Source organism: Crocodylus siamensis, chromosome 11, assembly GCF_052110815.1.
Source record: "Crocodylus siamensis isolate JL-2025a chromosome 11, ASM5211081v1, whole genome shotgun sequence".
Taxonomy (NCBI): Eukaryota; Metazoa; Chordata; order Crocodylia; family Crocodylidae; genus Crocodylus; species Crocodylus siamensis.
The window spans coordinates 20,351,385-20,490,309 of NC_143405.1; the positions used below are offsets into that span (position 1 = coordinate 20,351,385).

The 138,925-nt window shown below is 51.0% G+C and overlaps 8 protein-coding genes across 10 annotated transcripts; 5 read left to right on the forward strand and 3 right to left on the reverse strand.

Moving 5' to 3' along the window:
- Positions 1 to 806: 806 nt before the first annotated feature.
- RNF208 (ring finger protein 208) lies at positions 807 to 7,726 on the forward strand. The gene is made up of 3 exons (XM_090022602.1): positions 807 to 1,810; positions 2,053 to 2,195; positions 3,837 to 7,726. Exon 3 carries the CDS (start codon positions 4,699 to 4,701, stop codon positions 5,518 to 5,520), a length of 822 nt encoding a protein of 273 aa, XP_089878728.1. The 5' UTR covers positions 807 to 1,810; positions 2,053 to 2,195; positions 3,837 to 4,698; the 3' UTR covers positions 5,521 to 7,726.
- Positions 7,727 to 30,199: 22,473 nt separating this feature from the next.
- Positions 30,200 to 32,763, reverse strand: RNF229 (ring finger protein 229). The gene has a single exon (XM_090021309.1). It carries the CDS (start codon positions 32,262 to 32,264, stop codon positions 31,215 to 31,217), a length of 1,050 nt encoding a protein of 349 aa, XP_089877435.1. The 5' UTR covers positions 32,265 to 32,763; the 3' UTR covers positions 30,200 to 31,214.
- An 891-nt stretch (positions 32,764 to 33,654) lies between these two features.
- NDOR1 (NADPH dependent diflavin oxidoreductase 1) lies at positions 33,655 to 72,637 on the reverse strand. 2 transcript variants are annotated; one of them, XM_090021307.1, is made up of 15 exons: positions 72,525 to 72,637; positions 69,801 to 69,935; positions 62,556 to 62,633; positions 59,613 to 59,710; positions 57,592 to 57,690; positions 56,626 to 56,727; positions 55,161 to 55,361; positions 53,883 to 54,004; positions 49,945 to 50,165; positions 48,079 to 48,186; positions 46,832 to 46,946; positions 45,690 to 45,836; positions 44,132 to 44,250; positions 38,388 to 38,482; positions 33,655 to 36,173 (listed from the first exon to the last, which is right to left on the reverse strand). In XM_090021307.1, the coding sequence occupies exons 1-15, from the start codon at positions 72,537 to 72,539 to the stop codon at positions 36,029 to 36,031; spliced, it is 1,800 nt and encodes a 599-aa protein (XP_089877433.1). In that variant the 5' UTR covers positions 72,540 to 72,637; the 3' UTR covers positions 33,655 to 36,028. The 2 variants fall into 2 exon arrangements, with proteins under 2 accessions (XP_089877433.1, XP_089877434.1); XM_090021308.1 differs by lacking the exon at positions 72,525 to 72,637 and adding an exon at positions 72,380 to 72,517.
- Positions 72,638 to 72,660: 23 nt separating this feature from the next.
- TMEM203 (transmembrane protein 203) lies at positions 72,661 to 73,547 on the forward strand. The gene has a single exon (XM_090021310.1). The coding sequence runs from the start codon at positions 72,725 to 72,727 to the stop codon at positions 73,133 to 73,135; it is 411 nt and encodes a 136-aa protein (XP_089877436.1). The 5' UTR covers positions 72,661 to 72,724; the 3' UTR covers positions 73,136 to 73,547.
- A 7,391-nt stretch (positions 73,548 to 80,938) lies between these two features.
- Positions 80,939 to 99,259, forward strand: TPRN (taperin). The gene is made up of 4 exons (XM_090022625.1): positions 80,939 to 82,783; positions 96,382 to 96,568; positions 96,903 to 97,030; positions 97,723 to 99,259. Exons 1-4 carry the CDS (start codon positions 81,017 to 81,019, stop codon positions 97,783 to 97,785), a joined length of 2,145 nt encoding a protein of 714 aa, XP_089878751.1. The 5' UTR covers positions 80,939 to 81,016; the 3' UTR covers positions 97,786 to 99,259.
- Positions 99,260 to 102,998: 3,739 nt separating this feature from the next.
- Positions 102,999 to 107,105, reverse strand: SSNA1 (SS nuclear autoantigen 1). The gene is made up of 3 exons (XM_090021777.1): positions 107,005 to 107,105; positions 106,704 to 106,903; positions 102,999 to 103,213 (listed from the first exon to the last, which is right to left on the reverse strand). Exons 1-3 carry the CDS (start codon positions 107,054 to 107,056, stop codon positions 103,112 to 103,114), a joined length of 354 nt encoding a protein of 117 aa, XP_089877903.1. The 5' UTR covers positions 107,057 to 107,105; the 3' UTR covers positions 102,999 to 103,111.
- On the forward strand, positions 107,087 to 122,965 carry ANAPC2 (anaphase promoting complex subunit 2). Its single transcript, XM_090021774.1, has 13 exons — positions 107,087 to 107,218; positions 107,974 to 108,596; positions 111,985 to 112,117; positions 113,781 to 113,955; positions 114,166 to 114,285; positions 114,869 to 114,986; positions 115,070 to 115,251; positions 115,433 to 115,574; positions 116,568 to 116,643; positions 117,627 to 117,830; positions 119,869 to 119,998; positions 120,790 to 121,025; positions 122,419 to 122,965. The coding sequence occupies exons 1-13, from the start codon at positions 107,132 to 107,134 to the stop codon at positions 122,629 to 122,631; spliced, it is 2,439 nt and encodes an 812-aa protein (XP_089877900.1). The 5' UTR covers positions 107,087 to 107,131; the 3' UTR covers positions 122,632 to 122,965.
- Positions 122,966 to 123,101: 136 nt separating this feature from the next.
- Positions 123,102 to 131,587, forward strand: LOC149855574 (uncharacterized). Of its 2 annotated transcripts, XM_090021775.1 has the most exons (6): positions 123,102 to 125,997; positions 126,657 to 126,795; positions 127,456 to 127,494; positions 128,652 to 128,705; positions 130,627 to 130,704; positions 131,416 to 131,587. In XM_090021775.1, the coding sequence occupies exons 1-6, from the start codon at positions 125,944 to 125,946 to the stop codon at positions 131,418 to 131,420; spliced, it is 369 nt and encodes a 122-aa protein (XP_089877901.1). In that variant the 5' UTR covers positions 123,102 to 125,943; the 3' UTR covers positions 131,421 to 131,587. The 2 variants fall into 2 exon arrangements, with proteins under 2 accessions (XP_089877901.1, XP_089877902.1); XM_090021776.1 differs by having other exon boundaries at positions 123,102 to 126,795.
- Positions 131,588 to 138,925: the final 7,338 nt, after the last annotated feature.

Sequence of the window (138,925 nt, forward strand, 5' to 3'; positions counted from 1 at the left end):
TGTCATGTGATGCGTGACAATGCTGGGAACATTTGTAACCCTGTCCCATGTGAAAGAACAGAAGAGACAAAGAGTCTTTCCTTACCAGCTTTCCCGGGTGGCACCTTCTTCTCCCACAGCCAAGGGCAGCTGAGGAGGCGAAGAGTTATTTTCAAAGAGTGTTTGTCTCCGTGCCACTGTGCGAGGCTGAACTGGCCTAACCATTTCCAGAGCCTCAGGTGAAAGTTTTGTTGCCTTATATCGACTGGGACCGCCAGAGCCCCAGATGCGGGGATTAATGGTTCAGAGAGGCTGCGTTTGGGTTACCAGGACTCCCGGCTATGGGGATTGTCTTGTATCAGCTGGGTCGGACCAGCCCCAGGCGCGGGCTATAGGGGTTAGCCTGGCCGTCCCCAGGCTTAGGCTCGGGGCTTTTGAGAAACCTGTCCCTGGTGAGGTATTTACAGCAGGGACACGTGTGGGTTTGTCAGTGAGTTGCTGAGTCACCGCAGGCCCCTTCCGAGCACGGACCCCAGCTCCGCGCTCGCCTCTGCCCTGTTCTGCACGGACGGAGGCTCCCCGGGGGCCAGGCAGCACCGCGCTCTATGAATGGACCTTCTGGCAACCGCCACGCTGGCCCAACGGGCCCCCCGAAAGGCTTTTGTCCCTTTAAGAACAAGGGGAGGAGATAGACAGCGGCATATGTATTTGTGGGGAGGCTCTGAGGCTGACCTTGTGTGGCGAGGGGAGCAGAGGGACTCTGTATGGTGCCAGCAGGCGACTCAAATGGCGGAAAGCAAGCGTGAGGGGGAGGAAGGAAGCCCAGACCACAGCCTGTGTTCCTCACCCGCTCAGCAGAGAGCTTGCTGGGGCCGCAGCCAGCCTGCCATCACTAGGGGAAAATTCCCCCCCCGCCTGAGTGGGAGCTCACGCCCCAAGCAGCCTGCCCAGAGCCCACAGCTGCGCAGGCTGAGGAGCTGAGCGAAATGCTGCTGAGGGGGGGAAATGGCTCATGAATGAAGAGTGGGAGGGAGCCAGCATTGGGCGCTAGGGCACTGCAGCCCACTGGGCTCTGTGCTGCTGATTGAGAGAAATGTGAGCTGGCTGCATCACTGCAGTACCCACTGCAGACACTGAGCAAGAGGGGGAGAGCGAGCAGCTAGGAAACAGCTCCCTGGCTCCAAGCATCCAGGCAGGACCCGCACCCTCAGAGGCAAGGAAACAAGCCTGAGCACAGAGCATCCTGCGGGGGACAGGCTGCTACAGCAGCAGAGAGAGCAGCAAAGAAACAAAGCATCCCTGGGGGCAGGATCCTCTAGCCGTGGAAAGGATTCAGCAAGGCCGCCTCTTCCAACCAGCCCTGCACCTGCTGCACTGCCAAGGACCTTGCCTTTGCAGAGGTGAGCACAAGAAAGGTCTGAGGAGAGCCTGCCATCTCCCGTGTGCCACTGCTGGTTCTGTAGCCTGCACATATCTTGTTCACTTGCAGACATAGTGTTGCATCAGCTTCTTATCTGGGGAAACAAAATTCTGCGTTCTGCCCAGAGAGCAGAGGGGGCGTTTGCTGTCTTCCTGCTGCTGGCAGTAGAGGAGTCTGGTTGGAAACGAAAGCCCCTGGAAGAGGAGTTTGCCCTTCATCATCATAGCCTATGAGAGAAGTCACATCCTGGGATCTAAGACGCAGGCAGGAGCAGCGCCTGGGGACCTGGCATCCTGGCTGGAACATCAGCAGTGTTATCTGCCAGGGATCAGATCCTATCTGCCTCCAGGTAGCTTGGACTCCTGGCCCTTGCAGAACATCTGGAACTTGTGGGAGGAGAGCCCTGCATCTGTGAGTTCTGCCTTTGTGTCCTGCTCCTTAAGGAACAATCACCTTTTTGGGTGGCTGTCTATTTTCCAGCAGAGGAGGCTGCATTGAGCAGGCTTTTGCTGGAGGCGGCCATTGAGAAGCTGGGCTGGACCAGAGACAGAGACAGGCTGGATTTGGGGAGGGTGTGGATAATCAAGAGTGTCCCTTGGGAGTTGGGACTTTGTGCAGACAGAGCTGGAACCTGCATCCCATCTGCCTTTCAGATAACCTCTAGCAACTGGGGCCTCCAATCCACTGGTGATTTGTCTGAGACAGAGGGGCAACGGGTGCCAAGTCGGAGGTACTGCAGCGCAAGGATCCTCCTTGAAAACCAAGCAAGACTTCCCAGAGCTGTGGCCCATCACAGGTAACAGCATGCATCCACTGTCCTCTCCGCCTGTTTATTAACATGTGTCAGTGCAGAATAGGCCTCCAAAAGCATGTTTGTATGTGCATGTGTGTGTGTGAGCATGTCTGTGTGTGAACATGTACATGCATGTGGCATGTCAGTATGAAAGCTGTGCATTAGCATATTTGCATGCATGTATATCCTTATGCAAGCTGTGTATTACGAGGTGTATGCATCCTGTTTACCAGCCCATGTGTGTTAATGTGAATGCCATATGTCTATGTGTGTCAGTATAAATGCAGCATGTCTGGGCTGTGTGTCAGCGTATGCTGTGTGGCTCTGCATGGTGTGTGTCATGAAGGCTGTGCATCTGTGTACAGTGTGTGCTGTGTATCTCTGTTCCTGTTGTGTTGAGGTCAGCACTGCCCAACAGCAACCAACGTGCAGTGTGCGAGTGTGCATGCTGCATGCTAATGTGTGCTGGGAGCACAACCTGTCAGGCTGAATGGTGCGTCTCAATGTGCACACTGCCTGCCAGCACGTATTGTGGGGGTGTAGGGGGTGGGCATTGTGCTATGTGCCAGTGGGAGCTGTGCTCTCTCTCTCTCTCTGGGTAGAGGTAATGTGGAGCATTGCAGCCCAGGCATGGGTAGCCTGCTGACAAGGATTCATTGCTGCTCCCAACCCCAGGCTGTCTGCAATACAGGCATGTGCAGGCCAAATACTCTTCTCCCAGGCCCAGCTAATGCATAGGCTCTGCCACCCAGCTTCATACTGAGAGATCTGGGTTGAGCAAGACATTTGGTAGATCGGAATGTGACAAAGTCTCTTGACCTGTCCTTTCAGCTGGCCCTGGGATCTGACACTGAACCCATGCAGGCCCCTCAGGCTGTCCCATAGTCAGCTAGTCCTTTGGACAGTCCTGGGTCTGTACAGCCCCCTCTGGGTGGTCAGTGGACTCTCAACCAGCTTCTGGAGAGTTCGACTGGAGCAAGCTAAGCGCCCCAGTAATGCAATACAGGAATTTAGCAGGCCTGGGGTAATGGAGAGCTTCATCATGCTTTCCAGAGGAGAAGCAAGACCATAGGCTAGAGGATAGTGGTTACAGAGCATCACCTATTTGCCCTCTGAAATATGGAAATACTGTGCTCCCCTGGCCTTCCAGCCCTCACTCCAGGACATAGATGGGGACATGGAAGGAAGCGAAGAGCAAGGCCAGAGCAGAAGGAGGGGCTGATAATGGTGGGCAGTGAGCCATGGAGGCAGAATGACAGAAAGACATAGTGCTTTATGAGACAAGAGCACCCTGTGTATTCCCAAACCTGGAGAGGACCCCAAGCCCCCTGAGAAGGGACCTTGAGACTTCACTGGGGCAGAAGGGCAGCAGGAAGAGGAGGGTGAGCAGCAGGGAGGACAACCCTTCTCTTCCTTGGCTCAGCTGACAAGCAGGTACCAGCAGCAAGAATAGGCCTATGGGAAATGCCTGGCTTCTCCCATTTTCTTAGGCCAATACAAATCAACTGTATGGGTAGATGGAAGGGGCCACCGAGGTCTGCACATGGGGGAGCAGAGAGCTGATCATAGCTCCCAATTAAAGCATGCAGATTAAAAACCTCTTGAGAGTGGAGTCTCCAACTTCCTGTTGCTTTTTGTTTCCAGCCCTTTCCTGCAAGCTGCTGCAGGGAGCACCAAGCTGAGCCTGGGGCCATAGCACTGGGGCTGATCTGTGCCAGCGTGGAGAGCCTCTTGTACCCCCAGCGGAGGAACATGCAACTACAGAGGTGAGCCAGCTCTGCTCCCCACCAGCTGGGGATCCTGCCTGGCTGCAGGGCTTGTGCTCAGCTGCTGGCTTGGGGGAGCTGTAGGTTCCGCAAATGTCAGTGACTGCAAGTGGGAGAGACAGGAAAGTCAGAGCAAAGGAATTCACAAACACATTCTTCTGGCCTGCAAGGATCCTGCAGAGAAACAGGAATACAGGCAGGATAGGGGCGGGGCACCTGGAGGAAGGTGCAGGCAGCCCTCAGCACAGGCTGCAGTGATCACATTCTGGCTGGGAGCCGTCCTGGGATGAATTGCAAGCCTGAGTCACCTGCTCCCAAGGCAGCACAAAGCCCTGGAAAAGCCCTGCCTTCCCTAAGCCTCTTGTCACAGTTTGCTATTTACAGTTGCTGCTGATCTGGCTTGGAAAGTGACAGCCAGCAAAGAGAGTGGGAGGTCTTCTGAGTGACAGAGAGGGACTGCAGAGAGCAGCCACTTTGATTATCCAGATTGTGACAGGAGCATGTCCTTAGCGGCTTTGCTCTGCAGGATATTATTGTGAGCAGCAACTTCCTGTGCACGCCTCCAGCCTTGCCAATGGCAACTTGAGGGCAGTGGGTGAAATTGGGGTGACTGCAATCCTGAGGCAGAAGAAGGACACTTGGCCCCATTGGTTGGCACCTTTCTCCCAGGATGTGTCCCCGCTCCAGTGGCTTTCTTCCACGCTATCACTTTACTGCCAGAAGGAGATTGAAAGCTCTGCATGCTGCCAGCATGTTCTAGCCTCATGCAGGCGACCCTCGGAGATCCCAGAGCAGTGGACAGTAATGTAAAGACAATACTCATGTCGTGTCTGAAAGGGCAACAGGTCATCATTAAAATGGAGGCGATGAAGATCATCCACCCGGAAAAGTTCTCAGAGCTGCAGGGCTCCCAGTCGCGCTACACTCCTGCGCCCCGCCGGGAGCCACCACTCGTGGCCAAGCGTGCCTGGCCGTCGGAGTCTGAGATCATTGTCAATCAGGCTTGTGGAGACATCCCTGCCTTGGACAGTAACCCTGGCTCCCTAGGGCTGCCCCGGACTCCACCGCTGCCACGACGAGAGCGAATATACCAAGGGCAGCGCAAGGGCAGCTCGGAGGTCTGTTTCCACCGTCAGCCACCATCAGATGAGGTTATCGTCAACCAGTATGTGCTGCACCCTTCCACGCCATGCGAGCCCCTGGAATGCCCCACCTGCGGCCACATGTACAATTTTACCAACAAGCGGCCCCGCATCCTCTCCTGCCTCCACTCGGTGTGTGAGGAATGCCTGCAAATCCTCTATGAGTCCTGTCCCAAGTACAAGTTCATCTCCTGCCCCACCTGCAAGCGGGAGACTGTGCTCTTCACTGACTACGGGCTGGCCGCACTGGCGGTGAACACCAGTATTCTGAACAGACTGCCTGCCGAGGCCCTCTCTGCCAACCCTGTGCAGTGGAGCAGCGACGCCGACCGCAGCTGCTACCAGACCTTTCGCCAGTACTGCGGGGCAGCCTGTACCTGCCACATCCGAAATCCGCTGTCTTCCTGCACCATCATGTAACCTGCGTGCCCTGCCCTGCCTTCCCCCCGCACCACTCGCTGCATCAAACGGCAGTACCGTGTGAGAGAAGAGCATTGGCATTGGCCTAGCACAGGGGACAACAGGACCCAGAGCTGACAGCAACAGGCCTGACCCTCTCATCAGCGGTCCCCATGCACCACAGGGGATGAGATCTTTGCTGTAGCCCAAGGTCCTGTGGTCATGCAAGGGATCTCCAGCTGCTGGGCTAGAGGCTGTTCATGGCTCAAGCTTTGGCAAGAGCTGGGGGGAATGCAGTCCCCCTCGCTGACAGGAAACCACTGGCTGTGTCTACTGGTGGAGGAGGGAGCTGAGATGAGGAGCTCCCCTTGTGCCCTGGCTGAGCTTTAGTGAGAGGGACATTGGGACTGGCAGTAGGTGTCTATCAGCAAGTCCGGGCACTCCTGTGCTCCCTTTCTGTGGCTCACGCTTTCCCCGTGTGTCTCACCGGGCACCGTGCCCCCCTTGCGCTCACTACCCTGGGCAGCATTCTTTCTGTTTCTTTCCTGTGGCTCATGTGATGTGGTCTGAGTGGAGCGACTCGGCTCAGGAGGCTTCCCTGCCAGCAACACAGCTGAATGCCACTGTAGGCACCCCGGGGAACAGTGCACCCGATGCACGGAGGTGATGGGGAGGGGAGCCTGGAGCTTTCCAGTGCTGAGCTGGGCAGTGCGTGCAAATCGAGCCTGCCTCACAGGAAGCAGAAAGAGGCTGGGGAGGGGGAGGGGGGGGAAGGAGGGGAAAGAGGGAGGACCACTGGGCAGCCAGTTTTCTCTAAGTTATTTGCCAAAGCTTTCATCTCAGTGGCCAAGCTGAAATGCCTCTAAGTAATTGTAGCCAATTCAACCTGTTGCCATGGCCCCACAGTTACTAATGGACATGCGTCCCATTTCCTCCGCAGGCCCTTGAGGGAAGCTCCAGTTTATCCTCATTTTGGAGGATCTTTGTTTTCCCAACCCATTCCAGGACACTCCGTCCTTGGGATTGTTCATGTTAATCAAGGCGATGAGCTGGGATCATCCTTCTGTGGGTTCTGTGTGTGTGTGGGAGGGTCCCCTTCCCTGGTGCCACCCCCTGTGGCCACAGCTCCCACCCAGTGGATGGAGAGTTTGGCCCTAAGTACAGAGAGGCCAAGGCCTTCCTCAGAGCTGGATATGCCACGTTCTTTCCATCAGCATGGCTGTCCCTGCCAGTGAGGGAGGAGTCTGGCTAGCTTCTGAGCAGGGCTGTGGGAATGAGCTGGGGGTAGCAAGTCTTTGCCAAGGTCACCCCTTCCCTTGTTGCAATACTAACTGCAGAGGTTGGGGGGAGAAAGATTTGATTCCAACAAAGTCCCCTTCCTGGAAGGAACAGCATCAAGGGGGCTGAGGGAAGGAGCAGCTGGCACAGTAACATGCCTGGTGTTCCCATGGCGGGTGGAGGGGCAGGGGAAGAAGCAACTGCCCTGTTCTCAGTGACTTTGTTCCTTCATGACATTTTGGAGGAAAGTTTGCTGCCAAAAAGCAAGAAAGCAAAAAAGAAACAAAAAGCCATATTTTGCAGGTGCTCCCCTGAGAGAGGCTGTGACAACAGCACCCCGCTGGGTAAGGCACAGCACAGTGCCCTGAAAGACAGCAAGGCTTGGGATTTGGAGGCTACTCAGCCCTGGGGGCAGCTTTGTCTGTGCATGGGGCCTAACTGCTACCTTAGCTGAAAGCAGGCGGGCATCTGGAGCCCATGTCCACTGGGCTGGCTCTGCTGAGTGAGATAGAGAGACACCCTCCCACTCCCATACCAATCAGCAGTGTTGCCCCAGCCAGCTATTGAAGAGGAGCAAATCCATCCACCCATTCCAGAGGTCCTCACAGTTGGCCTTCAGTGGCATAAGACACCAAGGAAGAGGAAGGGGAGGGCTGGAAGGTAGCCAGATTTGTCTGTGAACCCCTGAGAAATAAGCTGCAGAGAGCTCCCCTTGCTCCCAGCCCCCCTGCAGAGAGTGAAGTGGCCCTGGGTGCCCACAGGGGAACTCAGGCCAGTACCCGGGAAGCATGTACACACTGGGCAGGGGGGAGGGCCAGGAAGAACAGGGCCTGGTAGCATTTCTTTTCTGCTCTGCCAATTCCTCCTGCTGCTGGTTGTGACGGTGATCATGTTTTATACCCAGCCTCGTCAATCCCTAATTGATCTCCCAAATAAAGATTATATTGGAACGAACCACACCAAGCTTTTCTGCAGTGTGTTGCATGAGGGAAGGTGCTGGGGAAGGAGCCAAGGCTGCAAGCACCCGCAGCAGGCACCATCTCTCCTTGCCCACACGGCTATTGTCCTGCCTGGAGTACAACGCCATACATTGTTGGCCATGGAGCATCCCTTCCTGTTCCATCCCAGAAGGCCCTTCCTCTGCCAACCTGCTGCCTTTGTCAGCTACATGCTACCTGCTGCAGAGCCCAGCATCCTCTGCCTCAGTTTCACTTTGCCCAGGCCTGCTGGGTAAGGAGAGTTTTTTGACCCACTCACCACAATGGAACATCCCACTCCTGGAAGGCTGGTATGCCAAGGTGTCGTGACTAGGCTGCTTGCTGCATTGACAGTCTGTGTACCTGTGGGCCAGTGCCCCAGGGGAGACCATCATACCCTAGGGGTCAGACTTTCTTGAGGTCTTTGCAATGAGGCAGTTGCAGCAATGTGGCTATGCTGTGGGGAAAATGGGTACGCTGTCCCAAAACAGGCCCCTATCAGCTCAGTACCATGCTGTATTTCAGGGGCAGCTTCAGAACAGAAGTGAAGCTAAACCAAACTGGTTATGTATGTGTCAGTTGCTGATGCCCCAGTGTGATGCCAAGCTGGCCAAGTGAGTACAGAAACAAGCAGGAAGTGTCGATACCCTGCTTGGCTTAGAAAGCCTAAACTTCACTTAGCTTTAAAGTAACCATTAGGATTTCATTGAGCCCTGATGTGGGAACTGGGAGTTTGAGGTTTTGTAGGAAGGGCTGGGGGGGTAGCCAGTGGGGAGAACTGGGCTGAACCACTCTATAGCTACCTTTCCTCCCTGGGAGCTTTGTGCTAAACAAAGGTACAGCAGACACCAATCCCATGGAACTGGCTTCAGGTCTTCCCTGCTGCATCGGAGAAGAAAGAGTAAATCTTCCCTGACTGCAAATTCTTCCTACAACAGCAATTGGGGTCAATGGGAAGCATCCACTTCCTTTGCAATATTTTACAAACGAGTAGCAAAAATCTAGGTTACTTAAATCCTAAAGCTATACAATGAAAATTAAAGAAGTCAGGAAATGCTGAGATTAAGGGTCTGCAGGGCTCCTTTTCATGCGAACAATGGTATGAAGCTGCATATTTAGCCAGAGAAACAGGAACAAAATAAATACACAGCTAAGGTTCTAGCATCCACTCTAATCGAGCTGTGTGACAGAGGGCGTATCTGTGTGTATGCACTCACGTATGCATGTGCAGGTACACATGAGCATGTGTCTTTCCCTGTGAATATGCATGGGGGTGGGGTGCATGTGTCCACTGTAATCCAGTGATGTTGGAATCTTACATTTCCATGTTCCTGACACTCCATGACTGAAGCTGCGTGGCCTGAATATTGCATTATTAAGTCTTTTTTGCTTTCAAAGGACCAGCAGGTCTGAGGACCCTCAAATAACCGAGAAGAAGAAAACACCTGCAGACAGCCCATGAGACTGAGTGTAAAGTGAATGGGATGGACCCCCTGGTGAGCTGCACTTCTCCCTAGAGGACACTAAGTGTGACTGTGGAGAGGCTATGGCTGACAGGTCCACCCTCCTGGAGTGAGGTAGAGGGGTTTATTGGCCAGGAATGAGTGAGCAGCTTTTATAGTCCATGTAACCCAATTCAGTCGTATCCTCAAGCACTGCCAGTTCCTAGTGGCCCAAATACTGACTTTGCAAAGCTGGAAGACAAAAGAGACCTGGCACCAGTGGTGTAGGGGATCTAGTCCTGTGAAATCTCTTCAAAAAACAAGGGAGCTATTTGTGTGTCATCGCCCCTTGGCACTGCCAGGGCACACACATTGCTTCAGGAGCCTTATTTCCTGTGAAAACTAAACCACTTCAAAGCCTGTTGGTGCTGAATTACAGCATCAGCAATGCATCTCATGCCATTGGTTTACAGATGGAGAATCTGGGGTAAAAGGAGCTGCTGTCCCTGGCAAGGGAGGGGACCACAGACTCTTCAGGCCTCAGCTGCCTGAAGTTCTGTCATGGCATAATGCACTTGGGTAGCGCTCACTTCCCTTGGCAGCCCTGCAAGGCACTTGGTTCCTACTACTGCCTTCTCCTGCCTCCACCCTCCCTGCTGGGTCAGCCCAGGTCGCTCATTAATGCCAAAGCAGCACCGGTTCCCCAGCAAACATGAGGGCGGCTGTGAAAGGCTCTGATACATATTCAGAGGGCTGCTGCTCAGCACACCAGACAGGGAAAAGATATTCTTCTCAAAGGCTCCTGGGGGGACCGATCCAAGCAGCTCCAGGTACTTGGGGATGTGACTGAGTCTGGGGCAGGGATCTTGGCTCTAATTCTACAGCAAGGCAATCCCGGCTATTACCCAAGGAGAGACACAATTCAGGTGCAAGGATAAAGAACATAGTGATCTGGAAATGCCAGTGCCCATCTGAGCAAATCTTTCTCTCCAAGGAGCATTGCTGTGTTCAGGTCATGCACTATGGCACAGGGCAGGGCAATGCAAAGAGGTGGGGTGACCCCCATGCCCTTCCTAGGGATCGCATTAGCTATCTGCTTCTTTTCATTCAGAACCATAAGCACTGGGACAAAACATACGGGAATGGGGTTAGTGTGGTCAGGTTCATCAAAGGGAAGCAGCGTTGCTTCCCAGTCTGGACACTGCCCACTTGGGCTTTACAGCACCTGAGACCTAAGCAAGTCGCTCTCATGCACCTTCCTGGCTCTGGCCAGTCTCAACACACCCATGCTCCTGTCACTGCACTGAGGGTGTGAAGGTGCCACCTAGGGCATTTACAGCCCAGATTGCCTTTGCTCTGGCACACTTAATGCAAAGAGGCCTTTGATTCAGAGATGTTAAGAAAACAATAAAAGCTCCCCAAGAATAACAAAACTCCTATCTCCACTGGGTTTGTAGTGGGGGACTTCCAGAAGCGGAGCTGACCACAGCTGTGAGAAACAGGTGGTGGTGAAGTATAACAGGTGGAGGGTAAAGGCTTGAGAAGCACCCACAGTCACCAGGCCATCTGCAAACCAGGTGCCATTAAGGGATAGGCACACAGCAGGAGATAGCACTTGTACTGGCCATATCCTGGAACTGGACCTCTTCCATCACCATGAGCAGTTTGTGGCCTTGGCTCAAAAACAGTCCTTTCAAGCCAGGTCTAGCAGGTTCCCTTTGGAGAACAATGCATTTCTTTTCATTACAATTATGACACAAGTCAAATAGTTTAAAGAACACACCAGGGATCCAGGCCCTGAACCAGTGAAATCCAGCTGAGACACTGTTACCTGCAGGGGAGCTTTTCCAGAATGACATTGGCATGAACAATGAACAAATCTGGCCCACTGACTTTCTCTTGGGAACTGTTCTGAGGGACTCTCAGGAAAAGAGCTGCTGATTAAAGGAATCGCTGGTATGACACCACCTTTTGCAAAGCTGGCAATCAAAGGACAGGACCTTTGGTACCAGGGTCACCCTCTGCCTTGTTGTGGCATTGGGTGACCTTGCAGTGTCTGCCCCAGCCATATCTAGAGTCGTGGGGCTCCAGACTCAAGGAACTGTGGCTTCCTGCCCCACAATGCCAGCACCTCATCCTGTTACAGGTGTCAGAGCCCTGCAGCTAGTTATTAGCACCCACTGGGGCACTCGGAGGCTCACAGCAGGCTAGGGAGCTCTGACACAGTCTGATCCCAGGGGCAGGAAGCTGAGAGCAGCAGAGCCTGGGGAGAAGGCTGGGTGCATGGTTCATTTGGTGTCACTGAGGAACAGTCCTTCCAGATTCAGACATTTCATCTCTCCAGTAGTGTGTGGGCCTTGCTAGGAGCCAGGACAAAGACACAGCCAAACTAAGAAGCCATGTTGGAGGCACTTGTCACAGCTGCATGGGTATGACTGGGCTGAGTGCTGCACTTGAGGCAGGGATTCACCCTTGTTAATATGTGTGAGGGGTGTAGCATGTCCCCCACAACTCTGCAGCACCCTGTGGCCACAGCACATGTTTAAACATAATAGTCTGACTCTGAGTTAAAAGTAATTAGGAAGCAGGCCCTTTCAGAAATGCTGCGTCCCAGGCCAGCCCGTTTTTTGTTCCCTGTTGCTCTCCATTCTGGTTTTGTCTGTTCACACACAGCCGGCCTAAGGTGAATTCTGAGTAAGATCTGGGACAACAGGAAGTTCTTTGAAAGACAATTGGACAACAGCTTTTCCATGTTGTTTTGCATAATTGGAAGTTTCTTCTTCATTAGAAACTGGAGAATAACACTTTCCTATGTAGAAACTTTTTCAAAACGACCATCTCCTGTTGTTCTCAAAGGGACTAACGGCACAGGCTGCCCTTAGCAGTGATGGTCACCATTTCAGTTTCTCTGTTCCCCATAGTGACCCTTCTACAGCTTGACAATACAGAGTTACTGTCCTCATTCCTGAGGTCAGCTAGGTTTCACTGGCACTGGGAACAATAAGAGAGGCATTGGCCATCTTGGTTGCTATGGGGATGTACAAGATCAACACAATGACTCTGCTCAGTGATGTGATGCCACGGGGGCGGGGGGGAGAAGAAAAAAGAATCCACGCTGTCTTTACAAATCAGATGAATTTACTCTGTGACCACAAGCTCTGAGAAGCCTGAGTTGTTATGGAGGAAGAGTAGTGATTTCTATAGTAATGCTGAGTCAAGTTTTCTATTTGAAATCTCATTTTTTCAAAGCTTCTGATATCCATGACTGCATGGAGGTTGTCCTGAAAATTGCTATGCCTGTCAAGGGGCTGATGGAAAGTTTGTGGTGCCAATTCAGTCAAGAGGTTGCCGAGATAAAGCTTTCCCAAAATGACGTTATTCCTTCCTGTTTCATGTCCTGTGACAAGGTATTTAACAGAATTGGCAAATTTGTTGAATCTGACAGGGCCACACTGTGAACGCTTCTGCTATGGCCTCAAACTTGCATTTGTCAACCCATTCCACCCCAGCCCCATGATATCTCTTAAAATGTATTTGGATATTATTATTTTTCTTTGTCCATGGCAAGGGATAACATCCTAGGCAGTATATACATCAGACTCCCAGCATCAGAGAACCCCATGGTTCATCTATAGCATGGCACCAGGATTGGCCCTTCAGACATTAAAACATTATTAGATCTTTACTCTTACTCCAGAAAGTAGCACACATACTGATCTGGGCTACAAAAACTTGTATGTATTTGGGAGCTCCCTCAGGGGAAGGATAAACAGCTGCACAAATTCTCAGTAAATAGAGAATTTCAGAGTGCTCTAAAATTCACAGAAGGACCCAGATCGGCCTAGAAATTAATGTGCCACATTGGGATGAACTTAGTGGTTTAAAATTAGCAGTGTTTCATCACAGGGATCCTGGGGAAGGGCCCTCCCCAAGTGCCCTGATTTTAAATGTTAAAGTGCTCTAAATTCCACATTGTCTTGAAAATTAGTAGGCTGCAGCAGGGCCTGAAGTAGATTTGGGATCATTTGACCAAAAGGCTTTTGAGATCTGTCTCCCACAAAATGTGCAACCTCTAAAATATGCAAATGTTCATCACTTTCTGTATGCCTAATGCAGCTCTATTGGGCCAGTGTCAGTGCTGGGTGAGGGACAGGGTGATGATGGGGGAAGGGAATAGGGATGGCTGACAATCCTGACTGTACTTCTCTTTGTCAGGGGTGGTAACAATGGTGGATCCAGCTGGCGGCCGGACTCCATTTCCCAGCAGCCCCTGCCATGCTGTAGGCTAGTTTCCAGCCAGACTAAGCAGTGATGCTGTGACAGCACAGTGGTGCCATGACAGGATTTCCACAGAGACCGGCCCTAGCAGCTTGGGCAGGGTGCACAGCTTCTCTGTGGCCTGGGCTAGGATCTTGGAGACCATGTGGTCTGGAGCCGAGGCCGAGCTGTGATCCACTGCCTGCATACCCCTGCCCAGAGTGCACGGGCAGCAGATCACAACTTTGCCCCGGTTGCAGACCATGCTGTCACTGCCGCATGATCCCAGCCCTGGAGCCGCTCCCCAACCAGCCATGCACCCTGCCAGCACTGCTAGGGCTGGTCTCCATGGAAACCCTGGCCCCCTGCTGTCAGAGCACCATGGCTGCTGGGTTCTCCATGGAAGCTGGCCACAGTGATGTAGGCAGGGGCTGCTGGAAATAGTCTGCCATGGGCCTGATCCAGCTGGACTTTGCCTGCCCCTGCTCTATGTCCTGCTGTTCAGATGTTTATGTTTAGATACTCCTTGCTCTGGAAAGACCCAAAACAGTACAGGCCTACCTCGAAGATATTGCGGGTTCGGTTCCAGACCACCGCAATAAAGCGAATATCGCAATAAAGCGAGTCACATGAATTTTTTGGTTTCCCAGTGCATATAAAAGTTATATTTACACTATACTGTAGTCTATTAAGTGTGCAATAGCGTTATGTCTAAAAAAAACAATGTACAGACCTTAATTAAAAAATACTTTATTGCTAAAAAATGCTAACTGATGGAAAAATGGCGCCGATAGACTTGATCGACGCAGGGTTGCCACAAACCTTCAATTTGTAAAAAACGCAATATCTGTGAAGCGCAATAAAGCGAAGCGCAATAAAATGAGGTATGCCTGTACTGGGTACCTTAACTCAGGATTATTTAGACAGCAATACCCATATAGTGATTGCCTGGTGTGTCAGTATGGCAGAGATAAGAATGTGTGGGTGCCTTAATGGTGCATTTCAAGCTCTAAGCATGCTGAGGCTTCTTTTAAGTGTAGCCATAACTAAATTTCCCAGACTTGTAATGCCTGTTTGGGGGATAATTCCAGCATCCCTGCAATGTTTCACCTCACATTACTTATTTTTGCTCTCAATCTGAAGTCCCAAATGCAGTTTTGTATCTGGAAATGCATATTGTAACAGGGGGCCTACCAGGGCTGATCTCCGTGTGGCCGGCCCACCTGTTCTTGGGCAAACCACCTGCCTTCTCGCCCGCCATGCCTTGGTCTTAATTGATTAATAGATGTAATTAGGTGGGAGGCTGCCCGTTTTCTGCCCCGCTGCTAGGGGGCGCTATCTGTGGCTCCAATCCTCCCCTACACCACAACCCGTCTTGCTGATGACATCATGATGTTCTCGTAGGTGCCAGTCCCCCACCAGGGGGCCCAGAATCCTGCTGTAGGACCCCACCTGAGTTCCTCCCTTCAGGTGGACTCTGCCGCTGTCATACTGGGCCACATATCTCCCTGCCACCAGTTTCCCTTTGGGTGTGATCCCCTCACTGGGACCTTCGGCTCACACTAGCCCCAGCCCACCTCCAGGCCAGTCAGGACCCCAGGCCCATGGCTCTTGGGTGTCCCTCTTGGTGGGCCTCCTTGCCCTTCTGACCCTCCTGGTCCTGGCCCCCGCCTAGGCCAGTCAGGAAAAGCTCTGGCAGACCTTAATGTATGACCCGTACTCTTTTCCTGGGGTCCCCCTCTCTGGGTCCTCCTCCACAGACGTGGGGAGCTGGGGTTACTTTACACCATGACTGGTGCCTCAGGGTCTCACAGGAGACTCTCACTCTCCCCTTTGGGCAGCAGGTCGTGGTGATACTACTGGTGTTATATTCAACCCAAACTCTGCCTCCCCACATTGGAGGACTTACTGGGGTCAGGACTCAGCTCTCTCGCTCTGGCTGAGCCCCCTCTCCCTTCACAGGGCTCCACACATGCCCCCCTCACACTGGGGGCTCCACACTGCTCGTAACGCCCCCTCTACTCAGGGTCTCGGGGCTTCCCTCCACAGGTGGGCTCAGGTGGCCGTAGCCATGCCTCGCCCCAACTCTCCTCCTTGGGGTCTCAAACCAGGACCTTAAAATGGCAGGCACACCTAGTGCCCTGCTACACATATGAATCTGCAACTGGCCACAGTGCAACTTTATTGGGGGGTGGGCACCTCAACCCTGACTGCAAGCAACAGGAGAAGCAGTCTAAGGCAGATTTGAATAAAGATTCAGGGCCTGACAAACAGCCTCAAGCATTGACAACTGCCATTGTCCAAAGCCCAGGCACAGAGACGGGAGATAGCAGCAGGTATTGTCCTGGCCAAAAGGGGTGAGCAAGATGTAGTGGGGGTGTCTGGTTGGACCCCAGGAGATCTGCCAGGCAAGTTTATTAGCAACGTGGATCTGGAAGTGCCCATTTTTCAAACACAGCAATTTGATTTTTTTTTTTTTTAGCTTCTTGTTTTGAAATTACTTTCCACTTAAAAACACTTGAAATCAAAGTATTTTGCTCAACCTGATTTTTTTAAAAAACTTTTTGGTCACTGAAAGTTTAAGAAACAAGCCTTTTCAGGTCATTGGTGCAGTCAGCAAACCAAACCATTCATTAGAGACACTGCTTTGCTGGCCAACACCTGAAAAACTGGAGAAGCAGGTGTCATGACTGCCTAAGAAATGTGAACCCTGCTTTGAGCCTGCCACAACCAAGCCCAGCTGGGACTACTCACAGCTCACCACCAGACAGAAACCAGAAGGAGAAAGAGCCAGGCTCCATAGAGGATTCAGACCCAGAGAATGCAATGTCTGTAGATGAAGCCCCCAGCAGACGGATGTCTGCAATGAGTGTGATACAAAGAACTCCCCACTTTGGCAATGCTTCTGCCATGAAGCCTGTGGGAGCCAAGCAGGGCACACAGGATGGGTTCAGTTAGGCTCCTGGTGGCTTGATGGACCTTGGGAAAGATTAGAAGGCAAACTCACAAGAAGATCCCAGAGTGCCCTTTTGTGTAGCACTCCAATTCCAGAAGACAGTGTGCAATGGTGGTGAGAGGGACTCCCTTTTAGACTTTGCCCAAGGCCCAGAGGACCCTACCCATGTCTCAGTTGAAGAACTCAGCATTCAAGGCCAACTCACAGCTTAGACACTTCTTGGACAGGGGAGCCATACCTGGCAGAAAGGAGCCCAAGCAGGTTGGTCTCCTTGCACTCATTCTCTGCTGTCAGCTGCCCCAGGGATGTTTCCATCCTGAGTCTTTGCTTGCTGCTTTCTGAACCCTGCCTAGCTGCTTGTTGCTATTTCTGCCCTGGGGAGCATAGCAGTGGCTAAATATAAACCTGTTCTTCCAAACAGACATTCCAGTCAGATTCCTGACGGCCCAGCCCTTCCTGCACACCAGGTTATGGCCCTTGTTCTAGTGGCCAAGTAATCTGGGTCAGTGTGCTGTATGTCCTCATCTGTCTGACCCACAGGGAAGTGGGTCTGGACTGGCAGGGCCCGGTCTTCAGCCCAAGATGTAGAGATGCAAAGTCTTATCCCCAGCAGTTGCTAATTTAGTCCAGCTGTGTCAGCTAAGATGGTGCCCATGACATCTGATCCACATTTGAGCAGTTTTTACAGGACTTTTCCTCATTCTCACCATCTGAACTCTGCCTTTCATCATGACCAATATCCAGCTTCAGCATCCTTCCCCAGAGATTCGAGCCTAGCTAGGTGCAACTGAGATTCTTTGCCCCCTCTCAGCTGCCAACTAACTCTGTATCTTCTGCCAGCAAAATGCCTACATTCATGCCAGTAGGCCTGCTCAGGGCAGCTTCAGTCCTGGCAGTGTTGAACAGCAGTGTGCCTCAGCCCTGAAATATTCATTGGCTGAGAGAGAGAGAGCAAGCTGATGGCTGACTCCACAGTTTGATGGATCTGGAGGCTTCCTCAGATGTAAGATACCTGGGCTTAAATCTGGGGATGGGAGGGGGAGTTCCTCTTGGCATGTTAGAAAGACCTGACTTGGTTTAGGTGCCTAATTCCAGTAGAGGGGTCACACATGGGAATCCAGAATGAATTGACACAAGCCCTTCTGTTTGTGGAGTGATGAGAGTCCCAGTCCTCCACACCCACTAGAGAGGACTAGGGGGCAATACTAGAGAAGATAATAATAAAGGTCAGACAGCCTCTACAGAGATGCCAGATTAAACCCACACTACGGCTGCACACATCTCTCCCTCACACCACACCTCCAGCTCAGTTAGGTACCCATCTCCCTGGGTGAGGTAAGGGGAGGTTTCAGCCCTACCCATTTCCTTGCCATTTCCTGCAGACCAGCTTATATGCCCTCCTGATCAAGGTGCTGGCTGCTCTGGATCTGTTCTGAGGGAGCCTAGCCACCTCCATGCAGCGTCTGCAGGGAGCCCAGGTGCTTCGTTCAGGGCTGTGGATTCCACTGAGTACCTAGAATTGACCTTGTGCTGAGTGTCGTTCTCTGGGACTGAGCATCCTGGATCCTGGGCCTGTGTGTCCGTGTCCCTGAGAACTCCTTGAACTGGGACTTTTGTCCTGAATTTAAAAAATGGCCAGGTGCCATCCTGCTACCTCTGCTGAGAGGAGACAACATGATGCTGCCTACCACCGCATTCAAGTGGCACTGTGCCCCAGCTGCAAGGACAGAGCTACACTCACTAGCTCTGCTGAGAGGCAGGGCTAACTAGCCTGGGCTTGGCACTGTGTAAACATGGCTATGCTGCTTCCAGATGGGGAGGGAGCCACAGGCCACACTCTGGTATCTTCAACAGCAGGAACTAGAAGTGATACAAACTCCATTCTTTGCCTGATTTAGGAAAATTCCACCTGTTTGAAACAAGGTGGGGTTTTGGTATTGGAGGGAGTTGGCCAGGCCAGGACTGCATATATGTCTCCAGCATCCTACCTTGTTTGGCAGAACCAGCACCTCAGTCCCAAGAATGGAGTGATTTGGCCCTGTGCTCAGCATCTGCACTGTCACTGTCTCTGAAAAGAAGCAGCAGCACTAGGCTTAGCTAGTGGCTTCTGAGTTCAGCAAGTGACTTCCTAGGTGTCCTTAGGCAAGTGACATCTCTGTTCTGTACCTCAGTTTCCCCTCTGTAGCATGGAGATAAGGCTCACCTGTCTCTCCGATGTTTGAATTAGCTGTTTAACCAGGGCTTTCAAACACGAAGTGTGATGGAGTACTGTCAGCTGCCTATAGTGCTGGGAGCTCTGGCCCTATTTGGGTCTGCCATTAATCCGCACCTCCCCCTGCTGCAGCCCAGACCTACTGGTTTCCTGTCCACACTTGCTCCTGTGAGCCTCCCCTGCCCACAGCTGGGGGGGACCCTATACTAAGAACTTCCCTGCTCTATCTACCCTAGATGGTACCACTCTTGGGGCTGCATGCTGCCAGATGTTGCAGTGTAGGCTTGTTTCCTCTCAAGAAATCACATGGCTGTCCTTCCTCTTTCACTGGGCTCTCTGGCTTGCCACAGGCCACATTCTGAGCATCTTACACTTCGAAAGAATGCTGATTATAAGGAAGGAAATGACATAAGAGATGTTTAGGGTGATTTTCCCATGATATTCAAATTGACTCTTTGGATGCCTTTGAATTATGGGGGCCAAAAAAGTGGCCTGGATATAGGGGGTACCTTGGGGGCTACATCACACCCCACGTTGCAACAACAAAGCACTGGAGATGAAGGACTTGCTCTGAGCAGCCTTCACAAAACAGGAAGAGGAGGTGCCCTTACTCTATTATTCCATAGCCCAGTGGGTTCAGTAGTCCAGGATGGGGAAGATCCATGCTCAGTTCCTTTTACTGCCTGATGGGATCTGAGCCCATGGCTCTCATGCACATGTCCTTACTACAATGCTCCAAGGTATGTTGAAGAAGGGCTTGCTCTATCTTCCTTGATGCTCTTCCACTTTTCATGGAATACATGAATAATCACAGAATCAGGGACTCCGTAGGACTCCATAGGCTGGTGGTTTGAGTACTGTTGGGAAATGGGACACATAGCTACAGCTCCTGTGTTGACAAATACCCAAGAGCTTGGGCCTTAGGATACTGTGCTGGAAGTGGGCAATATAGGTTGACATTCCCTGAGGCAGAGGAAGGATTTGACTGGGGTTTCCATCTTGGGTTGGTACTCTAACCATTGGGGTATAGAGTCAAAGCCAAACCTCTTCCTCAAGTTATGTGAACCTAGCATGAAAACTTATTTTCAGCCAAAACTTTTTGCAATTTCAGGTTGGCTACAACCAATAAACCACTCACCAAAAAAAGAAAGAAAAAAAAAAGATTGCCTAGCTACATATAGTGGCATCTGGCATGGTGGGGAGAGAATGAAAACCCCAGCATTGGATGGGGGCAGGGGGAAACAAATTCCTTGCATGATGGGGGAAGAGGAAGAAGGGGGGCACTTTGCTCTGGGCATGAGCAAGAGGGATATACATAGCCCCAGGAATGAGGGAGAGGACAGAGGGTTGAAGAGAGTACTGGAAACAGAGTGAGGGAGGAAAGATGGCTTATGGGGGAGGATGAAGGGGTGCCTGGGGCCATGGGGCATGCAGGACAACAGACATTTTGTCTAAAAACAAGTAGAGGTAGGGACACTGTGCTGAATGAGCAGGTAGGCAGTGAGGCATCCATGATTATCCTGCTATGCCAGGGGACAATGTAAACAGAAACTTCTATACAACTATTAGCCACCCTGCTTGCTGTGCTGAGAGAAAGTCAAGCTAGTTTTTGGCACCATAAATCAATGTGTAAACAGGCAACAATCAGATGAAGGGGTGATTCAGTTACCTAAATGGGGTGATCTCCTCACTCAAGAGGAGGAATGAAAGTCATCTGGTGTGGCTGTGTCACATTTCCCTAGAAGGCTGGAAGGTTTTGGAGTTGCTGTTGTATGAACCATGTAGTGCAAGCTCTGGGTGTGTGTTGGGTTTGTTATCACACTTCCACATGTGCTGAGCCCTAGCTCTCTGAAGCCTTGCAGGGGGTCCAAGGACTGCGTAGCTCTACAAAGCTATTCCCCATAGCTTGTTGTATTTAATCTGGCCATGTAGTATTTACAGAGTTCCTATTCTGTTCTCTTTTGTTCTCTCCAGGTTTTTGTCTCATCCATCTTGCCTCAGTATCTGAGCGTCTTTTGTTTTTGAATTAAACATGATGAACATCTGCCTTGTGTGGTTTGCTCTTACCCCAAGCAGGCACAAGGCAGTATTCTGGTGGCCCTTTTTATTGCTGTTGTTCAGAAAATTGGTCTGTGCTTCTGTTAATGAAGGCAAGTTGGTGGAGTGCATCTGGCACTTGGTGTGGTGGGTGATGGTCTGTGGTGACCCTTATTTCTTGGGGCAATTTATCTCCCTATTTGGAATTGACTCCCAAGAGAGTTCTCTCCCCAGCAGTTGAACTTTACTCCATCGTGAGTCCCTGGATGGACAGCCGCCAGTTCCTAGTAGGTGCCACTCAGATTTGAATAGATGTTTTTCATTGGCTTGAAGGTATGCTGGATATTGTCCAGGAATGTAGGCAGTTGGGTTGGAGTCTAGCAGTTGTTAAAACTATTACAGAGATTAGACCAGAAATTTGGGATCTGAGGTGGTACCAGAAAAAAGTCTAATAATCCTACATGCTTACACCCTCCTTAGCAGAGCCCAAGGATGCTGGTGATAAGTAGGTTTAGAAGAATGGAGTGGTGATTTTTCTGCTGGAATGGTCTCAAGCCAGTGATGAATGGTGACTGGATGGGTACCTTTCTTCATGGCATGCCCAGGAGGCATTACAGAATTCAAATTCCTTTCTCTCTTGCCTACAAACCCATTGTTAGGTCTGTATTATTTCTGCTTTAATTAGGCCTGACAATGTCTTTAGTTCCTCCTGTTTAGTTAAGCCCTCTCCATCCAGTTACACACATGGACATCCATTGACATGTATTTTCTCATCAAAAAGTGGTGCACATGTGCTGGGCTTTGGACCCTGGTAGCATTGACTGGCAGGGGAGGGACTCAGATACTGCGATGCCTAACTTCTAGGAAGGAATTTCCCCATCACCCCACTGAGGCTGACAAAGAACAGTAAGGCTTCTTTTGCTGTCCTCTGTCAGTTCAGTCCATTGTTCAGTTCCTAGAATCAGTTGGGAATATTTTACCTAACTAATGCTCTTCACCTGCAAAAGTTTGATGCAACGGTAATGACCTCTCTCTTACCTTCTTCCTGACAAATATCATAGGGATTGGGATTTGTGTAGGGCTTTTTCTTTCTTTTTGGACCAAGGTTCCTAGGTTTGCCAGGAGGGTCTGAAGTTGGGGCTGACGTTGATGTTCTTGTGGACCCCTTTGGACATGTGTCTGCTGTGTGGATGCCTGCAATAACAGGAGAGTAGACTTGATGATCCAGGAGGTATGTTCCAGCACTATTGTAACAACGGGTAAGGGCACCAGCCCCAGGCACCTACTAAGAGGTGAATCAAGAATGGCAGCTGTCCCTCCCAGAAACACAAAAATTTAGGGACTTGCCCTGGGCTACAGAGTAGCCTCTATCTTCAGCTGGGATTCATAACTCAGAATCCTCTCCTGAGGTTCTGCTGCAACCCTTTTTTAGAAAAGTCTGCTGGGGAGGCAGCAGCCTCCTCCTTGTACCCCATCCTGTGGTTCGAGCACTTGCCAGGCTGTGGGAGACCTGTTATAAGGCAGGCATAGGCATAAGCTTAGTTTCATAGTTTCACAGTAGTTTCATAGTACTAGTGATTCACTCGAGATCAGAGTCAGGGGGTTAACATAGTGGAAGTGGCTGAGGTCAAAGCCAGATGTCAGTCCAGGTTCCAGGATATTGTGATGGGGGTCAAGAGATGGTCATGGCCATGGTCAGAACAAGACAGTTGAGGCCAGGAGGTTCAAGACAGGAACAAGATTAATCAGAGACAGAACAGGAAAGTCCAAGACAGCAGTGCTATTTCTGGGACAAGACCCTGCAGGAACCTGGAGATTTTTATACTCTTTCAATCAGGGGCTTATGGCTCTCATTCATCCCCTAGGTCACTCGTCCCCCACCCTTTGGAGACCTCATGAGGGGGTCTAGCCTGAGCTGAGGCTGGTGTCTGATTTCACAGACATTATACATTAGGGTTGGAAGGGACCTCATGAGATCATCAGGTCCAGCCCGGGAGACCTTGCTAGATCATCAGGTCCAGTACAAGCAAGCTGGACAGGACACTAGGTTTCTGCCCAGGGGTGCCAACTGTCTAGGTTCAAATCCCAGAGACCTTGATGTCTGGGTCCAAATGCCTACCCTACCTGAGGGGATTTGAATATGTGTTTCTTACGAGTGCCCCAACCCCCTACCTGTGGTTTCCCTTAGTTTGGTGCTCTCTCATCCCCCTCTGCTGAAGCTTCTCTTTACAGGGAGTTATTAAATATTTATTGTCCCAGGAAAGGGAAGATTAAGCATAATGCTAGACCTATAACTAAGTGGCTTGACTTCTCTGAGAAAGGGGACAACTGGTTTCCAGTCCCTGCTGCCATGAATAGTTCATATAAAATAGGCAAGGATTTCTGTGGGAGATACCTTTTATTGAACCAAATGCAGAGTTGGGATAAAGTTAAACCTGAATAGGTAACCCAAAGAAGCACACTTTGCATTCAAAAGCTTGTCTGACTTCCTCTCAACCATGCAGTTGGTCCAATAAAAAGTATCACCCGCAAAAATCTTTACTTCTCACATTATTCCTGGATCATTGTGGCTACACCACTCTAACTCTATCATATAAAATAGTTGTACAGTCATTGGATACTGGTTCTTCTCTGTCTCTGATGAGTGCCTTAACCACTAGGTGCCAGAGTCACGTTCACTCCCGCTCACTGGCTTGATGAACATTTAATTATTACCTGAAAAGAGGAACAACTTCCAATGGAAAGACTGAAGGAATCTTTCTACAGATTCAATTCTTCTCAGGTCACTTAAGGAAGTGGATCTTGGTTTCCCACCATATGCTGCCTGATTGCTTTAGCTGAAGTGTTAGGTCAAGGGGGGACCACCACCTCATACTGCATTTTAAGGGCCTGATGCTTTGAGAATGCCTACCCCATTGGTCTCGACAGGCAGGAAAGCACCCAACTTCTGGGCCCTGCCAGGGTTTCAGCAGGGGATAGAAACCCACCTGCTCCGTGCTGCCAAGATAGGTAGTTCCGGTCAGGACCAGAGACAACGTTTAGGCACGTAGAGAATCTTAATGGAAATGTAGGTACCTCCAGGAAGGGCCAGAAGATGAGCAGGGGCTCTGGGGAACTGTACTTTGGGCTTAGGTGCTCACACAAGGAGCTAGTCAGGTTCTTGACACACTGGTCCTTTTGTGAACCCAGGCCTTAATTCAATGAGGGCAAAATTTTCATGTGTCAGAAGCACGTGGGTCCTGTGGGTGCGAGAGCCCAGCTCCACACCTTTTCTGCTGAAACACTACAGCTACACTGACGAGTGCCACACAACTCTCCATAGGATGGAGGCTCTGCCCCTCCACCAGGGAGCTTCCAAGGAGCGCCCAGGAGTGCCAGAGCTGTCTGGGAGGACATCTTTGCTATTATAGGACATTTGTGGCAGCCCTGGGTGCTCAGGGCCAAGGAGGCCAGAAATTACCTGGCAGCTGGGGGAGTATCCTGGTTGTGACAGATAAATCCCCCACCTCCACAGCCTTAATAGAAACTCCTCCTCATCACTTCCCTGCCCTGTTTGTTCACCCTGCAAAGTGGAATGAGGAAGTGTTGCCTGTGACTGAGCTGGCAGCTGACCTGGGATGAAAACAGTGCTTGGGCAGGGTGTGGCTGCAGCATGGGAAATCGCAAGCAGCACGAGGGGGTGAGAGCACCATGCACCCAGCAGTTCCTGGAGCGGAGTCTCGGTCACTACTAGACACAGAGACAAAAGCCAAGCTGCCGGCTAGCCCCTGAAGGAAACAGCATACAGCTCACTTCCTGGGCACTGTGGTCTGGCTCCCCCTGCCCCCCCCCGGGGGGGTTCAAAGGCAGGGCAGTTGGTCCCTTGTACAAGGCTGCCGGCTTTGCTCTTGGGAAGAGCTGTAATCCCAGGGCTGTAGACGGGCAGGACTTGGGAGTACAGGCTCTTGGGACATCTCATTAAGCGTCTCCAGTCGTTTGTCTTTCCCATAGAGCATGGCGTTCTCAGCCAGGCAGTGAGGCCTTGCTATGTCCTCTCAGGCCCATGCCCACACCTGGAGTAAGGCAAAACAGGGCCCTGGCCCCCTGCCCAATGGCAGGCAGGTGGGAAAACAGCACTTGCAGAAAGTGGGAAGTTCTGGGAGATGTCAGGTCCGTGTACCAGGGCACAAGGGCACATGAGTGGCTCGGCAGCCTCAAAGAGGATTGCTTGCTTAGCAGCCATGCACGCGCTGCTTCACCTGTTGCACGTGGGAGGCCCAGCTGGCTGGGAGGGAGGGTCAGGCATGCTGGGGCTCCTGCCCCATACCTAGTCCCATCCAGCTGGGTGCTCCTGCGATGGAGGTCAGGGAGCAGGAATGGCAAGTGAGGCTGAGGTGGTTGCTCCCCTTGCCCTGCCCTGCTGTGCCTCTCATGGATCTCAGGCAGGGCTCTTGCCTTACTCAGGCCACCAGCACTGGCATCAGCCTGGCTGTTACCCCAAGGAGCTCATTGGGAGAATGAATCCCTGAGAGCTCCAGGGACGAGCACAGTGCCAAGCAAGCCCACAGCTGTGCCCAGCCCCATTGCAAGCAAGGTCCTGCTGAATTTCCTGAGCGCAACCGGCCCAAGAGCTGCAGGTCGAGCAAGGACAGGAGCTTGTACACTGCCCCCTGCCCACAGCACTACCCGGTGCCTCAGGCCAGCTCTCCACGCCCAGACCACCCTGCTCAAGATGCAGAATCCAGCTGGAAAATATCCTGCTTGCTCCCCCGCTGGAGGAGAGGCCCGTTGCTAGGCAACAGCTCTGCAGACACCGAATCCTGCATCCCTCCTTGCTGCTGAAATATTCATGGCTGGTGAAGCCCTCCCTGCCCCCTCCCTTGGCAGCAGCTGCTGCTGCCAGGAGCCTTGTGCAGGGAAAGCACAATCCGCCGCCGCTGCAGCTGGCTAATCGAATTAGACGCAGTTGCTAATGAGCAGCCCCCTCCTCGCAACTAGGTGCAGCCTGCTCTTGCCTATCCCGGGCCTGTCCTTAGGAGCCACTGGCTGGAGTGACCAGTACAGACCAGCAAGCAGCAGGCTTCCCTGTGACCAGCACTGTTGGGGCTGCTTGCAACCCCAGGGGACCCCACATGCTCCCAGCCCTACCCTGGCACCATGGGCTGGGCCCAGCACACCAGTCCAGATGCATTAGGCTGGGTATTTACCACCACCTCCGCTTTGCAGCATGCAATTTTATGGCCAAGTCTTGCCCTGCTTGGCTTTGCTGCCATGAGTGGAGCTGAGGGGCCTGCATGAGTGGAAGTATCCTGATCTGAAGAAGACTGCATGTAGGGGTGGAGCTGGGAGCTTGGCAGCTCACTAACTCCACCACCTCCCGAGTGGGCCTGGACAGGGGCCTGGCCATGTTCACTGCCACACTGGCCCCCCCTGCCTGCTCACACCCACCGCACGCAAGCCAGGAGTGATGGCGGGATGCAGTGACTCTTGTTTCCCTGGTGCCCATCCCCCCGAAGGGGCCAGGGTCACGCAGGATCATTGCCTGACAAGGTGGGGCAGTATCTGACCCTGGCTAGTCATCTGCCCGCCTCCTGTTCTCCCTCTCACCAGCCTCCTTCCCCCACTGTTCACCTCCCCCCGCCCGCCCTGAGCCCAGCTCTCTCTGCCTGCCTGCCTCTCTCCCTCAGGCCTCTCCACTGCTTCCCCTTTTCCTCACGCCTGGCATAACTCCCCCCACAGCTGCATGGTCAGTGCCTGGCAGCTGGCCCTGTGGGAGGGAGTACATGCAACTGCCTGCCCCCAGTGTTTGGGAGCCCTGACCTGGGAAAGATGGATGGAGGTCGAGACCTTTCCCAAGCCAAGGCTAGGTCACCTGAACTCGTGTCATGATTCAAGGCTGGTCCCACTCCCAGCCCCTCTTCTGTATAGATGTTGCCTGCTGCTGAGCCCCACTCTGAATGCCTAATTGGATATGTGGAGGGGGGGGGCACTCCTTTGGTGCACTCCGGTGCTGTGGAAATGAGATGATCTTCCAGAGCATGAGGGCTTAGGGCTTCCCTAGCTGTTAGGACCCCCAGACATGGGTAGTGCAAAGGCACAGCAGGGCTGTGTTGGCTCTGAGCTGTCAGACCCCTGTAGCTTCCCATGCCGCAGCCCTGTATTCACACCTATGCTCCAGTGTAGTTGGGGCTTCATGGGGATTTGAAGCTAGGTCAGGAGAGCTGCATGGATGCAAAGAAGATGTTGCTGCCTGTGATAATGTGCCCACACCTCTGTGATGGCCAGGAGTGAGCTGGGAAGTGCCCAACAATGCTGTGTGCTTGTGAGGAGAGTGCCTTGGCAGCCTGGGGCAGCTCCTGGTTTGCAGGAGTAGATCAGCACTCAAGGGCTATAGGTCTATACAAAACGTTTACTGTGGAGTAGGTAAATTAGCTCCACAGTAAACATTGCACATCTATATGTGCACCCCTATTAGGCTGGAGTAAACTAATTAACTTGATTTACAAGTAATATCCTGCTGCAGTTATTCACTCTACAGTGTGTAGATACTGCCTGAGCCAGCTGGGGCACGAGGGTGCTTTAGTGCTGAGGTTGCCTGCTGGCTAGCCTGACACTCATGTCTCAGCCAGCCCCTCTGAAGCCCGTTGAGCCAGCAGAGAGCAGAGCTGGGCTGGCAGGCTGACCCCCAGGACCCCTGCCAGGCAGTGCTGCTTTGACCTTGCTTAACGTGCTGCAGCCCCAGACACACATGCAAATGATGCACCCAGTAGCAATAAACTCCGGGGCAATAAGCTCTGCAGTTTATTGCCTTGCATTAATTGCACATGCAGATGCACCCAAGAGCTGCCAGAAAAGGATAAAACAGTGAATTTGCAAGCACTGCCTGGTTGTACTGTGCACTGGCACCCACCATCTTAAAGCTGCAGGGCTGTAAGCTGTTTGCCCAGCCCTTTGGGCCCTGCTTTGGGAGAAGCCAGTGCTGGTTTAACTGATGCCCTATGCAGGTGGCACACAGTTCTCCATCTGTGGGGAATGAAGTCCAACCGGGGGGGGGGGGCAGGGGATGAGGTGATGCTGGTGTCTTGCGAGGATGGTGAGAGCTTGGTAGAGGTCCCAAGCTGTCAGGTCAGGACCAATGTCAATGCACAGGATGCAATGCACTGATGAAGGAGCAGCTAGCCCATTCTCCTGGGCCAGGTCAGCTACAGAGGCTGACACATCTCAGCTTGGGCTGTCTTGGGTACTAGCTGGTGCCTGGGGCCTTCTGGAAACTACAGGTCATAGCACAGCCCTGCAAAGCCAGCTAGGCTGCCCTGGCAGAACTCAGACCTAGCACACTCCCCAACCCCGCTTCCCCCATGCAGGCACAGGCACAGGCACAGGCACAGGCACACACACTCACAAAGCCTGGCTTGCAGGGGCCACAGAAAGGCTTGACCCTGTGGCTGTCCTGGGCTGTAGCTCTGCTGGGAAGGCTTGGCCTGTGCCAGGCCCCATCATACTGGCAGGAGGCGCCAATGGGAAGTAGAGTTTGGTTTGTCCAAGATCCCCTTCCCCTGCCTCTGTGTAGCCTCTCCTGTCCCAGCTGCCAGGCCTGCACACGCAGGGATGAAGGAGGCAGGGGTTGCTCCAAGTATCACCATTATGGCCTGGGCTGCAAGGGTCAAGGGGGAGGCTGGAGGGACCACACAGTTACCTGCAGTTTTAGTGCATGGGCCTGGTGATGGGGAACTCGCTCTTTTCTTCGAGAGGGACATTCCCCACATACTGGGCTCAGGAAGATGTCAGAGACCCTGGCTGGGGCTGCAGTTTTCATAGACTTCATATTTCATAGATTTCATAGACATTAGGGGTGGAAGGGACCTCGGAAGATCATCGAGTCCAACCCCCCACCCAAAGGGCAGGAAGTCAGCTGGGGTCATAGGATCCCAGCAAGATAAGCATTCAATTTGCTCTTGAAGGTGTTCAATGTAGGTGCTTGAACCACCTCCGATGGCAGGCTGTTCCAGACCTTGGGGGCTCGGACAGTAAAGAAATTCTTCCTTATGTCCAGCCTGAAATGGTCTTGCAGTAGTTTATGACTGTTCGACCTCTTCATTCCTTGGGGCGCTCTAGTGAACAAATGTTCCCCCAGATCCTTGTGGGTCACCCCTGATAAACTTACAGGTGGCCATTAGATCACCCGAGCCTGCACTTTTCCAGGCTAAAGAGCCCCATGGCTCTCAGCCTGTGTCGTAAGGTCCGTTTTCCTGCTAGGCTCCAGAGCAGCAAGAGACGCGCGGGTGAAAGCCTGCCGCACCCCCACTCCCCCGAAGCCTCCCAGACACCTCAGACACCCCCCAGCAGCCGCAGAGCCCCCTGCTGACCCCCAGCACAGCCGGAGGCAAGCAGGGGTCGTGGTGGGAAGGGGTTAACCCCTCTCTGACTGGGAGGAGGCGGCTGGCAGAGCTGGGCTGGGTCAAGCCCCTGCCCTGGCCCCTGCAGTTGATTGTGGCAGCCTTGCCTGAGGACTGCTTTGCAAGCCAGACCCGCTGGAGCTAATGAGGAGTGATCCCCTGGGATCCCAACCCTTGGTGCCCACATAGAGGGGGCACAAGATTGTCAGCTGCCACAGCCCTGCTGCCCACACAGCCTGTTATGCCTCTGTCCTTTGTGCTCCCACAACTCTTCCTCCTGTTTGATCCACCCCATCTCCAGGGTAACAGGTGACTCTTCCAGCACCAGGGCTGTACGGGGAGCACCTGGTCCTGTGCTGTTGCCCTCACACTAAGGTCTTGGCCATGGGGTAGTGCTGGTGCTGGTGCAGGTGCAGGTGCTGGGAGCTCTGTCTGACATTCCTCTGCCCTTGGGGGCAGCAGGGCACTGTTTGCTCCCTTATCTGTGTGCAGGTAAGGGCAAACAGCAGTGAAGAACAGCTGGTGCCTGGCGCCCAAGGTAGTGGGAGGGCAAAGCATGAGGTCTTGTGAGCAGGGTGCAAGTGCTGGGACTGGGAAGCAGTTGCCCTGGCACTGGCTCTAAACTGTAAAGGGCTGAGTGCCCATCCTGAGCTGCTGCAGTGGGGGAAGGGCCCTGCCTACTAGCAGCAAAGGTTTAAACCTAGGGGCTCTGTCCAAGCTCATGGGAGCCCAAGCTTTTCTTCAGCTCAGCAAAAAGCCAGGAGCTTCTTGCTTTGAGAACAGCTGTAAAAAGGGGCCCTTGCTCAGTACTGCTGCTCCCATTGGGTAGACTAGGGTCAGAGCTATGACCTAACCTACCTCCAGCTCCACCTCCAGCTCATGAGTCATCAGGATCAGAGCTGCCCATCACCCACAAAGTGTACCACAGCCTTGTATGACAGGAAGCTGCTGAGGCCTGATGCTGCACTGCTGGAAACACTGGGGACACAGCATCAGGGCGTACGGAGGACAGCACCCCTCTGATGCCTGCTGCTGCATGCAGTGTGGAGCTGAGCTGGCCCCATGCAAATGGAGCGAAATCATGAATATGGAGTGGCAAGCTGCTCTGCCAGCGCCTTTATAGCCCAAGAGCATCAAACACAGCACAGGGTGGCTGGAACAGAGGGTGTCTTTGCTTGCCGAGTCACAAGGCTGTAGGACACATGGAACACATTGTTACCCACTGCCTCCTGGCAGGCAGCTCAGTCCCACTGTGAGAGCCATTGTCTGAGGCTATGGCTCGGTCCTGGGAGGCTGGGCTTAGATCCATTCAGTCACAATTTCAGTGAGTTTGGTGGGTCTCACTGCTCCCAGCTGCATGTCACAAAAGCCTCATGTAGTTCATTGGACCGAGGCTGGGATGCCAGGGATGGCACAGGGCTGAGAGGCAACCCCCAGGCTGGGATAGTGGGCAGCTGTAGATCTGGAGGGGAGGGCACTGGCAGAGCTGTGCACATGCTGCGGGAGTAATGGAGGCAGGCCTGCCTCCTGCCAGGGTGGTGAGCTGCATGACCTGGCTCTGAACTTAACCAGCCTTTCTGAAGCACACGCCATCTGGGATGGAGAAGCTTGGGCTGAAGCATGGTACCAACAGCCTCTCTTTTGCCTTGCTTCACACTTCTGCCCCAGAGCTGCTCCACTGCCACTAGCTGGGCCATAAAGTAACTGGGTGACAGAAGTATTAGTTTTGGCTCTGGGACTCCCTGGGCACTGCTGGGAGTATAACCTTCAACGCGGAGTATAAATTCTACACTGGACTGGCTGGGTCCGCTGCCCCCATTTCCAATCCAAACTTGTCAGCTCTGGGCATCCCCTTGCCTGAAGCTCATGCCTGTACCTCAGGAAATGTGCTGCCTCCAGAAGGGCTACAAGCCTCTCCAGGAGATCCAGGGGTGGCTCCCTGGGTGCTCTACCAGCTGCTTCTGTGCCAACAGCTCAGTCCAGCCCAGCAAGGGCTTTGCTCTGCTGAGGGGAGCAGCAGCAACCCCCAGGGGGATGCTGGCCAGGACACCCAATTCCTGCTGCTCTGTGCTGCCCGACACTCCAACCTGGTCCTCCTGCATTGATGGGGAACAGGAGGCCCTTCCAGGCCAGTGTCTCCTTTTGGAGCATGATGTCTTTCCTTTCCTTCCCTTCAGGCAACTACTTATCCAGGATAAGGAAGAGCAGCACCAGGAGCACGATGGGCAGGAATACGAGCAGCAGGCTGAGCATCTCAGCCACCAGCAGCGCCATCAGTGCCAGCAAGTAGCAGCAGCGACATTGCTGCTCCAGGCGTCCCAGGTGGTGGATCAGGCACAGGGGGTAGCGCACACAGGGCAGGCAGCCCACCATGCGGCCCGTGTGAAAGCGCACCTGGAAGTGGTGCTCCAGGGCCCCCCAAAGGCCTGGCTGCCGCAGGGGAAGTGTGTGTGGCACAGCCACAGGCGAGGGTGAGGATGGCTGGGTATGCAGCAGCAGCATCTCCTCCTGCAGCTTGCAGATCTCCCACTCCAGCATGGGCGTCTTCTGGCGGCAAATGGGGCAGCGCACACGCCCAATCTCAGCAGCATCTGCCGCCTCCATGATAGCATTCAGACAGTTGTTGCACAGCACATGGTTACAATTGAGCAGGGCCTGCTTGTGCCGTGTGCCATCATACGGCTCTGTGCAGATGGGACACTCGTCCTCACTGTCACAGCCTTCTTCCGCCTCAATGCAGCAGGACGCAACCACCCCTGCCCCATCACTGGGAGCCTGCTCCCCTTCCTCCCTGCAGGGCAGGATCAAGGACAGGCTCTGGCAGGAGGCCCCTTCCAGGCTGGGGAGCTCTTGTGGAGGTACAGGACTCTGGCTGCTGCTGGGCTCTTGTGTCTGGGGGGTGCTGTCCAGGGCAGTGGGGCCATCGGGCAGGTACACCCCCAGCAGCGATGTCCTGGGGCAGCTGCTGATGGATAGTGATTTGGCGGCCTCCAGCAGAGGCTCTGGCACACCCCCCAGGTCCCACTGGTCCAGCTGAGTGCTGGGCACCTCACCTGAGGGTTGAGCACCCCCTCTGTGCTCAGGGGATGCTGCTGTATCGCTCTGGCCACAGATGCAGGAGCTCGCGCCACATCCCACAGCATCATTTTCCCCTTCTGACCTGCACAGGGGCCTGAAGCCAGAGTCGTTCTCCTCTGTGTCTGATTCCTGACATGCTTGCAGCTGCTTCATCACAGCAGCAGCAGAGAGACTCCCAGCGGGGGCTGGCTGTGCTTGTGTTCCCCCTTCTTCCAGGACGGCAGTGAAGAGTCAGGCTGCAGCAGGATGTGTCCAAGGGCCCGGGGCAGGGAGCGGGCTCTGCCTACAGGACAGCTGTCCTGGGCTGGCACTGAGGGGGATTAACAGCACCTGTGTCTGTTCTCTGTCCTGGTGCCCTGCGGGTTCATCCTTATGCTGACCCCCAGGTAGACAGGCTGAGGCACCAGAAGAGAGCTCCCATCCCACACTCCAAGGATGGCACTCCAGTCTGGGCAGACACGTCCGTCACCCCACAAGAGCAGCTGCTCCCCTCTTCCCGTTTCAGTGTAGATACTGACCAGCCCCAGGAAGACAAGTCCAGTGCTAGCACAGCAGGCAGCCTGCAGGGCGATCGGGAAGGGCTGCTCCCACAGCGTTCCCTTGTCCAGTCTTTCACGTCACAGCAGGAGCCCTGGAGCTCTGTCTGGTTCCTTCCAAATCCCAGCTGCTCTGGGGAGCTCCTTCCAGGGGAAGGCTGTCAGCAGCTGGGAGGCCAAGTGTAGACAGTCTGGTTTGTCAGCTTCTGTAATCAACTCTGGGAGAGCAGGCAGCCTGTACCAGGCCCAGCCAGCCTCCTGCCAGCTCCAATCAGAGCTCATGGGGTGGGGCTGGCTCCAGTTGGATTCTTCCTCATTCAACGTTTCCTCCAGCTCACCTTAGCAAGGTCTAGGTTCCCATCTGCAGCTAATGCATCACTGCTCCCCCCTCCCCGGGGCCAGGATCCGCTTTGCACCAGGACCTTGCACTCTTCATTCAGGTCTGGTGCCCACTGCCCTGAGCCCTGCTTTGTTCCCCTGAGGGCTGCATGGGATGGTACCATGATAGTCCCACTGTTACTGCAAGTTTGGCTTGCACCCCCTGTCTTGCCATAAAGTCCCTGCTGCTCCCTGCACTCCCTGTTTTTTTATCACCACTGTCTTGGTGCTTCTGTGCCTAAGACTTTGCAGGGCAAGTGCCTCCTCACCCAGGTGTTTCCCAAGGCTCCTCCTGCCTTCAGTGTGACCTCAAGCCTCCAAGCCTGTAGCCCTCCCCCCAGTACTACATCCACTGGCATTTTTGTCGGTCCAGCTTCAGATTGGTACTCATCTTCTGGCCACACCCAACCCAGCCATCTCCTGTCAGCCCCAAGCCTCCTTTGGCTTTCACATTTTCCATGAGCCATGGGCCTCAGCAGATACAGTTGCACTTGCTCAGGGTGACCCCTTTTATTTGCCTCATACATTTGTAGCCTCTGAAGATCCTTGGTTTGCGTCTTCCTCAGTGGCACTGACAGCCTCTTCAGGGACAATCACAGCCCTCCTCCCACAGTGTTCAGGAAAGAGATTTGGCCAGCCCGCTCAACATATTATCAGCTACCCCCCTTTTGTTCCTGACCCTCACCGGGCATCAGGTTCTAACCAGGCATCAGACTCAGTGCTCAAACGCAGGCCAACCTGAGCCTGCTGGAAACATTTCCACCCCAGCACTGCCCTGCCTCAAGGCACTGGAGGCTGCCTGGGCCCCTCATGTAACCAGAGTTGGTGTTCTGGTCTGAAAAGCTCTGCTACACAGCCTGGCTCCTCCTCATAGTGTACATGCAGCCCAATGCCACAGGCAAGAAGAACCAGGGATGAAAATTAGAAGGGAAATATGCTACCACAGCAAGGAGTCCTCAACCCAGGTTGGAGTGGACATGAAAAAGTCCTAGCAGGGAAGAAGGAAGCCTGGCATGCCCTGCCCTTCCTGAGCCTGCTCACAGGATGTGGGAGAACAGGTCTTCCAGCTCAGCCCCTTTCAGTGTAAGGCCACCACTGGCTAATTAACGTGGGAAAACTTTTATTTTATCTACACCCTACTTATAAAATCAGTCCAGCTACAGAGTGATGCTGAAGATAAAGCTTTAACAGTCCCACATATGTAGGCTGCCCAACCACCTGCAAAGGCCCATCTGCTGATCCAGGGTGGGGGCCAGCATGGTCACACTGCTGGCATGCACAACATTCACTTCCCCTTCCTGCCTGAGAGCATTCCCATCCTGGCCTGGGGCAGCACAGACATCTGCTCCCAGCTGGGAAGAAACTGGCCTGGGGACTGACTCACATCCAGGACACTAATTACTATTTACACAGTGGCTACAAAGAGCTGGATAGGAGTGATGACCTGAGCTCCACAAGCCCAAGACACTGGGCAGAGGTAATAGCATAGGGGCACTGCAGACACACGCAAGTCAGGAAAGGGGCTGGATGGGGAAACCACAGGGCCAGAGGAGCAGGAAGAGGGAAAGGGGGATAACAGCACAGAGGAAGCAGATGCTAAATGCAATCCTCACACCACTTGTTATTGGTGATAACATGTGTAGAGGAAAACAGTAACCTGTACCTGCCCAGACCTGGGAAAGCTGCACTGTGGAGCCATCCCACTCCCAGCAGTTGAGTGATGGGTGGTCATTCAAAGCGGGGGAATTGCATTGGCCACCCTGGGGCAAGTTCCAGCCCCACTTTTGCCTCTCAAAGAGGCCCATGACAGTAAGGCTCAGGGAAAAGACCCACACTGGACTTGGGCTCCTAGCCGTCACACCTGATATCTCAAGCCAAGGCAAAGGGAGCCAGGAGTCTGATGCTACCTGTACTGGGGACTGGCTACCTGGTGAGAAGTGTAATGAAACCCTTCCTTCACTGTACAGCTGCATCTGAACCTGTATCCATGCCCTCTGCCCCACCAAAGGCAGATTCCAAGGGCAGGCTCTGCGACTTCCCTGGGCCTGTGGCCTGGTCAAACAGCATCCCCAGACCCTTGTGCATACTTTCAGCTTGGTGCCCAGCCCATATGGACTCTAGTCACTCAGAACTGCAGTGCAGGTGCTACAAGCTGGAGGGAGCAGCAGGGCTGGCTGCTGGGCTCCACGAGGGGGTATAAAAATGTGCAACATTTTAATTATCCTGCTGAGGTTTCACGGCAGCCCTTGAGGAAAGGGGAAGTTCACACTTCGAGAGGTAGGTTTAGGGGGTTGGTAAACTCCAGAAGACACCAGGGACTCCTGCTTCAAGCACTCCAGGGGCCCCTAGGCAGCAGAACACATTTACAGAACACAAAGGGCTCTGATTGCACAGACAGCACACTGGGAGTTCAGAGACCTGGTTTATTCAGGACTTTGCCACACACCCGCTTGGGCCTGAAGCAAGTCACAGTTGAATTCTCTGACCTGCACAGAGTGGGAATAATGGCACTCCTCAATACTTGTGGGCAAGGGATCAAGGGAAACCTACTCGCAACCTCCCAACCCATAGCTGTTGTTCCATGTGCTGCATCTAGGAATTGCACCAGATCACACGTACCCTGTGTGTCCATCTAGCACCTTAAGCCACAGAACAGCCGAGTCTGGGGTCTTGGTCCATACTAATGAGGTGGTGCTCACAACCCCAGAGGACAACAGGCAAGAATATAAGTGAATTTGGTTAGGATAGTAAGTGTCCATCACACTCCAGACAGCTATGAAAGACAAGGGTTGGCTGCAGCCAAAATTGCAAGGCCTGGCTTGGGGAAACTTAACAGCTGCCAGGCCGAAGCCCATCACCAGCAGGCCAGCCATGCTGGCTGAGACACCCTTGGACTGAGGTTGAAGCCAGGTGCCTGGGGGTTTATTAGACATGATTCCTGCAGGCTCACTCCTCTGTGCTTACATGCACTCAGCTGTGAGCAGGCCCAGCTCGGGGCTGGGATTATGACCAAGTTTCTGACTGGAAGCGACGGGATCGCTCTAAGGCTGCAAGGTACTCCTCAGCTTCTGAAGTAGACAGGCCTCCTTCTAGCTGGAACACTGTTTTTAGGGCCTCTGCGACACCCGCTGGCATCTCCTTGGCATTTCTGGAAGAGAAAAAGTGCCACTGTTGTGTGCCCAAGACAGGAGAACATGGTCCAGGCTCTGTACTTTAAAGCCTCTGCTGCACCCTTTGGACCCTGTTACATGGCATGCTAGCCTTAGTGACACTGCACATTCAGGGCAGACAAGGCCAAGCAGTCACAGAGCCAGAGGCTCAGCCAAATCATTTCCTGGCTTGTAAACAAAACCTGAGCTGGTACTTCCAAGAATGTGAGGGAGGTCAGTGTCACTCTGAGAATTGGCAGTGAAGTTCCTGCTCTTGAGTTGGATTGGCAGGAAGCAGAGGAGAAAAAAGCCCTCTTGATCTTACTATTAATGATGATAGCAATAATCATACTCAGTGATTACCTAATGCAAGATGCTGGACAAAGACTATGCTCCACCCTTCCATGGCCCCTTCCTCCCAAGGAACCCAAAGCACTTTATAGACACCAGGAAAGCCCTAAACATCTTTGTGGGAGCCGAACTAGCCCTACACTCCTTTCTGAGATTAGGAGGCAATAGCACACAGATTAAATGATTTACCCAAGACCACCTGGTGAGTCACTGGCAGAGCTAGGAATAAGGCTCCAGTCTTATGAGCACAGACCCTCTAATGCCAGACTGCACTTTCCAACTAACAGCCTGAACTATACCAGCCTCCGCTCAGAGTCAGTGAGTGCTGGGCAGAGATCTCCAGGGCTCCCCAAAATACAAATGTAAAATACTTAACAAGTAAGGGCAAAGGGCTGTAGTGCAAGCCAGAAACTCATGTAGGCAGGCTTGGAAGCAGAGACAACCTGCCAAAGAAGTCAGGTCTCACAGGTTCTAGGAGAACACGATTGAAAGCACTAAGAGTAAGAGATGGTGTTCAAAGGTCAAAGGGCAGATGACAGGATCCCTCTGTAAATACCACTTTAAGTGCCAGATCCCTGTGTTAGCGAGTGCAGGAACTACACAGATATTTCACTGGCTTTTCATTTTTTGTTTTAGAGGCCCATGAGCAAAGTCCAACCTAAGTTCAGACTTTCAGTCTCAACGTGCCATAGGGGAAAGGTCCAGAGAGATCCCAGTTTTGGCTCTGGTACACCGCAGTGACTGGTCACTGTTGCTTTGGATGCAGTGGTGTCTCCAACCTAGCTTCTAATTGGGACAGACTGAGCCTTATCAATGGCTTTGTTCTTTTCTTCAGGAGCTGAGAATTGAGACCTACTGACTCCTCTTAATAGGGACCACAGACATATTAAAGGGCATGTGTCCATTAATTGCTTAGGAAACTGGAGACTTTGGGATCTTACTGGCTCTTTCTCCATGCCTCTATTCTCACAGAGCAGTGCAGGCAGCTGGCCACAGAAAGTACTCCTCTTCCTTAGACATGGGCTGTGCCTTGCTGATGCAAGCTTTGGTCACCTCCAGACTCTGTGTGAGGTTGGATACAAAACCTCAATCCTTAGCTGGTGCATAATGTGGTTGGGGCAAACGGAGAAGCAGCACATGACAGGGCCCATGCCATGCTCTGCTCTGGCTGAGGACCAATTTCTGAATGCAAATCATGATACTGGATGGCTATAAAGCCCTATAAGGTCTAGGCTGCCATTATCCCGGATGCTGCCTCCACTCTTTACCTTATCAAATAGTTTCCCTGGGCTGTGGTGCTGTAGCTGAAACTCACGGAAAGCAGGGGTGGGGGGAGAGAGTGAGAGCATTCTAAAATTCTCTCCACTTCATGATCACATGACCTATAGAGCTGCATGCCTCCTTGCTTGTAGGTGCTCTATTCAAGATTTCCCCTAGGGAGATCATTGGGATCCTGTTTGCAACTGATCCCTGACAGCAGTCACTTGGAAGACAAGTGACCGTTCTGTTGATAAACAATGGACCTAGGGCATGGTCTGTTCTAGGAAACCACTGGAATTCTGAGTGCTCAGGTACCCTGAGCACTGAAATGGATGCACCAGGCACATGTAATAATGCCGTCCTGTAGGGACAACAGTACAGTGCTGCTAACCCCAACCTGGCTGCAATTCTAACTCTGGCAAATGTACAGACAGTTTCCCCACTGCACAACACTCTGCCAACTATCAAATCAGCAGGCTGTGCCATAGCAGGACTGACCACTCTGATTTCTACCTGGACGATAGGAAGAATGAAAATACCCCACCCCAACACTATTCAGATGCACCCTGAGATGGCAGCACCCTGAGCCAGCCAGTACTTACCCAGCCAGGTAGATGTGAGCATTGTCACGACTCAGCAGGTTCCACACCAGCCCTTTGTTTTCTCTGATTCGGTGCTGGACATAAATCTTTTCCTCCTGTGGGGAAGTACACACCATGATAAGCAGCAGTGGATTCTAGCTGCCAGCACAGACACCAGTGCTGCTCATCTTGCTAGAGAAGGTAGAGAGGGGCAAATGGTAGGATTCCTCCCCTATTACTGATTTGTTAGTGTTCTGAACAGCCCAGTTTGTACCAACCCCATCTAGAAGCAGGCAGAACTGATCCAGGTGCTTCACAGTGCCCGCAGACCTAGACCATACAACCATCGCTTGCACTGCAAGCTCCTTGGGGACAGATCCTCATCCTCACTGGGGCAAAACTGGGAGGGACAAGCCACTATGACGTGAACACAGCAGGGCAATCGCTGAGAGACAAAGCCACATCAGGAACTGAGTGGCTACAGTAAATAGACAGGGATCCCTTCCCTGCACCTCTCCTGCCAGCAGCTGTAGGTACTAGTTGGTTCACTGCTGGGCCATGACCTAGAGAAGCTGCAAGCTATAGATTCCCTAGAAATAATCCTTCCAGCCATCTCCAACCATCCCCACACCCTCAGACTAGCACTGAAATACAACTGTGACACTACCTGTCCTCAGACCATCCCAAGACTGCAGCCGTGCCAGTGAAAAGCTTGCCATGCCTTGCCCCTGCCTTGAATGAAGACTTTCCACCTTACACCAAGTGCCAAAGCTTAAGACTGCTCCTCCTGCCATTGGACCAACATTGGACCCCTACCCCTTTGTGGGGCTAAAACCTACTCCTGCAACTCAGAAATGCAGCAGGGCTAGCCTGAAAAGAGGGGGCCAGGCAGACAGGTGGTGACTAGTTCATTGCATCTCCAAGCAGCTTCCTTCTGGGGTAGGGCAGGGTAGTAAAGCTGTCCTACTGTAGCAGGATCCCTCAGAGAGGACAGCTCTCAGCACCTGCCCCTCTAATGCAGCTATGCCAGCAGCAGCGAACTGGTCCAGGCCCTTCACTGCTAGGTCCATTGGAAATGATTGGCTTGAGTGCTACAGATACACTACAGTGAGCATGAAAATAGGGAAGACCCATCTTTGCCACTGGTGGAGCTGAATGGGCACTAGGTGTACCTCTCAACCCTGTCCATCATCTTTGCCATTAGTGAACCAGCAGCAGGCAAGTGAGACTACTGCACTTTGCCCCTTTCAATCAGGCCTGAAGTAAGGAAGTGCCATTTTATACTCAGTGGATTCTGCTCTCTGCACAAAGCCTGGATCTCCTCCCAGGTGCCCTGGTTCAAATGCATGCAGTTACCCGCTGTGGAATGCTCTGCAGGGTCGGGCTCTCTGGCGAGGAGATGTGTATACGTAAGCTCAGAAGAGGGTCCGAGATGCTTTATCAAATGGTGAAACAGTTGTAAAAACTATTAGAGTCCAACACATTGCTCCTACCACTAGCTTCTGGCTTCCTGCAACACCATTGACCATTGTACTTACTGCTACCTAACAGCCTACTTGTGTCTGTAACTTGCTTATACCACCCATGAATCATTGATCAACCCTGTATAAACTATTGATAAACATACCAGTAACATGGAGCAACCCAGCACAGACACTGAGGCAGAGTGCCTGACAGAGCTCATTTCTACCCTCCCACTAAGCCAGGCTCTTAAAACATTGCTCATTATGGGCCAGTGAGTATTTACCCTGGCAACCTGGCCCTTCCCCATCAATAGTTGAAGCTCAAGAGACTGTGACTGGATTTCAACCATTCCAGGCCACTATGAGATGCAATGTGGACATGTGGAACACTCCACCTCCCTGGTAGAAGTCCCCAAAGCAGCTCTTGGTATGGGCTGCCACTGGTGCAGGTATCAGTCTCCCAAGCTAAAATCATTCCATGCATTTGTCCCACGAAGTAGTGATACTGGATAGGAGGCAGCAAGGTCATCTGAGGCGCAAAGCTCCCCGCAGTCAGAGTTTGGCTGAGATGGCCATCATAGGTGAGCAAACACATTGTAGGCACTGACAGCCAGCCATGGCCACCCACAGCTCAGCATCGTTAATGTTAATCAGCTAAGTGCTGACAGTGGTTCTGCCCATGAGGCTGGGACTCTGCTCAAGTCCTTAAATGATCCACTGCTAGTTGCACAGCCAGTAAACATCCTATGTACTATGGCTCTTCAAAACCAGAATGTGATGTGCTGGAAACATGCAAGGGGAGAGCTTAAAACAGGGTGCAGTCTCCCTCTTTCCTACAAGGGAAAGGTCAGGAGAACAAGGGGATTGAGATGGTGACTCAGGCTGGGGGAGGGAATTCCAGGCACTTCCTGAGTCTTGGTTCAGGCCAGGATCTTGGAGCATGAGCACTTGTACGAGTCAACAGGCTTGCCAGCCCTCTGTAGAGGGAAGAACCCAAGTGCCTGCATGATATATCATCACTGCATTTTGGCCAAAAGGTTCTTTCAAACCATGTTTCCTTAGAAACTGTCAAGAAACGGTGTCATTACCCTTCTCTAGGTCTGCACTGAATGCATAGGTACTTTGTTTCCCAGCTCCCCAGAGTATTTCTCAATGTCTTCTTATTCAGGAAAGAAGGCACACAGTACAGGCAGCCAGACCTAGCATCATGAGTGCACAAAACAGGACAGGATCACACAGACATGGATGCGGCACAATTTCTATCACCTCTTGAAAGGAGTTATCAAATGTCTAGCTGAAGAGGAACATCAAGGCCAGCAAGCCTCAGGCTGAGCCCAACGTGGTGGGACTTAAAATGTACGTAAAGGTGGCTGGATTATCAGAAACGACCTGGATTTCAAAAGAGCTTTTAACCCAGTTGCTCCTTAGAGGTTGCTGAGGAAAATTGTTGGGCAGGGGTGAACAGCAAATTCTTATTTTGCCTCAGAGGGGCTGTGACAGGAAGGCAAGAGCCTGCAGCGCAAAGCAGAGTAGCTCTGGACTAGCTGCTCTCATCTATTCATCCTCAATGTGGAAGAAGCAGCTGACAGCAGGTGGGTGACGGACACTGACAACACCTGGTTGCTTTGGGCCTTTCTCCCATTCCTTCCAGAGCCTGTGGGAGCAGGACTGGGCGCTGTGTAAGTTTTCCAGCTCACTTGCTTCTGTTGCGGTCAATTAAACAGGAAAATAGTAGCAAAAACCCAACCAAACTCTGCAATTATACAGTTAGGCAAAGGGCTGGGGAGATTTTGCAACGAGATTAAACTGATGTATTATGAGCAGCCAGATAAAAGATGTCTGAAAAATCAATGACAAGCATTAAGGAAGGGGAAAAAATGTAAACTAACTGGAAATAAGTTCCCATTCACACCTTTTCTGGAAAACATCCATATTCGAGTTGAAACTGGCATTGTGGGACCATTCTGGGGGCAGAAAGAGCCAGTACAATGAAGAATATCTGCATACAAGTTATTTTCAATAAAACTAGTTTGTTTGTAAGAGACATGTTAGCAGGCTGCACATCAGCAGCAAGTAAAAGGAGCCTGATGGAGAGGGAACAGTGCAGGGTGTTTTTCAGCTGCTGGGAGCTGGAGCATTGCAGAGCAGACAGGGCACAGGGGCTGTTCCACAGCTTGTTGGGGCTGTGTGCCTAGCTGATCTGCCTTGGGCTTCAAGGCTGCTTTTACACCTGGAAACAGCAGCTGTGCTGATTATAGATGAATGGGAGAAGAGTCAGCTGGACAGATGGTGCAGCAGAAGAGAATGGAGAAGCAGAATAAGGTGATGTGGTACCCTGGCGATAGCGTGGCAGGCACCTCTGCTTACCTCAGGGCCCTGCCACTCAATTCCCCAGTGCCACCACCTTACAAAGATCAGAAGGCAGCTAGAGGGAGAGCTGGTTTTAAAGCAACTGAGGGATTGAGGTAAGAGTTTGAGTTGCCAGTGGGTAATTATCAGGGATCCTGGTTTTCTCTGATAAAAAAAAAAAATCCCCAATTTTAAAATTAAAAAAAGTAACCAATTAAAATGAAACATCACTGATATATATATATATATTAGTAGTGTTTCATTTTAACCGTGGATTTTGGGTTACTTTTTTAAATCCAAAAATTGGGGATTTTTTTTTAATCAGAGAAAACCAGGATCTCTGGTAATTATAGATGGGGTTGGAGGGGCAGAAGGGATGGGGGTTGTCACTTTTTTCCCCCCAAGTTTACTACCATGGCAACCTTACAGGATCTTGGAGCCTTTTATCTGTCACATGCTCCACTTAAACAAAGCTGATTAACCACCGTGTTGTGCTCACACTTCTTTCAGAGGCCCCATTCAAACGACCTCTCCTGTTTTCACGCAGCACATTTGTGTACCCAGCTGGATGGTAACACTGAGCTCCTGGCAGAGGCTCATCTTCCCAGAGCCAGCCCCCTCCACAGAGTCCGGCCTTTAACCACTGGGTTCCACTAGAAACCGAACATACCAGGTTTATTCCCTGAGGGAGTCAATGGAGTTGGCTAACTCCATTACCCACCCTGGTTACTGCACTGAGGTCTCACACCCCAGCAATTACTGCACTGGAAGTGAAAGTGGTGGAAAAAAACCAGTCCTGTTCAGAAAGGTGCTTGGGACAGGCCAGAGCAGTATGGGGGGCATAATGCTGCTTATGTGGAGACTGGGTTTGGTGACCAACACCCTCCACAGTTTTAAGTCAGGCAGCTGAAACAATCTTGCCATGTGTAACTGACTCATGTGCAAGTCAGCTATACAACAGCATGCACTGGACTAGGAGTCAGGTACAGAAATGCAGAGCAAGCACCATCAGGGCCAGGCCATGACCACACCAGCATGGCAGCATCCTGGTCCTTCAGAAATACTGGCATGGCCCACATGCTCACAAGCAACATCCCCATCTTGGAACCGTAGCAATGGTGCTTCACACTATCTTTCTGGAACCTGCCCCAGGGGAGACCTGCAGCTTTGGTGTCTACAGGCCTAGAATGACTGAGAAACAGACAGTGCCCAGCCTGGGAAATGAGTGGCCCTTCACGCGTTCATCCTTCTCTGCTGTAAGCCAACCTTAGGAAGGCTGTCATGTCATCAGGAGGGGGAAACTGCTCTACAGGCAACTTGACAGTGTAATCTACAGCTGTAACAAAGCCAGCCCTGCAATACAGGCCAGCAGAGCCTCAACCTCCTGCTGGAGGCAGATGCTGAAAGACAGAAGTGAAGCCCCCACACCAAGGAGGGAAAAGCATAGCCCTCCTGCCTGGCAGCCGGAATCCCCAGCTGGTTCCAGACAAATGTGAACCATCCCATGAGACAGGGTGACTTGCCTCAGCAGCTCCCCTATGTCTCTCCAGGCGTTCTCCCACCCAGGGAAAGAGTTCTGGTTGCTACAGGCATTGCTCAGTTGTGGTCTTCCCCGCACACTACATATCTTATTGGACCGTCTCATACTCTGCCTTTTGGGTGAACACTACCAACCCAGATGAGCACATACCACTATCTGCTGGCATCACCATTGTCACCTGTCTCATCTTCTTGTCCCCAGATTCCTGTTGGCTTTGTAAATGGGAAGAGCTCTCCTATGTTCCCAAAACTGTACTGACTATCTGTACAGGAAAATACCCAACACTGTCTTCCCGTCTTGTGGGATTCCCACCCCCTTTTCATTAGTACCATGGCACCCATCAATCACTTTATGAGAGAAGCAGCACTGGAGTGCTCCATCTCTCCTTCAAATGCACCAGCCTGTTCACTAACCTGGTCCCTGGAGAAGGCTGTAAAGAGAGTCAGGAAGCCCTTTTTCACCAGCTCCTCCCATTCAGCCTGACAGTAGAAGTCCTTGGATTTCTGGCGGCAGCCGAAAAATAAACAGTTCCCTGCCAAGAAATAAGAACCGTGTTGGAGGGAACCCAGCTCCCCAAGGGAAGTGCTCTGAGACAGGCACCCATGAAATGCACTTGGACCAGGCCTGCAGGTGAAGGGACTGCCTCAAAGACACTCCTTGAAAGCAACCATAGATAAGGCAGTGCGCCCCACAAGTATCCAGCCAGGAACTAGGAGTAGCATGAACTGGAGCAGGTGACAGGCACCTTCATCTTTAACTCAGGGGCAGCCTGTGGTGACAACTGGTTCCAACCTGCTATACCCACTCTCTAGCCAGGTGCCCTGGCCCCTAGAGATAGTAGTGCCTGCCAGGTCCTGCAGACTCCATGGACAGCCTCTGACAAGTCCATATGCTAAGCTGACCCATATTCTGCCCAGCCATGCTTTCTGCTAAGGTGCAGTGGGTATGAGATAAGAGAAATGCCATTCCCCAAAAGTGGCATTTGCCTGCCACACTAACAAGGTGGATGGCCCCAGGAAGGATGACTGGCTCCTGGGAGTCTAATGGCTTTTCACTGGCAGCCTTCAGCTGTTTGCATCAGAACTGGAGCTGGGTTTTTGCAGGATATGCCAAGGCCACCATCACCCACAGCCAGGAAACTGCAAGCAAGTCCCAAGCCTTGGACAATGGCCCAGATGAGGCAGAGGTGGGAGCAGAGCCATTGCTCCCTTTGAGAGACAGCATAGGCTTGTGCATGGCAGCTGTGCTAGATCAGGAGCCCTGAGATCTGTACTTAAGCAGGTAGACCGCCTCAGCCCTTCCAGAAGGGACAGCCTACTTCCCAGGGTCAGCCTGTTCTTGGCCTCTCTGCTGACATTCTCCTGGGAGCACCATCAGGCCAGAAAGGGGGATGAGACTCCAACTTGATCCAGAGAGATGACACAGAAAGAGCCTCTCTGCACAGCTGGATTGGAAATAATGGCCAAAGGGTGTTAACCCAGGCCAAGGTGCCAACCCAGACCCTAATTCACCTCTCTGTGCCCCCATTTCCCAATCTGGAGGACCTGGCCCTCATGCCTTTCAACCAGATCAATCCAAATGCCAAAGATATACCCCCATGGGTGTATACATCTCACTCTGAAGAGCCTAAAAATCAAAGATTTGCCCCCCACAGCCCAAGGGGCCCAGATGCCAGAATTTCCTGGTTCTCCCAGCTCCTCCCACAAACTAAAGATTGTGCCCCTCACCTCCCATGGTACTCACCTGACAGGACCTGACCTCTAGAATCCCTCACCCTCAAGTCCTGGCTTAGGGTGAAGTTGCTGTTCAGCAGAGTGGCTGGGAGGGCTTGTATAGGCCAGGTCTCTCTGTGCCCTGTTTCTCTTCGGCTCCTTGCATCCTCACCTCCACCCAGCCACACTCTTTCCTCCACACTGGACACACAGTCTTTCCCACATCCTCTGGAGGATTATTCCCAACTGAGGACCTCACCTTTCCTGCCCTGGGCAACACGTTCCTGGACAGCTGCTCTGAAAGGTGCCACTCCTGTACCAGGGCCAATCATGATCACGGGGGTATCTGGCTTGGCAGGGAACTTCATTCCTCCTTTCTTTACCCAGAGAGGCACCCAGACATCACCTGCAAAAAGGAACAGACCAACAGGTCATGGCTTGACCACCACAGATCTTGGAATTAGAACTGGAACATAAGCACAGCAGATATTCACCCCCCCACCCCATGTATGGTTCTGGGGCTGCTCAACCTGGTTCCAGCCAACCAGTACCCATGATAGATATATGAGAACTACCTGATGGTAAAACACCCCTTGCCCAGGGAGGGCTGCCCTGAAAGCAGGATCCACATGGTAGAACACACTTGACTTGAACACTGGTTGTGGGAGGTGAGGGGTGTTGGGTTACAAAGGTCTTTATATGAAGGAATTGCTGGAGACCAGTACCCCCTAACTGTGGTGGTACGGATAGGACTCACCTTGACTGCAAGCTGGGTGGGAAAGGCCCTAGCCAGGTACTGGAAGCATGCCCAATCCTACTTAGCTTATAAAGAGTGTTGTGACCACAGCCTGCACAGTACATATGGAACCACGCTTCACTCTAACAGTCACCCAGCTCACCATCTCTTCTGTAGGAACCCAACTGGAGGCCATGCTGTACAGGTCTCTTTAGATGGATGAGGTTGGTACACTCAGAAGTGTTCTCCTGCCCAGCATTAGTGCCATGAAGGGCTGGGACTACACTGCTGGCCCTCACAACAGAGGGAAGGGCCCAAGAAATTGGAAGCAGCCTACTGTGGCACAGCGGCTAGCTGGGAAAGCAGGCAGCTAGGGAAGGTTTTGGCAGCTGGACTCAGGAAAAAAGGTTCCAAAGCAGGAGATGGCTCGGGTCCTTGGGGTAGGGGCTGGATGTGCAGCAGCTGGGGCTGGCAGCTGAGAAAGGGGCTGTATGTCATGGGGTAGCAAGGCACTTCCTGCTGGGAAGCTCAGACCTATGCTCACTGCTGACAGGCCCCCAGGCCTGCCTCTTGCCAACTAATATGCACAAGTTCCATCCAGGCTCTTGCTAGCCGATATGCATGTGGCTTGTAGGCCCAAACTGAGGTCCAATGTGATCAGGTACCATGCTGAGGCCTGAGGGATGCCAGCCAGGTAGAGCACAGGCCCCGTCGCGGGTTGCTGAGGCGTGTCTTGTACTGCACCACAGCCATGAGAATCTGGATCCTGTTGGGGTGAGCCTGTGGAGAAAGGTTTCAGGTGAGGTGGAGTTCAAATGCAAAATGCCCTGGGCTACAGCTATGAGCTAGGGGAGCTAGCAGGCCCTTCCCTGTTCATGTGGTGAAAGGAATGGGCAAAGAAGTAAGTCCCCTCCATGCAGCCCTGCACAACAGGCAGCAGGAGATCCTCTGGCCAGACGGCATCGTGTATCTCTCTCAGCCAGAGCCGAATGCAAACCAGAGGGGACAAAGGGAGGGCTGGAATGTATAAACACGTGGATTAATGTGAAGCAGCAGGAGACAAGGTACTAGAGTGGATAGGATGCTGGTCTGCAGGATTGGACCCACAGCCTGCTCAGGGTAGTAGTTTCTCTGGCTCTAGCTACCTGCATGCCCAGGCTCTTCTTTACCTGAAGCTGCCTCTTTGATCCCCTCAGCTGTGGGGCAAGGGGCAGGGGAGGGAATAGGGTGCTGGCCAACTGTCAGCACTCCCAGAGACAGGAGAAGCCCTCCCTGAATAGCTGAAAGGGGAAGAGATAGTCAAACCCCAGAAACCTGAACCTTAAAAGTTTGGGAAAAATCCTAACAGCCCTTGGGCATCTTCACTAGCTAGCAAAACCTCCTCCAGGGCTGGGGTTTCAATGCCATCTACTGGTCACAAAGGGAAGTGGTTTCCCCACCTTTACACTAACTATCCCCATTTCTACCACTGCCACAGACACGTGCAGGGTACCATGGCCCCCCAAATGCATAACAGAGAAACCAGGTCCATCCCTATCCCAGAGTATGACACCCCACTGCTCACAGGGACCAGTCAAATTTCAGGGCCTAAACCTCTTGCTATATCCAGTGTCTAAGTCCCATGACTTCAACGGGAGCAGGAGTGGGAGTGACCTAGGCTGGAGACTAGCTAGGCTGCAGATATCAAAACCTACAGCACTAACCATGCCATTGTCTCCAAGACAAGTAGCAAAGCCCTAGACATGGTCTGGACAGCCACAAGGTACAGAAGCAGTCTGCTCTCATCTACATGCCATGCTGGGTTTCTGACAGAAGATCTGCCTGAGGCAGGGAACCTATGCCATGAACTCTAGCCACAGTGATGTCAACTCAATGTGCCTCACATGAGAGCAAGAGGGTCTGGGATGCTTACCAACAAGGAGGAGGCAATAGAAAAGGCCCGGGGCCTGATCCGAGGGATGAGGTCCAGCAGGTATGCAGGTGGGATGGCACAAGTGGTGTGAGGGAAATCCCACAGGACCTGGGAACAACAGAAGTGTAAGAGAAGGCAGTTCCCATGGAGAGTCTTTGCCTTGGGAGGTCCCCATGGAGAAGAAATCTTCAAGCCTAGCAGGCACTACCCTTTGTTCAGCTGTTGAATGCTGGCTCCCACCTGACACACTCCCACCCACACTACTCAGCGGGAGAGCACCTAAGAACACAGCAGCCTGTGAGGTGGAGGAGGCCTCTACTGTACAGAGCTCTATAGGCAGCAGGACAGGTTTGCATTACCTGGCCGTATTTCAGGCAGTGAGACAGGCAAACCTGCTGTCAGTGGCTAGTGCAGCTTGGCCAGTTTCCCACAACAATGTTAATACTTTTTTAAAAAAGAATCTGAGAAACGCCATATACAAAGCGGTGTGAGGGGTGTGGTAACAGGGCAAATTAACTCCTGGAGCAAGGAAACATTCCAGTTAAGGTCACCTGGGTGACTTTACTTGGTCCCCTTGAAAGGGGGCACTACAAGACATATCTTTAAACACCTGATCACACACATTTCTATGCTTTTCTTGCTTTGACACCAGGTGGTTAGTGAAGCTGGGATTCCTGGTTCCTTCGCCCCTGGTAAAGTAGAGGATAGGGCTGGAAGTGTGTACCAGGGAGAAGAGGCTGAATGCTCAGGTATGGGAGAGAAAGATAACACACCTGGAGTAAGTGGCAAAGGCAGGGCCTGCTCCCTCCATCACTTTAGGGCAGAGATTGGCAACCTCTGGAGAGGCAGACTGGTTACATGAGGAAGTGTGTACACTAGGGCCTTAAAGGTGCCACGTTCTCAAGCTGCCAGCTGCCACCCCAGCCTTCTCTGCTCTGTGCCAAGGGCTGGGCGCTTGTGCCCCTTTGCAGATCCATTCACCCCCATTGTCAAATTAACCGCTCTCCATTGGTACTGGTTATGCTTTCTGGTGGCACTCAGCACATGCTGTGTTAGTGGGGGAACAAGGAAAGCCATCCCTCAGCTATGAGCAGGGCAGCTAGGGCACTGCAGAGGAGACAGATGGTCTGGCCTGCCATTTGAGAAGATTCTAATCCGTTCTAGGGGAGCCACCACAAAGTTTCCTTGCGCTTTCTCCTGCATTGTAGTTCCACCAAGAAGAGCCTAGCTAGCCTTACTGCATCCCCATAATGAACAGCCTTCATCTCAAACAGCTGCATGGGGCTCTATACTTTGCTTACTCACTGGTGTGGGGGACTCCAGAGGCACATGAGGGGCTCCCTTTTCAGCAAGATATAATGCTGGTGTTCATCCCAGGGGAAGGCACCAAAGCAGAATACAAGGCCCAGACCTGCTGTGCAGCAGCAAGTAAAATTCATGACACAAAGCAATAACTCAGAGACAGTAAGGCAGAAAGAGCTAGTACAATCAATCTGACCTCCAGCACAGCACAAGCCAGCACGATCTCACCTAACAAGCCTTGCACTTGGCCCATCTCTCATGGCTGAGCAAGAGCACTTATTTTAGAACGAGAGTTTTTCAGTTTTGACTGAAATACTTCAAGGGATGGAGTCCTCTGCACCCATAGATAAACTGTTCCCAGGGGCAACGGCTCTCATTGTAGAAGTATCTATGACTTCAGACTAGGCTTGACGGCCCCAGAAGCCCCACAACTTACTTACTCAGACTTGCTTCCAATATGAGTTGCTTTAGCTTCACTGAGCAGAGGCAAAAGCTCAAAGACCAGCCCCAGAAAAGCCAATTGAGTAGGTCTCCCAGCCCCCATTACTTACTCAGCTGCCCTACCTCGAGGGTAGTCCTGCGAGGCCGGTTGCAGTAACTGTATAGCTCCTCCTGACCTTGCGCAGAGCTAAACTCCTGCAGCTTTTCCCGCTCCAATTCATCTGGTGACAAATAGGACAGAAGCTCAAAGAAGGAGCGACGAGGGACACAAGAAATATCCAGATGATGGGTGACCAGATGCCAGATGGTGCAGGGCTGGGGCAAGTGGGCAGGAAGGGCCATGTCTGCAAGGCAAGATACAAATATCAAAGAGAGCCCTAGGGCTTGGCATTGACCTAAGTGAGGGGCAAGATGCCCAGGCTGCACAGCAGCCCTTTGTTTGCTGAAAGAGCTCTCCCTCCCAGCCCACCTCATGCTGGCCTTAGGCTTTGCTTCAGTCAGACTGGAGCAGGAAATGCTTTGAAACAAGCATAGGGCTGGTGAAGCTCCATATGGAAGCAGAGGCACTACTTTACTGCCCTGTCACAGAGGGCAGCTTTGCTCACATGCCGTTCACATGGGCAATCCCATTCAGGCTCCCACAGAAGCTCCCCTAACCTCCAAAGTCCTGCTTTCTCTCTTATATACCCATAAAACCCCTACTGCCCTCCTCTCCACTCTCCAGGAACAGCCCTGAGTGTGTCTGGCTTCCCTGGAGCCTGATTGGCTTGGGGGAAGAAAATCAGGAGTGTGACAGTTCAACCTAAATGAAAGTCAGAACCCACCTTGGCCTTACCACTTTCCTCTCCCCTTTACAAATTCCACAGAACACACCACTTCTTTGACCTCACCAGCCCTCCTGGCTGAGGCAAGAACTACTAGATGGATGCTTTAAAGGCATGAGTGTGCAACAAGTACTTAAACAGGAAGCTCCAGAGGGCATAGCACCTAGGAACAGGGAAGTACCCAAACAGCAGAAAAACTCTGTAGGGCAGGTAAACTGTCCAGAGTTCAAGCACACTGATAAGGAGGATCAATGACTCCTTTCAGGACCAAACACCTTGAGTTCAGAGGTGGTTTCAATTAAACCATAAACTGCTAAGGAACCACTTATGAGAGGTATGTGAGGTAGTACCCCCTCTGCAGATCGTGTGGGAGTGCACCTCTGGAGATTACAGAAACCGGGACAGCAAGGTAAATATGCACATAGTGTTCAGTGGTGGTGGTGGAATGGAAATGGAGTCTGGCATGGGCACAATAACATGGAATCTAAGTGTGAGGTCAGTTCTTGTTGCTGTGACAGGGTTTTCCCTGAGGTTGGGCATTGGAGATGCAACTATCTGACACCTGCCTCAAGAAAAGTCTGGCTTTGCTTTAAAGCATCCATCTAATAGTCAGTAACCTGCAAGACCTCACTGGGTTGGGAGCAAGAGCTGATATGCTGTAAATCACACCTAGTCTGGAACAGGTTGAGGACTATGAATAGAGCACTGGAGACCTCTTAGGAATACTCCTTCAAGCCCATCTCAAGCCAGTTGTCCAAGTAAGGGCAGATGTGTTCTGCATCATCTCACATGGGCTGCCACTGCCAAGCACTTCCTGAATTCTCTTGGGGATGAAACCAAACCAAAAGGGAGCACTCATATAGGTAGCGACTGATAGGCCTGGATGAAGTGGCTAGTATTTGCTTCAGATTCAGATTCGGTTGATTTAGGGGACAGTGATTTGATTCAGCAATTTGAATCACTTTCCAGATTCGATTCAGCCAAATCTGATTTGGAGATTGGGCTGCTGCTGAATCTCTGAATCAGCCAGGCCAGGCCCATCCCCCACCCACTCTCCTAGCCTGGCAATGGCTGCTTCGCCCACCCCAGCTCCTGGCTGTTTGGAAAAAAAAAGCCCCAGATCACTGGGTGCTGCCAGGCCGGGGGAGGGGGGGTGATCCCCACTGCCCCACACTGCATGGGGACCTCTGCACAAGCCCCCTGACTCCCACCTCACTCCCCCAGCCCCCGCACAGGTGACCCACCCAGGTCAGCTCCAGCCCTTTAAGAAAAAAAACCAACAAAAAATCCCCCAGACTCAATGCTCCTGACGGCAGGGGACAATCCCTGCTGCCCCCCCACCATGTAGGGGACCCCCGAAGCCCCAAGGCCACTGCAGGAGTGGTGAGGCCCAGGGCCTTTCTTGGTTTGTTTTTCTCTTAAAGGGCCAGAGGCCTGGTGGGGGGGGCATCTGTAGAGGGGCTGGGGGAGCAGAGGGGGTTGGGGAGCTCATGGTAGAGCCCCCCATGCAGCATGGAGGGCTTTTTTTTTAAAGTACCAAGCTGGGGGGGGGCTGGGGGAGTGGGCGGGGGTCGGGATGGTGCTGGTCCCCTTTCCCTGGCTTCCCCCTCCACACCACCCCCCCAAGTGCTTACCAGCTCCAAAGATTCGGAGAACTTTGAATTGATTCGGACCTTTAAATCGGTCCAGATTCAATTCGGATTCAGAAATTTGGCCACTGAATTGGGCTGAATCTCCTCCGAAATGAATCACCACCTAAAGCTTCACACAGCCCTAGTGACTAAGCCTTGCTGGGAATTCAAGAGTCCTGAAGGTCAAGAACTGCAAACCAACCCTGATCTCTAGAGACAAGGGTGTTGCCTAAGGTCACCTCCAGGGCAGGAGTTGGTAATGACTGTTGATAATCTGTCAATAAAAGACACTTTATATCTCACTTCAGAGAGTGCTTGTACTTGGCCTGGTAACTGCCGATGGAGATGGAGTGATGCCGAGTAATAGGCTTCAACACCCAGGAGATGTAGCTTTCTGAGCTCTTTATCCTCCATCGATTCCGATTATTTAGATTCTTCCTGTGCAGCAGATACCACAAAGGAGCCTGGAGCTGAGTGAAAGCACTCATATCACTTTAGAGGAATCTGATAGCTCTCAGCAGCTTAGCCTGGGGTCCAGAGTATAGAGATTGGGGTTTGCCACACATTCTTTGCAGGGTCTAGGATTCCTCTGTTCCTAGTGCTGGCAGTCTGCTCAGGTTGTGGGGGAGGATATCAAATGATGAATATGCCTTCTCCCATGTGCGGGGAGAACCCAGTATTCTGGGTATCTGTATTCTCCCTTACAACTCCTGCAAGGGCTTGAAGCCACAGGGAATTAGCACATGAGAAGGTGTCACAGCTTTGTCAACTGAGGAAGAAGGACCATCTCAGGGTGGAGAAGCTGGAATAAGATCACACTGAGTTATATTCTTCCATTTACTCTTTATGCTCCTCTCTTCTCTCCTCAGTGGCCTCTTCTTGATCTCTGGTTCCTTCTTCCCACTGCAGTTAACAGTGGATCTAACCAGTGGGACTTACAGGAGAAACAGAAGGTAGAATGCACCCTTGGGTATCTCAACAGATTTGTGAAGCCCATGGTGACTGGCAGGGCCAAGCTGATGGGACAAAGGGATGGCTCCACCCAGATGGGTACAAAGTCACATCTACCAGGGCACTGCAGGTACTAAAGAGGGGCTTCTCTGGCTGTCCCAGGGGGATGGGACGACAGACCTCTCTGGGGCCCACAGATTGAATTCCTGGCAGCCAAATGGTGATAGAAGTACTAAATTAATCAAAGTAAGGCACTGCCAGAGGGCAGAAGTGTTCTCTGTGACACTATGAGAAGCTGCTACGAAGCAGCAGGATCCAGACTGCCCTCAGGTGGCTGCTGACTGGACATACAAGGCATAGCTACAGCCACTGGTCATAAGATTGTGCCCCCAGAGTGGGACCACATATTTGGAGACTTGAAGGACAAAAGGAAACATTCAAACCTCCAACGGGGAGCAGGAGCCACTTCTCGCTGTCATGAGTGACACCCTCCTGGTACGAGACAGGCAGACAGCCACCAAGAGCTAATGACCATCCTGTAGCTTGCCAAGGGCCAAAGTGAAATGAAAGCCCAGATTGGAGCTAGAATGGAACTGCTGAGCAGTTGGCCCCATCCAGGCAGGAACAGAAAGGAGGAGCAGTGAGCAGGGCATACCAGGCTCAGAGGGCTTCAGCACAAAGCATCTGTTTGGATCCAGGCAAAGCAGCTGGCAGAACTGCTGCACGTCCTCAGGAGAGTTCCGCGGCTGGATCATCACTACATCTCCTGCGCTGTACCTGCAGGACACATAGCACACATACCAGCTGAGAGAAACTCCAGGCAGCACTGCTGGCGAGGGGAGGTGGGCTGGAAGGCACCCAAGGGCCTCTGCCGTAAGAGGGGACAGCAAGGGTGATTATCAGTAAGCCTTTTCTTCCTCATATGGCCCCTTCCATATTGGAATCCTGCGGCTAAACTTCCTGCTTCTATCTCCAACAGTTTGCTCCCAAACAAGTACAAGGAACCAGTGTAAGAGTGCCCCACAATGGGAGGCTGGTAAATTGAGGCCCTAGACCTGGGCTGGAATACAATCAAACTTTCCACCAGCTCTGCAGTCTACAGACGTGGCCAAGAGTGCCAAAGAACAGATTACACTGTGTAAATTCCAGGGCCCAGTACACCTGCCTACAAATGGGAAGGAGGAGAGGGATGGAGAGCTGGGAGAGCCCTTGAAAGGCATGAGCCTAGGGAGACACAGTCATCCTTTCCTGTGGATTCAGGATGGCTCTCCATGCCCACCTCCCTACCAGGGCCTGTATGCAGCATCAGCTGAAGCCGCATTGTCTGTATTGTGGGGCTCCCAGATGTTCTGGAGCCTGCTCCAGGGGCACTGAGGAGGGCTGCAGAAATCCAAACACTACTGCCCTGGTCAGACTGCCAAACATAGAGCTTGTCTACACCATGATAGCACTGTGTCCCAGCTGGGATAGCTCTAAGTGCTCCCCATCTGCCCATCCCTGCAGGCAAGGTCCAAACTCAGAAATAAGTCAGTGAGGCTGCTTCTGAGACTTTTGTCTCCAGCATGCTAGAGAGCAGCTGCTGGGGATGAACCTGGAGCAGCCTTATTGGATCATTCCCAGCCCTGAGTAAGAGAGGGGTGGAAGGGATTACTTGGGAACAGCCCAGCTAGGCATGGTGCAGACAAGGCCATGCAGATCAAACCACTGCTTCACTCCAGCAAGAGCTCCCTGGAAAAAAAAGAAAGGCTCTTCCTCAGGGTGTCTGTGCAGCCTGCAGTCATAGGAGAAAGCACGGCAGCCACAGAAATTACCCTTATAGAAAAAAGGACATCCACCTAGATGTACTGGTAGCTCAATGAAGAGGGGCCAGTGCAGCCCCCTGTCTTCCCACACAGAGGGCAGGGGCTTGGAGGGGTGACTGAGTGCTGCTCACTCCATTCCAGAGCCAGTAATATCAAACTCGATCAGCCGGACATCCTGAAAGTGCGACTCCGCAGTGACCCTCTGATTGCACACCATCAGGGCAGCAAAGGGGTGCAGCTCCGAGGGGATGTCTCTGCCTGCCTCTTGCTGGGGCTGGTCTCCATTGTCAGCATTCTCATCCAGGAAGTGCAGAGCATACCTTGGGGGAAGCCTGCAGGGAGAGAATAATGTGACACAGTCTACCTCATGGCTTTTTTGGTGTTACTGAGTTATGGCAAGCAGCCCAGAGGATCTTCTGTGCACTGCTTTACAGGCTGGCCCCACATGCAGGGACAGGAATGTCCCACAAACTGAAGGGACAACAGGACCTCAGGAGTTAACATGCAGAAAGAGAGCACCATCCAGCTCATCTACACAGCTGCCAGAGACCCCAAAAGAAGAGAATAGCTCTGAAACAGTCATGGCAGCTAGATCCACCCTGAGAGACAGATGGTCCTGGAGAGGCTGTAGTAAATCTAGTGGACTAAGTGCAACAGCAGTGCACAGAGCCCTTCTAGAACAGCCAGAACATGGATGGGGCAATGTGGAAACACCCACAGCAAGAGACTACCCAGGTACAGCCAGATGCAGCTTCTCCCTTGGGTTCCTCATGGGGCAGCAAAATAAGCTCTTCTCTCTCCTGCTGGAGGCAAATTTGCCACAAATCAGAAAGGAAACTCCTCCTCCTTTCTCCCCTTCAAATCTGCCAAACTCCCCCTCTGTTGCTTCAGTGGGACTACACACCACAGAGCAGGGCACTCACGTTGGGAGCATGGTTGTGACAGATGAATGATACCCAAGGAGTAAAGCACACAGCTTATGATCAAAGGGCAGGGCCCCAGTGCACACTGACCACAAAGCAGTAGGGAGGAAGTTTCCTGACAGGAAACTGGATACATTTCCTCCCCAGAAGGGCCACAAAACAGTAGTTTAGCTTTGGGCTGTCTGAGATCTTTGGGTGAATGAGGTGTTTATTCCTGACTTGGCTCAGCCCACTACTTCCTTATGCCACTGCAGGAGGGAGGATAGTACCTCACTGAGCCCCCTTTTCACATGGGAGTCTCCAGAACAAAGACAAGACTTACAGAATCTGCAGGCTGCCTTGGCTGTGTGCCAGGGAGCTCCACTATCATAACACCCAAATCCTGGAGGTGGGACAAGCCATACTGAGACTGGTTTCAGCATGGACCATATCTCTTTCAGCTCTGCACTGGTGAAGTCTTTCTGTTCTGCTGTTTGTCAGGGCAGATCCACTAACCTACAACCCATGGTGGGGGTCCAGAAACTACAGAAAGGTGGGTTCCTGACAGAGAGTTGAACACATTTCTGTCCCCAAAAGGATCATCTTCATCTGGGGAAACAGCCTCTCAAAGGAGCAGGTACAGACAACCAGCTTGCTCTATCTGTGGTGGTCCCTGTCCACACTTTGTACTCACAGGACATCACGGCTGAGGATGCCAAGGCCAGGAGGAAGAGGGTACAAAGCCAGGACCTTTTCCCATAAGTCCAGAAGCCATGGATCAATCACTGCATCTGGTCTGCAGATGGCAAATACAAACAGCAGAGTTCATAACACCTGGATCCCAACTCCCCGACCCCCACTCCAAACCCCAAATGATGCATATTACTGCAACCCTATGAGAGTCCCTCAATCACAGTTCCTTCTGTCAGCCAGAGAGAGGGCACTAGGGAAAATCAGGTGCCACTCTGCAGTGCTAGCACCCCTAATAACCCAGGTGAACTGAGGCTGCCCACTGCATAACAACTGGCTTTGACACCATCTGAGGCTCCCATCTAGAGAGAAGTATGAGTTCTGCTTCTCCCAGAACAGAGGGCTGATCTATAAGCTGGAGATTCCATTTTTTTACATTTTGGGGACTGGCAACATGCAGAAGTTTCAGTACAGGCAGGCAGTGGCTGCCCAACTTAGCCCTGTGGGAGGCCTGGTAACAGCACTGCAGGAAGGGCTCTCCAATCAGCTCTGAGGTCAGAAAGGAGAGTCTCTTTGGGTCCAAGAGCTGTGGCCCCAGGAAATCCCTGACATATGCAAAGAAAACTCAGGGTAACTCTGAGGCTCTGGGGTCTCTTTTCAGTGGGGCAGTTTGTAGGGGTAAGAGGCAGGTGGGACTGGAAGCTGGAGGTTCAACAGGAAAGGCCTGAAATAGAAACCTAGCTTTGGGTGGAGGGGTAAAGGACAGAAAAGCAGACCCAAGCTGAGCTGTACGAGGCTCTGAGCCTGGAATAGCACATGGAGTGCAGCCAGTCAGAAGCTGGCCAGATGTTAGGGGCATGGGCCAGAGCTGGAAAGACAGGGAGAGTCTCTAGGGTCCTGGAGGTGCAGCCTGCAAAGATAGCTGACATGGATTCCCTCCAGCCAGCCCTCCCCCATTGGAGGTTCTTACCCCAAGTCATGCTGGTCATCTCCCAAAGCCACTGGCAGGAGGGGGTTGCCACCCAGCTGGAGCAGACGCTTGTGCAGTTTCTTGGCAACAAAATTAAACCTGGGTCAAGAAGGATCAGAAGATGCAATTGGCAGGCACTGTGGGCAGGAACAAGATTCAGAAGAGTCTGCACTGTAGCAGGATACTAGGGCTAATATGTGCCCCAGCTCACTGCAGGGACAGGATTTAACAGACCTCAGCACAGATATGAGCCTAATGGTCCACAGCCCAGGCTGCTCTGATCCATGCACACACTGCTGGGAGCAGGTCTGCAGGTCTCCAAGACAGAAGAAGGTACAGACCTCAGGAATGCAGTACACTGCAATGTGCTCTACTTTCTCTCTGGGAACATGTATCTGTCTTTTTAGTAGGTGGGTTTTAACAATACAGAAAAATCCCTCCATTCCAAATAGAGATGTCCCACCCTCCCACCAGGCCCTGGAAGAAGCTGCTCCATGCTCAGCTTCTTCCTAAAAGCCATTCTGTGTGCAAACTGCCGACAAGCAGTTCACCTGGGAGCAGTATGTGGGGCCCAGGCAGTGCTCTCTGGACTCAAAAGTCAAAAGGAAAGCAATGGCTTAGGTAGGTTTGGGGGAATTCTCCCTCTCTGGGCTCCTCTGTAGGACCCCCATTACTGCAGTCTAAGGGCTATGCCAGGTCATGATATTTCCTGTCTGGTCATTTAAGTATCTGGTTCGAGTCAGGAAAGAAGAACACAGGCAACAGTCTAATTCTTGGTGTTTACTAAGGACACAGGTTCATCAATCCCAAGATTTGTTATGGTAAGTCTGATCTGCTACAGGCAAAGACCAGAGATCTTCACCTAACAATTCCTACATCAGATCCACTTGTGATTGGCTCATCAGGTTTAGCCCGGGGTTGAGCTAGAGCAGGTCTATTAGAAAGGCACATCCAAGCTTAACTGAAAACTGTCAGGTGGTAAGAGAACTTGCTACTTCTCTTGATAATGCATCCCAATGGACAACAACCCCCACTCTAGTTCAACCACCTTTGCCCTCTTCCTCATTTGCATTTTTCTAATGTCAACTTCCAGCTCCAAGACCATGTTATAACTTTGTTTGCTGGATAAAAGACACCTTAGATATATCATCCATTCTTCTCCTAATTCAGGTATTTGTGCAGACTTATCACTGTGCTCCTTCACTACTGTGTAGATCAATTAAACAGACTGAACTCCTTTTATCTCTAATTGTAAAGCAGGTTTTTCAAACCTCAGATCATTCTTGTGTCTCTTTAAGGCACTTCTTCCAATTGTTCAACTCCCTTCTCAAAACGGAAACATTGGGACTTGACTGAGTGACCAGGAATGAACTCAGCCAGATGGTGTTTGATACACCCATTAAAGGGATTAAATAATGTGGTTCCATGTAGTAGCAAGGTACTGGACTTGATGACGCAGGAGGTCCCTTCCAAGCCCTAAGCTTCTCATGATCTCACTAATGCCATATACAGATGGAATAACATCTCCCTACTCCTGCTCAGTGTGCCTACATTCATAAATCCCTTGCAGTCCTATATTAACTGTTCCATCATTTTGCTCAGACAAAACTTCAACAGAGACCAGACTCCCAGCATGCCTGCAGCACCTAGCACAGGTACGGCCTGATCCTTAGCTGGCTCCCCAGATGCTGCTCACACTCAAATAAGGAAGAAGGAGGACTGTCACAGACTCATCCTCACTGCCAGCAATTCACCAACAGCAGCATGCACTCTCATTACACAAATTCCTTTTTGGTTGAACAAAACAAAGCCCTACATGGCATGATTATAAAACACCACTGTCTGACTTATGCAGAAGAGACTCTGGGAAAAACTGTCCCTTCCTGACAACCCGGAGGGTTGGGAGTCCAATGGTAAACAGCTTTCAGGAACCAAATGGTTGAAACCATAAGCCAGGGGCCACAAAGAGCTCTTGGTCTGATACCACCCTCAGGGCTAGGGGTGGGAAAAAAATCACTTACTTGGGGTAGGAGGAGTCTCCAAGGCCCAGCACTGCATAGTCCATCTGGCACAGGGAGCTGGGGGGCAGGTTTTTGCGGAATATAAATCGCCAAAAATTCTACAACAAAACAGTCAAGAGATTCCATGGCTCCAGTATGGATACCAGTCCCTCAAATCACCAGCACTGGTAAGTGCTCGGCTCTCCGAGGCCCAAGCCTGTTCCTATTAAAGAGGCCATGGGACAGACAGTGATCAACCAGTCAGTTGGACCCCTTCAGATAGAAGCATCTGGTCAGCTCAACTACTGGAGACTAGGAAAACCAGAGCCACAAAACAAATGGCAGTCAGGCCTTCCATGTGAGCAGTCTGAGAGAGCACCCTTAGGGTGCACCCACATGAGCGCACATATGCCTCTTGCAGCGTCTCAGCCCTTTGAGATACTGCAAGACACACATATGGGAACAAACAACTGTTCCCTGCACTGCAAATCTGCAGCACAGGGGAAAAATTAGATACCTGGATATCCAGGGGTCAAAAAAAACCTGGGTGAAAAAGCAGGGCAAGGCACTGGAGGGTTCGTCTTCCACAGAGCTGCTCTAGTAGCCAGCCGGAGGGTCTCTGTGGCTGGTTGTTGCCCTGGTACTGAAGCACGCTGCCTGCCCGTGCGAGGCAAGCAGTGTTGCAGGCTGCAGGGACCTGGACCTGGCTTCGTGTCAGGTAAGTCGGGGCTGGTGGGGGGCTGGAGGAGGGCGGTAGGGGACCATGGGGGGGGGCCCTGCCTGGCCACAGCACCCCGCTCGCTCCCCCAGCTCCCTCCTCCTTGCCCCAGCTCTCCCCTCATTTCCTCTCCTCCTTGATCGTTTTTCTTGCTCTCTCCAGCTCTCCCATTGTTTCCCCTGCTCCCCGATCATTTTCCCTGCTCTCCCCTCATTTCCCCTGCTTTCCCCAGCTCCCCAATTGCTTCCCCACCCATCCCCACTCCCCTAAATGGCCAAGCTACTGGCAGTGGCAATCAGGGCACTCAGAACCTTGTGGTACAGCTCCTGGTACTGGGGCAGTGGGGCTCAGACCTGGCTGCCTGGCATCCCTGCTGCCGCATTGTGCAGGTGCGGCCCAGCTCAGCAAGGCACCATGCAGTGCTGTGCATTGACTGGCAGCTCAGGGCCACTCCAGCTGTCACCTGGGGCTGGTGCCGCTCAGCTCCAGTGGTGCACAAGGCAGCAGAGGCAGCGTGGGTGTCAGGCAGCCAGGGCCAATCCCTGCCGCTCCATGCTGCACAGGGGTGCTGTGCCATGAGGCCCCAAAGGCCACTAGTGAGTGGCAGGTACTGGGGCTGGGCAGGGAAACGATCAGGGAGGTTTGGGGAGCGAACAGAGGCTGGGGCCAGGTGGGGGGCACATAGGCTCTGCGGGTGGCTGTGGGCCCCCGTTGAGGGGCTGTGACCTTGTGGGAGGAGCAGTCAGTGAGCTGTGCAGGGGAGGCAGCCCCCTGCAGGGAGCAAGGGACCCACCCCTCCTGAGCAGGCCCCCTATAAGTCCCCCCACACCCACAGCCCCCCCACAATCAACCCACAAACCCCTCACCCACATACCTGGCCCTGTGAGTTAGGAGGAAACAGACTGGGGTGGGGGCCAGGCTGTTGGTTGAGAGTGAGGGGCAAGGGCAGGGGCAGGACACTAGCATATCAGTGCTGCTCAGTTCTGCACGTCCTGGTGAGTGAAGGGGGTAGGGGCGGCTCTGATTTTTCTATGACAAAAAAGCCAAAAGTCAATGCCAAACTACAGATATTTATAATTTATTTTATTACGATGGTAGGGGCACTAATAGGCTTCCAAATACTTTAAAATTGTGAATATGTCAATAAAACATTGCCCAGCTGATTGGATCTCTCTCTCTCTATATATATGTATATCTAGTAGTCTTTTATTTACTTGTGGAAGAACATGGATTTTGAGGTATTTTAAAGAGTGACTTGGGGATTTTTTTATCAGGGATTTTGCAGTTTTTAAATATGCAACACCAGAATTCCTGCTAATGAGGCAAGTGGCAGGACCCAGGCAAAAGAGCCTGCTCAGAGCTGGCACCCAGGACCCTGCTGGAGGTGGCTGACCTCCAGGCCTCTTGGGGCCAGGAAAACATGCTTTGACAGGGCAGAGCAGACCAGCACAGTGACATCATCTTCTGGGCGACAGCTGCCCAAATGGCTGGTGGTGGCACACATGGCAGTAGTGCTGCACAAAGGCCAACTGTGCTGCCACAGTCCACTGGCAGCTGGACCAGAGGTGCAAATGCCTCTAATGGCTATGCAGTCCCCATCCAGGTTTGGCAGTTGTGCAGTCTTGGGGCCACATGCTGTCACAGGTCACAGCAGGGCAGCAGCTCCTATTGCCAGACTGCTGCAGTGGGCAGAGGGTACAGGAAACTCTCAGAGCTGCTACAGCAGTCCAGCTGACACACAGGGTAGTGTCCCCAGGTAACAATTAGCCAGGCCCCAGAAGCTCCTGAAAGTGAGTAGCCCTGAGCCAGGGCAGCTTTTTATTCTGCTGGGTCCAGCACAGGGCAGGCCTTTAGCTTACAGTGGCCGCAGATGCAGAAGCCAGGCAGGGTTATTTTGCCCCAAGTGGCACAATTTGCCCCACTGAGGCAAAAAGCCCTGGCTCAAATTTGCGCCGCTTCTATTTGAGCTGCTGCAAATGCACGTGCCTGCATGTGTGGACGCATCCTTAGAGAGCTCTTGGCAAGGCCTTGGCACCTAATGTCCCACAAGAACGGCATGAGGTCACACAGGGTCACCAAAGGTCTGTCCTAATGAAATGACCCCTCCACAGCCATTGTTCAGAGAATATTAATGTTGCTCCCTTACGCCTGTCTCAAAAATACAAGGGGAGGAGCTTGAGGAGGCAAATCCAAGAGTGAAAGCCATGTTCACATCCAAAAATGGTGCAGACAGTCGCATAGCCTACCATCATGTTGTCAGGCGGGTCCCCTTGGCCTGTCGTTGCACACACAAATACCACCAATGTCTCATTGATGAGGTCTGCCTACATGCAAAAACAAACATGAAAACACAGATGTAGAGTTAGCAAGCTGTGACCACAGGACACAGCATCCCACATACAGCCGTGGCCCAACCCACCACAGTGCAGGCTGCTGTGCCTCACCACAGCCTTGAACACCCCACCATGCATCACCAGCCAGATGAAGCCAAAGCACTGTGAATATGCTGCCATTATACACCACAGTTAGCATTGCAATGAGCCATAGGTATGCAATGGCAAGGCCCACCACTTGCACAAAGCATCAGAGCTCAGAAACCAGCTATGCCAGAGGCCTGACCTAAATGAAAGGGAGGGAGGGGAACTAGGTACAGGCACAGAAATGAGCACACTAAGGCTTTTACTCCATATTCCCACCATTTGCTGCTAGCAGGGTATCACTTAGCTGCACTGCCCCAAAATAGCCCTGCAGCCACATCCAGGTATTTTGCTTTGCTCGAGTCCCTGTGCGATACAATGACAAGGCTAACAACAAGAGCCTTTTCATTCTGTATGGAAACAGTAAAAGCATCTAGTTCTTTCTATAATCACTAGCCAATTGCCTATCAAGAATGATGTTCCCCCCACCCCCATCCAGGCCCACTCCCCATTTCCCTCCTGCTGCTTGGCGTCCAGGCCTGCTCCCCCCTTCCCTGGGCCCGGGCCCACTCCTCCCCTCCCCCCACCACAGCACACTCACTCCCTTTCCCCCACCACCCGCTCCTCCCTGCAGGTGGCAATGACAGAAGGGGGGAGGGGTAGACCAAGGCCAGTGCCACTCTCACCCCCCTGCAGCATCCTGACCCCACTCCCCACTGTGCCACCACTGCTTGCACCTCCAAGGATCAAGGGGGTGGGGGGGGGAAGCCAGCTCTGGTGGCCTCACCCCACATCATTGCCAGTACAGGGAGCAGGGTGGGGTGGAGGGGGGGCATCTATGTTGGCCTCAGCCAATCAGAATGCGAATAAAGCGTTATAGACCTACAGACAGACAGACTAAGGCTTTTATAATATTAGAATTCTGACTCAAGACACCCACCAACTTTTGCAGAACAAGTTCATCCTCCTTACCTTATAGAAATCAGTTCTAAGTAATCAGATTAGTCAAATCAATGTAAGTTGACCTGGATAAGATACAAGCAGGAAGGGCCAAAAGGCAGACTCCTGCCAGCACAGGGCAAAGGCACCGCACTCAGCCAGAAACAGGCAGCAACTCCTATGATGGTGTCGACACGGAGTGCTGCCAGGGCCCCTGCTCGGGAGGCGCAGCCTTTCCAGGGTTGTCTGAGGCCTCCACCCAGACAGAACCCACGGGGGGGGCTGGCATCCCCCAACCCCCTGGCCTGCGGGAGTTGCCCAGCAAGGCCTGGGGGGGCAGGGACTGGGGACCCCCACACCTGTCCTGCAGGTGCCCGCCTCCTCCTGCAGGAGCAGGTGAGGGAGCTCCAAGAGGAGGTTAGCAGGCTGAGGGGAATCAGGGAGGCAGAGGAAGAAATTGACAGCTATTTTCTTTCCCTGCAGGGCTGTACACCCAAGGAAGATGCACCTCAAGAAGTGACCTCCACTGCTAAGTGGTAGACGGTCACCTCCTGAACCAGGGCTGCTCGTAACACAGCAGTACCAGTTCTTCCAGTCCAGCTGGAGAACAGGTACAAGGCCCTGGCAACCCTGGAAGAGAAGGAAGGAGAGGAGGAAACCAGGGAGGAGGCAACTCCATGCTCTCCATGTCCCGTGCAGGCCAAAGGAGATAAGCAGGCCAGGAGGTGAAAGCGATGCATTATCATCATAGGCGACTCCATCCTGAGAGGTACGGAGGGCCCCATCTGTCGCCAGGACCCCTCGGCACACAAGGTCTACTGCCTACCTGAAGCAAAGGTTCAGGACGTGAAAGGGATGCTCCAAACCATGATCCAGCCCACCGATTACTACCCCACGGTCCTAGTCCATGTGGGTACTAATGATGCGGCCAGGAGAAGCCCTGATTGCCTGATGGAGGACTACCACGCTCTGTGGTGCGTGCTAAAGGAGATGGGCGCACAGGTGGTTTTCTCTTCTATCCTACCAGTGAGTGGACGTGGAAGACGGCATGAAACGTGCACCGCGGAGACCAACTGGTGGCTTCAGCAATGGTGTATCAAGAGAGGCTTTGGCTTCCTCAACCATGACCGGCACATCACGACAAGAGACATGCTTGGATGGGATGGGCTCCACCTTTCCCCTAAAGGTAAGCACGTGTTTTCTTCTAGGTTGGCGGACCTCCTCCGGCGGGCTTTAAACTAGGCTCATCAGGGGAAGGGGAAGATGAAGGTGGAGGAATCATCGGACTGCCAAACCAAGCAATGCCCACAAGTACAGCCCAGCCTAGACCAACGAGCAAAACGTATACACAGGTAAGCGACGGGGGCCAAGGCAATGGTGTGATTAGGGGGCCAGTACACACATCCACAGGAGGCCTCACATGCCTCTACACAAACGCTTATAGTATGGGAAACAAGCAGGAGGAACTCAACCTCCTGCTAGCTGACACCAACCCGGACATAGTGGGGATCACTGAAACATGGTGGGACTCAATGCATGACTGGGTGGTGAATGTCAAGGGCTATAGGCTGTACAGGAGGAACAGGACAAGAAGAAAAGGTGGGGGCATGGCACTTTACATTAAGGAGGAATACCTATCCTCATCAATTAACAAAGAATCAGAGGACGGGCACTCTGAAGTGCTTTGGGTTAGAATACAAGGCAGTTGAGCGGAAAGAGACTTAACACTGGGGGTCTACTACAGACCTCCCAACCAAGGGGAAGAACTTGACCAGGAATTCTTAGGTCAGCTCACAGAGGTAGTGAAGTCTAAGGATGTGGTAGTCCTGGGGGATCTGAACTTCCCAGACATCTGCTGGGAAGAGCAGTCAGCTAGAATGGACCACTCACGTAGGTTCTTAGCCAGAATGCAGGATCTCCATCTAACCCAGGAGGTGCACAGCCCCACCAGGGGAGACGCCTTGTTGGACCTCGTGCTGGCCACGGGTGATGACCTGGTGATGACCTGTTGAGGGGGCTGCGGGTGCTTGAGCACCTGGGTGACAGTGATCATTGCCTGCTGGAATTCATCATCCAGCGCGAGGTGGCAAAGGCCTGCAGTAAGGCAGCAGCCCTAGATTTCAGGAGGGCAGACTTCAATGAGCTAAGGAGAATAGTCAGGGAAGCACTGAGGTCCCAGAGGGGAGGGGAGCCAGGTGTCCAAGGAGAGTGGTCGTTCCTTAAGGAGACGATCCTCCAAGCCCAAAGGGAGGCAATCCCAACGAGGATCAAAGGGAGCAGGAGGGCACACAAGCCCCCATGGCTCACCAAAAGCATCCGGGAATGTCTCCTAGCTAAAAGGGAGGTGTACACCCTATGGAAAGGAGGGGACATCACCAGGGATGACTATACTGCAGTTGCTCAGAGATGTAGGGGGGCAGTCAGGAAGGCCAAGGCAGAGATGGAACTGGGAATAGCTTCCTGGATTAAGGATAATAAGAAGTCCTTCTTTAAATACATAGGGGGTAAAAAGAAGGTTCCGGGTAATGTGGGGCTCCTGCAGGACACGTTAGGAAATTTGGTCGTCACACCAGATGGCAAAGCTAACATGTTTAACGATTTCTTTGCCTCTGTCTTCCTAAGCAGGGACCAGAACAGTCACCCCCCCGCTGGGCCCCCCTCAGGCCCCAGGGGAGGCGCACCTAGGCCAAGGGTTAGTGAGGAACTAGTTAGGGAGCTTCTGGAGGGACTGGACATATTCAAGTCAGCCGGTCCAGATGATCTCCACCCTAGAGTACTAAAGGAATTGGCTGAGGTCATTGCAGGACCCCTGGCACAGCTTTACGAGCACTTGTGGTGCTCTGGTGTGGTGCCAGAGGACTGGAAGAGGGCCAACGTGGTTGCCATCTTCAAAAAGGGGAAGAAGGAGGACCCGGAAAACTATAGGCCAGTTAATCTTACCTTGATCCTAGGCAAGCTGTTTGAGAAAATTATTCTGGCACACATCCACGAGGGGCCAGCAGGGGACTGCATACTTAGGGGCAACCAACACAGGTTCATCAGTGGCAGGTCCTGTCAGACCAACCTGGTGGCCTTCTATGATCATATCACCAAATCCTTAGACGCTGACTTTCGGAAGGCTTTCGACACTCTCTCTCACCCTGTTCTCACTGAGAAACTGGGGGACTGTGGTGTCAACACCCACACAGTCAATTGAGTTGCCAGCTGGCTGGAGGGCCGCACCCAGAGAATGGTGGTAGATGGGTCTTTTCAACCTGGAGGGATGTGGGCAGTGGGGTTCCGCAGGGCTTGGTCCTCGGGCCTGCACTGTTCAACATTGTCATCAGTGACTTGGACAAGGGAGTAAAAAGCACCCTGTTCAAATTTGCTGATGACACTAAGATGTGGGGGGATGTGGGCACGCTAGAAGGGAGGAATAGGCTACAATCAGACCTAGACAGGTTACAAGGGTGGGTGGATGAGAATAGGATGGGATTGAACACTGACAAGTGCAAAGTGATGCACCTGGGGAGGAACAACCAGCACCATACCTACAGGCTGGGGAACTCCCTTCTCGTCAGTACAGAGGTGGAAAAGGATCTTGGAGTCAACATCGACTCCAAGATGAACATGGGCCGGCAGTCAGGAAGGCCAACCATACCCTGTCATGCATCCACAGATGCATCTCGAGCAGGTCCAAGGAGGTGATCCTTCCCCTCTATGCGGCATTGGTCAGGCCGCAGTTGGACTACTGCATTCAGTTCTGGGCGCCGTACTTCAAAAGAAACGCCCATGCCTGCTATGGGACAGGGAGATCCGGGTGATGGGGATCCCCTATCCTCCATAAATGCTGACCTCGTGAAGGAACACCTTGAGAAGCTGGATACCTTCAAGTCAGCCGGCCCTGACAATCTGCACCCCAGGGTACTCAAGGAGCTGGCGAGCATCATAGCCCAGCCCCTGGCACGGATCTTTGAAAACTCCTGGCACTCTGGTGTAGTGCCTGAAGACTGGAAGAAGGCCAATGTGGTGCCGATCTTCAAGAAAGGGAGGAGAGTGGATCCGGCTAACTACAGGCCCATTAGCCTGACTTCTATTCTGGGGAAGATCTTAGAAAAGTTTATTAAGGAGGCCATCCTTGATGCACTGGCCCAGGCTAACATTCTAAGGGATAGCCAGGACGGGTTTGTTGCAGGTAGGTCTTGTTTGACCAATCTCATTTCCTTCTATAACCAGGTGACCTATCACCTGGACAAGGGAGAAGAGATTGATGTCATATATCTTGACTTCAAAAAAGCTTTTGATCTGGTATCCCATGATCACCTCTTGGCCAAACTGCCCAGTTGTGGCCTTGGCTCCACCACGATCCGCTGGCTGGGAAACTGACTCCGTGGTCGGACCCAGAGGGTTGTAATCGATGGCAGTCACTCATCGTGGTGTCCTGTGACCAGCGGGGTCCCTCAAGGCTCTGTCCTTGGACCCATCCTGTTCAACATCTTCATTAATGATGTGGACATTGGAGTCAGGAGTGGACTGGCCAAGTTCGCCGATGACACCAAACTTTGGGGCAAAGCATCCACGCCAGAAGATAGGCGGATGATCCAGGCTGACCTGGACAAGCTCAGCAAATGGGCAGACGAGAACCTCATGGTGTTTAACACCGAAAAATGCAAGGTTCTCCACCTTGGGAGGAAAAGCCTGCAGCTTCCTTATAGGCTTGGCAGTGCTACATTGGATAGCACTACAGAAGAAAGAGACTTGGGGGTCATCACTGACCACAAGATGAACATGAGTCTGCAATGCGATGCTGTGGCTAGTAAAGCGACCAAAACGCTGGCTTGCATCCATAGATGCTTCTCGAGCAAATCCCGGGACGTCATTCTCCCCTCGTACTCGGCCTTGGTGAGGCCACAGCTGGAGTACTGCGTCTAGTTTTGGGCTCCACAATTCAAAAAGGATGTGGAGAAGCTTGAGAGAGTCCAGAGGAGAGCCACGCGCATGATCAGAGGTCAGGAAAACAGATCTTATGATAACAGGCTGAGAGCCATGGGACTCTTTAGCCTGGAAAAGCGTAGGCTCAGGGGTGATCTGATGGCCACCTATAAGTTCATCAAGGGTGACCACCAGGATCTGGGGGAACGTTTGTTTTACTAGAGCGCCCCAAGGGATGACGAGGTCGAATGGTCACAAACTCCTGCAAGACCGTTTCAGACTGGACATAAGGAAGAATTTCTTTACTGTCCAAGCCCCCAAGGTCTGGAACAGTCTGCTAGCAGAGGTGGTTCAAGCACCTACACTGAACACCTTCAAGAGTAAATTGGATGCTTATCTTGCTGGGATCCTATGACTCCAGCTGACTTCCTGCCCTTTGGGCAGGGGGCTGGACTCGATGATCTCCTGAGGTCCCTTCCAGCCCTAATGTCTATGAAATCTATGAAACATGGAGAGGGTCCAGAGGAGGGTCACTCGCATGATCAGAGGGCAGCAGGGCAGGCCCTATGAGGAGAGGCTACGGGACCCGAACCTGTTCAGCCTCCAAAAGAGAAGGCTGAGGGGGGATCTAGTGGCCTGTTATAAACTAGTCAGGGGGGATCAGCAGGCATTGGGGGAGTCACTGTTCCCCCGAGCACCGCCAGGAGTGACCAGGAATAACGGTCACAAGCTGGCAGAGGGGAGATTTAGGTTAGACATCAAGAGACGCTACTTCACGGTCAGGGCGGCTAGGATCTGGAACCAACTTCCAAGGGAAGTGGTGCTGGCTCCTACCCTGGGGGTCTTTAAGAGGAAATTAGATGAACACCTTGCTGGGGTCGTTTGACCCCAGTAATCTTTCCTGCCATGGCAGGGGGTTGGACTAGATGATCTACTCAGGTCCCTTCCAACCCTAGAAACTATGAAACTATAAAACTAAGATCGTATTGATCTCTGACTGATCTCCTCCACTTGCTCTCTCTTAGAGCACTGTTAAGCATGCAGGCCTGCAAGATGACTCTAGGGACAGCATGAGAACCAGGACTTATAAAAGCAGAGGTCAAAGTGACAGATGCTGTCCAAAATGCCCTGAGAGAAATTCAGTTCAGGACAACCTATATAGAAGCTGCACAAATGTTTCTCTGCATCAGTATTCATTGCCCCCCCCCACACCCCAAAACTCACCACACTGTAATTGTCCAGGGCTTCCACCCTACAGCAGAAGTGGCGCCGCTTGGCTTCTCTGCTGATTCTCTCAGCTGCATCTTGAGCTGTCCCTGTCTGGCTACCAAAGAGAATGAGGAGTTTCCGTTCCGACATCTGGAGGAGACAAAACCAGCCAAGGAATTACAGTGCAACAAGGCAAAATGCGAGCCAAGGCGAATCCTTGCTCACTAAGTCAAGCTAGGACTCAAAAGAAGCACTAGCAGGACTTGGTTCTTATGTATTTTGAAGGAGGAATGCAGAATGCTTTAGCATAAAGGATATGTAAAAATACAGAAAGCAACATGGTTAAATGAGACACTAGAAATCAGGGCTCCTGGATTTCCAGCTCTGGCTGATTTGCTGTCTAGTCTCAGCCCTGTACTCAATTTCCCCGTCTGTAAAATAGGGGTGGCATCAGTTCCAACCACACAGGATGAAGGGACAAATTTTGAGATAGAATTTGCATTTGTAAAGAGCTGTGAGTCTCTGATGTATTCCAAAGTGAGGGGATACTGCTGACTCAAATGCTGGCTAATTTTAGAAATGTGTTAGAAGTAGGTATTGGCCCCAGTTTTTTTGCCTATGTTTGCAAATTTACAGTCCCATTTTCCTTATCACTCCTGTAGCTGAGTGAAGGAGTCATGTAACCAGCAGAGGTAAATAACTACATGGAGAAACAGCAAGAATGTCGTACAACTGGTTTATTTTTCTCTCCAATCCTTTTGAGTTACAGGAATCCTGGACACTCGAAGTGACAAAAGCCCTTGGCAAATTTAACCCAGACACAAGGGAGAGCTATAAATCACTGGTGTTTCAATGAGAAGGTATGACTCACAGTTAATTCCAGTCATGGGGAAAGAAAGAGGCCTGATGGTTCCTATGACAGCAGTCCTGGGATTCTTAAAAAGGTTCCCACTGGCACATAATATCCCTGCCTGATATCAGTGTGGTTCCTTTCAGCCCCAGAGCCATAAGACTTATTCCAAAATTCAAATGGACCCAACCAGAAATTTGGGAAAGTCTCTTGGGTACATGCTGCTCAGCCAACAAAGACAGCAGAAACGTAACTTTCTCCCACCAGTCCCTGCTAGGAACTATCCTGGAAAAAGTGGAGGGCAGTACCCAGCAGGCACACAGGCAGCATGTTTAGTTCCTACCCCACTGCCCCCATAGCCTCAGCCATGGTTGGCAACTTGATATGTGAAGCACAAAGTGGAAAGAGGAAGTGGCTGGTGTGCATGGCGCTCTAACCATCCATAAGGGAAGGACTGTCTATAGGGTACTGCAAGCAGCTAGTGCAAGTTGCAGCAGGCCCCATGCACAAGGCAGAAACCCAGGAGGAATCCCTACTGGCTGCTCACCTCCCAGCCCCTGCCTACAAAGGGTTGTTAATGGATGGAAAGGCACTCAGTGCTAAGGCTGCCCTAGCCTCAGGCATAGCCATTCAAGCCTTATCTTGCTCCCCCTGGGGTTCCCATAGCCTGACAGAAAGGCAGGCAATGGAGCAACCAGTGCTACTTGGCTTCCTCCCATAATACATCAAACAGCCAGAGGAGAGCTGTTTCCCAGGGAAGGGGTAAAATTGGTTGTACTGATTTTTGGTGCAACTTCTGCAGGGAGCCTTAAAGGGTACTGGCAACAGAGATTGGGGAAACTGAACAATCACTCATGGAAAAGCCTGGCCCAGAGGCACATGCTGCAGCATTAATTAAACATGCCCAAACCTTGGGCGTCACAGGCTTTGCACACAACATTTTGAGATGTTTGAGAAGGAAAGGCTACAACCTATGTTCCATTAGAAGTCAAGTGCTAAGGCAGCCTAGACCTGTGTCAATCATTTTTCACTACCTCCTTGACCACAACAGAACTTTGATATATATTTTGATTAAAAAACCCAAAAAACTGAAGGCATTACAGACAGAGAAAAAAGCAAGTGTACCCTTTTTCTGCACCTTCTGGTTCCCACACTGTTAATATTTGCACCTAAAATTTTGCATCCTTGGAAATTGATGCTGTTTGGAAAGCAAGCAGATGAAGACATGGCAAGGATGACACCTGTCTTTTTAACTAAAGGTGAGTGCCTACTTTCTGTAACTTGGGTTTCTCATTATTTGAAAGAGCACCTGTGACAGACAGGTGCTCCCCCCCCCACTTCTGTGTGGCCAGGAGATTATAATCATTCAGTTGGTTGAGACTTGCTATGGCTGAGTCTGCTCACAAAACCAGATTTCTGCAACATGCTCTTGAGCATAGTCCCTTTGGAAAGGAGATGTAGCACAGAACCTGGGCACCTGCTGCTGAAGTTACCTTACCATGTGATCTGCCTTTGAGAAACGCTCCTCCCTCCCTCCAATATTCTCCTGCAGCTGTAGGCAGCACGGTGCCCGGATTACAGCCTCCTCTATATAAACAGGAGGGAGCAGCTGACAGGACATTTAAAAGGAGGGGCTCTACATTTCAGACCTTTCTCCCTGACCCTTGAAAGAGGCGAGGTCATGAGGGTGGAATCCTTCAACCCCCCGTTTCTATCTGGTTGCCATTACCGCGGTGAGACTCACTAAAGCTCGTGTAACTGTCTGGCAAGTTGTTAAGAGGCAAGAATAGAAGCTTCTCAATAAGAGACAAGGGATGGAAAGCACCGCTCCGCTCGTCAAGGACCGGGACTAGTAACCCCAGACCAACCGCGGAGAACGCCGAACCCACCTGCACTTCCGGCATCGGGCTAGTTCCGCTTCCTGTGACAACAACAACGTGCGCCGGAAGTGCGGCGGTCGGTGGCCCGAAAAGAACGTCCGACTGCCCTGCGCAAGCTGGTATTGTGCTACTTCCGCTTCCAGTGAGGACACCGGTGTGCGCCGGAAGTGCTCGGGGGGCGGCGCTGCAGCGCGCTGCGGGCTGGGGCGATGCTGTTCTCGCTGCGGGAGCTGGTGCAGTGGCTCGGCTTCGCGCCCTTCGAGCTGCTGCTGCACGGGCTGGCGCTGCTGGCCGCCTCCGTGCTGCTTGTGCTGAAGGTGGACGGCGCGGGCGCGGCGCTGTCGTGGTGGGCGGTCTTCGTGCCATTCTTCGCGGCCGACGGGCTGAGCACCTACTTCACGGCCATCGTGTCGGTGCGCCTGTTCCAGGACGGCGAGAAGCGCCTGGCCGTGCTGCGCCTCTTCTGGATCCTCACTCTGCTCAGCCTCAAGTTCGTCTTCGAGATGCTGCTGTGCCAGAAGCTGGTGGAGCAGACGCGTGAGCTCTGGTACGGCCTCATCATGTCGCCTGTCTTCATCCTGCTGCAGCTGCTCATGATCCGTGCCTGCCGCGTCAACTGACCCTGCTGGTTGGGGCCTGGCGCTGCTGCCCCGCTCCCTGGCCTGGGCCCCGACTTGCTGCTCTGAGCCGAGACGTTTCGGGTTCCCTCCAGTCGCCACCCAGTGGCCTTGTGGCTCCCGGCCAAGATGTTTTGGGTCCCATCCAGTTGCTGCCCATCAGTGTTGTGGGCCCGGGCTGAGACATTTTGGGTTCCCTCCAGTCACCATGCATTGGCATCATAGCTCCAGGCTGAGAAACTTTCAGTTGCCTCAAGCGGTTGTCCATCAGCACCATGCCCCCAGGAGGTCTCATGGCAGCCCCACAGCGTGTCTGAATTTTGGGGGTAGCGCATGAATGTCAGAAAGGGCCGATGCTGGTAACTCGCGTTGGGTGTTTTATAATAAAGATGCACATGTGCCGCATCACCAACAAGAGGGCTTGTTTATGAAGCTTTGTCTGAGGATATTGCTGCATGCTGCTGTTGCCTGGGGAAGATGGGCAAGTCCAGGGGGAGGGAATCCTGCCTTGGACTTCTGTGCCCAGGGTTGGGAGGACGTTGCCCTCATGAAGGCAGCTGCTGACTTACGTGCCCTATGCATGCTGAGGATGCAAAGCTCGTGATATAAGCTCCAGTCATGGCCTCAACTGGGGCCTGTCTGATCCATCCAGAACAAGCTTCAAAGCAGCAGGACAAGAATGTATTCTATGTAGAAAGAACAGTATGTTCCGTGCAGGTCAGGCAAAGACTCCCAGTTACAATGCAGTGCGAATTGTCAGTGAACCTGGGTAGCTGAACTACAGATTTGTTGAAATGACTGAAGACAGCAGCAATCTGATTTCCCCTAACTTATACCTACTTCAGGGCCAGGATCAATGGGCTGTTTTCCTTTCACTGTCAATTTTACACGGTCCCTCTTTGGCATCTTAAATGTTGTTATTTATTGTTAGGATCCTAGGAAAGTAGAGCTGGGACGGGAACACATGAGGGTCATCTAGTTCAGCCCCCTGCTTGGCAAAATCATCCCTGGCTAAACCATCCCAGTCAAGTGTCTGCCCGACCTGCTTTCTGAATTTCCGCAGGCAGAGATTCTACAACTTCTCTAGGAAGCCTGTTGCAGTGCTTGACCACCCTTATAGCAAGGAAGTTCCTCCTGATTTCCAAGATTAATTTCCTCTGCTGCAGCTTTAGGCCATTGCTCCTAGACCTATTCCGTATAGTCACAGAGAAAAGTCCATCTCCGTCCTTTTTATGATCACTCTTCAGGTATTTGAAGACTTGTCAAATCCTCCTCAGTCTTCTCCAGACTAGATGACTAGCTCTTTCATCCCTTCCTCATAAATCTTGTTGTTGCTATTGTTATAATTATAGTACTTGTTTCTATTTGGAAGGTGGGGCAGTGGATTAAGTCATATTCTAGTAAGCCAGTGGAGGCCAACCTTATTGGCAAGCATGCGACAGATTAATCCTGCACTCCCAGGTGTCACTCCAGTCCTCTTCTGCCCAATCTTCTGTTCTTTTTGCTTCCTACTTTGTGCTCCCTGCCCAATCTCCTGCTCTGCTTTCTGCTTCCTTTCCTGTGACTTCTGCTTCCTGCCTTACCTACTACTGTGATGCCTATCCCCTCTCTGATCTGTTGCATTCTGCACAGAGGCTGGCTGTGCCACAGGTTAGTCATCTGTGTACTAAGCTGTTACGGTGTCTCTCAAATGACATGAAATAATGGACTTAAATTGGCTTAGTAAGATGGCCACTTAATTGGGTTTTTTTTGGTTGCTTCAGCAAAAAAAACAAGTTTTTCAGCAGCAAAAATATGAGGGTAACATATCCCCCCCAACAGCAGTAACTGCATTTCCCAGAATGCCCTTCACTGACACAGGGGCCTGTGTTGCTGCCACTGCTGTGCCTTCCCACTGAAGGAGCTATAAGGGAGGGAGGATGGGAGAGTGAAGCCCTTCCCTCCCCACTCTGGTGTTCCCTCCCTCACCACCTTTCCCCTTTAGGTGGTGCCAAATGCCGTGCTTGCCCTCCCTTTTTTAAGCTACTGCTGGTTACTATAGGCTGTTATTTAGATCTTGGTTTTGCTTTAACTGTCTCATGGTACTCAATGCGTTAAATTGAAAACGAAAATGCCCACAGGGATGAAGCTCAGGAGAGAGCATGCCTTGGTATTGAGGAGACTTGCTGGGTCAGCCCTGATCTTGGGCTAAATGACCTCACCTCCCAGAAAGAGGTGCCAGCTTAAGAACAACGGCATACCTTAGAGGAGTCTGCCCAGGAGGTCAGATTTAATGACATCATCTGGATGCTGCTCAGACTGGGTACACTTCAAGGGACGTGAGATCCAGGGATTGGGTTAAATACCAAAGCCCTGGTGACTGTCCACAAGGGAGGGAGGCAGGGCAGTGACACAGGGCTCTGCAGAACCCTTCTCTCTTACTGAGTACTGTATAACAGATCTCCTTAGGGTTCCTTCAGGAAAGCAGAACTTAAAAGATTTTCTTGAAAGCATGCATAGAAAGGGCAGAACTAAGATTGTGCAGGGGAAGAATAACTTTTGGTTATTCTTGATTTTACAGTGCTTTATGTTGCAACATTGATGGGGCTGTTAACCTAACTGTTAATGGAATGAATGTTCTCATTAAAAAGAAAAAAATTCTGCAGTGGAACAATGACCTAGAAAGTTTGAGGACTCTTCTATGCAAGAGGCACATTCACCAAAGCAAGGAGTCTCATGTAGTCTAGCATAATTCAGTACAAACCAGGATTGTATGTAGTGAGAATGTGCTGTCATTGCCATTGGGCTCGTGCTTTCACACTAGTGTGTGCCGTTATGCTCATGCTGTCACATCACTGTGTCCTCTGTCTTTTTTATACTAATACATCAGCGTTGAATGAGATCCAGAGATATCCCTTCGTGATAGTGCTCAAGCTTAGAGACTATGAGGGTAAGTGCAGCATAACCACTTTGGTGTATGGATGATTGCTTCTGCTTTATGCCAGTCTGACCTGGGGTTTTCCATGCATTGCAATTAATAGTAGCCAGCAGGATCCAGAGATCACGTTCCAGTTTACAGCACTGTCACACTAACTGCTTATTTGACAAATACGGTTTCAATGCCTTAGCATTCTCAGAGATTGTAATTAGTCCCCATTTCTGGGATGCCTGAAAGAATTGAGGAGCTCCTAACAGCCAGGCCATGTGGGGGAGTTGTTCCAGCTCTGTATAAGCTGAACCCAAAAGCACCTTACTACCTCTGTATTGTGAAAAGGCAGTTGGCTATCAGGCTCCTAGCTGCTTCCTTACTCCATGCAGTGTCTCTACATGCTTTGTTTCCCTCCAAGCATAAGTTTGTTAGAGCAGAGGCCAGCTCTTTTGTATTTGCACAGCCTCTAGCACACTAGAGTGTTATTGACGGTGAACAATACTCATCGTTTGTAGAAGGTCCCTTGGAGCAGAGTGCTATTGTTTTGTGCCAAGAGTGCAAAAGTCCCTGTATCGGACATTTATCACCAAGATGAAGCGTCTTCTAGTAAACAAAGGTCTATATTCTAACATTTGTGATATGATGCCTAAGTGAAACTGCTCTTGTTGAAGCTATGAGTTGTGCCTGGGAGCGGTTCATTAAGGACTGCAGGTACCTGCCCAAAGGTCGCTTATGTAACCATATGCCAGCAGGTGCCAACAGTACTCCCTTGCAGGGTGACCCATGAGTAGGATTTAAGAATGCTTCCTGCCTATTGACTCCTGATTACTGATTATCCAAAGACATCTGGTGTCAGGGGTAACCAGGCTTTATCAGGTTTTGAATTATGGGGGAGCCCAAAATCATAACCGGGGGGGGGGTCTCCAATTTTATTAGGGCATCATGATGGGGCAGCCCAAATTTTTTTGCAGGCATCCCTCCCCACCCCCCATCAAAGTGTAATTCAAACTCTGGACTTCACCATAACCAAAGGGAGAAGCTGTGTGTTCTGCAGCTGCATGAATAGCACCATCCTTTCAGAGAATCACAGCGTTGCAAGAAAATATTTTCCTCAATTTCTAGCAGCACTTTATGGCCACAGCTGCAGTAAGACTTACCTCTACCCCAGCCATTCCAGCCCAGCACCCAGAGCAGTGGTTCTTAACCTTTTTAGACTTGAGGCACCCCTTAATAGATTCAAGGTGCCCCTTAAAAAATGCCAGCTCTTACTTTTTACTCTTTGTTTTTTGTCAAAAATACTAGAGCAATTCTGTTGCAAAGAATTCAGAAAGACCACAGCATGTCAGAATGTTTTTAACACCAGATTCCTATTTGAAATCTCTGGGTTTATTTGTGAATCATGTTTGCACACCTCACAGTGCTAACATTGTATGGCATCCCATGGTACCCTTGAAAGGATCTCAAGGCACCCCAGTGTCTCAGAACCCTGGTTGAGAATCACTGGCCAGAGAGGCTACCCTCTCTGCTATCACTGCAAACAACCTGTCAACATCTACAATAAGTTTGTTGTTCTCCTTCCAAACCTTCTGAAAAATGTGCTTTTGCTGGGCTACTGCTGAACACTTGACAATGGTTGGACTGCTGTTCTGCTGAGATCACTGCCCATCGTGCTGACCAAGAATATGTCACTGTTCCTTGTACTCCCCAGTCTGCTTGTCTTAGACTGCCAGCTCTCTGGGCACAGCCTGGCTTTCTGTTTTGCTTGTACAGTGGCCTGCACAGTGGGGTCTTGCTGCTGTTTAGGCACTTAATTTGCCATTGATTTTAATGGTAAATTAGGCATCTAAACTGATCCAGTTGACTTTCTGTGGAATTTGTAAGTCTAATGCTTTGGGTGCTTATGAAGATTTCACCTTGGATCTTCCTTGCTATTCTTAGGCATTGAGGGTAGAACATGTTGGCATGAACCACTTTCTAAACAGTGGCTGGACAGAGCAACTTCCCTCATAGTTTTGTAGGTTTTTATGGCTACTAAATCTGGCCCAGTGGCCAGCTCACCAAAATTCAGCACCTTGTAGGTTACTTCAGTTCAGAGGAGAAATAGGTGAGAAACTCTGACAGCTCTGTTTGTTTATTTAAAAAAATGGGCAAAGTTCCACTTTCTCAGACACGGGAGGAATCAAATAACCAGAGACTGTTTCCTTATTCTTGGCCTGAAGACTCTTTTTGCTCATACTCAACCCTAAACCTGCTCCCCACATTTCAAGAACTTTTTCAGGAGCTGTGCACCAGTGTTCAGGCAGCACTGAAGCTAGCTTCTCCTCATGTTTCAATGTGTCACCTCCCTCTTCAGAAGAGCTGCCTCTTCTCTACCCACACTCTTTTTCCCTCCATCCCAATACTCCTAGATCATTCCCATTCCTGAACAGCTTTGCATTTGTCTTTGGGGAAAAAATGTTTCTTGGGACCAGCAGGAAGAAACTGGACAGTGGGGTGTTCTGCAACCATGAGGCTTGTTTCTGGTTCCTGGTTTCCTCAGCTCCTGGCAGAGTCTGTCTAAAGTCTACTCGCTCCCTGGTTATCTTTGAGACCCAGGGCTCTCTACTTGGTGTTCTCCCCTGGAACTCTTGTTTAAGCCTTTTGACTTTACTCTCATCCCTGTTTATGTTTAGTCCCAAAAAGTCACTTGGACCCTGGTTCTGTATCCCCCAGGCTTAGCCATTCCATATCAGGTTATGTAAAGGTATGGCCACCTTTAGTAAGTATGGCAGTTAAACCTACCAGTTTTAGTAAGGTTTAACCCTAGCTGTTAAAAGGGCCATCAGTCCCCCTCCTCCTCTAGTGTTGGGAGATGGTGGTGTGGTGGAGCCCCCAAAGAAATAATCATCTTTATCAGCAAGGTGGCTAAAATCTGCATGTGCAGGGTGTGTGCGGAAACTTCCCATCAGTAGCAGGAGCTAGAGCATTGAGAAGTGGAACAAAGTGCAGATTTTAGCACCTGACCCTATAAGTTATCTTCACTGGGTACAAGGGCATTTCCAGGCCAAGTATCTATTGTAGTTTTATAACCAGATTGATAAGGGAGGCTTTGGGGCCTATCAGAAATTGAAAGTCTCTCCCATAGCCAGGGGGCTATGTTGGGGGGCCATGGACCTAAGCTACAATATTTATAGCCCTGGGGTAGGGGGTGGCTTTATGTCCTGGCCAAAAGCTAATGTCCAAAGCCCTGATATGAGAAGAGAGCACCAGATCTGGCTACAGCTGATTCTTGGGAAAAGAGAAAAAAGGACAGGAAAGAGCACAAGTACAAGGGTTAAAATGAGGCCTCTCTCTAAGGGAAAGCGGAACAGAGTCTCTGATGGTACCCCTACTTCTTGCATGGGTCTTAGGAGAGTGTGGACACTGTCCAGTGATTTGTCCAGGGGCATGTGGTGACCAAAGGAGCGGGGGAACAGACCCACAATCATGAGTCCCAGAACTTCCTCTTGGTGATACAGGTGGCTCCAGGCAATGTAACTTGCAGAGCTGATATCTTACTAATGCTGAATAACTGTACAGTGGGTGATGTCAGAGGAGCTCCGAGCAAGAAGAACTATTTCCTCTTTAGATTCCTGGCGCGGAGACTGGGCCGAGTCATCACTGAGACCTGTGATGTGTGCTTATGGCAAAGGACAGGACTTTGGCTACAAAAGCACACCTGGACTGGATTCACGTTCCACACACAGCCATTGAGAATGAATGGCCGTGTTGTCACAGGGCACAGCAGTTTTCTCTCCATTGAAACTTACCTTTCTACCAGGAAGTGATGCCCATACAATCCTGTTTCCTTGAAAGATAATAACAGTTTATTGCTCATTTGTCAGCTCTTCCCAGCAGCTACTAAAGAAATCTCCTCCCCTCCATAAGCTGCTGGCCGGCACCTCCAGCTCAGCAAGGGTTGATGCCTGCCCAGAGCCTGATTTCTGCTCTTTTCTTGGGCCTCATATATTTCTTTGCAACAAAGCACTTTGGCATAAGTTTAACAGGTGAGCTGTCTGACTGGCGCCCTTCCTCAGGGCTCTGAGTGTGTGGGTGGATATGGGATTTTGAAAAGCGGGGGGTGACGATGGTGAGGTGCATCATTTCGTATAACACGTGGAGGTTACCATGAACAATAAGCTGAATAAGAGCCAGCAGTATGCTCTCAACTCCGAGAAGACTAAGAGCATACTGGGCTGCATTGGTAGGTGTGTTGCCAGCAGACTGAGAGCAGTGATTATTTTCCTCTATCTAGCATTGGTGAGACCACATCTGGAGTACTGACTGTGTCCAGCTGTGGGCCGTCCACTACAGAAAGGATGTAGACAAATTGGAGAGAGTCCAGCAGAGGGCAACAAAAAACGGTGAGGGGGCTGGGACATGATTTCTGAGAGGCTGAGGGATCTGGACTCCTTTAGTCTAGAGAAGAGACGACTGAAGGGGATTTAACAGCAGCCTTCAGCTACCTGCACGGGGGTTGGAAGAGGGTGGAGCTGGGCTGTTGTCAGGGGTGGCAGATGACGGAGCAAGGGGGAACAACGGTCTCAAGCTGCAGCAAGGGAAGCTGAGGTCAGCTATTAGGAAAAACTTGCTTCACTGGGAAGGTAGTAAAGCACAGGACCAGGTTACCCGGAGAGGTGGCGGACGCGCTCCCCATCCTTGGAGGGTTTAAGACGCGTGCAGACAAAGCCTGGGCTGGGGCGATGCAGCCGAGGCCGGTGCTGCTTGACGCGAGAGTCGCACTGGACCCCCCCCACCTCAGGGCTGGCGACCCCGCCCCGGAGAGGGCTGCCCAGCGTGCGCCCAATGGCGGAGGCCGCTGAGGCGGAGGGGGTGGAGTCCCACTGAGGCGGGGGGGCGGGGCCTCAGGGCGGGGCTGCCGCAGGCTCAGGTGAGCGGCCGGCGCGGCCGGCGGTAGCAGCGGCAGCAGCAGCGGCAGGTCCCAGTGCGGCGACGCCATGAGCGGCTCGGGGCCGGGGCCGCGGCCGCGCGCGCTGCCCGCCTGGCAGCTCGAGATCCTGGAGCGCAAGCGGGCCAAGCTGGCTGCGCAGGGCGCGGGGCCGGGGCCGGGACCGGGGGAGCGCGCGCGGGCGGCGCCCGAGGGCGAGCGGCTGGTGCTGGCCGACAGCCTGGGCCCGCTGCGCGACAACCCCTTCATGCGGCTGGAGAGCGAGCGGCGCCGCCTGCGCCACGGGCCGCCCCGCGCCGGCCGCCCCCCGCCCGGCCCCGCGGCGCGGCCGCTGCAGCAGCTGCTGGAGCTGTACAGCGCCGTGCCCGGCATCCGCACCATCCGCGCCGACAACATCCTCATCATCGAGTCGCAGCCCGACGCCGCCGGCTGCTTCGGCGGCGGGGAGCGCGCCTGGGAGGCCCCCGCCCCCGCTCCCGCCTCGCCCGGCGGCCGCGACCCGCTCCGCGAGCTGCTGGCGCGACCGGGCCCCGCCGTGGCCGAGATCCGCGCCGCGCAGGTCTTCATCTACGAGGCGGCGGAGGGCGCGGAGCCGCCGCCCGCCGCGCAGCCGGGCACCGTCAGCCGCCTGCTGCAGAAGTTCGACCAGCGGCCGCGGCCGCGGCGGCGCCGGGCCGGGGACGTGCTGCTGGGCCCGGCCGCCGACCTGCCCGCGCCCGCCAGCGCCCCCGAGCCGCCGGCCGCCCCCGGCTCGCCCCCGCCCCGCTGCTTCCTGCACAAGATCGGCTCCAACTCCTTCACCGTGACCCCACGCGGCCGCCCCCCGGTGCCGCTCGCCAACGGCCCCTCGGAGCCCGGCCCCCGCGCCCACGTGCCCGTGGCCAAGGTGCCCCCGGTGCCATCACCCAGCGCCCCCGTTGCCCGAGCCAAGATGCAGCGGCCAAAGCCCGAGGGGGCTGAAGGGACCCAGTCCCCTCGACCCTGTGCCAGCCCGGCCCCCTCCAGTGCCACCCCCGGCGCCCTCCAGCCGCTCTCTGCCTCCGCACCCAAGGCCAGTGGCGGCTCCTTCGAGATCCGCCCGTCTCCCAAACCGGACCTGGCCGCCATCCCTGCCCATGACCTCCAGGCTCAGGCCCTGGCCAACCTACGCATCAACTCGCGCAACTCTTTCCTTGTCGTGCCCTCCCGGGCGAAGGCCCCGTGTTCGCCCGCTCCCGCCGAGGGCTTGAGGACGGGCATGCCACTGCCCTCAGAGCCTGAGCGTGGGCAGCAGCAAGAGCCCTCACCAGCTGCCTTCAAGACCCAGAGGGAGCCTGTCACTCCCCCAAAGGCATCACCAGAGCCTCTGGTGCCCGTGACTTACATTGATGATGACATTGTTGAGCCAGAGCCTGGAGACTTGTCTTCAGTGCCTGGTGCAGCGACAGGGACCAAGGACTTACTTGTGCCTCGAGATGCTGCCTCCGGTATGGGTATGGAGATGGAGATTTCTACAGTGCCCTTCTACCGACCCCACCCTGCCTCCCCAGGCTTTGCTCAGAGAGGGGGCTACACCTTCACTGTAGTACCCAAAAGGAAGCCTCCTGTCTCTGGACCAGCAGCCTTCAGTGATGGCAGCAGAGTCCAGCAAAATGATGGAGCAGAGGATGAGGAAGAGATTCGAGGAAGGCCCAAACCCTGCAGGAGTCCTGATGCTTCCCATCCAGGGCCCCTGCTGAAAACACGCTACCCGAAAGCACACGAGATTGAGGTGATTGGTGGCTACCTGTCCTTGGAGAGGTCCTGTATCAGCAAGAAGGGCTCCCGTCGCAAAAAGGTTAGTTGCCCAGCAGCTCTGTCTGAAAAGTGACTAAAAATGGCTCTTTTCAAAGCAGCATGCATCAGGGGGGTGTAGTTAGGGTTGTCCTGAGTGTGGCTGGGTAGAAAGGTGTTGGTTGGGTTTCACTGCTTCTGTCCTGTCAGCCCTGCAGAGGTGGCACATCTGTCGGGAGGCTGAGACTGACTCTGACTCTGCTGGGTTATACAAATTCTCATCAGAATGGGAGGTGGTCCCTGGTGGTACGGACAGTCCTCTTTCTGAAGCAAATTTTTCAGAGCAAAGTTGTATTTTAGAGTTTTCTACCGCATTGCCTTTTTAAATCATATGTGCCCTGGGAATGAGTCTAGAAAGGAAGACCTCGAAGGGAGTGGGGAAGGGAATCTCATTCTTCTCTGTTGCCACGTGCTCTGTTAAAGCCTGTGCTCCAAAAGTGAACTTGGCTCTACTCACTACCATACCCTGTAGGATCCAACATAAATGTCACTTTTTGTGTCTGAGTTAATGGCTCAGAAGTCAGCTTCTTTGTAAGCAGGGAGGGGGTGGCACCAGCTTAACACTCCTTGATTTGACAACATCACCTGCTCTTTGTGGCTTTGGTGGAATTCACAGGCAGCTCTGACAAACTGTGAGGAAACAGCGTTTCTGTGGCCTGCAGCCAGAGGCCTTTGAAAGACTCGCTTAATAAGTGCCAGATTTTCTCACCAGTTGAGGAGCAACTTTAGGGGCTGGAGGAAGAATTGTGCTTTGTGCATATTGATGCTGTGCGTGTTTTGTGACAAAGACACAGTCATTTCGTGATAATGGGCTATTGCTGAGACAGAATTGCTGGCTTGAATTGCTCATCTAGTACCAAAACTCATTGTGGTGCCTAGTAGCTAAAGGCTTATGTCACTGACTACTGCAAGTGAAATGATGCCAGCTGCTTTTTGCCTTTCCCAAACTAAAGTGGGGAGGGGGTTGCACATCACAGTAGCTGAACTGAAGACTTTGTAAGGAGTTTATAGGGTAGCTTTAGGTGTGACTTTTTTTTTTAAGGAATCTCCTGAATCAGATGAATTGCACTTGCTACTTTTCCTAGTGTCACTGGTTTTAAGTTGGCTTTCATGTGCTCCATGAAGCCAAGGGTGACATCTAATGAAAGTGCTAGTAGAAGGGCCATGTGTTGGAATAGGCAGGTTGTCACAAGTGTTGCCATATGCCCGTTTTAACTTGTGTGGTTGTCCAGAGGGGCAGGATGGGGCTTGGCTTGGCCAAGAGTGTTTTGTATCTTAGAAAAGATTTAAAGAAGGACTAGTTTTGGCTAGCATCCTGGTTGCTGCCACTGCTGCTCACAATTTGGGATTCAAGTTGGATTATATTAATGCAGAGTGGGCATGAATTGACTGTAGGGCATGTGACTGAAGTTTTTGAGAAGTAAAGACCCTTTGGAATAGGCCTTCCTAAGAATCCTCCCCCAGTTGAGGAAGTTGGGCCTATGATTGGATGGAGAAAGGACCAAGGGAGAATATGGGGATAGGCAAACTCCCATAGATAGCCCCCACCTTCAGGCTGAAGTAAAGGAGGCTGTGTTCTTCATGCACCCTGGATGGTTGGATGGAATATTGGCTTCCCCCAAAAGAAAGCCAACACCACAGCTATCAACAATTGTGCACAATGGTTTTCCCCCCATCCCCACATCAGATAAGAGGGAGAAGGTGGTCAAGAAGGATGGTGTAGTGTGGCAGATGCTACCTGGGACTTGTCTGATTTGGACTTGCCCCAGACTCCTTGTGTCAGGCTGGGCAGGTGATGTAGCCTTCTTTGCCTCAGGTTTCCAGCTATGTAATGGAGCATTGTAATGATGACTACCTTGAAGACTGCAAGACTTTTGGAGACTTCAAATAAAGCAATGAGGATCAGCTAAGAACCACTGATGGCTGTAAAGGTGGGGAGAAATCTCATGCCTGAGAATCTGTCCCACAGAGATTCAGTCTGAGGAGTGGATGCTCATACTGTCAAACCAGTATAGGTAGTACACACCTGTGTCATGAGGCTACAAAAAATCTGGAAGGGTTCTGACACGGGCTTCCAGGTTGTGGAAAGCTATGTGCCTTGTGGAGGGATGTTAACAAAGTCACTGAATGTAATTTCATCATCATAAGTAACTTGCCTATCCAGATAATCAGTGGGAGTTGTATGGGGGCATGGTCTGAGGAGCAGTTTCTCAGCAAGTGAAAAACAAAAACAAAAAAATCTAGGAATGGCTCGTGGCTAGTTCAAGAGGCCACAAGGATGGCAGGTGCCATGGTTTAGTTCTAAATCAGAATGCAGGAGCTGGTTCATAAATTTTCAATAATGTGGCCAGTAAGCAATAGCCACAATGCTTCTGTGGATCCGCCTTTTTTGGTGGGAGGCATGAAAAAGTCCGGGTGACACTAAGTTCTGCAAAGGGCAACTTCAAGTTCAGAAGCTCATCAGAAAGGCCCTAAAGCCGAAAATGAGGAAGGGCTAAAATGCTTAGATTCATCCCAGAGGCTTCATCAGCAGTCGTGGGAGTCTGGAAGTATGAATGTTGCCAAGTGAGAGAACCAGCAGAGCGGGGAAAGCAGTGGTTAGCTGCTAAAGTTCAAGAGGCAGCTTGGAGCTAAATAGGAACGTCTAGCCAGTGAACTGCAGTGTGCACAAAACCAGTGGAGCAGCGTGAAATATTCAGGAATGTAAGATGGGAATGAGGAAGAAGAGGAAAATGTGGAGAGAAGATAAGATAACGGCTTGTATCATGGGTGGGAGCCTGAGAGAACCAGTGGGTTACTGGCTACAGGGTGATAAAAGAGTAATTAAGAGTGCGGAGAAACTGATGGGGAATTTCTCCCTAGTTTGCTCCTTTGGCCTCTGGGCTAAGCGCAAGCGAGACTCGGGGGGGCATCTGAACTCTAAGACCTTCAGACTTGGAGCCTGCACATAGGAATCCTGCCATGGATTTGGAAGTATCTGAAGCTCCAGGCTGAGGACTCTGGGATGGAGGATACTTGCCAGTGGTGGTGCCACACAGACTTGAACACCCAAGTTCTGCTCAGCCAATGGAATTCAGAGCTGATTTGGCCTGACACGCACAATTAAAAAAAAAAAATTTGTTTCTTCTTAGCATGCAGGATGTTGAAGAGGCGTAATATTTGGACCATTGAGACAGTCTATGGTTAATGACTGACATGTCAAGAGTTGGTGTGGAATTTGCTCCCACATGTTTTTCCTTGTAAGAGTGGGGAGGGATTCATGTAAGTTCTTCTGAAGCAGAGCTGTTTGAAAAGCAGGGTTTCTAGTGCACAGGAAACTTCAGGGGATTTTGGTGTGAGTGGGCACATGTACACGTGCATTTTAACATACCGTAACCTATTTTGCTCTAATGTGCAGTATCATGGTAAAAACTGTGCTAATATGTTAATGCACAGTAAAATTAGGGTACTGCGCATTAAGTGTTACTAAAAAAAGCATGTGCTTTTGCTATTCCTCATTAGGGCAGCCCAATGCACATTTTGTTAGTACCTCACATTAGCGGTACTAAACTTAATGCTCAGTAGCAAAAGTGCATTAATGAACGAACGTGTAGATCCAGTGAGACCTGAAACTCAAGCTTCAGCTAATGGGAAGCTCCCTGGACTCGAGCTGTTCAGTGAAACTGAGTCTCCTGTTAGTTTCCCCAGTAACGCCAGCCTTGAGGTTGACTTTGTGCAGGGACTTGCATGGCAGAGCTGCCACCTAAGCTTGCCCTGAGCCTGGGGACCCCACAGTTTTCAGCATGCCCCGAGGTTCTGGCTTTGTATGCTGGGATGATAGGCTGTTGATGTGTTATGGACTGGCCACCCCACGTTTCTGTGGGGTTATGTGGCATGTAGGCTGATTCTGTTATCTGAGTTTTGGTGTGGCCTAGTTTTCAGTGTTTGAACCAGAAGAACTCCTCCCTTCTGCAAACATGCTCATTAAAAATATTGCAGTGAAGAGAGGTTGTTTGCAAAGCAGTTGTTGGCAGACATGTTACTTGTTCTGTAAAATGCAGCCTTTATTTTCCTCAGACATTTAAAATCCACTTCCTGCTCTGGGCCCCTGTTCAGCAATGGGAAATCCATATCATAAATGTCAGCAAACTAGTCACCTCAGTCGCACCCTTCCTAGCAGTCCTGAAGGACAAGGGCAAGAACTGGCTTTGCACTGTGCTGGTACAAGTAACAGATGCAGGCTGTGGCTAGGAGCCCGTTCCAAAATTCCAGTGCCCTTCCACCGGTTGATCTTCACTGACACTGCAGCCTGTGATTTCTGCAGGGCAGTGTCACAAGGGAGAGAGGTTTCTGGGAACCAGTTATAACAGTGCTCCAAGGAGAGCTGGCTTCTTGCTGCTATTGCAGGTGTCAGGGCATTTCATGAAGTCTGCAAATAAATAAAATATATATTAAAAAGGGCAAACCAGCTCAGCTGTCACTTCCAGGAGCTACAGCTCAATAGGAAGAGGCAGCTGGTTACCTTGGGGCTGGAGATGTTGGTGTCAGCTAAATATTCAGGAGAGGCAAGAAGCTGGTATGGGGAGAGAGAGAACTGGAACCCCAAGGGGTTGGGGGGAGTGCTTCTACATTATAGACTCAAACAGTTTCCCCTCATTCCCCTCCTATGTGAGCCCCAAGTGTTGGTGCTGCAGGGATGTAAACTAGCTTGTCTAGAAACCTAAAGTATTGCCTAGTGATTGATGCAAGTAAGGCAATTCTGCCCATGAACCTGATCACTGAAATTCTTCCCTGTCCTAGTGAAGGGTTTCTGTGGGGATATCCCCTCTCCATGAGATTCACTTGTGTACAGTCTACACAGTGGTCAGTTGGAGTAGCGCTCATCCTGATAATCTTGCCCATCAGTGTGCTTTGGTTGTGGATAGCACAAAATCTGACTGGTTCTGTTTTGAATTGCGTTTTGTGTTTGCATACAGAACAGTAGGCTCTGCCACCTGTGGCATGTGCAGACGCTCTTAAGCCTGTGTGGGAGATGCACCATCTGCTTTAGACCCTGCTCTTAAAGCCATCCATACCTTCAACTGACCCCATTCCAATTGCAGATCCTATGCAGACTGGGTGAGCACCCATCCTTTGCTATTGCCCTGCTCTCCTCCATTCCCCAAAGAGCCATAGTGCTTGGCTGAGAATGAGATGACAGGACCAGGACCCCTCATCCTGCTTTAGTACCTGACATAAAAGTGGTGAGACCTATGGGAAGCTCAAGACTTGGCCTGAAATTCTGTTTCTTCTCCTGATTCTACAAAAGCCTGGCTTCTAATATTTGTACTGCAGCCATGACATGATGCAAACTAACCCTATAACAAATGTATAGTACTATTCCCCTGGCTGTAGGCTCTGGTATACCCGCTGCCCTATCCATAGGAGCTGGGCTATGAGTCCAGCATGCCCTACTCAGGCAGCTAAGCACTGTCTGGTTTGTCAAATACTGCTGTGGGAAGGATATATGTGGGTATAGGAGGGAATTAACAAATCATGTTGTTCTGGTACTGGGGTGGGGGTGGGCGGGAGGGGGGCAGGACTGGAGAAGCACAGTCCTGTTCTGCATTCAGATGGTTTGTCCTTCAGGTGAAGGCATCTCTGCATATTAAGGTGATAGATGACTCATGGGCCTGACTTGGTGGAAGAAGAGCAACTTTGGGAAGGAGAGCTAGTGATCAGGGGAGGGGGAAGACACTGGACCCCAGAGTGTATGGGAGTCTTGTGCTGGAGCTCATTGAGCACTTAGTACAGGTTAGCTAAAATCTGTCACACATGAATGCTCTGAAGCTGGTTTCTAGAGCCAGATCAGCTGCCAAAAATACATGGTCTTGCCAACACTCAAATCAAAGTGAAATACTTGGTGATCACTGGCCTTTTGGTGCTAGGCTACAACAGGGTGTGGAGGCTGACTAATGAAGGAGGACTCTGAGGAGTGCCAGTTTGTGTGAAAGTTTTCTGTTGTCTCTTGTTGGGAGGTGGCCTGTAGGCTGAACTCTGTTATCATGCAGGTTCTATATGATGTCTGGAAGCAGCAAAGCTTATGCTCAACATAATGTCCTGTGTCTTCGGATTTGCGTTTCACCTCAAACCTTGATGCATGCTTTGTCCTCAGTGATAACTGGGAGGGATGCTGCACTAGAAGAGGTCTGTAGCTCGAACCTAGGGCATTTGAAGTTTTATGAGTAGTGCGTATGTCTTGAATGTGCTGGAGAACCTGCGGAAGTCATAGCATTAGTGTGCCTTGTTCCTGTGCTGTTTTGTACAGTTGGCAGCTTGCTGCATACAGCAGCCTATGCAGATACAGATTGAAGAGAGCATCACATCCCAGGAATAGCAGTCTAAACCCAGCGCTTTCCCAGTGTTTGTCAGAGCTAACTTGGAAGATCTTGGTGCATGCATCAGGTAAGAGATTGTGCCAGCCTGCTGCACTCAACAAGAATACAGTTGTTTCTAAACTCTTCCTCAGAATGAGGGACAGGATGGACCAGCAATCGTTGGTTGTGGGAGGGTTGGACTTGGTGCTCTGTAACTTCCTACTGATTCAGGTTCTGCTGGAGGTAGCTCCTGTGGGAGCCATTGCCCAGCAGGCAGGCAAAGCCTCTTAAGCTCTGCTTAGATCAGCTCAGAACAGCTCCAAGGAGGCGTGCGGCTTGGAATGCCGATGGCTGCCCGGAGTCTGTTCTGCAGCTTCGGCCAACAGTGGAGTTGAACTGCTGGGAGCAATGCAGGAACATAGTGCACTACCCCTTCAGCAGGCTGGAGGCAAGGTGAGGCATGAAACATGACCTTAGCTTAGTGCTTGTGTCTCAGGAACAGGTTCCTGTCATTTTGCTCAATTCCAGTCTGGTACAGCGGGCTAATGTTTGCCTTGCTCCTAGGAGAAAAATGCCCAGAGTCTGCAAGAACAGGCAGCAATGCACATTGGAGCATAAGGTGCATTGCTGAGTGGGTCCAGTGACCAAAGTCCTGTGTTGGACAAGATCCGGTCTTGGATGGTCAGCACCAGTCCTGGTCAGCCTCCTGGTTAGCTGATCTTCAGTGGCTCAGGTAGTGCACTGAACTGCTCTCAGGAGTGGTCCCTTCACTGCTCTGCCACAATGCTGCTGTGTCTAGGTCAGGGTGGGGGGGAGGGGAGGAGAGAAGGGCCATGAAGCAACTGTACCTGGATCCTGTTATATTTTTTAACCTAGTCTGTTGGCTGGGCATGGGCACACAGAAGTGGCTCATTCTTATGTTGTTGATGTGTTAGAGGGTAGAGAGGAAAGGAGAAGAAGGTATATGGCACTGTACTGAAGCACGCGGCTCTGAGTGATCAGTTAGGCAGCACTGAGCTTGGTTCTGACAGAGGCAGTCATGGTCATGGAGGCGTGAGCAACATTTCGCACGTGTGTGCTCTCTAATAGCTGCAGTCATGTTAGTAGTGAACTTCCCCCCACTGCGTTTTTCTCTCGGCCTACTGCTTCCACAGTACAAGAGCTGGACAGAAGAATTAAAGTAGATGCTGTTACACAAACAGAAGGGGAGGCCTCTGGAGGCAGCTTGCGCTGTGCTCTGTGGCTCAGTAAGCTCTTGACGCAAGAGCTAAGCTTGAGATTTAAAGGACTTTGTGCTTCTGGAATCTGAGAATGTGGATTAAATATAAAAATACCTTTAGTCTGTCCCCTTAATCTGTGGGCTGGAATAGACTCTCAGTGTCGAAGGTGGCTGGTCGCTCCCTTCTGTTTCTAAGTGTTCACTTGGACTTATTTTAACAGTCGCTTTCTCCAGCTTAGGGTAGTGGCCTTCCCAAAATGGACTGGGAAGCCAGCAAGCGGGAGTGGCCAGTCAGCACATGCCATCAATCTATGTAGAGGAAATATTTGTGAAACTTCTTTAATGGAGAATTAGTGTACCTACAAAGATAAAGCTATGAAGACAAGAAGTTTTTTATTGATGTTGCTCCTAAGACTTCCTCATTCCTCTTCAGAAACCTTCTTGTCAGGGATATCGACAATGGTCTTTCAGCACTGAACAGAAGAAGCTCTTCTGTGGCATGCATGTGACAAAGTAGTTCACTGCCTACAAAAGTTTATGCCATTCTGAACCAGTTTGTCACAAAGGTGCCACCCTGCTCTGCCTTCTTCCTTACTTCAAACTAGCACTACCTCTATCTTCAGTATAGAAGGTTTTTTCTGCCTAGTTTGTCCTTTTTTTCCAGAAAATGAGGTTTCTATCCCACTCTAGGTCTGAGAAGAGTTAAATGCACCTGTCTTTCAGATCTGAGAATGGAGGCCATCCCCCTCCCCTCCACCCCTGATGATACAGGAGTGGTTGGCATTTCAGTTTGATTAGCAGATTTCCTTCTAGTCTTCTGTGTACCAAATGTCTGTCCTCTACCAGTGCAGTTCTCTCTGGGTTTGTCTGTAGCATTAAGGGTTTTGGGCATGGTGACCTGTCTCTGGACGTGCCTCTGATCTGTGTGCATCTAGGTGAGATCTGTTGCAAGGAGGCTGGGAAATGAGGCGAATTCAACTCTTATACTCTACATAAATTAGTCATGGTTTACTAAGTAAACTGCTGGAGCAGAATCCCTCTTGCATATCTGCAGGGAACGTAATCACTGTCCTGATGCTGGGAGAGCTATGTTGCTCTGAACCAATGACATAAGCTCTAATGAACTCATGGAGTTAAGCTATTGGATCACTTCCTTGGCAACATCTATAGTACAGGGCACTGGGAGACTTCTCTGCTTCCTGATGTGCTTGGTGCACTTCTCGCTACACCATCTCTGCTCACCAGGAATTTGAAACTCTTCCCTGTGTCTTGTACATGGAGTTTAATATTTCGAGTCCCCACTCATCGCTCCCATCTACCATGTGCTTCGGCGTATTGATTACACAGAGCAGGCTTCATGGGTTGCCTTTTGTAAGGGGAGACTTTCTTGTTCAGTTGCATGACATGGGAGCGGCAGTGCAATCCTGAAGGTGATCAGTCTCCTTCCGATAGTGCGGCATTCCCTAGTGTACTCCATCCAGTGCAAACCCATGGAGTTACCAAAAGCAAACAGAAGTGGAGGCTCAACCAATGGCAACTGCTGCTGAAAAAAGCTCAGTGTTGCCCTTGGAAGGGCATCAGCATTAGATAAGTGCAGCATGAAGTAACTAGTGTCCACATCCACAGCGTTTTTCCCCTGCAAATAGTATAGCAGGAATTTAGACATTACCCAGCATTATAGGTCAAATCCTGCATGAGGCCCTCCTGGCACCCATAAGACCTCTGCTGTAGATGTAGCCCTCATGTTGCAATACATTACCTCTGTGATGGAGCGACTAGCCGGCTCCTTTGTTTTGGTAGCTTCTGCTATCCACAACAGTGAGCCTTTTTGTCTAAATACATCAAACTGTCATGAGATGTCCACATTGGAGAAGGGCTCCAGGATTGTGAAAGCCCTTGTGCTTTATTTTCTGGTAAAATGCCCTGTTCAGAAGAACTGTTGGATCACTGTCTGGACAGCTCTCTCAGGACCCTGTTAAATTCTCTGCAATCACAATGCTGATCTAGGGATGTAAACCCCCAGCTTCCCTAGGGCTGTGCTGGCTCCCAAGCATGATACGATCAGTCCTTGGCCACCCAGGAATGTCCCCTGAGCACAAGGACTCTGCCTTCACTTTTCCCCTGAGGATAAGCTCATTGCCAGCTTTCAGCTAATAACCCTAGTGGGACTAATCACACTGCCTCTAGGCTGCATGAAAATCCTTGCACTGGAAGTGACTGTAGTGCATGCAAGTGGTGTAGATTGCTGCCTGTGGACTAGTTAGTGAAAGTTCATGTGGGCATTTGTCCAGTCAACCCTGTGATAAAGCTGTTAGTGCCAAGGCCTACAGCCTGCCGTTATTTTACCTGCTGTTCAGGTTGCTGGTCTTCTGATTAGAAGCTGGTGAAGAGGCTTGGAACTTGGTTCAGTAAGGTTATAACCCCCTAGAAATGAATGAAGAAGCCTAGCAGAGTTTGTTGGCTTCAGGTGGACACCTCCCACACATTTCATTATCTGTGCTCATGGTGATGGGTTCTATGAGGAGGTGATGAATTGATTTCTCTCTTTCTTGGCCTGAAACCATGGAGGGCACTAGAGGGTAAAACACACCATGAAGGTGCACCCAGAAGTCAGCTTGTATCTTGTTTGGGCCACAGAGGTGTGGCATTCTGCACAAGCCTTGGCCCTGTGGCTTTGGTGCTTCAGGATTATTAGCTGTGGGTCACTTACCAGATCTCCATCAGAGGGGAGAACTCTTGGTCACTGCTGCATCATGGGCATGTGAGGGAGTCCAGCCACCACTGACCTCCTCTGAACTTCATAGTGATCGGCAACTAAGGCTGCTGGTGAATTGGTATCCTCCCATCTCTGCTAACTGCCGAACTGATTCATGCACAGTGGTGCAGTCTCTTTCCTGCCTCTAGATTCAGTGCAGATCAACTGACTGGGGTTAAGGAAATAGAGGAATCCAGCTGATGGAGATGCTTTAGCAGCCTTGGTGTGAAATGCCTCTGGCTAGTTCTGTTGCATCTTCTCCTGCCTGGCATGAGCTCCCTTGCTCCCGGCACATTGTGAGATAAATATGGTTTTGCTCCATCCCAGCCCATCAGTAAAGAAGAGGGTTCCTCTGGAGCTGAGGGTGTGCTCGCGGTGCTTTCAGGAAACACTTTGACATCCTCTCCCCACAATGTGGAGGTCAAGAAGATGTGATCTGTAGGGGAAGAACAGTTCAGGGAACAGTACATTTCATGACTTCAGAAATCTCTCTTGAATTTCCCTACATGGTTCCTCAAAAGTAAGGCCACCTGCAAAGCTCAGCTTGCTTGCTTAGTAAGTAGTTTAGCTTAAACCCCATATTTGAGCTATGGGTACAGATTGGAAATAAGCAGTCTAGCTGACTGTGGTTCAAAACAACACTGAAGCCTGTTCAGGTATAAGGGAATCTTTGTAGCTCCCTGTCTGCAACAGGCCAGCTCCTGCTCTGGCTTAGAGACAGAATCCTTTCTGGAACTGTGGCTTGTATCATTAATGTACTGGGGGCTTGCACTCTGTGGCAGCCCTGTGTGCTGGGGAGTGCTAGCCCAGCCCCATATAGCTGGGTCTTGGCAGGGCCTCTGTGACTTGCTCTGCCCACAGTTCGCAGCAAGGCACAGCCTGTACTTTGTACTGGGTGTTGCCATTCATTCCATGCAGCCCGATACCAGGGGCTTGGTACAGAAATCAAGAACCTTATCTGAGCGATCCACATATGGCAGCTGCTGCTGCTGCCTGGGGGGTCTAATCTACATCCTGGTCTTTCCTCCCTTTGCATTAGACTAGGGTGTTCTCTGTAAACCACTGCATATAAACAGAGGATGTTTACCATGGTGACAGGCATCATGTGGCTCAACAGCACACGGTGTGCCTTCATTCTCCCCTCTCTGTGGGTTGCAGGGCAAAGCATGAATGCCTGGGCATGTTTCTTGGCTTGAATGCAGTGTTTTGCATGGGATGGCTTTAGCTAAAGCAAGTTGGGTGAATAAAACAATGAGAAGTAAGTCTAAGTATTCCAGATGCAGCCAGTGTGGCGTGGCTGTTTGCTCACTGCTAATGGCATCTTGGTGTTGGGGGAGAAGGGTTGGTTATGGTCGGCCAGCGTCAGGCAGGCAAATCCTTTTTGCCTTGGTCTCAAGCATACTTACTCTTTGGAACGAAGAAATCTGCTAGGGCTAATGGGCTGCTGGTGCTTTCAGTACTTTCCTGCCAAGGCCCGCACAGAGCTTAGGCACTGGCTAAGAAGAGCTGGCTTCCTTCCTTCTGACTGTACAAGTTGGAGCCTGATTTCTGTGTTGCTGTTTTGGTTGGATTACATTATATGGGGATTCTGGCAGTGCTTTGACTGGGTTCAGCATGACCTGAACCAACCCTCCAGCTTTCTTTTGATCACAACTGTGAAGAATCCATATTTCCCTGAGTTGCAGGTTGCTCACAAATGCCCATTGGCTTCCTGCAGGATTCCTGGAGCATCCTGTCAGGCACCCAATAGACCCCTTTAGTCAGCAGCATCCCTGCAGGCCTATCTGTAATGGATGGCCCATTTAGGCTTTTATCCCCTGAACAGGGCAAGGGAAGGGCTGGGAAGAGAAGCATCAAAGAAAAACAGCTAGGCAGACTTGTGGATGTTGGGAGTTGGTACACTTTGTGATGTGCTTGCCAGAAGTGCCATTTCTCTGTGGTCCTGGCTCCCTGTGGTGGCTACGATTCCCTGACACTCTTCCTCAAGGGTGTTAATCAGGTGTCTTGGCCAAATGCCATCTTGAGTTATTGTGCTGTTGGTAACAGTCTTTTAGTTCCTGTTTGGGCAGTGCTCTCTGCCTCTGTGCTACTGCTGAGACCGCCTCACAGTTGCCAAGGGAAAAAATGCTTGTGTGTGTGTGAAGCCCGTAAATCTTTCCTGCATTTCCCTCATGGCAGCTGGAGTAGGCAGATCAAGGATTACAGCACTGTTTCCCAATGTAGCTAGGGAGGCTGATTTCATGGAGATTGCTGAGCAAAAGAGGAAGAGCCTGTTTATACTAGTCCTGTATCCGGTAAGCAGCTGGTTCCCAAAAGCCCAGGCCTTTGCAACCAAGGGGCTATTCTTCTAGTGTTTGTCTTGCATGGGTGAGTCCTGGAGCACTTTATTGCAGCTTGCTTGTTCCTTCTATCAGCTGCAGGGCTCCTCCCTGCTCAGCTCAGCTACTGTTTGCTGTAAACCAGGTGGGAATGAACACAGTGTCAAGTGGAGTCAGCCTTATGCCTCTCGTTGGTGTAAGCACATGGCTGCAGTTACTTGGTGTCGGCCCTCGCTCCAGGCTGACTGCACTAGCCAGAGATGGATGTATACCAGGACAACCAACCTCAGTATGTTACTAGATGAAAATTACCTGTCCTGGTATAAGCCTTACTTTGGGGGCAGTCTGCAAGTTAGGACAGGCACTAGAATAAATACTGTATTTTCTTGCGTATAATATGCCAACAGGTGAGATATGCACTTTGTTTTGGGAAGGCAGAATGAAGGAAAAACTTGTTTTTCCAGAGCCTTGGCTGCAGATTAACTGCATAGAGCAGCTCACAGGAGGTTGAGTCTTGCTCTGTCACTGAAGAGTGGATTCTGCCCCTGCTGTATGCTGGCTAGAGAAAAGGACAGCCCCTGGTAGACATTACAGCATCTCCACACATCCCTTCCAGTGCAGAAATCAGCCTCTCCACTTAAGACATGCACCCCAATTTTCGAGAACTTTTTTTTTTGGGGGGGGGGAAGGGGGATGTAAGTAAATATGGTAATGACAATAGACTGGCCTCACAGGATGAGGGGCAAATGAGTACTAGAATCAACTGGCCAACAAAGCCCACCAAGCAATGTTGAGGTCTGAGGTACTGTGTTGGCGAAATGGTGTGATGGGCAGGGGCAACTTACCGTGGATTGAGGTTGGCAATGTGTCCTGACACTTGCTATCAGTTACTGGAGTCTCTCTTGGGGGAGGAAGTGGTGGAAGAGGGAGGGTTGGTGTCAGTGGTTTCCACTGACTCTCCTTGCTCTCCTCTAGATGAAAATCTCTTTCAATGAGATGAGCCTGCAGACCATGTTCGAGTACCCCTCTGAGAGCTCCCTGGCAGAGGAAGATGAGGAGGAGGAGGAAGAAGAATTTAGCTCAGAAATGGAGGATAACAAGCCTTCCTCCTTCTTCATTCCACACCCAAACAGCACCTTGCACCCTAACGTGCCCAACTCAGGTGAGCTGCTTGATCTGCTGCTGGTCTCTTTCTACTCCAAAGTCATCCTGCAGAAGGGCTAGGCAAGGACTGCTGGTACTTGGTTCTATAAAGGGTTTCTGGCAGCAGTTGTTTGATACTGAATCTTCAGCAAGCACTTGGGAGGGATGTTAGCTCAGTCCAAGGCCGATTTAGGAAATGGGCAGTGGGGACAATTTGCTTCTGTGAGCCCCTCCCTGGGCTAAGTGACACAGCCCAGAGGAATGGCCGTAGCTGGTAAAGCATGCAGTCCTGCTGGGACAAGTCGGCCACCGGATGGGGTCCTGCTCTGTATCTGCATATGTCCTCTCTTCAGGCTTGTCCAGCTATACACCAAAGCACTCTGTGGAGTTTGGCAAGTGGCAGGAGCAGAAATACGAGGATCAGCCTGATGCAACGGGGGCCGTTCCAAAGGAGGTGGATGCCTCGGGGAACCAGGTCATGGTGAGTCTTTACAGCAGTGCCTCACTTATTTCCTTTTTGCTCTGCTCTGATCTTCAGGCTAGTGTGGATATGTTGAGACCTGAAATGAGGAGAGTCTTTCCATAGTAGAATGCCACACTTGAAGGGAGCAGGGCATCTGCTTGGACCCTAGGGGCTAAGAGAAGCCTCCACTGCAGCCAGCATCCTCCTTCTTTGAGGAGAAGATTAAAGACTTGTCTATACTGCAACAGCAATGAGTCCTGGCACCAGGAGATGGAGGGACAGGGTATGCTTTGGCCTCCAATTTAGTAGCCACACTTTGCACCAGAAAGATTGCAGTGAGTCTTCTCCAGGCTCATCCTCAGAGCCTGCTTTCAGGCCCATGAGAGATGGGGATTGAGTGGGTGTAGACTGGCAAGACTAGAGAAATTTCACTAATGTATTTCTAGTTTGACGTTTGCTTGTGCACTTGGGCAGGAGGGAGGGGGCATGTGTGGGGTCCCCTTCTAATGTGAGGATGTGCTGCTGCCTGAGTGTGGACATCTCTCGGGACAGCTGCTAGTTTCAGGTTGTCCTCTGCACTGCAGGCACATTCAGTATGAATATGGAGGTGCAGTCAGCCCCTGGCAAGGTCCCAGTGCAGCCCTTGCCTTCTTAAAACTCACCTAAACCCTGTGAGGCTTCTGTTCCAACTCCCTTTTCTCTCCCCACAGCTTACCCCAGCAGATAGGAGTTGTCTTTCTGACTTCAGCAGCGAACCTGCCTTGTATTTCTGATCACCGAACCCTGCAGCCTCCAGTTTGCAGCAGCTACAGCTGAGCAGGGAGCTTGGCATGCCATCCATCCTGCTCTCCGAACATCCTTGGATGCACTTCCTGGGATGGAGTGTCTCTGAAGTGCTACAGAAATGGGCTTCCAGCTCTGCCTTAACACAAACCCTGAGCTAGATCCTGTGCCTGAGGCACTATTGTTATTGAACATCGTGGATATTAGCAATGGAATCTGGGACCAGCCACCTTTACAGTAGCAGGCAGAACTGTTTGGTCTGTGACCTTTGCATGTTCCTTGTTCTAGAATAGCTGTCTGATTAAGTAAGAGCAAATCCGAAGTCTGCCAGGGGCACAGACTGAGGGTGCTCTGCTGAATCCACTGAGCCACTGATGGTGGACTCAAGGAAAGAGAGTCTCAAAAACCTCATGAAGGCTCCCACTGAAAAATGTATCTGCAGTTTGAGCTTTGAGGGATCTCCAGGACCATCTGGTGAATCAGCCTAGAGCTTGGCAGGCCAGGTCCAGGGAAGGTGGCTGTGGTTTGATAACTGCACTATAATGGGGTCCACTTCTTGTGCTCACGGCGGTCTCAGGTCCAAGTCCAAACCCAGACATGCATCGGGGTCTGACTGGTTTCTGCTCCTGTGAAGCTGCTGAGTCATTCAGTCAAGGCTGTGTTGGCTGGGAAGGGATTCCCTGGGGTGGGATGCACTAGAGGGGTGAAGGATGATGGGAGGGGAAATAAAAGTGACTCATCTGTTGTGGCAGATCAGCAGGAGAAAGTAAGCTGGAGGGTCCCCAGACCGATGCTGGTTGCTCCCTCTGGGCAACTGGAGCTGCCTGACTAGGCCTCTTTTTAAAGGAGTTCCAAAGCACTGGCCATAGCTGTGACATGGCCTACCTTTTGTCTCTTGATCTATCTCCAGTCACTATCACTCATGTCCTGGTTTTCTCCATTCTGAGCACTGCTGTAGCTGGTGTTTATCCTAGAGTGTGATCCAGCTGGCCCAGATTTATCCACTAACTGCACTCCCTGTCCCATGGCTGCCCTTGAATTGGAGAGCTTGCTTGCTTCGGGTCAGAATACCTGGACCTGGGTTTTCTTGCTTCAACTTCAAGATGCAAAAGGGCAATTTCTCACTCCCCTCTTTAACAGCAACCTAAGCAAGGAATATGCTGTTTTTTCTAGGTTTTTATAATTCTTTTTTGTAATTAATATAGCCAATACAGAAAGGAATCGGCTAGGTTTTCTCACTGATCTAGTAACATCCATGTACTGTAGACTCGGATCAACACTTCACTCTGGAGAACACCAATGTTTTGGAATTGTATGTTGCTGCTCATGTGATTTGTACTCCGGGGATTAAACATGTAGCTGAAACAGATGGCCTCTTGAGTGTTGTGAATGGGAGAGATATCACATTGTGGCTGCCTCTAGAGGCTCAACCTGTCATATTTCTGATTAAACCTGATGCATTTGTTTGTTTGTCTGAATGTGTCAGTTTTGTGTATGAACTGAAAATGTTCTGCATGTCTTGCACTTAGTAAGAATACAGAAAAAGCAAAAGGGGAGGAAGTTTTCTGTACATGATATACGTTATGGACTTTGGGAGGTGCCCAGTACCCCCTGGCCCCAGTGACTGAGGTGGGAGCTGCTGCAAACTTCTTAAAACATGACTGATAAACTCAAATGTTCACTTGACCTGACTGGAGGAGCCAACCACAGACACACACCACATCTCTACTCTGCAACTGTATTGCTTTGTGCTTTCAAAGCTGATTAAACTACCCATGTGATCTCCCAGGAGTGGTGTTTGGCTAGTAATTCACAGTACTAGGGAATTACAGCTGATTCAAAAGAACTTTGAATGGGAGCTATTAATAGTGTGGCAATGAATCCTCTGAGTGGTGGTAGAAACATCAGCAAAGGAGACATTCCATGAAACAAACCCAGAAGAGTATTTAAGACTCAGTCTGAGACTTGTATTTATCCCCAGCATGTGTGCGCAAGATAGAGAATGACTGCTAAGACACCCACCCCCACCTTGCATTTAGGGGAAGCAGAATGGGAATTATGATCCATCCATCCCCCACTGGGGTGATGGGCAAAGGTAGCAGATGATCAGTGAATGCAGGCAGAACTCTTAGAGAACGGAACAAGAAAAACCAAAGGCTTGTGAAATAGGCTTGTTCCTTTGTGGTGACAATTCTCATTGACTAATGTGCATGTGAGAGCAGACTGACAGTCTCCATGTCTAGCTATTCATCCCCCAAAGTTTTAAGAAAAAAAAAAATCAGAAAATTAGGGTTGGAAGGGACCTCAGGAGGTCATCTACTTCAACCCCCTGCTCAGAGCAGGACCATCCCCAACTAGGTCATCCCAGCCAGTTTTATCTAGCCAGGTCTTGAAAACCTCCGAGGATGGAAATTCCACCATCTCTCTAGGTAACCTGTTCCAGTGTTTTACTACCCTCCTAGTGAGAAAATTCTTCCTAATAGCTAACCTAAACTTCCCTTGCTGCAACTTCAGACCATCATTCTTTATCATCTGCCACCAGCAAGAACAGTATAGCTCTATCCTCTTTGGAATCCCCCTTAAGGTAGCTGAAGGTTGCTATTAAATCCCCTCTCAGTCTCTTGTTCTCTACACTAAAAAAGCCCATGTCCCCCAGCCTCCTCACCATTGTTGTTGCCTTCCACTGGACTTTCCAATTTGTCTACATCCTTTCTGTAGTGAGGGGCCCAAAACTGAACACAGTACTCCAGATGTGGCCTCACCAGTGCCAAATAGAGGGGAATAATCACTTCCCTTGACCTGCTGGCAACACACCTACCAATGCAGTCCAATATGCTGTTAGCCTTCTTGGCAAAAAGGGCACACTGCTGGCTCATATTCAGCTTCTTGTCCACTGTAACCCTGAGGTCCTTTTCTGCAGAGCTGCTGCCCAGCCAGTCAGTCCCCAGGCTGTACCTGTGTATAGGATTGCTCTGTCCTAAGTGTAAGACTTTCCACTTGTCCTTTTCAAACCCCATAAGCTTCCTTTTAGCCCAATCCTCCAATTTGTCTAGGTCACTCAGAATCCTAGCCCCACCGTCCACCATATCTGCTACTCCCCGCCCCGCCCACCAAGCTCGGTGTCATCGGCAACCTTGCAGAGGGTGCACTCTGTGCCATCTTCCAGAATGCAGATAAAGATATTGAACAAAACTAGCCCCAGGACTGACCCCTACAGCAGTTCACTTGATACCGGCTGCCAACTAGACATTGAGCCATTGATTACTACCCTCTGAGCCTGATGTTCCAGCCAGTTTTCTATCCACCTTACAGTCCATTCATCCAACCTATACTTCCTTAGCTTTCCTTTGAGAATATTGTGGAAGACTGTATCAAAAGCCTTACTAAAATCAAGGTATATCACATCCACCAGTCTCCCTGCATCCACAGAGCCAGTCATTTCATTATAGAAGGCAGGTTGGTCAGGCATGACTTTCCTCTGGTGAATCCATGCTGACTGTTCCTAATCACCATTTTCTCCTCCAACTGCTTAGGAATGGATTCCAGGAGGAGGACCTCCATGATTTTTCCAGGGCCTGAGATGAGGCTGACTGGTCTGTAGTTCCCTGGATCCTCTTTTTTCCCCTCTTAAATATGGGCACTATATTTGCCCCTTTCCAGTCATCTGGGACCTCTCCTGATTGCCATGAGTTTTCAAAGATGATGGCCAGTGGCTCTGCAATTACATCAGCCCACTCAGCACCCTCGGGTGCCCCATGGACATATACACATCCAGCTTTTCTAAATAGTCCCTTACCTGTTCTTTCACCATTGAGGGCTGCTCACCTCATCCCTCAGTGGTGAAGTGGGATGCTGCGATTGCAGAACCACAGGCCATCATCTCTGAAAACTCATGGCAATCAGGAAAGGTCCAAGATGATTAGAAAGGGGCAAACATAGTGCCCATATTTAAGAAAGGGAAAAGGGAGGATCCAGGGAACTACAGACCAGTCAGCCTCATCTCAGGCCCTGGAAAAATCATGGAGAAGAACCTCAAGGAATCCATTCTTAAGCACTTGGAGGAGAAAATGGTGATTAGGAACAGTCAGCATGGAACACTCAGGATTCACCATGGGAAAGTCATGCCTGACCAACCTGATTACCTTCTTCGATGAGGTGACTGGCTCTGTGGACACGGGGAGACTGGTGGATGTGATATATCTTCATTTTAGCAAGGCTTTTGGTACTTTTTCCTACAACATTTTCACAGGCAAGCTAAAGAAGTATAGGTTGGATAAATGGACTGTAAGGGGGATAGAAAACTTGCTGGAGCAGCAGGCTCGGAGGGTAGTAATCAATGGCTCAATGTCTAGTTGGCAGCCCGTATTAAGTGAAGTGCCGCAGAGGTTGGTCCTGGGGCTGGTTTTGTTCAATGTCTTCGTCAGTGACCTGGAAGATGGCATAAAGCGCACTCTCGGCAAGTTTGCAGATGACACCAAGCTGAGGGGAGTAGTAGAGACATTGGAGGGTAGGGCTACGATTCAGAGTCAATAAGATTCAGAGTCAACTCAGAGTAGATTTTGTCTCAATATGCATTTTGCATGGACTGCTAGCCTTCCCTAGCAGTAGTCTTCACTCCTTATCAGCAAAGGGGTGTGTGGTAGTTGAGCACAAAAGCTCTGTGCACTCTATGCCAAAGTCCAGCTCTGCTGCTGGTACCTCTCCTTAGTTCCCTGCCCCTCTCTTCCATCACATATGCACACAAGCAACATGCACCTCCCATGCTTTTTCTCTTCTGCCTCTAGCCAGCCAGGCAGGCACTTCCATGGAGATAAACCACTCCTGTATGAAGAAGTCCTTTCTATCTGCTCTACTTCTCTCTTGGCAAAACTGACTCTACAAAGAGCACAAGGACCAGGTTTCTGCACCTTGTTTCCTAACGAGTGCTACTGCACTACACTGGTTCCTGGGAGATGAGCTCTTCTCTACATTGAGTAAGCATATAGACTTCAAACTCCTCTTGCTAAAATGAAGCATCTGCTTTCTCTCAGAAGAAGGCACTGAATTGCTGAGTTTCCTTTCTCCCTCGGGCTGGGCTGTGCACAGCTTCTGCCTAGCATTCTGGCTGAACTCTAATGGCATTTGTTACTGAGCTTTGCTAAGTGAAGGTCAAATTTTACTTTTCTTCACCTTGTGCCAAGGCCCTTCTGAAAGGAAAACACACTTGTGCAAAATGAAGATTTTACTAGACATTGTTTCCTCCACATATACCAAAATGATAGCAGCTCCCCTCAGTCCAAGAAGGGAGAGACTTTAGGAATGTGTGAGTCCATGTGCTCAGCTCTCTTTTACAACGCTGCTTTTTGGCTCTGTGGCTCTGCTCAGATTCCCCGCTTCCTTCTTCAGAACATTTAGCAGTGTCTGGGAACTTTCCAGGATCTAAGGGGGAAAGAAACAGAAGTTACTTACCTCCTACACAAACTCTCTTATCACAGGTTGCTTCTGAATTAACCATTCAACTGATCCCTTTATGGTCAAGAGGAATTTTCCACCAGTGCAGTCTTTAAAACTTCTGGGAAGTGCAAGCTAGTGGTTTGATGCTAGAATTGTTAGGGGAGGGTTATCTGGCCTGTGTTTTGGAGGAAGCCAAATGGAATGATTGCAAAAGCCATTTATTAATATTCATAGATGTTAAGGCTGGGAGAGACCATTGTGGCTTCCTACAGCATACAGGCCGGAGAACCTCCCTCTGTGACTCCTGCATCAAACCAGTAACAAGGGGATGAACAGGAGGGTTTTTAGAAAGATGCACAAATCCTTGATTTAAGGATGCCAAGTGATAAAATCTGTCACATCCCATGGTCAGCTGCTAAGTACTCTCACTGCTAAAAAAAGTGTACCAGGCTTTTGGATTGTGTTCTGCCTTGTCTGCTCCAGTGAAGGGCACTCTGCTAAACCTTTTCCCTAGCCAGATACTTTGTCTCAAGTTCTCTCTCACTTTTCTCTTTATTATGAGTTCCTTAGTCTTTTGCAAGCTAGGATTTCCAGAGCTTGGATCATTCTTGTAACTCTCTTCTGATGACTTTCCTATACGTGGACATTTTTTTCTTGGTACAGAGAAGGCAATACTCAGTAATTGTCTCATTGATGCTGTATACAAAGGCAATATCATCTCTACCTTAACTCAGCATTCACAGGAACATACAGCTAAGGCTTGCATTAGATCTGTTAGCCACAGCACCATTCTAGTACATTCAGCCAGTTCCCATCATAGCCAACAGGGCTGTGCAAAGCTTCGGGTGGTGATTCGATTCAGAGGAGATTCGGCCAGATTCAATGGCCCAATCACTGAATCGAATCAGGCAACCAATTAAAATTAAAGGTCTGAATCGATTTAAAGCTCTCTGAATCTCCGTGGAAGAGCCCCCCACATGGCATAAGGCAGGGCGGATTTCCCCCGCTGGTAGGAACAGTGAGTCCGGGGTTTCTCTCATTTTTTTTTTTTTCTTAAAGGGCCAGAACCACAGCAGGCAGGGCAACCATGGGAAAGCAGGGGGGAGTCAAAGGGTTCGTGCAGAGCACCCCACAGGGCAGTAGGGAGCAGTGGGGATTGCTCCCCCAACTGGCAGCACCTGCTGCGTTGGGGCTTTTTCTTTTCAAAATGCCGGGAGCTGGGGCGGCCCAAGAGAGCGGACAGGGGATGGGCCTGGGCCATTCGGAGATTTGACAGGAGCCGAATCTCTGAATCAGTTTCAGGCAAATCGATTCGGGACAGTGATTCAAATCACCAAATCGAAACACTGTCCCCCGAACTGGCCAAATCCGAAGTGAATGCTGACCACTTCATACAGGCCTAATGGCCAATAATGCCCTTCCATGGCTTGCCAGTGTGAGCTGTTTTTTAATTTCTACATAGATAAACTTGTATCTGGCAGCTGCATGGGTCTTGCCAGAGTAGCAGCACCTGCTTTATCCACTTTCTGCAGGCACTATCCTCTCTGCCCCACAACCAACACATCTGGAAAGGGAAATGTCGCCTTGCCCTGCTACGTAGTTTTTTTTCCAGGCTCCATTCATTACACTCATACAGTAAATACTAAGAGACTACAGCACAGTTCTCACACAATCTACATGATTGTGCCATGACAACTGCAGGTGCCATGAGCTTTTCACACCCTTCCAGTCTTCCTATAACTCAGACATAGCAACACTGGAGAAACAATGCAAGGCAGGACTTCTGCCATGACAACTCTACTAAAGGATCCCCTGGAGAGAACACAAAGCTTACCCGTCCCTAAGCTGTTTGTCCCTTGTGATCTAAGACAGCAGTTCTCAACCTTTTTTGGACAAGGACCCATCTGTAAACATCAATGGCCAGGCCCAACCTACTACCCCCCACCCCCAGGTCTCCAATATGTGGGGACCCCCAAGTAGCCCCATGGAAGCTGGAATTCTGCCAGCCTGCAAGGGAAAAGCCTCAGTTTTCCACATTTTTCTCTTCTAAAAGAGAATCCATTTTTGAAGTTTGTTGATCAATTTTTAAAGTTTGTTTACAACCCTTTTATATATTTTTGTGACCAACTTTTGGGTTGCAACCAACAGGTTGAGAAACACAGATCTAGGACAATCAGCAGCAAATGCTCTCTGAAGCCATAATGCTGCCTTGAGCACAGTGAAGGTCACTACAATCAGTAGTTCTCATCTAAAGAGGGGAAGGCTCAGAGGAGATAAGAGATTAAGAATAGGTAAGATACTGAGAGTCATTCCTGGAAGGCCACTGGGAGAGGGGTGAGGCAAACATGGGGAGAAAGACAGACCCCAACATAAAATCCCACAGCAGTGAAGACAAGTTCAAGTTTCTTCTTTCTCCACTATTTTCATTTCCTTCACAACCCTTATTATTGACCATGATCCATGCTTCTATGCTGGGCTAGACAGAACAGTTAATTCCTGGTAACTGTGGGTCTTCAAGAATTGACTCTGTGCATTCACAGTCGTGAGACAGCACTCCCTGGGGTGAGCTCACAAGATCCTCCTCTAAGTCCTGTCCATTGGAAGATGCCCAAGTACCTTTAAGCTGCCAGCCACTTGGTGCACAAGGCTAAAGAAGGGACGCACTGCTACTCTTGCTGCTGCCAGCCCTTCTTGATGATGCACCAAATTATGACCATCTACAGCCGGGGTGGCCAGCCTATGGCAGGAGTACTGCAAGTTGCATGGGCATCCTTTTTGTGGCCTGTGCCGGGGGAGTGGGGTCAGGCAGCACAGCAGTAGATGGAGCAGGGAGCAGAAAGCAGAGCAGGAAATCAGACGGGGATCACAAGGCAGGGAGCTGGCTGAAAGCAGAGGAAGAGACTGGGCACTAGGAGCAAAGGGTACCGAGCAGAGGGAAAAGCAGCAGATGGGACAGGGAAAGGGAATCAGTGACACCCAGGGAGGGCACGGAGCTAATCCGTGGCATAAGAAAGGCTGGCCCCGCGCTACTCTAGAGCAGTGGTTCTCCAGGCCGGCCCATCTTACCCTGCGGCCAAGGGGCTGTGCCCGCTCGCCACCTGCGCCACACTGAACGGGCTCCATGCAGACAGGGAGCCCCTTCCCCGCCCCAGGTGTCCCCAGCACCCCGCACCTGCCTCGCAGCCCCGCCCCATTTCATTTCAGCCACTTTCTACCGCAACTGTGACTTGCCCATGGATTGGGGGGCCCCAAAACCACGTTGCAGCCCCCACCCCAGGACAGCATGGTGCTTCTCGACCTTCTTTGTACCAGGCCCCATTTGTAAACATCAGTGGCCCTTCCCGACCCAGCCCCGCTCCCCAGGCCCGGACCCCGGCGTGTGCCCAGATTTCCTTTCTCCAGGAGGAGGCGTCTTTACAGCCGGCTCAGGACGGTTTCACGTGTCCCGCCGGGCCGGGCCGGGCCGGGCCGCTACCTTGCCGTAGGCCGCCTCGGTCTCGGCGATGGTGCGCTCGAACTCGTTGCGCGTGGCCATCTTACGGGCCAGCCCCTCGTTGAGGCGGGCCAGGCGCTCGGTCAGCAGCCGGATGTCACTCTGCAGCTTGGCCTTCTCCTCCTCCTCGCGCGCGATCTGCCGGCCCAGCTCGTCCCGCCGCGCGCACAGCTCCTCGATGCCTGCGCCACACGGGAGGCACGGCGCTCAGCGCCCGCGGCCCGGGCCCCGCGCCCCCCGCCGCCGCCCCGCGCCCCGGTCCCGCGCCTGGCCCGGCCCTCACACTTGACCAGCTCGTTGTTGTAGCTCTGCAGCGCCGCCCCCTGCTGCGCCATAGCCGCCCCGGCCTCTTGCCGCCAACGGCCTCCTGCGCCCGCGCCGCCCCGCCCCGCCCCGCCCCCGCTCGGCCCATGGCGGCGGCGGCCCCCGGCGCGGGGCTCTCGGCGGGCTGGCACGCGCTGGGCGCCGGCCTCGTGCCGCCCGCCGCGCTGGGGCTGGTGAGTGCGGGCCCCACTCCTTCCCCGCGCCTCGTCTCGGGTGTTTTGTTTTGAGCCCGCCGCCGGGCGGCTGTAGGGGGATCCCGCGGCTCCCAGAGCGGGCCCGCAGGCCTCGAGGGGGGCGTCGGGGGGGGCGCAGTCTCGGGGCCTGGGGATGTCTTCGGAAAAGGCGCCTTGCGGCAAGCCCCAGCTCCCAGCGTTGACGTTTGTCACGGGATGTCCGCGGGGTCGCGAGGGGGCGGTGGCAGGTGCGCGGGCTGCAGTCTCTGACGCGGCTGCCGTGCCGGCCTCGTGCCCGCTCCTTGCGCTCGGTTGCCGCTCTCGAAGTGCGGGTGCTGCCGAAGGCCTTGCCCTGACAGGCCTGGAGTGGGACCTGCTCGTGTGCTGGCTCAGGCTGGGGAGAGCCTGACAGTGGCTCATGACCCGCAGAGGGGATGGAGGGGGGCTCACTCGGTCATGGCGCCCATGTCAGCTGGGGCGCAAGAGGCATTAATACCACACCAGCGGTCGCCCTCGTGATGTGAACAGCTCCCCATTAGGAGTGGGGCTGAGACCTCCACCTCCCTGCCCAGGAGGGATGCCAGATGCCAGTTAGCTGGTAGCTTTCAGTCCCTGCTATACCCTATTGTGGACACAAGCCAAGGGCCTGCTGCTGAGTGGCTCCATCTGTAGACTGCCCCCTGAGACGGGTTGTCTCTCCAGCCTCAGTCACCCTTTGGGAGTCCCTGCTTTCATTTACCTTGGCGTCTCTCTAGGCAGCACCCAGGTCTGGACCAGTGGAACCACTGAAGGACGGCGACTTGCGGGCTGCTTTGGAAGTGCTGCGGAGCTATGACTTGCACTGTGTCATAGAAGAATGGTTCATTCAAGTTTTACAGACAGATCTTCAGACAAATATAGCTCCTGAATTCTGGAACTGCATTGGCCAGTATGAAAACACAGCTGAGGAGCCCCAGTGCGCCTTACTCCTCCTGGATGCATTTTGTCTGCTCAAGTGCCGCCTAGACCCTTATCTAAACAGTCTAGATCTTCTGGAAAAATGGACCAAAGCAGGCTTGCTCCTTGGAACGGGTTCCCAGATGCTACGAGAGAAAGTGTACACCATGTTTAAAGCCATCCTCTTCTTCTCCACTACAAAGACCTTCCAGGAGATGATCCAGCAGTTCTACAGCCGCACCTTCAGGATATATATGCAGCAGTGGAAGAAAGGAGAGGATGGAATGAATGAGTGTGAGAGCAGTATGAGTGAAAATGATCAAGAGAGTGATACAGAAGAGGGAGGAGGAAACAGCCAGCAGTGTGCAGGCTGCAACAGTAAGAAAGACCAGTGCTGGTGTCCCACAGCCATGGAGCAATTTCAGCAGCTCAGTGAGATCCTGTATGTATCTTGGAGGGAGGGAGGAAAGGGATCTGTTGGACAGAATCGATATACCATTCAGAAAGTACACTGTCTACAGGCCTGTCATGCGTATGAAAGTCAGAAAGGTCCGTCTCACCCTAGTCTGATTCTTGCAAGGCATTGTCCAGAAAATCTTGCCCAATGATTTCTACATCCAGCCCATAACCTGTGGCTGAGCTACAGCAGCTCTTTGACAGAGGAGAGTGGTCCTGGTAACTGCTGTGAGATTATCACCTCCCTTTAGGCTTCTGTTCCCTCTGGAGACAATGATTCTAGGCAAAATATTTTCTTTTCCCCAGATGCTAAAGATCTTGAGCCTGCTTTTGTGGTTCGGTAGTAGAATCCTTGTCTGCCACACGAGAGACCCGGATATGATTCTTGGATGCACATATAACTACAACTGTCGAGGCACCGAATGCCCAGACTGTCTGGCTTTTGGGTACTGTCTCAATGGGCTAAAGGGGGAATAGAAGGTCTGGGCACCCCCCACTTCTCCATACTTGTAGCCAAATGCATTGAAGGTCCTTGTGACCTCTTGCGCATACACTGGGATCCAGAAGGGTCCACGGTTGCCTACTAAAGATCTTGAAGAAGTTGGCCAAATTCAAAGTACTAAATACTGTATGCATACCCTACGTGTGCAGTGTGGCCTTGTTAATGCTTCTGTTGGGACCTTAAGGATGATTTGCAAGAGGTACTACACAACTCCTGAACAGGAGTTTAGAAAATATTTGCTTGTTTTTCCATTAGAAAGCAGTTCTTATTTGCAGTGTGTTAGCTAGAGAATATTACAGGCAACTGGAGAGCTAGTGGGGATATAATCAGGGATCTGGGTTTTCCGTTTGCCATGGAAAAACAGAAAAACGCAGGTTCCCCCTTTACCCAAGGAAAACATGGTATTTTCCTTTTAATGGAAAAACCCATGGATTTTGCACTTTTGCAAAGAGCTCTGTGCAGGCTGGCAGAGTTCCAGCCTGCAAGGGGCTAGTGGGAGCAGCAGGAGGGTGCTCAGGCAGGGAGTGCACATATGGCCGCCAGGCGGCCTGGAGGGGTAGGTCTGGCGGCAGCAGGGGCAGGGAGGAGCAGAGGGGGATTGAAGCCCCCATAGGGAAGGAGGGAGTTGGGTGGGGGTGGGGCTGAAGCTGTTGCCAGCCAGGAAGATGTGTGGGGTTTGAGGCCTGGGGTCAGAATATGCAGCCTCAGGGCCCCGGTGGGGAGCAGGACAGGGCCATGGGTGGTTCATTCAGGGGGTGGGGCCAGCTCCCCACCACTGTGCGCACTCCTTGCAGGACTGGGGGCACCTGTGCCCCCCAGATCTGTGCTCAGGGTGGGGGTCCAGGCAGGGGTGGGCTGCCGGCTGCGGGCTTGAGTTCCCCTGCCTTCTGTGGGCTTGGGTTCCCCACCCTGCTGCCCTCCCCTGGGACCTCCACAGCCCGGTAGGTGTGATCCAGCAGAGCAGGGCAGAGCAGGGCCTCATGGGGAAGTTCATTGCTGCTGTGAGGTCCATGCTGCCCTGATGAGGCATCCCCTGCCCGCATGGCAGCAAAGAGGGGTACAACCTCATACTGCTGCCCTCACTGCTGCCATGAAGGCAGGGGGTGCCTTGCCAAGGCAGCGCAGAGCTTGCAGCAGCAGTGAGCTTCTGCATATAGCCCCACTCTTCTCTGCCACACCGGGTCACACCTGCTGGGCTGTGGAGAGCCTGGGGGAGGGTGGGGAGCCCAAGCCCCCAGCAGGCAACCCAACCCTGCCCCATGCATAGATCAGGGGGCATGAGTAAGTGCAGCAATGGGAAGCTGGGCCCACCCAAGCCTGCAGCAGGCAGGGGAGGGGGCGGGCTCCGCTCCACTTCACTGCAGCAGCTGCCGCCTCTTGTGGGTGGCAGCTGGGACTCTGGAGCTGCTGCAAGGGGCAGAGTGTTGCGGACCTGGACCCCTGGCCCTGTAACGCTGCCAGCTGGGGGCCCCCTCTGGCATGGCTGGGGGGGCAGGGGGCTGTGGGTGGGGAATGAGGGGCACCAGCAGGGCTGGGGAGCTGTGGGGAGGAGTGAGGGGCACTGGCAAGGTCCAGGGGGCTGTGGGTGGGCAGTGAGGAGCACCAGCTGGGGGGCTGTGGCTTGGGAGTGAGGGGCCTAGACCTGTGTTCTGTGAGCTAAGGGGACAAAGGGAGCTCTGATTTTCCATGATAACCCAAAATCAAATACCAAAATGTATAAGTATTTAGAACTTACTTTTTTATAATGATTGAGGCACTGGTAGGCTTCCAAATTGCTTTAAAATTATAAATATTATCAAGAAAGCATTGTGTTCAACTGATACCTCTCTCTCTCTCTCTCTCTCTCTCTCTCTCTCCCCCTCTCTCTCTATTAGTGCCCTTTCATTTTAGTCATGGAGTTTTAATAAGTTTGGTGTTTTAATAAGAAATTTTGAGGGGTTTTTTATCAGAGAATTTGCAGGGTTTTTTATTGTGGAAAACCAGGATCCCTGGATATAAAACAGCAAGCAAAAGTGGATCCTGAACTCTGGAAAGGTTTAGGAATTCCTATTCTATTTAAAACCTCTGGCTTTTTATATGAACTTTATACAAGCTTCACATAGTCCCTTTGCTGAAAATCTAGCCTTCCTCTCTTTACTTGAGGGGCGAGAAATATCTCTCCAGTTCTCTAATCCATCAGCATGGACTGGAAGCAATGGCTAATGATTTTGTATGTCCTGAAGATTACTCCTAAAGAGTAAACCTGTTTATGCTCTTGCTTTGCAGGTGACGTTTGACTCCTAGGTTTTTTTACCTTGCATAGCTGCAATCTGGGGCCCATAGCAGTGTGTGTTAAGAACACATAACTCAAATAGCCGAAATTCAAATGTACCTGGGATTGTTAAACATTTAACTCTCTTAACAATATCAAATGTTAGAAATAAATGAAATGTTTAAAGCTGTGACTCCTTACTTCCTCTGCACTGCTGGGAATCTTTGAAAAAGCAGTGTGTTTGTAAGTTTTTGGAAGGAGTTTCTTTCCTGCCTAGATCTTGGAAAATGCTCATGCTTTTTCATTATTCCTAGCTGATAAATGCTTGATGATATAAATTTGGGTCCAGTTGCCCCATTTTCTGTTTTTGCTTCCTATTGGATGGCAGTCCTCCCCAAATAGCCATCCTGCTGACTGAGAAAAACCAATTCTCTTCACAAACTAGAAGCCAGGTGATCTAGCTAGAAATGTACACCATGACAATTGCCCTGAAGTAGGCACACAATTTTACCCTCTTCTAGGTAGGGATCATCTTCCCTCCTTCCCAGGCTCCATTATTAGACATTTGCTTTGTGCTTTTCTCTGTGTGCTGTAAATGAAGCCCCTTGTCTATATCTGCAGCCACAGGCTGAACCTGTTGGAGAGGGTGAGTTCTGATGCTGTGACAACTATCCTGCACAAGATGATTGAGGAGAGGATGGAGCGGAGATGCAGGGGTGAATACGAGCGCTCTTTTCTGAACGAGTTCCAGGAGGTAAGCCCCACGCTGATCAGGGGCTGTGACTAAGGCAACGTGTCTACTTCAGTTGCAAGTTAAAGAGGCTTATTTTCATATCAGCTTATTTGGGAAAGGCCTTGTCTGATCATCCAGGATCCCCAGTGGCTGGTAGAAGAGATAGTAAAAGTGCTGCATTTCTGTTTAAAGCCAGAAAGCAGCATAAGATTATCTAACCCAGGGGTAGGCAGCCCCCAGCACACATGCCAGTGTGGCTTGTGAAGGCATTTTGCTTGGCATGCACATCTTGGGGTGGATGGTGGGGAAGTAGCCAGGGCTGTACTACTTCAACAAAGATTGAGCCCCTTGCAGCTCCCCTATGTCCACTCCTGACACACCAACATTTTACACGTTAAGGTTGAAAGTATTTTTGGCACTCTGCCAAAAAACGTTGCTGACCCCTGATCTAACCTGACTCCCTGTGTATTACAGGAAGTAATAATATTTCACTCAGTTTCACCCATATTAATTAAGAATTCATTCAGGGACAGCCCAGGTTTATACAGGAGATCCCAGCTGCCCCTTCTTTTGTCACTGAATCCAAGGAAAGAATCCAGGAACATGTTGGGATAAAGCATATCTTCCCAGGAGCAGGCAGTCTTGGATTTGAAGGCAACTAAGGATGGAGAATCTACCATGTCTTTTGGTGGTTTATTCCAATGGTTGTTCACCCTCATTGGTTAGGTTCCACTCTCAGTCATCATGTCCTGTTATGTTTTTCTCCATATGAGAGTAAGGAGCCTTTAGTATTCATTATCCAACGCCTCAAGAAATGGACTGAAGCAGCCCCGTGGAGTCACTTGGCAATCTGCTTGCTTTGTCAGTATAAAGACTGAATTTTTAAGGCTCTCTTAATAGGCATTTTCTCCAGCTCTGAATTAATTTTCATCCTTTTTTTGGTACCTTTTCCAGTTTTTCAGCATCTTTTTACAAATGCTGGCCTTATCCCAGGCTGGATGCTGCTTCAGTCCAGTGTCTGTCTCACCAGTGCCATACACGGAAGCAAAATCACCTCATGGCTTCCCTGGCTGCAAAGATCATGCTAGCCATTTTTGCCTCAGCAGCTTATGGGGAACTCCTGTGGAGCTATTTATCTGTTGTCAGCTCTAAATCCTTTTCTGAGTCACTGCTTTCCAGAACACAGACTCCCTGTTCTGTTAGCATGGCTTGCATTCCTTATTCCTAGATGAATGATCTTGAATTTTCTTGTATTAAAAAGCATGTTTGAATGGGCCTAGCTCTGCATGGCTGCTGTGACCTTCTCTTTACCACCGCTCCAGTCTTTGCATAATCTGCAAATATTATCAGCAGTGATTTGTTATTATAATTTGCTTACAAATAATTGATGCAAATGTTTTATAGTACCAGGCTGAGGTACCAGCCTTTTTGAACCTCACTAGAATCACCTTTTTTCAATGGTGATTCTCAAATGACAGTGACTCAGTGCTATCTATCGGTGACTCGGTTCTTATGACATGTAACATGCACTTTAAATAAAGGTATCTGCCTAGGTACAGTATCAACAAAGCCTGTAATCGTACCAAAAAAAATGAAATATAATGTGTTGGATGGGAGTGTTTTCCCTAAAACCACAATGATTGGCAGTAATTACATTCTTATCCTCTTTATTTTCTGCCTACAGTGGATTGAGAAGGTGATTGGCTGGCTCAGCAGAGTGTTCCTCCAGGACAACCCCGTGGCTCATCCTGACCTGGAGGCCAGCAGTACCCTGAAGCGGTGGCGGTGCCATGTCCAGAGGTTCTTCTACCGTATCTATGCCAGCATGCGTATTGAAGAGCTCTTCAGTATTATTCGAGGTAATGGTGATCTCTGCCCATACCATGGTGATCTCTACCCATACCATGCTAACTTGCTCTCCCCTTGTTTACCAGCCCATGCCTTCCCCTTGGTTGTGCAGGCCCCACTTAAACTTCCCTGGAATGCACAAGGTGCTGTCCATGCTGCCACATCTTCCACTCCTCCTCTTTATGCAGTCTGGCACCTTTCTGATTGCTTGTTTGCCGTAGATTTTCCTGAGTCAAAGCCAGCTGTGGAAGATCTCAAGTTCTGCTTGGAAAGGACCAATCAGAGGCAGCAACTGCTCAGCTCCCTGAAAAGTGCTCTGGAAATGCGACTTCTTCACCCAGGTAAGTATTTCCACCCCATGTGAGTCTCTGTGAAGGGACTGTGACAGAGCTTTGTACAAGTGAGTAGGGATCTTCTGCAGAGCAGCTCTGGCACTGTGCAAAGGAGCATGACAATGTGAGAGTGGGGCAGCATGCTGACGGATCCCTGCCATGCTAGGTTCTCCCTGGTGTTCAGTGCTGTGTTGTGGGTGTTTCCTGTCGCAAATATTGAGCCCAAGCTTCTCTGCTTTTTACATATACTCTGCACTGCGGTAAGGAATTGGAGCTAGAAGGGTGGCCCGGCTCCAGACCAACTGTGCTTATCTGAGCGAGGACCTCTCCAAAGTGCTGCCCTGCTTTAGCCCGCAGGTCTCTCTCGCTTCAGATAATGGCGAGAGATCCCCAAGCGGCCTCACCAACATATTTTTCATGTGTGAAATGTGCCTGTGTATGGATGGGCAAGGTATATTCAGGTCCAGTCTGGCTGATATGCTCCACCCCTGCATTGTGGACAAGCCCTGGGAGACTCCCTTTGGGCCCTTTTTACATCCAAGTATTTGTTCTCTTCTCTGAGATTCTATCTGCCCTTCCCCTTTTACTTCAGGGGTCAACACCTCAGACATCATTACTCTCTACATCTCGGCCATCAAAGCACTGCGTGAGCTGGATCCTTCCATGGTTATTCTGGAGGTGGCCTGTGAGCCTATCAGGAAGTACCTGAGGTAAGGAGCTCTGAGGTGGCTCTGCCATGTTTACTTGCTCTCCCATCCATCCTGCTCACGATTTATTTTCTGCTTTTGGACAGGACCAGGGAAGACACAGTGCGGCAGATTGTGGCAGGTCTCACAGGTGATGCTGAAGGATCTGGTGACTTAGCAAATGAGCTCTCCAAAGCTGACCCAGTGACACTGGAAAATGGCCAAGAGAGTGATGATGATATTTCAGAGCCAGAAGATTGGGTACCTGACCCAGTTGATGCAGACCCAGGTTAGACATGAGGATCAGAAAGCCCCAGTTGCAAGCATCCTTCCATAAATGTCCCACTGCCTGTTATTTCCCCTTTGGGGTGCTCTGTGAGTGCTGGTAGTCCCTAGCCCTGAATGAGCCAGAGCTTGGGATGAAACAACTGGGCATCTCCCTCACAGTGTGGTCTGACATGTCTTGTTAGGGAAGTCGAGCTCCAAACGACGCTCCTCAGACATTATCAGCCTGCTGGTGAGCATCTATGGCAGCAAAGACCTGTTCATCAATGAGTATCGCACATTGCTTGCTGACCGGCTGCTGCACCAATTCAACTACAGTGCGGAAAGGTGAGACTAGCCCAAGCCCTGAGGCTGTGTGGAGGAAGTCCCTTGGCAAGGCTTTGCCTTGGGCCCAGACAGTCTTAGAAAAGGTTTGCCTTGCTTTGTCTGCTCTGCATCTCTGTGCTCACAGCCTGAGATCACATGCCAACCCCTTTGGCCCATTGGTATGGACTTGGGCAGTCACTGGAGAGAATTAAGTCAAATAGCTCCTGGCTTCATGTGGCTTGGGCCAGGAAGGTAGCAGGGGCCATCAGCAGAGGCAGTGGTTCTTTGGGCTTGGGTAATTCAAAGGGATTTGGGGTGATTTGAGCCACAGAACTGAATTAGTAACCTTGCAAATCTGGCTTGTGCTGTGGGGCCCTGAGGCAGTTGGCAGACAGCAGTGTGTCCCTAAGTGAAGAAACAATGAAAGAGAGTAGGCCTCTGCTAGCCAAGTAGCTTTGCGGGTCTCCAGGTACGCCCTGGGCTCAGTCATGCCTCTTCTAGTGGTACTGACAACCTCCAGGTTGCTTTGTGTGGGAGAACAGCCTGTGACAAGAACTAGGGTGCAGGACTGGGGAGTCATGAGACCCATCTCTGTTTCTAACTTACTTGCTGACCACAAGCCAGATGATGGTTTTCCATATCTGACATGGGACTAATTAAACCTGCCCCCTTTCTGGGTAGCCTGGCATGAGTGGTTGGCAAGGGCACTGGTGGCTACTCTTGGCTTAGCAGGGAGAGTGGATGGGGAAATTGGGCAAACTGCTATCCCACCTGGAAGTGGTGCAAATGGCTGACACAACTCCAGTAGTGCCTGGCCAGAAGAGTGCAGGTGGATGCATCTGGGTCCCTCCTCCCTGGGATCTTGGAGCTTCCCTTGGGGAGTGGAGACTGCAGGGCGGCATGCTCAAGTAAGCGTGCCTCCAGGGCTGCTGCCATCCCTACTTTGTTCCACTAGGATGGAAGGGCTGTCCCTTCCCAGAGATTTGCATCCTATCCTCTGTCTCTTGGCATTAGGGAAATTCGCAATGTGGAGCTGCTGAAGCTGCGATTTGGAGAAGCCCAGATGCACTATTGCGAGGTCATGTTAAAGGTAGGCTCTTGGTTTTTGCAGCCCCAGCAGTTTGGGCATGCCAGAGAGATTGGATCTTTGTTGGGAGGGGACAGAAGAGCCTGCAGGGCTGTGGGAAAGGGGCCTTTTGAGGGTAGTCAAAAGCTACCATAACCATGCTCAAAATCCTTCCCTGTTCTGAATCCTGTGGGTTGGCCAGTTGATCTGAGGTAGGGCTGCCTTGGCTCTGGAGCTGTTGTCCTCACAGCTGTCTGGCCAGCTCTGCCTGCCAGTGGGCTGAGCTCCTTCTGGAGCAAGAGCTGCATCCCCAGAAGTCTCTATGAAGACCATGACCAACAGTGCTTTGGGCTCTGCCTCGGGGTATCTAGGGCAAGTGATGGACACCACCAGGTTGGATCCAGGGCCCTCTGGGAGTGGATTCCCTTGCCTGTTTCCAGTCTTCCTGGTCAGCTGTTTCCCGAGCACTTCCAGTCCCGTAATTGCTTGACATTTCAGCCAGAGCCACCACCTTCTTCCTGCTCAGCAGTCTGGTCTGTTGCATTGATGTACAGGTTGGGCCTGTAGGCCTTCCCTGTCCTGCCTTCTAGCTAGGGCAGGAGAAGCCATGTAGGGACCTTTCCTCAGGCTGATTAGTGTCACACCTAGGTCCCAGGTTCTCCTGATTTCTGACTGCCTCTGCTAGATGGAACCCAGTCTCCCTGTGCATGTCTGTAGGCACAGAACCCTCTTAGCTTCTCTTGTCGCTGGTGTTCTCAGATCCTTTCTCAACATTATTCTGGCTCTCCTTTTGGGATGACTAGAGGTTGTAGCATCTGTAATTTCCTCATCTTCCCCTGCAAACTGTTGTCATGACCCCTTCTGCAGCTTGAGCCTGTTCTCCTTTGGGATGTGCCCTGGGAGCTCTCCAGCCCTGCAGGGGGTTGGTGTTGGTCCTGCTCCAGGGGCTTGCCTGGGAGAAGAGCAGGCACTTCACACTGGATGCCATATCCTGCCTCTCTTGCCAGGATATGGCTGACTCGCGACGCATTAATACCAACATCCGTGATGAGGAGGAGAAGCTCCCAGAGGAGGAGAAACCCCCGTTCAGTCTTGTTGCTGTTATCCTGTCCAGTGAGTTTTGGCCCCCACTGAAAGAGGAGAAGCTGGAGCTCCCAGACCAGGTTAAGGAAGCTATGGATGCCTACTCCAAGAAGTATGAGAAACTGAAGGTGAGGTATCTCTGATGTCCATCTCGTAAGGGTGGGGGCAGGGGCCTCCTTGGAATTAGCATGGAAACAACTGTGCAGCAGAGGAAGTGAAAAGCAGCAAAACATGAGGGCTCCCCCCCACCCCACTCCCTTCCCACAACTCCTGCCTTGGGAGAGCCTCATTTGCTGTGCTCCAGCAAGGGCTTGTAGAGTCAGGGAGCAGGAGGGAGAATTGGTGCCTGGACAGCAGGAAAAAGACTTCCTGTTGCTGCCAGACCTACGATCTCAGCCCTCTCAAGGTACTGTAGCTTTCTGTCTGGTTGCAGTCATATCCTTCCAATTCACATCTTCTCGTTGACTCTTAGACTTTGCTCCTCATTTTTGCCTGCTTGTGCTCCTTTGCAGCATGCTTCAGTGGCAGAGGACACCTCTGTCCCTGCCTTTTGGCTAAACCATGCCTGGTGGTTGAAGCTCCAGAAGGCTTTTCTCCTCACCAGTGAGAGGTTTTGTGTTAGAGTGGGGCAGGCAGCATGGATTTCCTGGCCTGGTCTACTCTATGTGGGTGAGGGGTAGATGTTAGTGAGACAGGTGAGCTAATTTGCAGGACAGCTGGCTGAGGCCTGTTTAGCCAGAGGGGTGATCTGATACATGTCTGGTTAACCTGAGGCAGTTCTGGATGCTTCTATACTGGTTTCACCCTGGCTTGCAGCCAGGTAGCTTATGTCAATAAATGTGCAGGTGCAAGCCAGGCCAATAGAACCAGTTTGAAAGTCCCCACACTCAGATGCTTCAGCAGAGCAACCAAAGTAATCAAGGGCCAACTAGTACAAGGTCTCTGTGCTGGCAAGCACAGGTAGTTCCCAAACGTTAACCTTAACCTAGGATCCTCAGCAAATTATAAACCTGGCATGTCTTAAAATCAATGCCCTCTGCTTTGCTGTCTGAGTCTCCTCATCTGTCTGGGACCGGGGATTACCATGTCCTTTCCTAATCCTGAGGGTTTCCAGGACTCTGCCAGGCCAAGCAGACCATGTCTGTGTCCTACCTTTTCCTCTGGCAGACATCTATTCATAGACATGGGCACAAAGTGTGGGACACCAGTTGATCTCTTCACCTCCATGACATTGGGTAGGGAGGGGATACCAGAAGCTTACATTTAATCATTTAACCTGCTGACCCAGTGAGCAGAGGGCTCTTACCTTTTGTGGGTGACACCTGATCCTACCTCTGCATTTAGAGGCTGCTTCTCTCCTGAGGTAATCCTGCTCCAGACTGAACAGTGCTCCTAGGGAAAAAGGAGTCTTTTCACTTCTCCCCATCACCCTCTGCCCCCATTTGCCTACAAAGCTTCCTTCCTAGATTGGCCTTACTGCATAGGAGGAGGGTGGTTCTGCGCAACCTGTTATGATGGTGGGACAGTAGCCCTGCGGCTGGAGTTAGGCTGTGTCAGATGGGGACATAAGTGCCAACTCCATGGATGCTTTGGGGTTCAGCACCCATGGAGCCACACTTGCAGATGTTTAAAAAAAAATCAAAAAATACTTTACCAGAAGAAGCAGCATATGACTTCAGCCCAGGTCTGCAGCATCTGTAAAGACTGGGCACTGCAGTGGAGCTTTTTGGTGCTGTTAGCTAAAACTGATTCAATCAGCTGTTAGATAAAAGTGCCAAAAAAGCCCCACTAAAGTGCCCGATCTTTACAGATGCTACAGAGCCAGGTAGAAGTAGCACGCTTGTTCTTCCAGGCATGCACGGGGCTCAGCATGGGAACAGCTGACTTAAAAGTAATGTCTTTTTTTTTGTTTTGTTCTGTTTCTTTACATCTGCAAACACCTACTAGCAAAAAAAAAAAAAGCACCTATGGGTGAGGCAGTGCCTGGGGCCTGGGTGATGGCTTGTGTCTGGGGAAAATGGTGTGTATTGCGGGGGGTTGAGTAAAGTGCTGGCCATCAAGTGTGACTGTTCCAGCTGTGAGTGGCAATGGCATTTGGGGTGGTGCCTGTCAGGTGAAGGCCCTGCCATGTATATGTGGTGTAAGCACCTGCCTCTCTCTTTTCAGGCCATGAGGACTCTGAACTGGAAATATCACCTGGGCCTGGTGAGCCTGGATGTGGAGCTGGCAGACCGCACACTCTCCCTCTCTGTCACTCCTGTGCATGCCGCCATCATCCTGCACTTTCAGACCAAGAGTGAGTGGGACCATGCAGCCCAGTTGGATATTGCTTTTGCTTGCTGGTAGCCCTTTCCCTTGTTCTTGGCATGACTAGCTGCCTCCTTCCATTTCTGGTCTACAGCCATTCAATAGCCCTGGGAAGCCCCTCTCTACTTCAGTCTCAACCTTCTCCCCTGTTCCCTGCTTGTTCCCACCACTAGCTCCCATTCAGTTCTATCTTGAGATCAGAATGATCCTGCAGTAGTTCCTCAGTGTAGCCTGTTCCATGTCTTGTTTCTGAAGCGGCAGATGCTTGGATGCTTGGCACTTACTGGAACATGATACAGAAAGTGATTCATTGTAACTGCTGAGTTGGCAGGGGCAAAAGAAAAATCCTTTTCTTACCTCACCCAGTCGCTCAAGGAGCTCATCAGTAAATAAGGACCTAGAAGACAATGGCTAAGCAGGCTCAGGAAGGGCCTGGCTGCTTATATAAGAGGAACATTCAGGGTTCATTAGGTGGGATGCTAATTACCTGAGTCTCAAAGCTACCCCTCACTTGCAGTTTCACTCCCAGCATGGGTGAGTCTTGTCTTTCCTCCAACAGAAGCTGATCTAGAGGTAGGACACTGGATAAGGTAAAGCATAGGTGTGAACCAGATTATGCCTGAACTATTAGTGTGGAGGTTCAGTAAGAGGAGCCAGCACACAGGCTGTATCATTACTGGCTGGACTGGTCTGGACACAGGCTGTGCTGAGGGTCCAGCTGCTACACCAAGACCTGATTGTGCTTCTCTGGGTGTTTTTTTTTTATGTGGGATCCTCCAGGTACATGGACACTGACAGAGCTAAGTGAAGTGCTCAAAGTGCCTGTGATGTCGCTCAGGCGTAAGATGACACTGTGGCTGCAGCAGGGCGTTCTCCGTGAGGAACCACAGGGCACATTCACAGTGATCGAGGAGGAGCAGAAGGATCAGGCAGAGAAGGTCGTTCTGATAGACAGTGACGAAGAGGGTGACTCTGCCATGGCTTCTCAGGCTGACCAGAAGGAGGAAGAGCTGCAGGTATTTGCCGTGTGCTTTGGGTGCCTACGGAACAGCGAGGAGAGTTGAGCAAAAAACAGCAGTTCTGGCTTGGCAGCCAGACCAGGAAGCAGCCTTTTAGTTTTAGGGTTGGTTTTTGTTTTTTGTGTTTTGTTTTTTTGAACCTGCTCTGAATTGTAGAAGGGGCATTGAAAAAAGTCATTTGGAGTTGGACAAAATAAATAGCTTGATTGGGGGGTATTTTCAGTAGACACAGAGGGCTTTGCCAGGGGCCTTAGGTGCCATTCATGAGGCAAGCAGTTGTGACACTCCCCCTCTTCACCCAGGAGTCCAGTAGGACAGACCCTTGTCTAGGATATGGAAGAGCTGAGTTTCCATCCTGGCTGTGCCTGATTTCAAGGAGGGCCTTGAGCTGAAATCTCCCGTGTGCTGGAGAAATGCCTGAACCCAGGCAGTAAAACCCTCTGAAAGGGTAATATCTCCATCTCCCTGGGTGATGTTTCTACCATTGGACTGGAACCACTGCCTTTGTCCCAGGAGAGTGCCCCACCTGCAGCCTTGCAGAGTTGTCCTTGTGAGCTGTGCTCATCCCCACAAACAGTTTGAGCATTTTTTAGTTGTTCTTTTTGTTTGGCTAAAAGTGGTTTCTGAATTTGAGCTGAATTTACAAACTCACCAGGGGGACCAGCAGGAATTGGGAGAGGCTCTGTTCCCCCAGGCACCACCCAGGGTTACTAGGAATAACGGCCACAAATTGTTAGAAGGTTCAGGCTGGACATCAGGAGACATTATTTTACAGTTAGGGCTGCCAGGCTCTCGAATGGGCTTCCAAGTGAGGTGGTGCTCTCTCCTACCTTGGGGGTCTTCAAGAGGAGGCTGGACAGATATTTGGCTGGGGTGATATGACCCTGGCACTCATTCCTGCTGGGGCAGGAGGTCGGACCTGGTGATCTGTTTAGGTCCCTTCCAGTCCTAAGCACTATGATACTATGAATTCACAGGTTATTCAGGGTTGACTGAAACTGCCTTTTTTGGCAAATGCCTTCTCTAAATGTGGCTGTTCTCTTCTAATCACTGGGTTAACAACACAGCCAGCCAAGGGAGATGGGGACTGGTAGAGCATGTAGCGGCACAGTGCAGTGTGAAGAAGCTTAGCCATAGGGAGTTGTTAATGCACTACATGGCATAGCCTGCCCTCCAGCCTGTCCCCAGTGCCCAGTGGTCCTGTTAGGCATCCAGTGCGCAAAGGCTGAGTGTGTACACCTCAGCTGACACTGACAGCCCCACAGAGCCCTTTGGGGTTCTCTCTCAGTCTTTGGTACTCCCAAAGTTCCCCTTGGTTTTTGTAAGAATGTGGCTGCTAGGGGTGAGGGGAGAGGCTGGAATTTAACCATGCCTTTGTGTCCCCCTGCAGCTGTTCTGGACATATATCCAAGCAATGCTGACTAACCTGGAGAGCCTGTCTTTGGAGCGGATTCACAGCATGCTGAAGATGTTTGTGATGACGGGCCCAGTGGTGACAGAGATTGACATCCAGGAACTGCAGGGCTTCCTCCAAAAGAAAGTCCGGGACCAGCAGCTAATCTATTCTGGGGGTGTCTATCGCCTGCCCAAGAACTGCAGCTAAAGAAGGAGTACTCCCTGATTCCTGGCACGGCTTCCTTCCTGCCTGTATTCAGATCTTCAGTCATACTTCCTTCAGGTGGCATCTTCCAGCCCTGATAAACATAGTCCCCATCTCATCACTGGGAAACCATAATGGTTCTGGAGTGCATCTTCTCTCCATTGTCTTCCCATTTCCACATGGAGATAGCCCCATAGCTCTCTAAGCTGTAGAACAGAGCACCCTGGAGAGCATGGTGGTGCTGCAGCAAGCTGAGGGCTGGTCCTGGTAAAGCTTTGGGTCTTGCATGTCTATGCCCATTTTGCTGGTCAATAAAACCACCGGCCTTGTTTCTCAGGCTGAATTGATTTCCCTTCCTTTCCATCTACTGTCCTCAGCAGAGCACTCTGGGATCAACTCTTCCTAGGTTGAAATATCAGTGAGGGCCTAGATTCCAGTGTCTACAGGCAGGGCAAGATGCCCTTCTGGGACCTCCACGCAGCCTGTACTAACAGAGATGCTGGGGCTGTGTTCAAGGAGGAGGCTTTTGACTGCAAGTACTAGTCATGTCCCTGCAGCATGGACAGAACAGTCTTTTGCAGATGGCCAGAGGTAGAGGATTCTTTATGCCATACTCACATTGGCAAAAGTACAGGAAAAGCCATAGGGCCTGCTCACCCCTGTATAGGCCTCTCTCAGATGTGGAGCTGATGATTCAGAGGGATATGGCCTTTTCAGTCTCCACCAGCTGTTGAACTGCAAGGCCAGGCTTAAGGGCCAGGCAATAATGAGCCAGACTAGTCTCTGCAGGCCTAGTAGTGCTGATCCTTTAGGGGGAGAAGCAAACCTCGAGCCATTAAAACAGCTGCTTGGAATCTTGCACAGTGTGCATGGATCCCATTGCAGGTGTGTGCGAGCATGTAAGATTGCAGTCTTTGAAGGGGTTGTCCACTGGGCTGCAGCTGAGCCAGGCATGTCCTCATGCCCCTCATTCAAGGACAAAAATCGGGACAGCTGCATCTGGCAGGGGAAATACCATGACCACTAAGGTGGTTTTCCTAGTTACAAGGGAAAGCCACTTTCTTGGGGGGGGGTAGTACCTTGACTGAGGTAAGGCATAGTTAGCCTCCCACTTTCACTTCCAGTGGGAAGATCTTCGTTTTATGCCCACTTTATGGAAATGTGAGACACCTTCCTAGTTTGCTCCTGCGGCCATACAGCTGAGGGCAAGTGAAACTTGGGGCGTCTGAACCCCAAGCCTCCAGGCTTGGGCCTGCACGTAGGACTCATGCCAAAGGATTGGGAAGCATCTGAAGCCCCAGGTACGGGTGGAGAATGTTTGCCAGTAGTAGGGCCACTTATGGTTCTTGAATGACTCACAGATTTGACATTGATTTGGCTGGTTTGACTTGGAACATGACAAATTTTCCTTAAATAAGTCACTTCACTCTTAACTGTCCATGACTGAGAATGAATGATGTCTGCCTGCTGCCCCCTAGTGGAAACGTCTTGCAAGTTCCTCATGCATTTATTCAGATTTGTCACAACAAATCTTTTTTGCAAAAAAATTTTTAAAAAAATCAGACACCCACACCCAGCCACACACTATCCTGAGTGCTTTAACTTTAAAATGGTGATTTTTAGCCCTCTTAACACTGTGTCCACCTTGCAACATCTTGCAACTCTCTCTGGCTGAACTTCCTCATCTCCAGGAAAGATACCCCTTCCTAGCTGTGCTTCCTAAGGTACCATTGTCCTCAAAGAACTATTGCTAAAAACATTTTTATACACAGTTGTAGATGCACCTTGCTTAGAAACTAAATCCATTACCACTGCAGTAACTCTGGGAAGGGCATTATGGCTCCAGGTCTCTGTTCTTCAAGGAAATGCAGAATATATTAAGAAGATTTGCCTGCCAAGGTACTGGGTCTCTCAGCATGTGTACCAGTGATTTGGCATGCTCCTTTAAGGATACCAGGGCTGCTGTTTTCTAGGTATTTATACCATAGTTTCATAGTGTAAGCTTTTCTGGTTATCACCACGGGAGCTCTTAGCCCTTTCTTTGCTGGCACCATCTGGGGTGCAAATTTCCAAACACTTTGCACCTCCATTTTGCCACTTGCGTATGCTTCTGCTGAGTACTGTGCACCAGTGTTGGGCTGGAACACACACATTAAGTTAGTGGAGTACAGCCTTAAAACAGCATCATGAGGACCGTTACCAGATGCCTTATGCTAACCCAAGTTGACTGCTTACCAGTCTTCTCGGGCATCCCTTCTGGTCATTGGCTTGTCCATAGTCGCATAAGATGTAGCCATGGCTGGCTAAGCCAGACTTTTAAACAGAAAGCCAAAAGAGAGCAATAGAAATAAAAAGAAGGAAGCTGTTGAAGGAAAAGAATATTCAAGGGCTGGAGTGACAACAATATTGAAGGGCTGGAGTGATCAGGACGTCATAGACAGGGCGGCTAGGGTCTGGAACCAACTTCCAAGAGAAGTGCTGGCCCCTACCCTGGGGGTCTTTAAGAGGAGGTTAGATGAACATCTTGCTGGGGTCGTTTGACCCCAGTACTCTTTCCTGCCATGGCAGGGGGTAGGACTAGATGATCTGCTCAGGTCCCTTCCAACCCTAGAAACTATGAAATATGAATATGGATCTCACATTCCAGTGGTTGTGTGGGCTAACCTACAGGCAGTGTCACCTAATAGAGACATCTTTGGATCAGGATGATGAAGGGCCACTAGTGTTATGGTGAGTCCTAAAGTCCATGTGCTGGGTGGGGAGCTGGCAGTTAGGATGGTAAAGTGGTTCCTTCCAATCCACCCATCCTCCTAGCATCAGTGTCACATTATACTTCCATTTGCCAGCCTTGCCAAATTAAGGTGCCCTGCACATTTGTATTCTGCACTTGTGAAGGAGTTGTGGTCCAAGCAGGTGCAGGGTGCATGCATGCTGTACAAGCACAGCTGACTGACAAGCCTTTGGGGCTGGGGGCATGAAGCATAGATGCCTCTGCAATGGCAGAATATCGCAAAGAACATTAGGCACTGTAAGGTAAGTCCATTTTCCTTGTCAGTTGGTCCCAGACTGTGAAATAAACCTGCCCAGGACACTGGATGATCCACCACAGGCGTAACTCTGCCTGTCTACTGCCAGATGCACATTTCTGACCTGCCTTTAATTTCAGAAACACAGAGCAGCACAGGTGTATTTCTAAATGACAGCAACAATTGAGCACTCCCTGCCCAAACACTACCCTGTAGACGCAGTTCCCCTTGAGGAGATAAGAGGAGAAGGGAACCAAACAGGACAGGGATTAGTCATGCCACTCAGTGCATGACTAGAAGGAGCTCAGCTGCTTCAGGGATAAGAGTGGGACAAGAACCTCTAGTGAGTAGCCTCGATACCTCATCTCAGAGTCCCACGTGTGTCTGCACAATGTCTACTGTGACATGGTGCTGTGGTTGTGTGCGGAGGGAGAGCGTTGTGACATGGCAACACGAGGGAGTATGTGCCCAGGGAAGCAGGGTTATTCTGACACTTGACAGTGGGTCAGGGAGGAGGTCATTATGACATGGCAGTGTGAATGGGGAGAAGTGTATTGTGACATATCGTAGTGTCACTGTGCAGGTGAGGGGTGTATTCTGAGATGGGACTTGGCCAGTGAACGCATCCATGCCTTAGAGAGCACACTCTCCGGGTGTGTCACTCACTGCAGTGTGTCAGTGCTTGTGTATGGCGGGTTAGTGTGAGAAGTGCTACGTCCATTGTTTAGGTGTGGGGCTGATCTGGCCACACTGCATGTGGTTGGGATGATTTATCATGGGAGGCAGGACTAGGCACATGGGGAGGGGTGGGAGTTATCTTGAGGCTGGGCTGAATATGTTTGATGTGAGGAGGAGTGCGGGAGATTTTGAGGTGCTCCATGGGTTATGGGGTGTCAGTTTGAGCATGCAGTAGATCCTACACATTTATCCCCCATTGTGATGGGTGCTTTCTGTATGGTTTACCTGGAGGGTGATACAAGCCTTATTTCTGTGCAATGTCAGGGGAATGCAAATGCCCAGATGGGCCAAGCCACGGATCTGTGGCAGCAATCAACATCACGCTGGCCATCCTCAATGTGTTCTCCATCATTGCTCTCCTGCTTGCAGCAGCCCTTATCCGATGTACAGACTGGGGGCAAAGGTGAGTGACAAGTGCAATACTCCTGTCCCTCAGAGGATGGGCAGAGTTGATAAAGCCAGGTATCCTCCCTCCCCTCCTTGGGGTCACTAGGGAAGATGTGGGGGGCTGAATCCCTGGGAGAGCTGGTCTGATGCCCAATTTGGCAGTAGCTGAAAGCTTTTTTATAGGTTAAGGCAGGGGGGTTTCTAATAATAATCCCCACTAAGATCCCTTAGAGAAGCATTTCTCAATGCATAAGTTGCGACCCAAAAGGGCATTGCAAGAATCTATGAAAAGGTCACGAACAAACTTGAAAAATGGATTTTCCTCTACAGGAGAAAAATGTGGGAAACTGGCTTTTCCCTTGCAGGCTGGCAGAGTTCCAGCCTGCGAGGGCTGTTTGGGGCTCCCTAATGCCTCTCGGCCCCCATGCTGGGGGTGGGGGGCACTGGGTCAGGGCTGGCCATCGATGTTTACAAATGGGTCCTGGTACAAAAACAGTTGTGAACCACTGCCTTAGAGGGCCTGGACTCCTCAGCCAACCTGAAAAATATAACCAGTCAATTCCCCAGAGCCGGGTGGGTGCTTCTTTCCCATCAGCAAGATACATGCTCCAGTTGTAAACACCATCATCCCCTTCCTGCAGCCCCTCTCTGCTAAGCAGTGTTTCTTATTTTTAAGGCTTTTTGGAACGAAAGAGGAAGATGCCCTTCCCATCCCGTAAGTGCCCCAGATTCACTGTTGCTGGCAGTAAGTATAGTTGGAGCAGGGAAAGGAGGCTCCTCAGTTTGTCCAGCACCTGCATCTTCAATTGCCAGCACTGAGGGGAAACAATATGGGAAGGGGTGTGTTCAGACAGGTGAAAGGGGGCAAGGTAAGTCTGGGAGATGCTCTGTCCAGCACAGTCAGAGCTGGCTGAGAAACCAGATTTTAATTTTATGGGAAATCTTTGAAATTTGACGTTATTCTGCATCCAAAAGAAATAAAAATATTTGCAGTCACTGATGAAGCAGAAGTTTAAACATATATATTTTTGGAAAACACTGCAGCACAGAGTATCTGAGGTAAAATATTGTCCCTGACTCTAAGGTGGTTCAGGGAATAGTACAGGTACTTTTGTCTCAGTTTCACAGCATCAGTGCAGGTGAGAAAAAGGTTAACTTCACAGAGCAGAGTCCAGGGATCCTGGGGCCTGTTGCAAGGTTAAAACCAGGGCTCCCATTGTATTCTGAATTTGTGCGAAGAGCCAACAACATGGCTTGGTGTCTATGGTACCTCTCCTTCACCCATTAAGAGGCTTAATCATTCACTTCTTTGCTTTTATGGGTTTGTGTCAGGCAAGTTGTATGCGTAGCAACCGACCCTGCCTCACACCTTTTCATGGTGTAGCCCGTGTCTTGGCAGTGCCTATCCTATCTGCAACCAAAGACCTAATATCTCACAGGCTTTTCCTTTTATGCATCTCCTGTACTGTGGGTCCTGGGGAGTGGGCAAAAGGCTGAAGGGCTGGATAAGAGGGAATGCAGACTGTTGAGATGTGATTATTGCTGTATGCATATTTGCTTGCTGGGATACTGTGCTGTTTATGCCCTTGCTTCTGACGTGGCCCCCAGCACTCAAGGGAAGTAGGAGGCAGGCAGGCTCATCTGTGTATTTTTGTGTCAAAGTCTACTTTGCTCAGCTGTCAGCCAGGATGAGCAAGGCACTTGGGGTGGCAGGAGAGGTAGCAGTGCAGAAGAGAACAGCAGCTGAGGTCCTGGTGCCTGCTGGAGTCACCGTGGGCTGGGTTGTGCCACTTCTTGAAGAATAATGGGTTTGACTCCTGCTCCCTGCTTGGTGCTAGCTGGTGCACTGAAATGCTCCTTGTGTAATTGCAGATCCCATCCTGACTTTATATATGCAAACCCCGGTGAGCTGCACCCAGGATCCAGGTGAGTCAGAAATCTCTTCTATGCAAAAGTGTTTTGGCAAAGATTGTATAATAATATGTTTTTGCCATTCTTTGTTCCTTTTGATAGATAAAAAGGGCTGCAGGGGCTCGCTCCAGGGAGACGGCAGGGTTCTAGTTGTTTTTACCTATGAAATATCAGGAAAGAGGGACGGGGGCCCATCCGGCCTGCCCTTGCTACATGGGAGGAGCTGCTTCTGAGCAAAGGGTGTTTCTTCATAGGGAGCTCTCCCAAACTCAGCGAAGGGGCAGGGGTGACTTTACCTCCCAGGCTTCCTCCGAAACGAAGAAGCCCACAGCTGCCGACAGCATGAGCAAAACCTACATCCTTGTGAATTAGGAACAGGATGCACAGGGGCCATTCACTTGGGGATAGGAGGGACTGAGAATGATGTTGTAGCCCCCAGGGGCACTTCTTTCCATTTCATTATGGCAGACTTGAACACATGCACTGCACCATGCACATCTACACCAGAACACCTGTTATATGCTATTGGCCAGTTAATCGAGCCAACTGACAGAGGGAATAGGTGCAGGGCCAGACAGATTCAAATTCCTTTAAAAGGATGCATCCTTTATACAGGCAGTGCTCATTGACTAATCCAGTTGTGGGCTACTGCATGCATAGGTAACTAGGCTATACCCAATACCTAAACTGTTTTCACTTCCCATATTCTAATGCATGATTAACAGAACTTATTTATCACTCTCCTAAGTTATCCTGTCTGATGCCTAGTCAGCCAGGCAGTTCAGGCCTAACATTTGATTCAGGGCCTCTCAAATGAGTTCCACCTGGTGCTGGGCTAAGCTTGTTACTGAATTATTTTACCAGACATTCCTTCTGACTAAAGGCTTCACTGCTTTAGCCCTTTCAGCTAGCTCTCCCAGACAGGGCTACAAAAATAGGCATGGTGGCAGGGAAGGTGAGGGACTGAAGAGGGGAAGGTGGCCTGTACATTTGGGACAAGCAGGGGGCAGGTGGCCTGTACTGTGGAGGGTTAGGCATTGTACCAAATGGCACTTCTCCTGGTCCCAAAGTAGAGCTTCTTAAGAGGAAGGTAAAGAAGTGCCCATTCCCTTAGATCTTTCCTCTGCCAGTCGTTGTGTGATGTATCTGACAGAAAGGAGGGAGAAAACTTTTTGGACCAGTGATTCTCAGCCTGGGATCTGATGCACCCTGGGTTGTCTTAGGATCTGTTCAGGGGTGTCACAGTGCCACACAACATTAGTGCTGTTCAATGTATCATTTTCAAGGGATTTGAAACAGGAATTCATAGCGGTAATGCCCTGCTGTGGTCTTTCTGAGTTCTGTGTGACAGAACAATGCTCTATTATTTTTCTGCAGTCCAAAATCAAGTGAAAACTAAGAGCTGGCATTTTCCAGGGTGTGCCTTGAGTCTCAAAAGGTTGAAAACCACTAATCTAGCCCATTGGTGATCATCACAGGAAGTTGGTCCCTGTTCATGCAGCACTACTGCTGTGCTTCTCATTTCTTTACCAGTCGTGCTGTGGTATCCGTTCACACTGTTGGGTTATTACAACTAATTCTCCAGATAACAGTGTAAACACAGTCCCTCATAGTGTCTCACAGGGGCTTTCTGAGGCCCCCGTGGTACATTCGAGTGGGTGGTGATTCAGCTGGGCCTGCTCCTGCATTGCAGCGAGGCCTCATTTGCTCTCCCAGTCTGTCACACTCAGCGTTGGTACCATGGAGAAAGCTCTGGGTGTTAGAGCGCGGTGCTGCTGATTCCCTGGGGGAGGTGTGGAGCTACCATGGAGAAAGCTCTGGGTGTTAGAGCGTGGTGCTGCTGATTCCCTGGGGGAGGTCTGGAGCTTTCCTGTTCCGGGATTTCAAGTGCCACCAGAACGAAGTTTTATGTGGTCCTCTCTCCTTTTCCCATCAGGTTTGGAGCCCTTCGTAAGCCAGTGTCTGAGAATCCTAGTGACGTGTACCTTGTACCGAGCAACAGACCCCTTCATGGGTATGTTAAATAAAAGTCCAAGTGTATTTAACATGGGGCTGTACAAACTTACTGGGATAGATAGTTTTTCTGGCAGGCATCATTCCCTATGCTGGAGATGGACAGAACCCATCTTTCTTATAAGCTGCAAAGTTACTAGGCTTCTGACAGCATTTCAGCATGAATTTCATGTCTCAGAATGGCCTTCATCCTTCTTAGCTTCCCTTATTTCTTGGTAATATCCTGTTTTCTTTTAGTCTAGAGAAGGCATTTTGTCCCCGTTTTGGAGGAGCACTTTTGCCCTTTGAGTCCCTTTACCATTGTCTTATGGGGTCACTGAGTCCATGCCACTCGCTAACGCTCCAAAAGGGAAGGTAGTGTACGCAGGGGACTGATCTCTGTCTGTGGCTCTGCAAGGTTTCACCCTTACAGGTGCGGCGGGTATATCAGCAGGATGCCCGCACCTCTGCCTTGTAGACCTTTGTGAGGAAGAGGCAACCGTATGCAGGAGGCTTACATCATAGATGATTCTGCAGAAGCAATTAGAGGTTTCTGACCTGGCTCTATGCCTGCCGGTTCTGTACCTTGCCTCATGCTGGCCCCGAAGTGCATCATATCCTGAGTTTGATTACTAGGTTGAAGGGGCTTTTCCATAAGTGCTAAGCAGCCCCTGTAGCAGAGGCAGGCATGTTGCAGAGTGCTGGGGGCAAGTGATGTGTATTTTTTCCCCAGTGTGAAAGAAGAACCCACTTACGAAAAAATGAAATGACAGTGAACTCAACAGACCGAACAGAGCACTGCGGTACAACTGCCAAGAAAGCCTTTCTCAGGGTGTTTGTGAGAGCAGCACCCCATGTGATACAGAATGGAAAGCATTTGGGTCGAGAAATTAAAGCAAAGTATGTTTCAGAGTCCTTTCTTTTTCATCCTCATCAAAACATTCGTGCCATGGAGATAGATATCAGCTTCTCGTCCACAGCCTTTGGAAGGTTTGTACGCAAAATAACAGAGGTAGGCAGCAGGAGAAATGGCTTCTGGTTTCCCTTGTGGATATTAAACCAAGCAAAACTTCCAAAGGGGGAAGAGGGGGAGAGAGAGAGTGTGTGTGTGTGTGTGTGCGCACGCACATGCATCTGTCAACCTCTCTATCCGGGAAGCAATTAACCCTGCTACCACTGGGTACTCTGAGACGGGGTCCCTTACCCCTCCTGTTCCAGCCACTCCAGTTTGTGTAAGACCATGAGTGTGAGGCCAGTTCTCCAGCCTGGTGGTGAGGATGCTGCCTTGGGCTAGTGAAAATTTAAATGTCTATTTGAAGTGGATCTGTGGCCAAAGGAGGGACATGTAGCAAGTCCCTGGCTCCACAGCAGTTTATAGCCTGAAGGTGAGGGCACACTCTTGGGAGATGTAGGTTCAAATCTTCTCAGGTGAGGAGGGTATATCAGCAGGCTGAGGAGGAAGAGGGAGGCAAGTTATAATCTGCAAGGGCTCTCTGAGCTATATTACTATTCCTCCTTGGATTGCCTTTTAGTCCTTTCTCTGTGATCACTTCACAAGAAGGGACTGAACCTAGGTGTTTCACACTGGTTTCACACAGGTAGAAAGAGAGGAGGGGCTCCTTTTTTGCCAATTTTGGGTCCAAAACAAACCAGATAACTTCAGTTTGAAGATGTGTCAGAGCAAACAAGTGGGTTTTTTTGTTTTGTTTTGGGTTTGTTGGGTTTTTTGATACAGCAAGAAAATACAACATAGTTTAAGTTTCAGTTCAGTCTGAACTGATTTCCCCCCAGCACATCTCCACTCCCTGGTATTTGACTGCCAGAGCTAAACACTTGACCATTGCACTGCCCCACTCCTCAACACGTCTTGAGAATGGAGCTGCTGATTCTGTGCTTCTGCTGGCCCTGCTGTGGGTTTGAGTTTACAATGTCATCTTATTGGGACATTATAGGATCTGGATGAGGAAAAGCCAGTAGTCTTATGGTGGGTCCTCAGATCCCAGGTGATGGTGGGGATGATAACCATGATGGTAAAGCTCATTCCTTCCAGTCCACCTGTTGGGATTACTGGGAATAATTTTGGAATTAGTGGGTGAAGTGGTGATTAAGGAACCATTGCAGTAATTGGCTTGACTTATTATGAAACTACAAGCTTGCTTCACTTACATATAATGTAATATACTGCAGATGCACAGTTGCAAGTTGTGGAGGACTTCAGTGTCAAGATCCCCAGAATCTGCTGGCCGGGCGTCCCAGAGTTCCCGTGAGAAATGTTTCGCAAGCTGTTAAGTGCCAGTCGCCTGACAGCACTTCAAATTTGCTGTAGTTGCTAAGGCACTGTATCAGAGGAGTGTTACTGTGGTTTCGAGAGTGAACCAGTCATGTTTTACAGCTTATTCTTGATACAGCTGAATTTTGTGTGTGGTTTACTGGCCTCAAAAACATACCTTTGCAGTAGCCAGCTGTACTTTACCAGCATCTAGCCATTTTGCTTATTTACGTATCACCTGCATCTTCCTGCCTCACACTGTTTGCTAAGGTCTGAAGTGTCAAACCACATCCTCTTACAACCTGCTTGCTGACAGGCAATATACAAGTCAAAAATAGGGCACCTCAGTTTTCAGTGTCCTATAATTATATTGAGGCACAGAATAGCATTGCTTATGCTAGGTGTGACCCATGTGCACCCAAGAGTGTGCCCTATTCTCAGTTGAATGGGATGGGAAGGCAGGAGGGGGTGCCGCCGTGAGAGGGATGCCAGAATTTCAAGCAGAGCCCTCTTTCCTCTATAGAGTTAGCCCAAGCCCAAAGTTCTTAACTATATACAGTTTATTACGTTATAATATACATAAACATAAAACTAAATATCATATACATATATTTACACAGAGAACACTAACAAATAACCAAGGTCAAATCCTAAATAAAGCTATTTACAGCATCACAATACAACATTTTAATTACAAAATATAAGGCAAACATGAACAATCTTAATAACACCTATTCCTTAATACAGTCCCTGACCCATGGCAAGAGACAGCCCTCCTTCCAATGGGGTCCCTTGGGGGATGTCCAGTGAGCACCAGGGGCCCCTCCCCTTAGGGCCTTGACTAGGCGGGGGGCTGCTCACCCAGCCCCTTCTCTGGGTTTGCCTGCCCCAAATGTCTCTCCCCTGCAGGACCCAAGGGCCCAATGACTCGCACTGTCAGGTGGCAGTGGTCTGGGTGCAGCTCGATGGGGTCTCCTCTGCTGAAGCACCTCTCCAGGCCTCTCCCGTGCTGCTGGGTTCCTCCCCACCCTGTGTCCCGCTTTGGGCATCGAGGGCTCAGCTCCTCTCAGCTGCTGCACCACTGCTGCTGCCTCCTGGGTCCTGGACCTCATGCTGCAGCGCTACTATTTCCCCATGCCCTGGCTCGGCACTGAGGGCTCTCTTAGCACAGGCCAGGCCCTTCTGGCTCCAGCCAGCCATCCTCACACCAGGTGGCTAACCCAAGCAGTATCTGCTGCTCCCTGGCTCCCGAGGCTTGGGCCCATGCACCACCCTGCGCACCGTGGGACCTGGCTGCTTGCCGAGTGATGGGACCTGAGCTGCCTCGCTGTAGCCCCAAGGCCTTTGCCCCGTGCACTGCCCCATGCACTGTGTGGCTCGCTGGCCCTCCCAGGGTTGCAGGCTCAAGCTGCTACTTGCAGTTCCCAAAGCCTGGGCTCCGTGCACCGAACCACACACCGTGATGGGCCTGAATAGTCTCACACCACTCCTAGAGCCAGGTCTCCGAGCACTGTCCCTGTGTGCCATCAACAGCTTGAGCGGGCTCGCACCACTCCCAAGTCTGCTTCTCCAGTGGCAGCTTCAGGAGCCATGGGCCTATTGCCCGCTGGGGAAGAGCTCCCCAGCTTTTCTTGGCTCCGCTTTTCTTGAGTCCCTCACCGTACTTCCCCTCCTGCTGAGCGTGCTGCTCCTTTTATATGCTCCAGGGCTCAGCCCCTGAAGTCTTTCGGACCTGACAGTTTACAGTCTTCAGTCAGGTCTGGAGAGCTCTTCTCCCCCATCCCCTTACGAAAGGAGTGTGACTTTATTTCTCCCGCTGCCTCATTATTGGTGGATGGGCTGCACCAATCAAAACAGCAGGATTTCAAGTCTGGGCCTCAACCCAAGCTCTGAAAAGTGAGCTTTCTACATAAGCATTTTGCTAAAGTAGCTTTTAACCTTACACACCCATCATCTTGATGTCCTCAGAGACTTACCTTCAAAGCAAATGTAGAGAAGAGGAAAGGGAAAGTCAGCACTCGCAACAACATACTTCAAGAGTTGGTCACCTCAAAGTGGGGAGCAAATCCAGCTACATTATGAACCACTGCTATTGCCTTGCATTACTCCACTGCAGAGTATGCATGTCCAATATGGGTATGATCAGTTCACGCCAAGAAAATAGACCCTATTTTTAATGACAGCTGTCATGAAATAACAGGATGTCTAAAGCCAACAGCAAAGGATTGCTTGTACTTACTAGCTGGCATTGCACTATCTGATATCAGAAGAAAGGTAACAAGCCAAAAAGAAAGATCACAGCAGATGGAAGACCCCCACCCCAGCATCCACTCTGTGGTTACGCAGAAGTAACTAAATGATTTAAAACATGAATGAGTTTTGTGACCAATGTTGCGCAGTTGGACACGATGACTGACAGGGCACAACTGAGGTTATGGTAGGGAAGATTACGTGCAATCAGGTGTTCTGAAAAGGACCTGGAGCCCCAGGAGGACCTTCCAAGGGGGGCAGATCTAGATTGGCCAACATGGTGATGCACAAATCACCTGCACACACAAACTGGAAGATCAGAAACACACATGAGGCTACTCTAATGACATGAACATATCCAAGTGCAGTGAAGTACAGACTAGTGAGCATATGCTCATTTGCCAACTCCTTGGTGAATGAGACCTGTGTGAAGGAGGACCTCACTGGAGCAACTGAAAGAGTCATTACTTGTGCATGATTCTGGAGAAACATCTAGTTTATGACAAGGACAGAAGAAGAAGTGTCAAATTATACTTCCAGTCCCTTACCTTGCCAAATTGAGGAGCCCCAAGCAAGTAGGATAGAGTAGCCTGTCCTCTTGTTTTTCTCTCTGATTAGTCCCAAATTCCAGTGCACCAATTTCTGGTGCCCACACCTTCTGTTTATCTGACCTGATCTTAACATAGTGCTTAGATATCAGTACGCCTTTTGTTGGGATCAAAGCAGTTTTTCTAACTGTTGCTGACACCTTCTAAACAACCTTGATGAAAGGGTAAGTAGAGCTTTGTTTCCAGGCACAGGGTGGGCCATAGGCCTCTGCCCAACAGAACCAAAAGGTAATTGTGGCCTCTCTGCCCTTGAGTGAGAGGTCACAAGGACCTGCAGGGTGCAGGAGGAGCCCAGTGGATACTGCTCTTCAAAGATTCAGATCTCACATGCTTGGCAAGCACACGCCTAAAGTGGTGTTTACGTAAATGACATTTCCACTTGCCACTCTTCCTTTTGGGTGCAGGTTTTGCCTTTGCTCCACAAGCTGTACTCACTGCTCCATACACAGTTACATCTTACAGCCAGTCTGAGACTGGAGCTGCTTCTTGAGCAGAGCATCTCACAGGCAGCAAATGGCAACAGTGCTCTGGGTTCTGCACTAGTTGCCTTTTGTTCTCCCACTGGAATTTAGGGTGCTGGCAATATCCTATTAATATCTAACTAGTCTGAGACCTTCCCTCCTTGTGTCATTCTGTGCTTGTGAGTTGATTCTTCACCTCTGGAAGGGCTCTAAACCTCTTGAAATTCACCTGAAATAGCCCAGATTTCCACAAGCCATTTGTATGAGGAGATACGAGGAGAGTGTGTTTGCAACCCACAGTGATGAGAAACTGGATAGGAGTCTGTTGCGGTCTGGCTAGCTGAGATCCTGTTGGGATGATCTCCTTGGTGGCTTGGGTTGTTGATGATGCCAGGGTACATACAGCCTGCAAAGTAGGTCCTAGGTTTGGAAGACAAAGAAACCAGATCCTCCAAACCTTTGACCTGTTTCTTGCTTTTCAAAACACTAGTGATGACCACCTCCTTGGTGGGGTGGGGAGCACGTACAATGTTGTTCAGGCCCAAGGTCTGTGGTCCCAGGAAGAGATGCAGATGCTTTTTGATATCATGTAATTCAGGGTGTTCTGTTAAGCTTGTGACTCCTTCCTGAAGCAGATTTCTAAACAACCCTTTATAAAACACAATGGACAGCACCACAGCCATGTTTTACATAAGTAAATAGGGGAAAGTCTCCCCCTGGCCCCACGTACTGGGAAGGGATCACACTGTGAAACTGGTACATCATATTTTCAACAATGACCTGGAAGATGGGATGGAGTGCACCCTCAGCAGGTTTGCAGATAACACAAAACTGGAGAAAGTAGTAGATATGCTGGAGGGTGGGGCTAGGATTCAGAGAAACCTAGACAAATTGGAAGATTGGACTAGAAGAAACCTCATAAGGAGAAATGCAAACTCCTGTGTTTAGGATGGAATAATCCCATGCACTGGTACAGGCTGGGGCCAACAGGCTAAGCAGCAGCTCTACAGAAAAGGACCTGGGACTTATAATGCACAGTAACCTGAATATGAGCCAACAGTGTGCCCTTGCTGTGAAGAAGGCTATCAGCATACTGGGCTGCACTGGTAGAATGGCTGCTAGCAGAGCGAGGGAAGTAATTACTCCTTTCTATTCAGCACTGGTGAGGTCACATCTGAAGTATTGTATCCAGTTCTAGGCCCCCAACTACAGACAAAATGTGGACAAATTGGAGAATCCAGCAGAGGGCAACGAAAATGGTTTAGGGGCTGAGGCACATGACTTCTGAAGAGAGGCTGAGGGAACTGGGCTTCTTTAGTCTGAAGAAGGGAAGACTGAGAGGGGATTTAAACAGCCTTCAATTACCTGAAGGGGGGTTTCAAAGAGGATGGAGCTAGACTGTTCTCTGTGGTGACAGCTGACAGAACAAGGAGCACTGGTCTCAAGTTGCAGTAAGGGAAGTTCAGGTTAGATATTAGGAAGAACTTTCTCACTGGGAGGGTAGTAAAGCGCTGAGTAGTAAAGCACTTGGAGAGGTGGTAGAATCTGCATCCTTAAAGGTTTTTAATACCTAGGTAGACAAAGTCTTGGGTGGGATGATTTAGTTGAGGCTGGTCCTGCTTTGAGCAGGGAGTTGTACTAGATGGCCTCTTGAGGTCCCTTCCAACCCTAATTTTCTATGATTCTACGATCCATATTTGCCTGTCTGTAGTTTTTGTGTGCGTGTGGCCTGCTACACACATGGACTGGTTGTGTTCAAATTCCACAGCTTGCCCTCCCGTCTCCTCTTTCTCTTGTGTCCTGCACACCAGTATTCTGCACTGTAGGAGAAGTTGAAGCCCAAGCAGGGGCAAGGTACAGCACAGCTGACTGACAGATCCTTGAGGCCGGGGGCAGACCCAGGTGCCCCTGCAGTGTCTGTATATGGCAGCACTTCTCAAAGAACGTTAGGCACTATAAGGTAAGTCCCTTTTCCCCCTAGGGTCTGGTCCCAGATTGAGCAATGAACCTGCCTGGGATTGTATGGCTACCACAGACCTTACTCTGCCTCTACAGTTGGCAGGTATACTTTTCCAGTCTGCCTTCAGTAACAGAAACACAGAGCAGCACAGGTGTATTTCTAAATGACAGCAACAATAGCCCGTGCCCAAACACTGCCCCACAGACACAATTACCACCCAGGGAGATGAGAAAAATAAACTACACAGCACAGGTATTATAGTTATGCCATTCAGTGCATAGGTAGACAGAGCGTAGATATTAGAAGGATATGAGAGACACTATAGAATAGCCTAGATACCCTATCTCTGGGATACATGTATGCCAGAGTGTTGTCTACTGACATGGTACTGTAGTTCGTGTGCAGAGGGAGGGGGTTACTATGACATGGGGCAGGAGGGAGTGTGTGGCCGGGAAACCAGGATTATTGTGATACATGGCCATGGGTGGGGGAGGAGGAGGGCATTATGACATGGCAACATGAGTGGGGAGAAGTTTATTGTGACATATCACTATGTCATTGCATATGAGAAGTATTCTGAGATAGTTTATCAGTGCACATGTCTGTGTCCCTGGAGATACTCATTGTGGGATAAAGTGTGCCAGTGTCTGCGTATGGAGGGTTAGTGCAAGATGTTGGTGTATTTGTGTGTCCAG

What these genes read in the sequence shown, in the direction of transcription:
- TPRN (XM_090022625.1), top strand. Translation starts at nt 81,017, where the DNA reads ATGAGCGGCTCGGGGCCGGGGCCGCGGCCGCGCGCGCTGCCCGCCTGG. An exon ending in CCCTAACGTGCCCAACTCAG is followed by an intron (nt 96,569 to 96,902) that starts GTGAGCTGCTTG and finishes TCCTCTCTTCAG; the next exon opens with GCTTGTCCAGCTATACACCA. An exon ending in CCTCGGGGAACCAGGTCATG is followed by an intron (nt 97,031 to 97,722) that starts GTGAGTCTTTAC and finishes CTCTCCCCACAG; the next exon opens with CTTACCCCAGCAGATAGGAG.
- RNF208 (XM_090022602.1), top strand. Translation starts at nt 4,699, where the DNA reads ATGCTGCCAGCATGTTCTAGCCTCATGCAGGCGACCCTCGGAGATCCC.
- TMEM203 (XM_090021310.1), top strand. Translation starts at nt 72,725, where the DNA reads ATGCTGTTCTCGCTGCGGGAGCTGGTGCAGTGGCTCGGCTTCGCGCCC.
- LOC149855574 (XM_090021775.1), top strand. Translation starts at nt 125,944, where the DNA reads ATGACTAGAAGGAGCTCAGCTGCTTCAGGGATAAGAGTGGGACAAGAA. An exon ending in TGTACAGACTGGGGGCAAAG is followed by an intron (nt 126,796 to 127,455) that starts GTGAGTGACAAG and finishes CTTATTTTTAAG; the next exon opens with GCTTTTTGGAACGAAAGAGG. An exon ending in GAAGATGCCCTTCCCATCCC is followed by an intron (nt 127,495 to 128,651) that starts GTAAGTGCCCCA and finishes GTGTAATTGCAG; the next exon opens with ATCCCATCCTGACTTTATAT.
- SSNA1 (XM_090021777.1), bottom strand. Translation starts at nt 107,056, where the DNA reads ATGGCGCAGCAGGGGGCGGCGCTGCAGAGCTACAACAACGAGCTGGTC. An exon ending in CAACAACGAGCTGGTCAAGT is followed by an intron (nt 106,904 to 107,004) that starts GTGAGGGCCGGG and finishes CGTGTGGCGCAG; the next exon opens with GCATCGAGGAGCTGTGCGCG. An exon ending in CCGAGGCGGCCTACGGCAAG is followed by an intron (nt 103,214 to 106,703) that starts GTAGCGGCCCGG and finishes TTTCCCCCTTAG; the next exon opens with ATCCTGGAAAGTTCCCAGAC.
- ANAPC2 (XM_090021774.1), top strand. Translation starts at nt 107,132, where the DNA reads ATGGCGGCGGCGGCCCCCGGCGCGGGGCTCTCGGCGGGCTGGCACGCG. An exon ending in ATTGCGAGGTCATGTTAAAG is followed by an intron (nt 116,644 to 117,626) that starts GTAGGCTCTTGG and finishes CTCTCTTGCCAG; the next exon opens with GATATGGCTGACTCGCGACG. An exon ending in AGAAGTATGAGAAACTGAAG is followed by an intron (nt 117,831 to 119,868) that starts GTGAGGTATCTC and finishes CTCTCTTTTCAG; the next exon opens with GCCATGAGGACTCTGAACTG.
- RNF229 (XM_090021309.1), bottom strand. Translation starts at nt 32,264, where the DNA reads ATGAAGCAGCTGCAAGCATGTCAGGAATCAGACACAGAGGAGAACGAC.
- NDOR1 (XM_090021307.1), bottom strand. An exon ending in GATGACCAGCATGACTTGGG is followed by an intron (nt 56,728 to 57,591) that starts GTAAGAACCTCC and finishes TGCCATCTGCAG; the next exon opens with ACCAGATGCAGTGATTGATC. An exon ending in GCTGAAGCCCTCTGAGCCTG is followed by an intron (nt 50,166 to 53,882) that starts GTATGCCCTGCT and finishes CTTGCCTTGCAG; the next exon opens with ACATGGCCCTTCCTGCCCAC.